At 31.0% G+C, this 141,733-nt stretch overlaps 17 protein-coding genes and 2 non-coding genes across 26 annotated transcripts; 9 read left to right on the top strand and 10 right to left on the bottom strand.

Annotated features, from left to right (window-relative positions):
• The first annotated feature begins 12,902 nt into the window (after window positions 1-12,902).
• LOC133679439 (uncharacterized) lies at window positions 12,903-13,472 on the top strand. The gene has a single exon (XM_062102044.1). It carries the CDS (start codon window positions 13,186-13,188, stop codon window positions 13,396-13,398), a length of 213 nt encoding a protein of 70 aa, XP_061958028.1. The 5' UTR covers window positions 12,903-13,185; the 3' UTR covers window positions 13,399-13,472.
• A 791-nt stretch (window positions 13,473-14,263) lies between these two features.
• On the bottom strand, window positions 14,264-18,535 carry LOC133679458 (uncharacterized). Its single transcript, XM_062102063.1, is given in 3 exon segments — window positions 14,264-14,693; window positions 15,013-15,026; window positions 18,138-18,535. Coding segments are annotated over 3 exon segments (429 nt in total). The 5' UTR covers window positions 18,335-18,535; the 3' UTR covers window positions 14,264-14,475.
• Window positions 16,572-17,018, top strand: LOC133679447 (uncharacterized). Its single transcript, XM_062102053.1, has one exon. It carries the CDS (start codon window positions 16,697-16,699, stop codon window positions 16,901-16,903), a length of 207 nt encoding a protein of 68 aa, XP_061958037.1. The 5' UTR covers window positions 16,572-16,696; the 3' UTR covers window positions 16,904-17,018.
• Window positions 18,536-22,059: 3,524 nt separating the features above from the next.
• TRNAS-UGA (transfer RNA serine (anticodon UGA)) lies at window positions 22,060-22,141 on the bottom strand. The gene has a single exon. It is a non-coding gene; the product is annotated as a tRNA-Ser (tRNA).
• Window positions 22,142-37,765: 15,624 nt separating this feature from the next.
• LOC133680932 (protein NUCLEAR FUSION DEFECTIVE 4-like) lies at window positions 37,766-41,649 on the top strand. Its single transcript, XM_062103981.1, has 3 exons — window positions 37,766-38,381; window positions 39,835-40,766; window positions 40,865-41,649. Exons 1-3 carry the CDS (start codon window positions 38,046-38,048, stop codon window positions 41,370-41,372), a joined length of 1,776 nt encoding a protein of 591 aa, XP_061959965.1. The 5' UTR covers window positions 37,766-38,045; the 3' UTR covers window positions 41,373-41,649.
• Window positions 41,650-48,476: 6,827 nt separating this feature from the next.
• LOC133703472 (uncharacterized) lies at window positions 48,477-50,889 on the top strand. 2 transcript variants are annotated; one of them, XM_062128026.1, is made up of 4 exons: window positions 48,477-48,645; window positions 48,785-48,849; window positions 48,949-49,147; window positions 50,304-50,889. In XM_062128026.1, the coding sequence occupies exons 1-4, from the start codon at window positions 48,511-48,513 to the stop codon at window positions 50,673-50,675; spliced, it is 771 nt and encodes a 256-aa protein (XP_061984010.1). In that variant the 5' UTR covers window positions 48,477-48,510; the 3' UTR covers window positions 50,676-50,889. The 2 variants fall into 2 exon arrangements, with proteins under 2 accessions (XP_061984010.1, XP_061984001.1); XM_062128017.1 differs by having other exon boundaries at window positions 48,946-49,147.
• Window positions 50,890-51,346: 457 nt separating this feature from the next.
• Window positions 51,347-52,705, top strand: LOC133703489 (protein transport protein Sec61 subunit gamma-like). Of its 3 annotated transcripts, none has more exons than XM_062128051.1 (3): window positions 51,347-51,514; window positions 51,619-51,734; window positions 52,526-52,705. In XM_062128051.1, the coding sequence occupies exons 1-2, from the start codon at window positions 51,421-51,423 to the stop codon at window positions 51,732-51,734; spliced, it is 210 nt and encodes a 69-aa protein (XP_061984035.1). In that variant the 5' UTR covers window positions 51,347-51,420; the 3' UTR covers window positions 52,526-52,705. The 3 variants fall into 3 exon arrangements, with proteins under 3 accessions (XP_061984035.1, XP_061984043.1, XP_061984051.1); XM_062128059.1 differs by having other exon boundaries at window positions 52,496-52,705; XM_062128067.1 differs by having other exon boundaries at window positions 51,619-51,735; window positions 52,529-52,705.
• A 642-nt stretch (window positions 52,706-53,347) lies between these two features.
• LOC133703481 (large ribosomal subunit protein bL27c) lies at window positions 53,348-55,102 on the bottom strand. Its single transcript, XM_062128039.1, has 3 exons — window positions 54,609-55,102; window positions 53,751-53,852; window positions 53,348-53,664 (listed from the first exon to the last, which is right to left on the bottom strand). Exons 1-3 carry the CDS (start codon window positions 54,909-54,911, stop codon window positions 53,485-53,487), a joined length of 585 nt encoding a protein of 194 aa, XP_061984023.1. The 5' UTR covers window positions 54,912-55,102; the 3' UTR covers window positions 53,348-53,484.
• A 2,566-nt stretch (window positions 55,103-57,668) lies between these two features.
• Window positions 57,669-57,749, bottom strand: TRNAL-AAG (transfer RNA leucine (anticodon AAG)). The gene has a single exon. It is a non-coding gene; the product is annotated as a tRNA-Leu (tRNA).
• A 1,745-nt stretch (window positions 57,750-59,494) lies between these two features.
• On the bottom strand, window positions 59,495-63,045 carry LOC133697006 (uncharacterized). Of its 2 annotated transcripts, XM_062119334.1 has the most exons (7): window positions 62,810-63,045; window positions 62,684-62,724; window positions 62,531-62,588; window positions 61,482-61,575; window positions 60,279-60,363; window positions 60,135-60,200; window positions 59,495-59,893 (listed from the first exon to the last, which is right to left on the bottom strand). In XM_062119334.1, the coding sequence occupies exons 1-7, from the start codon at window positions 62,901-62,903 to the stop codon at window positions 59,780-59,782; spliced, it is 552 nt and encodes a 183-aa protein (XP_061975318.1). In that variant the 5' UTR covers window positions 62,904-63,045; the 3' UTR covers window positions 59,495-59,779. The 2 variants fall into 2 exon arrangements, with proteins under 2 accessions (XP_061975318.1, XP_061975312.1); XM_062119328.1 differs by lacking the exons at window positions 62,531-62,588; window positions 62,684-62,724 and having other exon boundaries at window positions 62,810-63,044.
• A 5,677-nt stretch (window positions 63,046-68,722) lies between these two features.
• On the bottom strand, window positions 68,723-70,057 carry LOC133681155 (ribonucleoside-diphosphate reductase small chain-like). The gene has a single exon (XM_062104304.1). It carries the CDS (start codon window positions 69,876-69,878, stop codon window positions 68,889-68,891), a length of 990 nt encoding a protein of 329 aa, XP_061960288.1. The 5' UTR covers window positions 69,879-70,057; the 3' UTR covers window positions 68,723-68,888.
• A 4,599-nt stretch (window positions 70,058-74,656) lies between these two features.
• On the top strand, window positions 74,657-75,733 carry LOC133705149 (agamous-like MADS-box protein AGL103). The gene has a single exon (XM_062130268.1). It carries the CDS (start codon window positions 74,657-74,659, stop codon window positions 75,731-75,733), a length of 1,077 nt encoding a protein of 358 aa, XP_061986252.1.
• A 4,565-nt stretch (window positions 75,734-80,298) lies between these two features.
• Window positions 80,299-83,478, top strand: LOC133689069 (1,4-dihydroxy-2-naphthoyl-CoA synthase, peroxisomal). Of its 2 annotated transcripts, XM_062108792.1 has the most exons (9): window positions 80,303-80,764; window positions 80,851-80,973; window positions 81,336-81,437; window positions 81,777-81,815; window positions 82,048-82,146; window positions 82,400-82,447; window positions 82,675-82,770; window positions 82,941-83,063; window positions 83,165-83,478. In XM_062108792.1, the coding sequence occupies exons 1-9, from the start codon at window positions 80,480-80,482 to the stop codon at window positions 83,279-83,281; spliced, it is 1,032 nt and encodes a 343-aa protein (XP_061964776.1). In that variant the 5' UTR covers window positions 80,303-80,479; the 3' UTR covers window positions 83,282-83,478. The 2 variants fall into 2 exon arrangements, with proteins under 2 accessions (XP_061964784.1, XP_061964776.1); XM_062108800.1 differs by lacking the exon at window positions 81,336-81,437 and having other exon boundaries at window positions 80,299-80,764.
• Window positions 83,479-83,603: 125 nt separating this feature from the next.
• Window positions 83,604-85,970, bottom strand: LOC133689061 (uncharacterized). The gene is made up of 4 exons (XM_062108779.1): window positions 85,623-85,970; window positions 85,487-85,542; window positions 85,123-85,325; window positions 83,604-85,040 (listed from the first exon to the last, which is right to left on the bottom strand). The coding sequence occupies exons 1-4, from the start codon at window positions 85,752-85,754 to the stop codon at window positions 83,767-83,769; spliced, it is 1,665 nt and encodes a 554-aa protein (XP_061964763.1). The 5' UTR covers window positions 85,755-85,970; the 3' UTR covers window positions 83,604-83,766.
• Window positions 85,971-90,305: 4,335 nt separating this feature from the next.
• On the bottom strand, window positions 90,306-94,140 carry LOC133673136 (uncharacterized). The gene is made up of 9 exons (XM_062093800.1): window positions 93,833-94,140; window positions 93,588-93,703; window positions 93,097-93,150; window positions 92,970-92,994; window positions 92,614-92,736; window positions 91,990-92,156; window positions 91,769-91,838; window positions 91,036-91,134; window positions 90,306-90,628 (listed from the first exon to the last, which is right to left on the bottom strand). Exons 1-9 carry the CDS (start codon window positions 94,034-94,036, stop codon window positions 90,545-90,547), a joined length of 942 nt encoding a protein of 313 aa, XP_061949784.1. The 5' UTR covers window positions 94,037-94,140; the 3' UTR covers window positions 90,306-90,544.
• Window positions 94,141-94,755: 615 nt separating this feature from the next.
• LOC133673143 (mitochondrial import receptor subunit TOM20-like) lies at window positions 94,756-97,854 on the bottom strand. The gene is made up of 6 exons (XM_062093813.1): window positions 97,582-97,854; window positions 97,310-97,388; window positions 96,939-97,108; window positions 96,791-96,838; window positions 95,893-95,994; window positions 94,756-95,096 (listed from the first exon to the last, which is right to left on the bottom strand). The coding sequence occupies exons 1-6, from the start codon at window positions 97,675-97,677 to the stop codon at window positions 94,971-94,973; spliced, it is 621 nt and encodes a 206-aa protein (XP_061949797.1). The 5' UTR covers window positions 97,678-97,854; the 3' UTR covers window positions 94,756-94,970.
• Window positions 97,855-113,688: 15,834 nt separating this feature from the next.
• On the top strand, window positions 113,689-117,505 carry LOC133668980 (B2 protein). 3 transcript variants are annotated; one of them, XM_062089007.1, is made up of 6 exons: window positions 113,689-113,786; window positions 115,335-115,900; window positions 116,285-116,385; window positions 116,627-116,710; window positions 116,826-116,936; window positions 117,058-117,505. In XM_062089007.1, the coding sequence occupies exons 2-6, from the start codon at window positions 115,345-115,347 to the stop codon at window positions 117,103-117,105; spliced, it is 900 nt and encodes a 299-aa protein (XP_061944991.1). In that variant the 5' UTR covers window positions 113,689-113,786; window positions 115,335-115,344; the 3' UTR covers window positions 117,106-117,505. The 3 variants fall into 3 exon arrangements, with proteins under 3 accessions (XP_061944991.1, XP_061944984.1, XP_061944999.1); XM_062089000.1 differs by having other exon boundaries at window positions 113,727-113,857; XM_062089015.1 differs by lacking the exon at window positions 113,689-113,786 and having other exon boundaries at window positions 115,315-115,900.
• Window positions 117,506-117,901: 396 nt separating this feature from the next.
• On the bottom strand, window positions 117,902-120,538 carry LOC133696958 (transcription and mRNA export factor ENY2). Its single transcript, XM_062119261.1, has 5 exons — window positions 120,387-120,538; window positions 120,190-120,280; window positions 119,992-120,086; window positions 118,677-118,753; window positions 117,902-118,325 (listed from the first exon to the last, which is right to left on the bottom strand). Coding segments are annotated over exons 1-5 (339 nt in total). The 5' UTR covers window positions 120,389-120,538; the 3' UTR covers window positions 117,902-118,251.
• An 11,266-nt stretch (window positions 120,539-131,804) lies between these two features.
• LOC133699979 (cytochrome P450 89A2-like) lies at window positions 131,805-133,662 on the top strand. Its single transcript, XM_062123533.1, has one exon. It carries the CDS (start codon window positions 131,805-131,807, stop codon window positions 133,416-133,418), a length of 1,614 nt encoding a protein of 537 aa, XP_061979517.1. The 3' UTR covers window positions 133,419-133,662.
• The last annotated feature ends 8,071 nt before the right edge of the window (window positions 133,663-141,733 follow it).

Raw genomic sequence — 141,733 nt, 5'->3', positions numbered from 1 at the left:
GGCCCCTAACCCTGAGATCAGAACGATGAAACAACCTTAGCTGACATCTATATATCTCCTTTTTTGGATATTGAAACTGGGAAACTGCCATATGCACAATGGAGAAATATCATGAAAAATGCTAAACTCGTGAGAGGTTGGAGAACCTCTAGGATGACGTGGCTCTTTGCATGGTTAGATTGACGTGGCAAGTATTGGAGGATGCATGGTGGCTAGATTCGCTGATGCACTCACACAACAAGCTCCCGGCCCTGAGGGGCTCGAGATCCTTGGATATCCAAGTTAGAAAAAAGAAAAAAAAAAGTACAAGCCTAAAAAGATGGTACTGTAGGTATTGAAAGAGATGACATACCAGAGAAGAGGATGAACAGGGATTGAGAGATGAGAGATTTGGGAACCCCTCCCTGCCTCATATAGTTTGTATCCCTGCTAACTTGCTTGGAAAGGAGGGTATAGATGTAAATCCCCTTGCCACTTGTGATCTCAAAGCATGATCAGGAGATGAATTTCTAGAATATTCGATGAGATATTGTTAAGCCTAGCTAGATGATGATATCGCAGAAGCACATGTGTCTGCATTCGATGCATGAAAGCTCTTGTATGCCTACTCTCTCTCAGAAGGTATTGTATAGGATCAATAGGAGAGTACTAGCCCGTGCCTGAACGAATAGGCAACGTGTTGTCTTTTTCTCAGACAAGTGTAAGTGGCTCCTAATTCCTGGTATTTTAATACTTGGTTAAGGTGTGCTTTTGTGTCTCGGCAGAGGGAGAAATGTTGACTCCTAGTATTCGGAGGGACTGCAACCTTTTTTTCATGGGTATAAAGATATTTTTTCCTATTTTCAAAGGGCATTTGCCTTGATGGTGATATCTATATAAGCTGATAGATAATATACCCTGGAAAGGTGACCTAGCTAGAGGATCATATATATACCTAGGCAAGTATTTTTTTTTTATTTTTTAATTAACTTAAATGTTTATATTAGTTTATGTATACCTCAATTCTAATTCTAAAAGTAAGGTTGTTTTCCTTGTACACCAAATAGTGATGTGCTGTGCACTTACTCCTTGATGGAGATGGGTCATTGGTTGCCAAAACAACCATCACGATCATATCAATTTTGCTCTTAACTCTCCTTTACTGCCATTTGCTTTTTGCAATTGCTGTGACCTAATAACTCGAGGGGCCAAAATCAGAAGAATAAAAAGGACAGTGGTTCCGTTGGATTTATTCTTATAAAATAATTTTGATAATCCGAACGAGTTGTCTTAATGGGTAAGGGGATTGATTCTCTTTATTGACTTAGTGGGTTCGACTCTCGGGACCCCCACCCGAGATAAAGGTGTGATTAGACAAAAAGTGTAAATTTGACAGGTTATTTTTTAATAATAAGAATACTCTATTCTCAATGCAATTACATGTATAAACCTCTTCTTCATACTTGTAAAATAAGAGTTTCTTTGTTAAAATCTCTCTTTTTTAGTTGTCTAACCTATAGTAAAAAGCAGTGGGACACCAATCAATACTCAGAATTAGCATATTGTTCGCGTAATGTAACAGATCAATAATAACTTTAAATTTAAATTTAAAAAAAATACAGAATATTTTTAAGTATTTTTTATCTAGATCAAACCACACCCAAAAACCTTAAATCTACCAACAATGCTAGACCTAATAGCATTGGGTATGGCAGCCCAACCAGACCTAATAGCTCTAGTTCTGCCCAATAGTCTTGGATCTGGGTCTGGCAGCCGAAACCAGACCCAAGAGCCTTGGATCTGGCGGCTTAGCCAAACCCAATAGCTTTGGATCTACCCAATAGCCTTGGGTCTGTTTGCCGAAGCCAGGCCCAATAGCATTAGGTATGACAGCCTGGCCAGGCCCAATAGCATTAGCTTTGGGTCTACCCAATAGCCGACAGTCAGACCCACTATCCTAAAAAAATAAAATTGAAAATATCTTAAAATATTTTTTTCAAAAAATATATTGAAATAATATATTTTTTTATTTTTTAAAATCTATTATTAATTTGAAGTAAAGAACAAAATAAAATAAAATTCAAATTTTTTTAAAAGCATTTTCAAAAAACAAAAACAAGCATGCTTTAATAAGAAAATTCAACTCAACCTCAAATTAAAAAAAAATATCATCACCAAATTTTTGTACAATATAACAAAAGTTCCATCAATTTATTTCTTCTTTATAGTACAGAAAAAAAAATTAAATAAGAGGGAAAAAAATTAAAGTGGAAATATCTTAAAAGGAAAAAAAATAGTTTTCGGTGTATTGGATGCTCATCTGCTATGCGATATTCATGGTGCTACTGTAGAAAAAATTTTATTTCAAGATAGTGATGGTGCAAATAAATTATGTGCCTTTAATCCAACTCAAGCTTTTTTACATTTGAAAAAAAAAATATTATTGATCCGCAACGGACAATATGCTAGTTATTATATTATTACGTAATAATTATTTTTTAAATATTTTTTTAAAAAAAATATATTGAGATAATATTTTTTTAATTTTTTAAAATTTACATTTTATATCATCACTTCAAAATAATACAAAAACATCAAAAAATATTAATTTGTAGTAAAGAAAAAAAATTCAAAGTTTTTGAAATGCAATTTTGAAATGCAAAATCAAATATGCTTTAATAAGAAAATTCAACCCAACCTCAAATGAAAAAAAAAATTATCATCACCCAACTCTTGTACAATATAAAAAAAGTATCATCAATTTATTTTCTCTTTATATTATGATAAAATAAATAAATAAGAGGAAAAAATTAAAATTGAAAATATCTCAAAAGGAAACAAAATTAAAGGGAATTAAATTAGTTGCTAGTGTATTTGGCCGTTGCTCTACTACGCGTTATTCATGATGCTACTGTAGAAAATGCTTTATTCAAAGATCGTGAAAGTGCAAATACATTCTATGCTTTTAACCCAACTCAAGTATTTTTACATTTGAAAAACAATTGTTATTGACCCGCTGCGGAGCGCGGGCCAATATGCTAGCTATTGTATTATTACGTATCATCACCCAAATTTTATACAATATAAAAAATATCACATTTTTACATTTTAAAAAAAAATGTTATTGACCCGCTACGGAGCGCAGGCCAATATGCTAGGTATTATATTATTACGTAATAATTATTTTTTAAAATATTTTTTAAAAAAAATATATTGAGATAATATTTTTTTTATTTTTTTAACATTGATTTTTTATATCATCAATTAAAATAATACAAAAACATCAAAAAATATTAATTTAAATTAAAGAAAAAAAATCTAGTTGTCGTTGTATTGGGCACTACTCTGTTATGCGTTATTCATGGTGCTACTATAAAAAACACTTTATTTCAAGATGGTGATGGTGCAAATACATTATGTGCTTTTAACTCAACTCAAGTATTTTTACATATGAAAAAAAAATTGTTATTGACCCACTGCAGAGTGCGGGCTAATATGCTAGCTATTATATATTATGTAATAGTTATTTTAAATATATATATATATATATATATATATATATATATATATTGAGATACTATTTTTTTTTTGTAAAATTAATTTTTATATCATCACATCAAAATAATATAAAAACATCAAAAAATATTAATTTTAATTAAATAAATAAATAAATAAATTTTTTTCAAAGCATTTTTTAAAGGAAAAAATAAATATGTTTTAATAAGAAAATTCAATCCAACCTCAAATGAAAAAACAATTATCATCACCCAATTTTTTTACAATATAAAAAAAGTCTCATCAATTTATTTTCTCTTTACCTTATGAAAAAATAAATAAATAAGAAAAAAAAAATCTAAAGAGGCAAAAAAATAAAATTAAAAATATATGGCGGCTTAGCCAGACCTAGCAGCTTTTGGTATAGAAAAAAGAAAAGATAACAGCACTTTTTGACTAAAAAACAAAAAAGAAAACGCCCTCATGGCACTAGAGTGTCGTCCACAATGCAAACACTCTATGTCTACAATGTGGTACACGGTGTAATGAGTCTGTATCCACAATACATGCATAGTGTTTGTCCTATGCCTTTTAAAGTAATGTATAATGTGTGTACTTTAGTCCAATTACTATTAAATTTAACAGTTCAACGAGAATTTATGTCGATATTTACACTAGTAGTCCACCAGTACGTATATTACTGACGGACTCACGAATGGAAATAGTCCATCAAAAAAAATCTCATCGGTAATTTATGGACTGTCAGTGAGTCCGAAGGGTAATAAATATACCGATGTATTTACAGACAGACAAAGTGCGCTAAAAAAAATTACTCTCTTTATTTCATCAGTATATCAATTGGTAAATATAACATATCATCAAAAGAATATCATCTGTAATTTCATCGGTGTGTTAATAGTAGCAGTGATATTTGCAACAATTATTTTCCAACTCTCTGGAATATATTGACGGTATAGTTCTGTCGGTAACCCCATCAGTAATAGTGGCATTACAATAATTTTTTTCAACTCTCTGAAATATACCAACAGGGTTGTGTCATTGGTAACACCGTCAACAATATTTTTAAAAAATATATTGAATAGAAGTAGAAAAAAAATTTAAGTTAAATAAATTAGTATAAAAATCAAATATTTATTACAAATTTAAATATTTGTACATTTAAATATATGTCGGTATTTCTATCGGTGTAAAACAGTGTTTGATGCCAAATTGTATTTGTATTGTCTATCTATCAATCCTGCAAATACTTAAATTCACATCTGCACATACAACATAGTAACATCATTTCACATCATAATGATAAAATAAATATTTCTTTGTCATTCAATAATAAATTAATATCATTGTCATTACATTGAAGTAAATTTCATTCATAAATATTACATTATAGTTTATGGCATTACACATTTGTGTCGTGCAAATTAATCAGAATTCTCTTCTTTTTCATTAATTGATTTGTCCTCATCTTCATCACAATCTTGTATGTTGATTTTATTGTTATCATCTTCATTGATTTATGTATGTCCGCTGGAGTTCAAAATATCATTCAACTCCTTAGCGTCAACATCAATAAAATATTCTCGGCGATGTGAAAAAATGAATTTTCTTCTAAATCATGAGACGTAGCAACTCGATATGGATCAACTAACTCACCAAGTTGAAAGACATCATCTCCCACAATTAATTCATTGTTGTCATCTTGAATAATCTCAACATGACCCCTGAGTTTGGTTTTCACCATGGATAACCAATCAGCTTTTGAACTATTCTTTCTAAATGAAGGATTATATGTGTAATAAACTTATTGGCATTGCTTAATGAAGACAAAGATATCATCGATGTTGCGGAATCTAACCTATGAATTAATTTTGACCAAAATATTATGGGAATCTACTTTGATTCCTCAATCAGTGGTGTTATACCAATAGCATTTGAATAAACATATTCTATTCTGCTCGTTATGATATTGCAATTAAATGATCTCTTATACCAATAGCATTTGAATAAACATATTCTATTCTGCTCGTTATGATATTGCAATTAAATGATCTCTTCAAACTTCTCATAATAGTCAACTTCAAACTTATTAAAAAGTCGATCCCTTAATATGTCTTTCTGCCTTTCTCATATTCTTCAGTATGAAACACATGTCTATTGATGAAATATTCATTGTAACACTCCACCTTTCTTTCAGGACTTAAGCTTGGTAAAGACAAAGTAACACTACCATTCCCTCCTGATTGATAAACCTGGTATGTAAAGTATAGCCATAAATAGTTAACAAGAAATGTGTAATAAAATTAAGTATTTCAAGAAATAAGAATAATTTAACAATACTTAAATATGTTTTGAACCACGTGGAAAATTGTTCATCTTGTAATCGAAAGATTTGGAATTTAGTTAGCTGTGAGTTTTGTGACAGTAAATATTAACAATACTGTCCGTGAGGAATTCAACAATGTATCAGTTCATGATATTATAAGAGATAAATTATTTGAAAAAATCGACATGTTAAGCAGTATACTTACTAAATAAAAGGTCTCAATTCATCGCAATTAAATAGCATATAATTATGTGCTTGTCTGAATTTTATTTCTGATAAATATCTTCTCCTCATAGCATTTTTTGGTATGGGTCATCTAGTATGAGAGAATATTGACAATTTCTCACTCGAAGGCACTTTCCCCCACCATTATGCCTTGGAACTTGGTTGATTCTTGTTCTCAATTGAGACTTAAAATAACACGGGATAAATGTTAAGATATCTTTAATAATATAGGCCCCGTATATCAAAGTCTTAGCATGTGCCTTATTTTTTTACTTTTCTCTTAAGGTTACACAAGTACCTGATAGAATTAAATGAATGTTTTGAAATATGCAAAGAAAGACAATAAAGTTTTAATTATGATGCATATGTAAACATTAACCTCTCGAATGGATACATCCATATATATTGGACTGAGCCTTTGACTTTTATCTCAAACAATAAATGTACGGGTAGATGCTTCATCGAGTCCAAAAACGATAAAAGGAATATCATCTCAAGTTTACATATTGTCTGGATGATATTTATTTTAAGCCTCTTTATATATTGTGTCTGTAACTTGTTGGAGCATATATCTCTAAAGAAGTGACTAATCTCCATGAATGTATCTCATATCCCCTCTAGTAATAAATTCTGGTAAGTTAATGGAATAAGTGTTTGCATAAACACATGACAGTCATGGCTCTTCATTTCTTACAATCTGCAATCCTCTAAATTCACCAACTTTGATATGTTCGAAGCATGTCCATCAGAAAAACATAGACTTTTAAGCTATTATAGACAAGTAATTGTGCATTCTTGTCTAAGACAAAGTTGGTTTTGGGCTTTACGACTCGTAACCCAACATAAACCAACTCCATATTTTTATGGTGACAAAACAAAGTTATATCCATTCTAGCCCTGATGTTGTCATTTGTCTTCCCCTTCACGTCCATACAGTGTTTAAAATATTCTCAAAAACATTCTTTTCTATGTGCAGACATCAAGGTTATGGTGAAGAAGATTGGTCTTCCAATAAGAAAGCTTTCAAAAAATATTTTGCTTCACCCAAATTTGGGTCAAACTAAAACCATAAAACTTCTGCTCATGGGATTGAAAATCAAATATAATGTCACCATACTCCGACACCATGTTATATGATTCTTCACCTGAAAAAAACAGCAGTGCAACATCCCTTTCAACTCTACCAATAAAAAAGTCATTTTTGCTCTTTCTGAACTTGTGATTCGTTGGCAAGAACCAATGGTGGTAGTAAAAAAAGACGTTTTACCACCATTTATTAGCATGAATGCCTTGTTATTTTCCATATAATATGGACATGCTAGTTTTCCATACGTGCTCCAACTAGAAAACATTTCATAAGCTAGAAAATTATCGATATTCCACATCAAAGCTGCCTTTGTTAGAAAATTTTGTTTCCTCTATACATCATAAGTTAAAGTCTCGATTGACCATAACTGCTTCAACTCATCAATCAATGGTCAAAGATAAACATCTATATTTCATAATGGTTCATCAGAATCTTTTAAAAGATCAAAAAACCTAGTCACGTCTACATTAGGTTCTTCATCTATGATTGGACATTGACCGACATGACCTTGATTCATTCTTATCGCATCCATAATCATATTCCTATAAGGATTACTATTTCCATCTACAACTACATGTACGTTGTTAGACCTAGAAGTTGACCCTATCATCTTTTCTACCATGATATCGTGAAGAACATATGGTTCTCCGTGTTCATACCAACACAAGTATTTCTTCATCAACTGTTTTTATAGAAGATGTATCGTTATAACATCTGGATCGAGAAACTTTTTTATTTTTACACCTCTTGTATGGACATTTAATATCTCCTCTACTAATATTTCTCAGATTAGATACTGCGTAATTAATAAAACCCTGAACCTCAATACAATAATTCATCCTCCACAACCCTTGAAGTGAATCTCTATACATCTATGAATGATCATTCATTTCTTATATCAAACCTATATAAAATAATAATGACAACATGTATTAATTAACTACATTAACTAAATAATTTGCAAAAATATTGATTTAGCTCAAACTTATTTAATCTATTTTAATAGTACTCTTAATTCATTATCAATTATCTACATAAATTCAAATTTCTACACTTCTACCAAAAATTTCAACTCAACAATAAAATTGACAAAATATAAAATGAACCCATTAAATAAGCTATAATTTATTTCATCACAAAACACCTAAGTCAAAAGTTCAACATAAGTTTCATCAATTTACAAACAAATACAATTTTATAAAATCTAAAAAAAAACATAACATGTACAAATCATAAATTCATACAACAAATTTGTATGAGAAAAAACTATAAAACAAGTAAATACCCAAATAAAATACATATACTACAAAAAATATGCAACAAAATCAACATTTTAGAATTTTCAAATTAAAAAAAGGTAGATTTGCTTATTTAAAGTGAAGAATCCTCAATAAATTTTGAATAAGAACATGAATGCTGACAAACTAAGTGTTATGGTAGCCAAATTTATTGTGGGGGGTTGAATTGTGTTAAGAATGGGGGAGGGGTGGTTGTTTGTTGAGAAAAAATGCATAAAAAAGAAGAAGAAATGAGGGAGAGGGAGAAGAGAGTCGATCGTTAGGTTATAAATTAAATATCACCGGCGGCATTACCGACAGAATTATTTCATCAATAACTTCTTTAATTATTTTATTAGTGAAAATATCACACCACCATATAATTTATCTTTTTAAATTCCATTGTAATATTCTTTATCATTCCCTTAGTATATATCAACTGAATTTTTCTGTTAATGTTTAACGATTGATACATGGATAAACAATTATATCGGTAAAGGGCATTGTAATACACTGACAAAAATTTTCATTGGTGCTAGCTTAGAAATATCCTTAAGAATATATATATATGTTAAAAAAGTAATAGGTTGTGACTTATTGTTAGTGTTGTGATGTGGTGGAGTAAACATAGTGTTGGTAATTGGTTACTATATGTTGTGCTAATGAATGTTTAAAACAATTAAATAATGTTTTGTTGAGTTTTATTATCATGCTTTTGAGATATAAAATTATCAATAAAGATTCTAATATACTAAAAAATTGTAACAAATACATTTTGTGTATATTAAAGGATTTATAATTCATTAAACTTACATGAGATATCCATGTTTCTTTACGAGAATAGTTCTTATGCTCAGAAAACTTTAAAAAAAAAAAACTTTAATATGATGATTATACATACACTCATTCAATAAAATCATTGATATAAAAAGAAATTTGAAATGGAGTTACATAAATACTAATATGCAATTAAAAAAATATAGAGAAAGTTGCATTTTAATTATAAAAAAAAAATACACAATAAACAATTATGTTTTTCATTAAAGATGGGGATACACCTTCGTTTCAAATGCAAATAATTGGTATAGTTTCAAAGCAAAATGAATATTAACTAAATACTAATTTTAAACAAAATAAACTGCTAAAAGTAGCTTTAATTTAAAAGTACAGTAAAACATCTACGAATTTTAAGATCCACCCATGCAGGATCCACCGTAATTTGATGCCCATTTTCTACGAATTGCAGGCGTAATTACCTTTCCGGCGACTTCTCCCACCAAAAAAAACCACCCTTATCTTTCATTCTCTAGCTTCAAGAAAGAAAGGAAAAGGTAACATGGGAGCGCAAGATGATCATGATCAATCAAGAGCACTCTCCCAGCTCTGTTCTATGATAGTTGAAATCCTGAAATCCCCTTCTTGGCCACCTTGGCTCTGGCTTAGGTCTCTCCAACAGCTTTTGCGCCATTGTTCATTGGAATTTCCCTGGCTTTTTGGGTCTGTCACGTTTGTCATTGGCTTTGTATTGAGCCTTGGGTTTTTTGTTTAGTTTTGTTGTTTCATTTTGCTGCTATTGTTTCTCATCTGTCTGAATTTGGAAAGTCCATCTTTTGCCCTGTTCCGCGGCATCATGTCCCTGGTAAGAAAGCTGAACCCTCTTTTGCCATTCTATTATTTGTCGAGCTTCGAAAAGTCATGGTTAGGGCTGTTTATAGCAATGAAGTTTGGTTCTCTCTTTGTGCAGAATGGAGTTTTTCATGAGCTGGGCGTACTTACAGATTGTTGAAGTCTAAAAATCTAGGATGTGGAGAATGAAAATTTTGAGGTAAATTTAGAGTGCTTAAATGACTTTTGTATTGATAACGTGCTTTCTTTTGTAAGAAAACTGAAAGAAAAGAAGAAAACTGTTCGTTGTTTCATTTACTTGGTATTTTTTCAAAACAGAAAACCTCGTATGAGAAGAAAACTGAAAGAAAAGAAGAAGATTGTTCATTGTTTCATTTACTTAGTATCTTTTTCAAAACAGAAAACCTTGTATGAGTGTTTTCGTTTATGTACCTTCCAAAAGTTATGCGTGGTTTTGTGTGGATGCTTGCGTGAGTACCTCTGAACTCTCTGCATCACGATGACAACCATTTAAGGGATATCTTGTGTGCTAGTGGGACTTGGAGTTCAGCTTTAAGAACTCACAACCAACTTTAAGAACTCACAGCCAATCCAATCCCATTACTTAATCATTCTTCAACAAACATAGGATCCTTTTAATAAATCACTGACCAGAAAAATATGTAAACAATTGACTAAACACATTATGAGTAGGGAAAAGAGTAGAAGCTTATGAAAGGAGAGTTTTTTTTTCTTCTGTGGACTATAGCTAAGAGAGATGCTGTTGTTTTTCTGAATGGAATTTGACTTGGTGTGTGTAGCTTTTGCTGTTTCTGTTTGGATTCACTCTAATGGGCTAAATGAATAATTAAAATAGTTATTCATTCTTTAAAGATTAAAGAGGTATTTTTACATTTATATGTAGAAATGATAAAAGAAAATAAACGGTGACCAACAGTTATTTTTATAGCTATTGACTAATAATTTATATTTTTTCTTTAAAAATATAAAAAAAGAAACTTGTAAATTTTAAGATCTTATATGATATCTCATCCTTTTTTCAAATTTAAAAAAACAAAAATTAATTATTCTTCTGTTAATTAATAATATAGTTATGTTAATTAGCTGAAATTAAAAGATATAATTTTAAAAATGAATTTAAAAAAGTTTTAAATTATAGTTTTTCATAACCAAGGTTTTAAAAAAAAATTAATGGACCTATTCAAAACAGTAATGTGTACTAATTAATCAGCAAAAACAGTTTCAACCATACTAAATGAACCCTAAAGGCTGTTGGCATCGGAGGCGGAGGAGGTTTTTGACGTGGTTGTGGTGAATGGCAAAGATATTATCCTGTGTAAATGTGAACGCCAAGTGCGATGAGAAAAATGGTTGAGGCAAAAGAAGATGACGTTTTGAACAAACATAGAGAGTCCACTGGTTCGTCTATGCAGAAATCCACAACTCGGCTATCCGACGTCAACAGTATGAACAGAATCAAAGCTATGATCACTGCTCCCCAATGTGCCATTTGCCAGAGTCTTCTTAGCTTCCTTCCTTTGTCTGAGCCTTCTATTACTTACCTACTGGGAGCAATGAGGATTGAGGAGAAGTGCTGAAGATATGTGAGGAGTTACGGAATCCAGAGAAGATGGATGGGACTATAAAGACAGGGGGCGAAAGAGTTACCTGGAGAAAGACACGAGGGAAATAACTTAGGAGGAATGGAAATCTGAAGGACAAAGAAAAGGTCAATATCCGGAAGGGGGCATTGGATTTGACTCTGCTTTGTTAGCTGCATCCCCATGGACGGCACAGGATGTGGCAGTTCTCTTTCCTCTGGATGTCTCTGAGAAACGTTTAGATCTTTTTGTGAGGCTTAACTATTTCATTCTGTAGGTGTTTGATTTCCTAGTAAGAGCAAACATCATGGCTTTTTCTTCAGCAGTAGGTGATTGGTTGATTCTTGCTGTTTGGCAACTTGGGGTCCAACCAGAAGATAGATCTGGTATTCATTTACATATTCAATTCGGAAGAGCAAGATCGAGGAAGATACAAAATGTAATGTTACAGAGAGTTTAAGGAAGCATTTTCTCATCTTCCGATTTTCAGTGCATAGTTTCTTCCAGTTGAGTAGATATTAAGGTTAATTAGTGAATCTTGAATATAACAGGAATTAATAATAGGAACATAAATGGGAATACAACCTCAGGTTGAATTCAAATTCTATCAACTATCCACAAAGGCACACAGTGGGATTCTTGTAGAAAGACACCTTTTTGAAACGTGCAAGGTGCAATTTTATCTGGAGAAGGCTTGAATTCGAGTTTGAACAACGCCTCTAAGGGCACTACACCATGGTTCTAGAGCTGTAATCAACAAACTGATTTCAGGCCTAAGCATGCTCATCAGCTTCCAACACATTTATCATAGGAACTTGCCCTGTTTTCGTATGCTAACTCTCGTAGCCATCGAAGCTGAGTTGCTGTCAACCATCCTGCTAATTATTTACCACTGACTAGACTTATGATCGATCACTAATTTCTAGAATCAATTTATAGAAGCCCGCCCCTGTTAAAGTGTCGCGGCCAGACTTCTAGTTACTAGAATATGTACTTGAGGATCTACTAGCACATACTCCTTCTGTCTGTGCCTACGCGAAGGGTCAAAATAGCCATAACCCGAACGGCAAGTGTAACGGCTTCAACATATAGATCAAGGAGACTGTTGCTCGCCTTGCCTAAGAAAGACAAAAGAGACAGGCTAACATTTAAAATGGCGCCAGAGTTAACTGGCCCTTTACACATGCACCTGCCTAGCCATTTGTTTCTTTTATGATTTCTTTTATAAAGGCTCCACCTCCATTAATCTCTAAAGCAGGCAAAAAGAAGCCTATAAGTGAACAATTATTAGATGTTAGTGAAAGAAAAGTTGTTTCCTTTCAGCTTTCATAAAGAAAACCCACCACCAAAGCATACCTTCCCTCCTTTTATAACTCAACTCTCTTCTTTCTCACTAAGTTTCGCATCCCCGCCTCCTTAGTCACCAAGAAAATTAGTCCTATTCGCCCTCCTCCATATTTAAACCCTCTTGGTTGTCTTTTCTTATCAAACCTTGAAGCAATACTCAGAAAGCTTAAACCTCCATCAGAGTAGAGAGAGAACAAAAACGAGATGAGTGCCGATTGGGGGCCGGTTGTTGTTGCAGTGGTTTTGTTCATCCTCTTATCACCAGGGCTATTGTTCCAGCTACCAGCAAGAACAAGAGTGGTAGAATTTGGGAACATGTACACTAGTGGGATTGCCATTCTTGTTCATGCTGTTATATACTTTTGCATAATCACCATCTTGATCATTGCAGTAGGTGTTCACATACATGTCCACTGATTGTAGAATTCCTTTCTTTCGCGGGGATGAGTAATCAATCAGAAACACTCTAGGCGAAGGCCACTTCTTTATCATTATCATTGCTTGCTTTCATTTTATTCTTATGCATGAGTTTCTTCTCTCTTTTACTCCGTGTTACCAAATCTTCTTTGCTTGGTCTGGACTGTTTTGCATCAACATGCTAGGATAGAGGAAATAGATTTGCCACTTCCTAAAACTCTCTTTTGATTCAAAACTCGTTAAAAATGATGCTTGATACTGGCAATGTCCCTCTTTGTCCTATTGATTATCTCTGTCTCAATAAATATAATAAAGTGATTGATCCTGCTAATGAACAATTTATCTCTATAATTTGGTATGAGACTGCTGACTGATTGCAACTACCACCAAAACTGAGGTCTGGAGTCTATAGTTTTTTATTTATTTATTTATTTTCATTTTGACTACTTTACTCCATAGATAAGATAACATTTTGACTACTTAAATGATCAGACTGAATGAAAATCTTACATCATTTAGCCAGTTGGTCCTAAAACACAGGTTGGGACAATGATGGTGACCGAACAAGAGATCTTCAGTATCTCTTTATTCTAATCGGCCTACAGATGCAATGGAACTCTGTCTCTATGGCATTTCCTTGTGTTTTTGTTTTATTTCTTTCTTTTAAACAAGAACCCTTTAGCATTTATTTTTCAATGGGCCTTCTAACTAGATTTCCACAACAACAAAATTAAAAGGATTCAAATACACTGACTAGGATTAACAAGTCTTTAAACATTCAATGGATCCCAATAATATCGATGATGGTATGTATGCATCGTGTATCAATGGAAAAACACACCACACATTCAATTTCAAGCACTCATTTAATCAACCCAGCACTAGAAGATCAGTGCTTCATGCTTCTTATTCAAATTACTGAGATTAGCAGCCAAGATTCTAATAGATCATGATCATCAACTATAAGAGACTATCTCTTCTTTAGCGAAAAAAAGGAAGAAAAAACATAGAAAGACACATAGATCTTGCCCATCCATCAACAACGTCGTCAAACAAACATACCAAGTACTCGAGTAATCAGCCAGTATAGATGTGAACATGAACAGCCAAGATGAGAATGGCATAGGCAGTGAAAAAGATGAGAGTATGAACAGCTATAGCCTTTCCATTCGTCTTCAAACTCCCAAAATCCACATGCTTGTTGTTTCCTGGTAACTGAAACAAAAGACCAGGTTGTAGCAACACAAACAGCACCACCCCAATTACCACTGGCCCCCAGTCTGCCATTTATGTAGCTCAAAAGACAGGTGGGGTTGTTTAGTTCTTTACTTGTTTTTAAGAGAAGTGGTAATTTCGTTAAGCTAGCTTGAAGACGAGGCTAAGCTGGAAGTGAAGAGGTTTTCTTTTTCCTTTTTTTTAATCTTTGTCAAGCTTCGAGGGTGGCTTTTGGGATATGGGAACCTGAAACACTAGTTAAAAGCACAAGAAAAGCAGTGTGCGTCATTTTCCTTGGTCGGTGACCGTCAAACAGGAATGAGCGACGTCGTTTCTGGTACCCTCCTCCTCCTATTTTCTTCAGCAAAAAAAAATTATAGATTCTTGTTGTTTCAAAACTATATAAATTTAATCTTTTCGTTCATTTTGTTTTGAGAAATAGAAAATAAAAAATAAATTCCTATTTTAAACTTAATCTTTTCATTCATTTCATGATTTTTTCTGATTTATTTTTTCATTTTATTTAAGAAATAGAAAGGAAAAAAAAGATAATAATGAAAGATTAATAAGAAAAGAATTCATTTTTTGATACAAAACTATTAAACAAAGTATACAATCAACCCAGTCAAAAGACTATTTAATTAATTGTTGATACTATAAGGATTAATTGACTTGTTTTAATAAACTATAAGGACTGAATCCGTAAATCACTCGTTCTTCTTAGGAAGTAAAGGATCTTCAAAAGAAAAGCCCAGGCCCATGACTTGATATAAATAATAAGGACATTGGAGATTGTTAATCTCGAGAATGGGCCCCAGTGATGGAAAAACTCATTAAAAGCCATGCTTAACGGCTATTCACCAGCTTTCAAGGGAGTGAGGTAGCGTGATAATGAAGTAAATTATAAATTTCCATAAATATCTTTTTTTTCTATTTTTTTAAATAAAATATATTGGAAAAGAGCATGAAATTATAGAAAAAAAACCAATTAATTCATTTCTTCAAACAAGAGGGATAAATTTATAATTTACTCAAATACAGTGGACAAAATTAAGAAAGGCTAAATAATGGCAATCCAATTCCACCATGGCTTAAGACAATAATGCAAGCAGATGGACCTACAAACTTTCAATCCGTTGGCTTGATTCTTCCTTTAAGCAATCCTCTTTTATATATATATATATATATATATATATATAGCTTTTGTTGCGGTTTAAAAAAATATTTTTAATTATGATTTTTAAAAAATATGTGTTTTATTAAGATTATTGTGAAATAAAATTTTACATGCAAAATAAATAAATAAAAACAGTTATTTTAGCTATTATAAAATAATGAAGGTTTAAAACACAATTTAATATAAAAAGAAGAATTATTTGATTAATCAAATAATTTATTTTATAATTACAGGAAAATAAAAACTATCGCAATCAAATATTCTCTTATTAATATAATTAAAGGCGATGGTGCGTCCATACTGCCATCTGGTCTGCAGCTGATTAGTCTGCAGCTGATTAGAATCCAATCAATTTTCTCCACTATGGCCCTGACATTCATAGAAAATGACGCTCTCCCTTATCCAGCAAACCATACAACTAGCTCAAAAAAAGCTTATAAAGTATATGATTGACAAGATAATTCATGTACTGTGTTCATGGAATTCTATTCTCGAATATATTCGGAATCTTTATCAGTATTAAGAATTAAATTCTAAATAAAATTTAATCCACAAAAATAAATCAGAGATTAACTACTCTAATTTATAATTTTTAAAAAAAATTAAAATTTCTAAAATATTCATTTTAAAAAAAATACCTTTAAAGAAATAAAATAAAGATAACAAGAATAATATAAAATAATTAATAAATTAAATTTTATGTCTTCTGCGAATTCAATTTATTTAATTATTCTAAATAAACTATTAAAGAACTACCCTCTCTCTGGGAGTTGAAAGGAGGATATAAAAATATAGTGACCAAAGCCTTTTTGGTATACTTTGCTTCCTCCTCCTCCTCCTCCTCCTCCTCCTCCTCCCAAGTCTTTCAAAAGTTGAGCTGAAAAGAAGGAATTTAGAGATTTTAGAATGAAGGATTGGGCTGCTCCTCTTATAGCTGCTGCTTTGTTTGCATTTTTGTCACCAGGGCTGGTCTTTCAAATGCCAGGGAAGGAACGGCCTCTTGATTTCATGAATATGAAGACAAGTTTAGCTGCCATGTTTGTTCATTTGGTTATCTACGGTCTGCTTCTTATTTTGTTTCTTGTTGTTCTTCACGCCCACCTTTATGTCTAGTCTACATGCAGTGTTTAGTGCTCTTGTGCTCTGCTGGGATTTTTATAATTACGTTGCTCTTCTCTTTTCAATTAGCATATTGTTGTGCGCTATATAAAATCTAAATTTTGCTGAAGGGGTACAAAATCTCTGTAGGTTTTGGTTGTTCTTATGCTTGCAGCCATCTCTAGCAACTCTTTGAACAAAGAGTTTAGCTTTCCCAGGTATGACACAAACATGTGCTTGTGTACAGGATGGTGTTCCTGTGACCCAGCATCACGAGTAACATGCAGGAAAGCAATAGCTGGTTAGTCCAAAAAGCTCTGTAGTCAAGATCACTTTGAAAATGGTAATTGTGGATCACGACAAAATGGAAATGGGACAAGAGGGTATCTGACACACTTTTTCCTAAAAAAAAAGAAAAAAAAAGCATTGTGATCAAAATGCAGTGCCTGATTCTCTCACGATGTACCAGTTTGATCTCCACGTTTTAACCGAGAATTGTCAGCTAGATCTTGGACCCGAATGTTTGGTGATGGTTATTGTATACAAACAATGAATATTACCAAATAGATAAAACCATAAACAGCAAGGATCCAACACTATACAAACAACCCATCTGGCTGCCATTTGAGCTATGCAAGTTGCGGTTTCTAAAGCAAATCTTGGAAAAATCAGGTCTTTCAATCAAGCATAGATGGTGTACACAAACAGCACCTAGCATGAAGAAAATTGATATGTTCCTTTAACTTTTCTTGCCTTGCGATCCCTCAGTCTCTATCTTCACTGGCCGTGCTTATGCAAAGATTCCAGATCCTCCAACCCTTTTTAATCCACTTTCATTCAAGTTACCCCTAGTCATCTTCAACCTAAATTTTTGCTTCTCTCTCACTAGCAACAGTTCTTCAGTGACAGGAAAAGCCAACCTATGGTGCGTAGTGCTTCCTAAATATACAATCCATTGTGCTTGAAATATGTGTCATGTTTATGAAGTTGGTCTGCAAGTAAATCCAGTCTCGGCTGTTAATTGATTTAGCCAAGAATTCCAACCTCAAACCACAAAGCAAAGACAGAACTGCATTAGATTTAACTAAAGAAATCAAGTACAAAGATTTGCTACACGAATCAGTTTCAAAACATCTATCATAAATGGGAAAAGAAAAGCAGAGTTGTCACAATTCAAGAAAATCAGAACGAAGTCTCACATCCCTGTGTGACAGGCAGATCAGCATTCGAAGGCTATGAACCTACATACACGTGGACACCAACAGCTAACAAGAATATGCAAATGAGAGCAAAGTAGAGGATGGAGTGAACCAGTATGGAAACTCCACTGGTCTGAAAGTTGCCAAACTCAACTAATCGCTGACGACCCGGTATCTGAATCAGCAAACCTGGTGTTAAGAGTATAAACAGCACCACCGCCACAAATACTGGCCCCCAATCCGACATCTTCTCTCTTGCTTTCCTTACTGTGGGTCTCAATTATCTCTTGTAATTAAATTGAAATCGTGGATTTGAGAAAATGGGATTATAAAGGCAAGGTATTGCTTTAAGAAGAACGGACAAGGATTGATGACTAGGAAAAGTGAAGGTTAGAGAATCAAGCTTCGGGTTCACATTTTCTTAGCTCCATCACATGCACTACAACTAAAAAGGAAACTTCCACCTAAATACCTAAATCTACCTCGTTTGGATTGCTCAAAAGCACCTTATTACTTTTTGGAATAGTATAAACTAGTTCCATGAAATTGTTTTTGTATAAAAAATATTAAAAAAATTAATATCTAAAAATATTAGGTTTGTTTTACAAAATTATACTTAAAAATTTTTGGTGTGGCTGCAATATCTGACCTAACAGTAATATTTATAATATTAATAATAACATTAAACTTGCATGACCCAAATTTAAGTGGGTCTGACAGAAATATCAGACTTAATAGTCTTGGATATGGGTCTGACTGCAAGGTTGTGTCATAAAAGTATGATAATTAAATATATTAATTAAAAAAACAAAGAAAAAAACCAAAAGAAAGAAAAAAACTAATGAAGAAAAGGTAAAAAAAATCTGAATTAACTGAGTTAACCCTTCAAATCAGGTTAACCCATCAAACCTTGAATTCATGTCGTGAAAGTTTGATAACTAAATAGAAAAAAAAAATTACAGGTTAACACATAATTAATTGGGCTAACCCGTCAAACCCGGGATCCGTGTCATGAAAGTTTGATAACTAGATAGAAAAAAATAGAATATTAACAAACTAAATTAAACGACAAAATTAATTAAAAAAACAAACAAAAAGTCATCAGCATTTTCACTATGGATTGCACTGTGTAGTCCACAGTCAAAGTCAAAAAAACAACAAAAAATAAAAAATAAAACAACTAAAGGCATCAGTCGATAACTAAAAAGAAAAAAATTTAATATTGATAAACTAAATTACATAAAAAAAATTATTAAATAAAAAGAAAAAAGAAAAGAAAAAAACTTATAAGAAGAAAAAAAACTAATGAAGAAAAAGAAAAAAATCTAAATTAATTGGGTTAACCCGTCAAACCTGAGATCCATATCATGAAAGTCTGATAACTAAATAGAAAAAAATTTAATATCAACAAACTAAATAAAAAAATTAATAAAAAAAAGGCATCAGCCATTTCACTGTGAAATGCATACAATATTAAAATATGAAATCGGAAGAACAAAACTAATGAGGAAAAAGAAAAAAAATCTGAATCAACCGGGTTAACCCGCCAAATCATGTTAACCCATCAAACCTGGGATTCGTGTCATGAAAGTGTGATAACTAAATAGAAAAAATATTTAATATTAATGAAATAAATTTAAAAAATAATTAAAAAGAAAAAAGAAAAAAACCTACAAGGAAAAAAAAACTAATGAAGAAAAAAAAAACTGAATCAACTGGGTTAATCCGTCAAACCTGGGATCCGTTTCAGGTCTGATAATTAAATAGAAAAAATTTAATATTAAGAAACTAAATTTAAAAAAATTAATTAAAAAAGAAGAAAGACAAAAAAAGAAACTAAAGGCATCAGCTTTTTCACTGTGGACTACATTGTGCAATCCTCAGTAAACGGCTTCAAAAGAAAAGGAAAAAAAAAACAAAGGCACATGTCACGGGTTAAATTTTTTTCTTATATAAAAAAATATCAAAAAATGCTAAGATTAAAGAGTGTTAAGTCTGCGTGCAAAGATATGTCCAAGAGCCTTTGCTCTAACTGCAACACTTGACCCAAGAGTAATATTTTTAATATTAATAATAATATTAAACTTACATGACTCAAGTTTAACTAAGTTTGGCTGCAACAACGGACCCAAGAGTCTTGGATATAGGTTTGGTTGCAAGGTCGTGTCATAAAAGTGTGATAATTAAATAGATTAATTAAAAAGAAAAAAACCAACAGGAAGAAAAAAAACTAATGAAGAAAAAGAAAAAAAATATGAATTAACTGGATTAACTCTTCAAATCAGGTTAACCCATCAAACCTGGGATTCGCATCATGAAAGTTTGATAACAAAATAAAAGAAAAAATTGACGGGTTAACCCGTCAAAGCCGTGATACGTGTCATGAAGTCTGATAATTAAATAGAAAAAAATTTAACATTAACAAATTAAACTAAATGAAAAAAATTAATTAAAAAGAAAAAAGCAAAAAAAAATCAGGTTAACTCGTCAAACCAGGTTAACCCGTCAAATCTGGGATCCGTGTCATGAAAGTCTGATAACTAAATAAAAAATTAACATTAACAAACTAAATTAAACAAAAAAAAATCATTAAAAGAAAAAAACACAAAAAAATCCATAAAGGCATAAAAAGCAAAAAAAAATTAAAACAAAAAAAAACTAAAAAGAAATTAAAAAAAATAAACAGCTCAACGTTTCATTATAGATTGCATAAAGAAACACTGAACAGTTTTAATATATGATATAATATAAATTTTTTTACTATGGATATTCTAATGAAAAAAAGCAATTTGAAAATTTAATTTTATTAAAGTAAAATAAATAAATGTTTTATTTTTTATAAGAATTTTGATTTTTTTTTATATGGCTATATTTAATTGGCTTATTCTTTTGTTGACTCTACTTTGTTAGTTTTGGTTCTTTTAAGAGATACGTAGAAATAATATTTATGAAAAAAAATATTTTAGTATTTTATTTGACTTTTCTTTTATAGTATGAAAAACAAATAAAAAAATTTAAAATATTATTTTTTTATTTTTAGCTATTTATTTAACACCTCGGAGATGCTCTAATGAGATAGAAACACAGCGCCAACTTTTTGTGGATCTGCTCCTAAGATGTGGATAGACTAATAACACGGCCAGTTGTGCTGTCCCACACGACTAAAAGCCCACTTGATGAATATTTTCCACTTCAGAATAATGATTCGTGGACATGAGCTTGAAATCCTGGTTAAACCACCATTAAAGGAGATGGTTATTATTGAGCCCCACAGTGTGGATCATTCCATCTTTAATCCACAGAGCCCCATCATGGCCCATTAGAACCTGGACTCCAACCCTTGAAAGAGGTCCCCAATCATCTAGACCCTCCCACTTCCTCCTAAGAACAAATCAACCCATTAGCATTTAGCGATTGGAAATCCCTGCATGCAAGATTAAACTCAGGGTATAGATTAGAGCCATGTGAAGATCGAACTCAATTCAAGCTCCCATTTAAACCCCATCATTACCCGTTAATAAAGAAAATTAAAAGAGGGTGGATTTCTACTGAGTGGTAAATTAGAGGGGAATGATGTAGCGTTTTTCTATATAATTGGTAAGTGTCCAATTTGCTATGATGATGGGAGTTTTTAATCTACTTTTTTATGACTTTTTCTGATAAAATCATCCGGAAGAGTCACATAATGTTTATAAAAATCAAGATTTTTACGTTATCGTGACTGTGGTCATCGAATCCCTTTGAAGACGATATGGACAAAGGAGAGCCGTGGCATGAGGTTCTTCAACGATCCAAATTATAAGACTCTGGGTATTTTCAGTTTCTCGATTCAGATTGGCGTGTTTATGCTCAGCGTGCAATGCCCAAGGTGTTTACGCTAGAGAAAGACGGTGAGGTGAAGGGTTTCAAGAGCAGACTGGTCTGTTGAACTAGTAATGTTGTTCGATAAAATGGAGTAAAAAATAATCTTTCCGTCGACAGCAGGGTTCGAACCTGCGCGGGCGAAGCCCAACAGATTTCAAGTCTGTCTCCTTAACCACTCGGACATATCGACGTTATTTGATTCTTGATCCTGGATTATTTTAATTATTTTTATTATCTACAACTCAGCAAGCAACTACTCCAGAATGACACTGCATCAAAGAACAAATTGACACTATATTTTACATGACGCTCGCAAATTAATTTAAATTATTTTTCGGTTTTTTATTCAAAATAATTATAAATATGAATGGTATCTTTATCTGAATAAAAAAATTGTTACTAAATTGAGTAATAATTTTAATTTAATTAAAATTTCAAGCTTTTAACTTTTAATTGAAAAATAAGTTTTCAATTATAAATGAAATTCAAAAATCAAAATTAAAAACATTATGTCAAAGGTGACATGGTAGCTTGATTTTTTTTTTTACTTTTTGGTAGTTGAGAAACTCTTCATGATGACTCCTTTAATGCAAAGGCTTTTGGTATGTGATTAAGTAGGAAGAATTAGAAAGAATTTGTTTATTTTTGCATTTTAAAAATATTTTAAAAAAATAGTTTTTTATTTTTTTATATTTTTCATTGTTTTAATATATTGATATTAAAAATAAATTTTAAAAAATGCAGTTACTATCTCAATATTAAATATCATGAAGATTTACGTTGCTAATTGCTAGGCAGTGGCATTGTTTGACCCCACTAGGCTAACTATACATGTGAAGATAAGTTTCGATCCTCGCTATGATTGAGCAAAATGAGGCTAAAACTGATAGTGGACCGTATCAGTTATTTTAATAGAAATCCAAGAAAATCGATGATGACGACGACGACGACTATTTACCAAACCCAATTTGTTTTCTATTGTTTCTTTTTCACTAACATATTTAAACCATAGTTCATTATTCAAATGAATGGTCCGCCGCCCACCTGATCCGACGGTACGAGAGCTGGTGGAGAAGAATCGTTTTGCAGATCGCTACACTTGTCTAATTGATCATATAAAATCGACATGTCCATTCATGCATGGAACTATTTTTTTTCTCTACTTAATTAATCAAATAAAATTGACATGTTCATTCATTTAAAAAGTTAAAAGATTATACACGTTAAAAATTATTAGTTGGAAATTAGATTCGATTAGAATGATTTAATTAAAATATATTTTAAAAATAAAAATATTAAAATATAATTAATACAGAGATTATATTTCTAAACCTAAAAAAATCAAGTAAAGACTGGATTGAATTCATTTATAAAATTATCCTGAATTAATATATGTATATTATTTAAAGGGAGAATTGATATTTTATCAATTTATAAGATTTTTCTATAAATAATAAGTTATGTTTTTTTTTTATTTTGTAGTAGTTGTCTATTAGACAGAAAAATCATGTAAGTCATAGAAAGATAGATTTACAAGATTTCTCACTAGAGATTCGTATAAATTACCGTTGGAAACCGAACAATTGGATGTGTTATATTTATAATAACTTAATATTTAAAGAATTATTTAAAGAAAAAAACAGATTTTTAGATAATAAATTTTTAAATTTCTTTAAATCTGTTTAATAAGATCTTAAAGACTTTCAAATAATAATTTTATTTTATTACTTTCATTGCATATATATATATATATATATATATATATAAAACCTAATATATATTAAAAGAGACTATAAAACAACCATTGAAAAAAGAAATTAGATTAATTTAAAAAATTTCGAGCTCATAGGGCCACAAAAAACAACTGAAATTGAAATTTTAAAATTGATTATTTTTGGTTGTCGAGCCTTTACTGATTAGATTTTCGAAAGTTGTCCCTTGTCAAGAAGAAAAGGGAAAAGAAGGCTGGCTTTAATATAATATGCTCTGCTTCTTCTTCTTTTTCCCTTATACTATAAGCAATGCCCACGTAAGTGGGGATTGTAATTTGAACTAAAAACAAACAAACAAATGAAATGGACAATAGAAAGAAATCAAATGTGATCCACGCTGGGACGGTACAGGCCACAGACATCATATTCAAGCTTGGCCTTGATAATAACTAGATAAAGGTGCATAACACCCTCTTCAACCCATGTGATTCATCCTTTCAAAAGAGTCACAAAGTAGGTGACAATTACATCAACATAATTGTATGCAAGGTTGTTCATGGCCGTGTGGTTGGTTCGGGTTTAAATTTATAATTGTATTCAATTTAGTTTTTATATTTTATAAATTTTATCCATCTAGTTTTTTAAAATAATAACGGGTTATATATTTTATACTGAGCTAATTTTTTTTATGAATATCCCAAAATTAGATATAATTTTTATACTTTATATCATTTTTAAATTCTAGTTATCTCCACCCTCTCATCCGACAAGGAAACAATATATTTTTTTATTTTATTAAAGAAATCTAATAGGAATCTCACTTATAAAAACCTTGTAACCAAAATATTTCTAAATAATATAAAAACAAAAAGAATATAGAATTTCCAAGTTAGACTAAGTTGATCGGGTTTAAAAAATCCAAACCTGCCTTTTATTAGATTTTTTAATTTTTTATTATATATAATTTTTATATTATTTAATTTTAATGGATTGATCCAGATCATATAATACAAATATTATAAATAAACTTATTTTTTTTAACAGTGAACATGATACACAAAGCCCTCCAAATCTTAATTAGCAACTAGTACATATCCCCGTATGCCCACTTGCTGAACAATTAACTTGAAATCTTGTTCCGATGACGACGAACCGACCACGCTGCAAATCATGTTGGATAAGAAGAGGGATGGCTGCTCTCTCTCGTGGATGCTATCTGACCTTTTGCTGTCTGAAGGGGCATTTTATAACTTGACAAAGTTTCTGTTCCCAGACGGTGGATATAGTGGCGGCGAAGGCACACTACACGACTTGCAAACGTAGCCAAGGGCGTCAAAATCCACATCAAGAGGAGGGGTCAATGCATGCATGACTCCCTCCAGCTCACTGTGCCGATGACATTGACCTGTCATGCAAAATGTCAACGTCAATCAAGGAAAATCACGCATCACGAGGGAGGATTTTGCTTGGTTAGTTTTATATTTTATTTCATATTTGATAGGACCGTTTATGTATCAATTCATTTATAATATCTCTGGTATGGTTTCCACGTGTTTTTAAAAATTTTAAATTTTTTTATTAAAATTTAATATAATTTTTATGTTTTGAATCGTTTTAATGTATTAATATTAAAAATAATTTTTAAAAAAATAAAAAAATATTATTAACATGTATTTTAATATAAAAAATTATTTAAAAAATAATCGTTATTATACTATCAAACAACTTTTTACTTGAATAAAAAAAAAAAGAAAAAAAAGATAATAGGAGGAAGGTGCTCTTCAATACAACAGAGAACATTGACTGGTCGATAACCTGGTGGTCCTTATCTGCCACCACATGCTTTGTGAATTAAATTATAAATTAGTCTTTTTAGTCCTTTTAGTCTTGCAAAACAAATTAAATATTTTTCTTAATTTTATAAATTAATTAATTACTTCCTATGTTTTAAAATCTATTTTCAGCTTAATTCTTTTCTTCCATTCCGTATTCTTTTTCATTTTTTTATGATATGAGAAGTAGAAAAGGAAAACAACCAAGTATATACTATAAAAAAAATTATAAGAAAAGAAGACATTTTTTAAAACAAAATAAATTAAACTAAACATGATCAACACTATTTAAAAAATAATTAATTAGTTTTTTAAATAAAAAAACTATTTGACTCGTTTTAAAAAAACTAAAAACTAGAAGGACCAATTTATAATTTACTCTTATTTTATGCAACACTATCAACATGTTTTGCGTGATATTTTATTATATTTATGAAGAACCCGACAAATCATTAGACATGACCACGAGAAGGATCTAACTTTATAGTCCCACGATTAATTTGCTCTGAGGGAGAAATGCCATATAGTGATTGCTGTGAGTGGTAAGCTATGGAACCTTAACCATTATTCTACAACACTAAAAACAATTTTTTTTAATGCTTATTTTACCATTTATATAAATAGTAAAATAAGTTAATATATTTAATTAATTATTTTTTATTATTAACATGGGTGTTCGGGCCAGCTTTCGCGCATCTCGACTAATCTCACGAGCCCTGAAGTTAACGACCATGTAAGTCTCCAGTAGTCATCATATTAGCAATTACAGAGTTCAAACCTGAAACCACAGGAGGAGCAAACCATTTAGTCCCAAGCTCTTATCATTAGACCACCTACTACATGGTTTTATTTAATTATTTTAATAACAAGTGCATGTTGTAACAGTTGAATAGCATGTGTGAGTAGGGTGTCTGTCCCGGCCTGGATACGCGTGCTTGGATTGCTACTAGTAAGATAAGCATGGGAGTTAATTTTTTTTCCCTTGATTTTTATTGCATTCCAAAAACATTTATTAGATTTATTTCTTATTTAGATTTAACATAGTTTTTCAATATTATTATAAATTTTTACTTTTATTTTAAAATTTTCTATAATTATTATGTATTTGATATAAAAATAATAATACTAACAATAAATTGTTAATGAAAACTTGATTTAGATTTGTTTTTATTCTTGAAATTTCTAAATAGATTTTGAACATGATTTTATTATATTTATGATTTTTTTTAGTTTCAATCAAATACAAAATATGAACATATCATTTTGATTTTTTTTGTTAATTTGCTTTAACAATCATAAATAGTATTCACTAGAAAAATATAATGATGATTTTGTCTCTCCACCAAAAAAACTGATACTGCTATTAAAAGCACTAAAATCTTTTCACATAACTCATTTGTTATTATCAAATTGATCAAAAATAAATAAGTTTTTTTTTTATCTTCATTGCACAGTAAAACATTCAAACTAGCATTGGAAGCAAAAAAAAAAATGTCATCGAGGTGCATTTTCATATTTGCAAAATATTTTTTTTATTATTATAATATTATCTAATGGGAAATTTGATATTTGCACAGACATAAAAATAAAAAAAAAATTAAAATACATAATGAAATGACTAAAATAATCTAAAAAGAAAAAAAATCAAGTCAAGAGATTTTTTTATCTTTTTATAATGATTTTGACATTATTATTATTATGAGTTGTGAATTGAAATTCATCGTTTTTTTTTTTGAAATAAAATATTTTTTCTTAAGTTATAATAATTATTTTTTTTAAAAAATTGATCTATTTATTTTTGTTTCCTATTGGTTTTTTGTTTAATTGAATTAAAGGCATACTATCCAATTTAGTTAGGTTTATAACTTGAATCTTTTTTTTTTCCCTTCAAAATACACTTGCAACAAATAAATATTATTTTTTATGCAAACAAAAAAATATTCCAATCCCCTGGTGAAGCAAACGCACCGAGTCAGTCTAGTTTATTGACTATAGAGTATAATTTGATCACCACGGTCCCAGCACCAAAAACAAGATGTAGCCCGTCTCTCTTCTTTCTTTTTTAAATCCTAAAAGGACAGCAGTATTTAGGGCACATATGTTTCTTTTTCTTTTTTCGTTTCTTTTACAAGAAGCGTATATAAAGTCTCTACGAGTTACTAACTAACCTAATTTTTGCAATTTATTAAAACTAATTTATCAGTCATCGTGTCATTATAAATAATTAAATAGTTCATTGGATGATCTTAAACATCTTCAATTTAGCAGTTTTTGCTCCAAAAGTATCTTTTTACATTATAAAATTTCTCTATTTTACCTAATTCTCTTTTCTTAATTTTTTTTAAAAAAACAATGAAAGAAAATAAATTTAAATAAAAAACATGAAATTAAAAAAAATTAAATTATAAGTAAAAATTAAAATATATGAATTAAATATATAATTTCTAAGACTATGATGATTAATTAATTAGTTTTGTTAAAGTATAGAGGTTAAGTTTTATATATATATATCATTTTTAAGGTAACGTTTGTTTACTATCTCGTAATAAAAGAGATGAAGACCGCACACTTCTTAAACATGAGATACAAAAACAGATATATATCTAAAGACAATAATTTTTTATTCCTAAAATATTATTGTAAAAAAACTTTTAATTTCAAAATTTTACAACTAAGGCATGTAAGGATAAAAATAGTTATTATCATAATTTTAAAAACCAATTCAGAATAGACCCATGGCAAAGCTAAGGTCACGGGTTGGGAGAGTTAACTTTAATTTTTTTAAAATAATCAAAACAACATCATTTTGACTAAAAATAATTTCAAGAAAAAAAATCAATGGGTTTTTTAATCAAGTTTTGATCGGGTTTTACCGGTCACGAGTCAAATTGAGTTTTTTATTTAGTGGGTTGGGTCAATCCTTCCTCTATTTTTGAAACCTGGACCAATCTAGACTTCGAATCCTGTGTCGACCCGTCAGGTCGGTCTAAGTTTTATAACTAGGGTTATTTTACTATTATTAATTTGAACATTCAATATAAGCTAAAGTAGAAAAATAATAATATCTAATTATTTTTTAAAATATATAAGTTTGATAATAATATATATAAAGGGTAGTATATTTTTATATATTTTTTATTTTATTTTTTCCACCATCAAACAAACATAATATAAGACAAACACTTTATCTTGTACATTATTACTAAATATAATTTTGTCTCTATGTTTATCTTATACTCTATCATATCTCTTTATTATTTTTAAACAGTAACCAAGCGATATTTCATTATACCATTAAAATTTATAAAGTTTGAATACTTAAAAACCCATGCATATCTTTATATCATATCCCGATATTTGATTTAATATTTCCATACATGTAATTGGTAATTAGAAATATTTTAAAATACCTTTTATATATATATATATATATATATATATATATATATGTAATATTTAGAAATGCTTTAAAAATACAAAAGTATGAAATTCAACACTCGTGAAAACTTCATTAACATAAATGCAACTCTTTTACCCATTGAAAATGTTTTCACAAACACTCATGTAATTAAAATGTGTGACTTAAACATTCTTATCATTATTATAATTTAATGATTTTACAAGAAATTATTACACGAGCTCAATCCATCATCTAAAATCATGAACTAAATTAATAGGACTATTATAAATCATTAAACTTATTCAAATCATCTATTAAATAAATCATATTTGGAACGCAAAGTTTTTCTCATTTAATGGCAGAGCCATAATTATAAAGTAAAATAATTAATAATGAATGTTGACGAATTTAGTAAAATATAAAAATTATATAATTTTGATCCATGATTTTAGATGATGAACCGGGTCTGTGTAATACTTTTTATTATTATTATTTAACTATTTTTTTAATTTTAGTAGGTTATTTTTATTTTTAATACTTAATTCTCCCTCTCTCTCTCTATATATATATATATATAGAGAGAGTGGAATATTAAAATAGTCCCCAAGGAGTGTAGGGTGGTGGCAAAGGGCTTGAGATCTGCACAGCAGGTCTCGAGTTCAAGTCAGGGCGTGCACCCCTTGTAAGAGCTTGGGACAGCCGGGGTTTTACTCACTCACCTGGGCCCACAAAGTGCGCTTTCCGAGGGGTGGGGTTTCCTCCAATAAAAAAAAAAGGAATATTAAAATAATGTTTTAATAGCATGGTATATTCATAGATTAGATTGGAGAATTAGCCTAGTTGGTGGGTTAATGTTTTTCTTGTGTTATCATTTTGAATTTAAATTTTTAAAATAGCTGGAAAAAAAACTTACGAATACATCAATTTAAATATTCATGGTTTACCTAAAAATTGACCAAATAGAGATTTAACTTCTGTGCGCAAAACGGACCTAAACTACCTACACCATTAAAAACAACGGAAAAATTAATCTCTAATTGTAAAATAAGAGTTCGAGAGAGTAAATGAGAGATATATTTTTTTTTCATGTGAACTAGCATTTGTATTTTAATCTTTTATCTTTTTAATTGTATATTGAAATCGTTTAAAAGATAAAAAAGAAATTGATGAAATCATTTGTTAATTTTTATTTAAAAAATTACACTTATTATTTTTAATTTTTTAATGGTCAAGCAGGTTTACTTCCTTCCTTGATTTTTTTAATTCAAATATCAAAGTCAATAATCAAAATAATTTATATATTTATCTGAATTAATGCTCTAAAACAAAAAAAAATGTATTTAAAATTATTTTAAAAAATGATTTAGTCTCAATTAATATGTAAAGTAATTTGAGATTATCCTAATTATCAAATAAAAACAAACTTTAGGAGGACCAATAAATTATAATATATATTAGAATTTATATTATACAATACTCTAAATGGTGTGGGGGAATCACTGTTTCCCCACACACATTTCACTGTGGATTACAACAGTAATCCACAGTGATTCTTCTTCCGATTGTGTTTTTTTTTTTGTGCTAACTTTCCCCTTTTTTTGTTTTTTTTTCAATTTTTTTTTCTACTTTCCTATTTTTTCTTTTTTTTTCATTTATTTTTTTTAAAATTATTTTTATTGATTTTACCTTTTAAATATTGACCTGGTTAAAATTTTTGCTTTATAATTTTTTTTCTTTAAAATACTGTGAATTGTTGCGATGTTTTTCCACATAGTTTTTCTATTTTATCTCTTTATTTTTCAAAATTATATTTGTCGATTTTTTTTTCATATTGAGCTGATTGAGAATTTGGTTTTGTAATTTTTTTCTTTAAAACATTGTTGATTGCTACAGTGTTTCTCCGCATGGTTTTTTTTCTCCAAAATTATCTTTTTTATTTTATTTTTTAATATTAAGCTGGTTAAAATTTACAGTTACAATATATTAGGAAAGCACTGTAACTTTTTTTGAAAATTACTGTTGATTGCTACAGTGTTTTTTCCCACATGGTTTTTTTCTGTTTTTATAATGTTTTTTTCCTAAAATTATCTTTGTCAATTTTATTTTTTAAATATTAAGCTGATTAAGAATTGCAATTACAAGTAAATACAAGTTTTTCTCACAAACACTATGGATTGATACAATTTTTCCTCACATGGTTTTCTTCCCGTTTCTTTTGTGTTTTTCTTTTTTTTGTGATATTTTTTTTCAAAAATTATCTTCGTCGATTTTTTTTTAATATTGAGTTGGTTAGAATTTAACTTTGTAATAAAGCTTAATCATATGGGAAAAACATTGTAGCTTTACTCATAAAACATTGTGGATTGCTACAGTGTCTCTCCGCATGGTTTTTTTTATAATTTTTTTCAAATTATCTTTTTTCATTTTATTTTTTTAATATTGAGTTGTTTGTAAATTATAATTACAAGTCATTACAAATAAGACTAAATCATGTAGGGAAGCACTGTAGCTTTCATTACAAAACACTGTGAATTGCTACAGTGTTTCCAACATGATTTTTTTTTCCCTTTTTTTGGTGTTTGTTTTTTTTTTCTAAAATTATCTATGTCGATTTTTTTTAATATTGAACTGATTAAGAATTTAGCTTTGTAATTTTTTTCTTTAAAACACTGTGAGTTGTTGCAGTGTTTTCCCATGTGATTTTTTTATAATTTTTTCCAAAATTATCTTTGTTAATTTTTTTTTGAATATTGAGTTGGTTAAGAATTATAATTACAATAAAACTAAATCATATGAGGAAAGCATTGTAGTTTTTCTTACAAAACACTGTGGATTGCTACAATATTTCTTTAAGTGGTTTTTTATTTTATTTTATTGGGAAAAGCGCTATAGTTTTCCTTACAAAACATTGTCAATTGCTACAACATTTTTTCTCATGGGTTTTTTTCCTTCCAAAATTATCTTTGTTTTTTTTTAATATTAAGTTGGTAGAGAATTTAGTTTTGTAATTTTTTTCTTTTTATTAACTGAAAAGTTAAATCATGTGGCGAAAGCACTGTATTTTTCCTCACAAAACACGGTAAATTGCTACAAATCATTTTGTCCAGTCTCAGTTTTTGATCACCAACACAAATTTTTTTTCGTCATGAAATATTTGCTCCATCATATTTTTAATTTCTATTACTTATCTAGCGCTGGTTTACAATTATAACGCTATCAAGTATATTTGTTTTATAAGCCCGCAGCAGCACGCGGACATATCATCTCGTACTTTCTGTAATGCGTGTGTGTACGTGCATCAAACACATGAATCCACGTACGTGTTGTTATGACTGTATGGGTGACTTTCTTAGATTTTTTATTTAAAAATACTATTTCGAAGATTATTTGTATAGTGGCTTGTTTATTATTTTGTTAATTTTTTTCATTATAAAATAAAGAAATATTTACATATAAGAGATAAAAGTTTTGGAAAATCAAATTGAAATGAATGACATTTATACTATAGATTGCCACTACAAGTAAAAATATTTTTTGCATTTCAAAAGTGTTTTAAAAAAAATTATTTTATTTTTTTCTTTGTTTAAGATTAATAATTTTTTGTTGATTTTAGATTATTTTTATGCCTTGATTTCAAAAATAATTTTTTAAAAATAAAAAATACTATTTTGATATATTTCTAAATAAAAAATACTTTAAAAAACAACTATAATCACACTCTCAAGCAAACCAAGAAAAGTCCCTCGTAATATATCATATAAAGGACCTTATTCTTTTAAATATAATAAATCAATGCAGTTAATCAATTTTTAAAACCGTTCAAAGTAAAATCTTATTTTGATTAACACTCAAACTAAAAAATCTTTAGTCCTTCGACCAAAACACATTTTGCATGCATGTCATGTAATGTCTGTGGGTATGAAAAATAGACTTTAAGGTACGAAGATTATTTTTTTAAGGTATTAATTGCACTTATTATATCTTTATTATATCTGCTACATGATTAAAACAATGAAACTTCAAGATATAACAAAGTCTTAAATTTATAGATAACAATTTCAATAAATTTATTAAAAAAATCTAGTTTATTTGTAATAAACATAAATAAAGAATTTGAAGAGAAAAATTATGGAGAGAAGAAGGTTGCAATTTGGCAGGAGGTATCATGCATAATAATTAGATTAATTAATTTTAAAAATTTAATTAATTAATTCAAATAATAATAATAATAATAATTTATGTTACATAATGCAAAATGCCAAGTGCCATGTATATATTTATACCTTTCTTTTTTTTTCCTTTCATTTTTCTTTTCTATCCCGTGAAATATATTTTTGTCCTCATTGTTACTGGCTTTTAATTTTATCATTTAAATCAAGTTTATAATTTTTTTTCAATAATAATAACAATAATTTCAATTTTGTCCTTCTTCTTTTGATATGTATATTTTTTAATTTTGCCCTTTTATCAAAATTTTAATGGTTTTCAATTTTATCTTTCAAATCAAGTTTATGGTTTTTGTTTTTTCAATAATAGTAACAGTAGTAGTAATGATGCTAATAAAAAAATAATATTAATATTATTTATGAAAATAATAATGATAATATTAGTAGTAGTAGTAGTAGTAGCACAACAACAATAATGATGATGATACTAATAATATAATAATGATGATAATAATGGTGGTAGTGACAGTAGTAATAATAATAATAATAGTTTGTTACAATAATAATAGTAATAATTGCAATGATAGTAAAAAGAATAGTTATGATATTAGTATTAGCAGTAGTAATGATAATGATAATAATAATAATAATAATAATAATAATAATAAGAAGAAGAAGAAGAAATATTAATGATAATAATAGTGATAATAATAACAATAACAATAGTTATAGTAGTAGTAGTAGTAATAGTGATGGTAATAGTGAAAATAGTAAAAATGCTAATAGAATTTCTAATAACAATAATAATGGTAACGGTAGTGATAGTAATAATAAAAATAATAATAGCATCAACAACAACAATAGTGGCAGTAGTAGTGGTAGTAGTAGTAGTAATAATAATAATAATAATAATAATAATAATAATAATAATTATTATTATTATTATTAATAGTAGTAATAGTAAAAATAATGATGATGACGACAACAACAACAGTAGTAGTGGTGATAAATATGATAATTCATCATTCAATGTTAGGTTTGGTAGGGATTGAGTTTCATCATTTTTCTATATTTGATACTTTCAATCCAATAACCTGGATCACAAGTTTAAAAAGTTGATGTGACTTTACATCATTTGTTTTTTTTGCCTTGTTCTTTTTTTCGTGATCTCATTGTTTAAGATTAGTTATTTTTTAAAAAAATAAATTAATAAAAGGCTTTGTTGTTTTTTAAAGTTTTTTTTATCTGGTTAACCTGATTTCATAACTTGACCACAAGTTTTATGGGTTAATACAAGTTAACTAACATCTTATTACCTATCTTAAATGTCATAGATTTCATAACTTGACCACAGGTTTTATGGGTTAATACAAGTTAACTAACATCTTATTATCTATCTTAAATATCTATGACGCTACCTCGAATTGACTCGATCCTCTTTTTTTTTTTATCCAATTGCATATTTTTTTTTCAAGTTATCATGTTTTTTTTGTGTGTTTACTATTATTGTCAGTTTTTTTTCATTTAATTAAAATAAAATCAATTTGTTAAACCCAGTTAAAATATAATTCAAGACATTTGTTTTTTCTATTTATTTGAAGTTCGTTTACAATGTCTTAAACATTGTTTTTTTTCCGCAGAAAAAAATACGGACCCGCTATGTAATTGGTGCCCAAGTGACACTTTATTTCTTGAAAGACACATTACATTTTGCAAAACGTCGTACTTCAATTGATTGCCACAAAAAGAAGTGTCTCCACTTTCTTCGCGGTCTCTGCACGATCATTATATATGGCCACCATGCTTAGCAGCATAAAGTCCAAAAATAATTCTCCACGGATATATTCTATGATTTGACTTTCAATTGCAAAAGCTTCTATTATTGTATGATTCACTTGATCCGAATGTTTAATCTAAGTAATGCAATAATTGAAAACATTCATTTTTCATTATAAAAAGTCATATTAAAAAAAATATCTTACATAATTTTTTTATGATATTTGATAATTAATAATTTAGAAAATAAAATAATAGTATAATAATCATAAAGATGTGTTGAGCTTTTGATAAAGTAATAGAGGTGATAGTGATAATTATAATAGTAAACAATAATGTTGATCATGATGATAAGTTTTATAAGTAATATTTAAAATAATTTGATAATCTTTATAAGTGAATTATTGTCTATAAAAATATTTTATATTAACTAGTATTTTTGGTAAAATATTTATAAGAAACAATTAAAAAAATTTAGATAAATATTTCTCCGTAAAATGTTCTTCACACAAATAAAATATCTGACCTGTTATTTATTATTTATTATTTTTATTTTTTAATATTTAGTTTATTAGACATTGGACTTTCTTAATTTATTGTGGTTTGCTTTCTATATGATTATCCCAGTCTCATGACTCATGTTTCAGGTTTTGCTAACTCAGGTTTTTTTTTAAGTAATATTTTTTTCAATTTCATCATTTAATATTAAGTTGAATAGGAATCAAGCTTCATAATTTGTTTTAGTTTACTTTCTATTATATTATTTCAATTTTATGATCCAGATCATGAATTTTGTGGATTAACCTGAGTTAACTCAGGTCATTTTATTGTGTCCTTTTCTTAGATTGATTTTTTTTCTCCATTTTTATTATTCAATAATAAGTTGATTGTGAATTATGCTTCATAATTTTGTTTCAATTTGCTTTATATAATAGTTATCATAGTCTCATGACTCGAGTTATAAGTTTAGCTATGTAACCCTTTTTTACCATAATCCGTTTTTCAGTTTGTTTTTTATAAGATTATCTCAATTTTATGGCTTGAATCATGAGTTTAGAGGGTTAACCCGGGTTGATTCAGATTGCTTTTATATCTTTTTTTAATTGATCTCTATTTCAATTTTATTTTTCAATATTAGGTTAATTGAGAATTGGACTTCATAACTTGTTTCAGTTTGTTTTTTATGAGGTTATCCTGATCTCACGACTCAGGTTGTGGATTTAGAAGGTTAACTCGTGTTGATTCATGTCAATTTTTTTATTTTTAATTGATATTTTATTCAATTTTATTTTTCAAAATTTGAATTAATTGAAAATTAAATTTTATAATTTATTTTTATTATTTTATACGGGAGTTGGCCCGAATTGATCTATATATTGCCATCTCAATATTGTTTTTTAAAAACATTATCTTAAATTTTTTAAAATTAAATTATATTTTTATCAGTTATTTAAATTAAAATTATTTTTAAACTTATTGATTTAATAAGGTAGCATTGATTCAGCTTCCAAATAATTTTTTTTTATTATAAAAATATTAACAATACTTAAACATTTGTTTTTTATGAAGTATAGCACGAATGTAGTTAGCACTAAAATTCCAACCATTTATTTTTTGTTAATTTCAAAAAGGTTCAGACATTACCGGGAGCTCCATAGGACAGCGGGCCCTCGTGTTTATGGGGTAACTTTTCTTTAACTTAGGAAAATCACACGGTCAATTTTAGCCAATGGATTCGGCAGGTTGCCACATGGCATAAATCCAAGACACAAGAACTAGCAATTATTACATGGAAGCCAAAAGTAATGAAAAGAAGAAGAAGAAGAAAGAAAAGAGATAAAGCCATGATTGATTGGTCTTCCAATGTTTTATTACCCATTTGATAGATAAGAGGTTTATTATATGTTAAAATCTTTAAAAATTAAATGAATTTATAATTATAAAAAATATTAAAACAATTAATTATATCTATTAGGATCTCATTTATTAAAAAAAAATTATAATATAAAAAAATTAAGAAACTCTAATAGAAAAAAATTACACTACTCTAACAAAAGACTAAAAAAAAAACCTAATAATATTAAATATACAAATAAAAATAGAAAAAATAAAATTTATAAACTAAAAAAATAAAATAAAAATAATTAAGAAAATCTCTTATTTTTATAAACCTCTGGTGTTACCTTGTGTCTATCCAAATAAGCGTTTTGCTAACTAAAATTTACTAGATATCGCATTATCACATCTATCATTTAAAACTTCTCATATTTAGCTTCAGATTTTGACATACTTGTATTTTCAATATATCTCTAAAAAAATACAATGATAAATCAAGAAAAAAATAATTATTGAATAATTAAAAAACAATTAATGAATTTAAAATGCGAGACAATTGAGAAATTAATGCTTGGTTTCACCTTCTATAATAAAAAAAAATCATTATTTCTATGGTTTTTAAATCACATAGTAATTTAAATTTTCATGACTATTTTGTCAATTAATCTATTTATTTTAACCCATTTTATTACCATTCTTAAAATAAATTTCTCCAAGCCATTCTATGTCATTTTTTTTTATGGAAATTACTTCAATTATTTTTTTTTGTCAAATATACTTTTAATTAAATTTATTTTTAACAAATTTTTATGAAAATAAATTTTGAGTCAAATCTAAAGTTCAAGTCACTCTTTAGTATTTTTGCAGCTCATAGAAACATGTTGATATTGAAATATTTTGTAAACTCTAGATCAATATGGGGATATTATTTTTTGATTTGGGATTTTTTTTTGTTTTTGAAATCTAGTAAGCAACTAGATCCATGTGGGTACATTTTAAATTGTAGAGGTCAAATTAGAAATTTTAATAAATTAGAAGGAGTAAAATATTAGTTTAAGTTTATACATAGAAAAAAACCAGACAGGACAGGGCAGCTCTTCAGGATCGGTAACCTCCAAAAGGCCAAAACAGCGCATGTATCATCATTATCAGCAGCATCATCCTCGTTTCCAATTATTTGTTTTTCTCTATCCCTTTTGTAATATAAAAAACTCAAAAGTCCCTTTCTTGATTAAACGAAGAAGCGAATCCAGTCTTCTTTGCAAAACCCTTTTCTCCATTTGCTCAATTTCACTTCATCATTTCATTTATCAAGAAACCACAAAGAATCAACAAATACCAAGAAACTTTTTTTTTTGTTGCTTTGGTGGTGATGGGCAAGTTACATGAAAGATTTGCTGGGTTTATCAATAATAGATGGCTAGTTTTTGTGGCTGCAATGTGGATACAATCTTGTGCAGGGATCGGTTATTTATTTGGTAGCATATCACCAGTTATAAAGAGTTCTTTGAACTACAATCAAAGGCAGCTTGCAAGTTTAGGTGTGGCTAAAGATCTTGGTGATAGTGTTGGTTTCTTGGCTGGTAGCTTATCAGAAATCTTGCCTTTATGGGGTGCTTTGTTAGTTGGTGCTGTGCAGAATCTTGTTGGATATGGTTGGGTTTGGCTTGTGGTAACAGGCAGAGCTCCTGTTTTGCCTCTATGGGCTGTGAGTATCTATTGACCTTTTGACTTTTATCATGGTTTAAAGTTGATGATTTGTTTGGTCCGTTTATGTAAAATTTGGAACTTTTTGATACTTTACGTTGCTGGTAAAGGATCTTCTGCATTCAATTTTTTTTACTCCTATGGTGGATTGTTGTGGTTGCAAATCTAGCTTTGATTTTGACTTTATCTCTGTTTTTGTTGAAGATCTCTGTTATTGCAAGTTAATGCTTTCAAGTTTTTAGTTTTTATGTTTCATCTGTTCAAGTCGGTCTCCCAGATATTTATGATATTTGATAAAATTCTACAGCAATGGATCGTTCCTCTTCCTTTTTTTTTGTTGTGTTTTTCTTTATCCTAATGTTGCATGCATCAGAGTGGTCTATAAATTTTTTCAAGGGTTTAGTATTGAAGTTGAAAGTATCTTTCATTTCGTCTTTTTTGCCTTGAATGTTCGATAAATGTCCGGTGCAGTATTTTTTCTTGATATTTTCTTCTTCTTTCTTCACATGGTAATTTTGTTCTTCTTGTTTAATCCTCCTGTGCCTACCATGGTATGATTCTTTCAATAGATCTATCAATCACTGAATAGACAAAGCGAGTTATGTTCTGAGGGAGGATGTTATGGTTTTAGAATTTATTGTGTGATTTTAATGGATTTGGGGGCATATCCTTTCATGCTCGCAACAATCATGTGGGGTTTTGATTTGCGGGACCAAATTATGCAAAATGCATATGACCTATAGACCAGGACACATGTGTGCTTTGCCACAAGTTAAATTTCTTGAATTTGATTGGTCGGAAGTATCATGGCATTTGCTGGCAATTAGCTGTTGCCAAACCAAAAGGCAAGCGGTGGTTTAGTTTAAATACGCATGTTGGTTTCTTGGAAGACGTATATAAACGTGATCTCAATACATTTTGGAAAAATATCTTATAGAAATCTCAGATTTACTGTAGAATTTAAAGTTGAATCGGGTTCTACATGTTCTGGACCAGCTTAATTAATCATACCATGATAAAATTAAACTTGCTTCACAGGATGTGTGTTTTCCCACTGTCAGATTTCATCTCTTAGGAGAGGGATGGTATGGTGACAAGAATCAATATAGAAAGATGATTTTACTGAAGATCTAGGAGGAGTTATTTGACATAGAATTCTGAAACAAAATGAGATGTCATAAATGTTTTAATTAACACTTAACTTAGTGATACTGTTTTGAGTGGATTCCCTGCTTCTAATAGGCCTGTATGTGGTTGCAATATGAATATATTCATTGGAATCAGGCTGATGCATTCTTGGTTGCCATAATCTCTTCTGCTATTCCTGTCTATTAGAGTAACTTTTCCCTTATGAAACTTTCATCCTATCATGTGCATGCATTTTTGGTCCAAAGATTTAATGAAACCTTACAGTGCTTGCCTGGGATAAGTTGCTAACTTGTATAATTGTGCAGATGTGCATTCTTATATTTATAGGGAACAATGGTGAAACCTACTTCAACACAGCTGCTCTAGTTTCTTGCGTGCAAAACTTTCCAAAAAGCCGTGGCCCTGTTGTGGGAATTCTAAAAGGCTTTGCTGGATTAAGTGGTGCAATTTTGACCCAAATATATGCAACGATCCATTCCCCTGATCACGCATCTCTCATTTTTATGGTTGCGGTTGGGCCAGCAATGGTAGTCATTGCTTTGATGTTCATTGTCAGACCTGTTGGAGGTCACAGACAAGTCAGAGCATCTGATGGCACAAGTTTCACACTTGTATATAGTGTCTGTCTTCTACTGGCTGCATATTTAATGGGGGTTATGCTTCTTGAAGATCTAGTTGATTTAAGTCACACCGTGGTTATAATTTTTACAGTAGTTTTATTCATCCTCCTCTTGATTCCTATTGTGATTCCTGTGTCATTGAGTTTTTTCCTTGATCCAAGAGATCCAGTAGAACAGCCTCTTCTACCTGAGACATCGAAACAAGAACCTGGAAAATCTGGGCAGGAGACTCCTGAGGTAATATTCAGTGAGGTTGAAGATGAAAAACCCAAGGAAGTAGACTTGCTACCAGCATCAGAGAGGCAAAAACGGATTGCACAGTTGCAAGCAAAACTGTTCCAAGCAGCTGCAGAAGGAGCAGTGAGGGTCAAGAGGAGGAGAGGTCCACACAGGGGCGAGGATTTCACCTTGATGCAAGCATTGATCAAGGCAGACTTCTGGCTTATTTTTTTCTCACTTTTATTGGGATCTGGATCTGGACTGACAGTGATTGATAATCTTGGTCAGATGAGCCAGTCTCTAGGGTATGATAATACACATATATTTGTGTCCATGATTAGCATTTGGAACTTCCTTGGCCGTGTTGGCGGGGGTTACTTCTCTGAGATTATTGTCAGGTAAAAACTGATTTCTTGTCTCCTCTATGCTGGATGGATTTTAGTGCAAGTCTTGATATCGACTCATTCCTCTCCCTTGTCTAACTAATATCATTCAGGGACTATGCTTATCCAAGGCCAGTGGCAATGGCCATTGCCCAACTTGTCATGGCAGTTGGGCATGTCTTCTTCGCATTTGGATGGCCCGGGGCATTGCACATTGGTACTCTGCTGATTGGACTTGGCTACGGGGCTCATTGGGCAATTGTGCCAGCTGCTGCCTCAGAGTTGTTTGGTTTGAAAAAATTTGGGGCTTTGTACAATTTCCTCACTCTGGCAAATCCAGCAGGTTCACTTGTCTTTTCCGGTCTAATTGCTAGCAGCATATATGATCGTGAAGCTGAAAAGCAAGCTCATGGAAACAATTACCTCGTTCAGAACTCAGGGTCAATTTTTTCAGGCATGTTGGGTCTGAATGAACCGCTAAAGTGTGAAGGTTCCATATGCTACTTCCTTACTTCTCTGATCATGTCAGCATTTTGCGTTGTCGCGTTTGTCTTAAGCACGATTCTTGTTTATCGGACAAAGATTGTCTATGCAAACCTCTATGGAAAATCACGGAGTTGACTTGCACAAGAGAACTAAAGCAGGCATTTATAGCTAGACGACATCCAGTTATGACAGTTTTTTGTGTTTTCAGAGAAAGGTTTTGATGGGATTTCTTCATATTTGTGTATTCACGTTGCCAGAGAGCTGGCTGAGTCAAGCTCCCTACAGTAAACTCTCAAGTAAATACTGCCTGGACGTTATTCTTGGAATGTAGCAATTACTGTATATTTTTTTCTATCTGTTTGAACATTCACAATGGTGATTTTTTGGCAATGAAGTCGGTTTTGTTCATCAAGTTTTTCTTCTTTACGGATACACAATATTTGCTGTTTCAAATAGAGTTGGCCATACATATTATTCCCATCTGGTTTGGAAAAGGAGAATGCTTTTGATTCTAAACCAGTTTTATCACAAGGTTAGTACTAGGTGGCCTGACTTTAACTTGTGCTGCTACATGGATGGTGAAATTTCATTACATCCATTGTTGTCTTGAGAATTATGTCTCAAGGTCTTGTTTTGTAAAGGTGTATCCCAGATTTTACAGCCTTCTATTCGCAATCTTGACGTGGATGCAATGCGGAAAGGACTGTGCAAAGAATCTCACACACTTATAAATCTTATTTTTATAAGTAATGTTTAAAATATCAATACTATATGTGATTTAAAAATATAGAATTGTCATTAAACATTACTAGTGATATGTCAAAAACTGACAGCTCAATGACTAATTTTAACGAAAAGGGGAAGAATTAGGGAAAGTTATTGGTGCTTGGGAGAGGCCACTGCACTTGGGTGGCGTATGCGACTATGCGGGCCTCTAACATCTACTTCCTTCTTCTTCTTTCTTCTTTCTTTTTTTCATCTTATCCTGTATGTTTGATAAAAAATAAATTATTTTCTGATATTTGATAGTATAATAAAAAATAAATTGGAAAATATTTTCCAGTATTTGGTTATGTCATGGAAAATAAGCTGGAAAATAACTTATTAATGTTTTATTTTTCTCAAATTTATTTTTTAAATTTTTCTTTGACTGGAAAGTGTTTTTCGTTGATCAACTTTTCTAATGGCAAACAAACATAGAAAAATTTGAAAAATTATTTTCAAAAAATTATTTTCCAAGAAACAAATATAGCTTTAATCAACTCAATGTGGTTTACCACCGCTTACGGTATATGTTTATGTGGATACCCATTTTCACTCTGGTAAGCTATTTTTCTTCTTGATTTCAGCATCTAGCAATCTCAAAAAATTAAATTGGATTGTCAAACTTTATTTTGTATCAAATTTGATGTTTATTTTTTTATTTTTTTTATTAATTTTATCCTTTAATATTTGGTTTGTTGGGAATTAAGTTTTTTTTTTTTTTGTATTCTATGAGATAATCAATAATATATGAAATTTAAAAATATAAAATTGTCATTAAACATGATTAATGATATATACTAATCAGTAAATTATTAATGATTAAATCATTCAAGATCTCTTTTATGTTTTTTTAAAAATAGGTATAATGTTAAATTACGCACTTATTATTTATTAAGTTTTTTGTATCATGTACTTCAAAAAATTACATCAACTACATAAATTATATCAAGAGAAACTAAAAGGGCTGGTGAGATTTCCCTAGCAATTTCATTGTTGCATACCAATATGGATTACAATAGTGAATCCATATTTTTTTTTACCATTGCTTAATTTTTTTCTTTAATTTTGTCAAAATGCTTGTCTGGTCAAAGCTTCGCGCTGTATATTTTTTTTTTAATAAAATACCCCTAATTTAATTAGAGTTGTTAGTATTAAGATTTACTTTAAATTCATCAATTTGAGAAATGAAAAGGCAAACAAAATATTCTTTCATCCTTCCATTTCCTATCCTTCACTAACACGCACCCAATTAACAGCAAAAATAAGAGATCAAAGATTAAAACAAGATTGTTGTCCATATAAATGGTTCATCTTCATCTTCATCGGGGTGAAGATAACATTTTTCTGCTGTTTTGGTCATGAAAAAACACTTTTCATCTTCATGAATATTTAATGTCCATATAAATAAACACGGGATTAGAGGGATAGTACCTTTGTCAATCATTGAGATGCGAAATCTCAGCCTTGATTTCTTCTTGTCTTCTTTAAAAATGGTTTAACAGCATTTTAATGGGGTCTGATGCTGCCCTCCTTAATCCGTCTATGAAGTGCTGACATTGGCACATTCAAGGCTTTGGCCATTGATCTTATGTTCATGCAGCGGCATAGGGGGATTTGTGTTTTCAGCTGTTATACATTAATATTAATGTATTCTCGTGTACCTAAACTCATTCCTACATTGAAAATGATTCATTTTCTTTTCTTCAATCTTTCAGAGTTCACGAAGGTGATTAATTTATACTATGAGAGTTTGTGTTTTAAAATAATACATGCACAATATAAAAGAATTTTAAGATATTTAAGTTTCGACATATAAAAAAATTGAACATTTAATTAATAAGAAATAAATAATTATTATTATGGTTGTTTATAAACTATAAATTAAACTTAGAAACCTAGATTGATGTTTATAGGATTTGAAGTATAATATTGTAATAATAATTATATATATTAAAAAATAAAAGAAAATATTTTTTATTATTTATAAAGTAAACTTTAGTTAAAAGGTAAAGATTGTATAATTAGATTTGTTTTTTTAGGAATTATAATAGTTATATATATAAAAAAATAGTTAAAATAATGGGTTGGGGTGATGGGGAAATGAAGGCACACGACCTAAGTGAAACCAGGCCAAGTTTTTACCCAACCTACTTTGACCAAGTGAAATGAATTATCTTTTTCGCGTGTTCTTATGGTGTCAGTGAAATATCACGACATTGACTTACATTTAATTTGCAAAATTAATTCTTATTTTTTGTTTGGTAAATGATTAGAAATATAAAAATTGAAACTGATCTTGGTTTAAAACATTTTTTTTCTGTAAATAGAAGGAAACGAACCCAAAAATTAAGAAAGAAAAGAGAAACAAAAGAGAAAAAAAGAAAGAAAAGAAAAATTGATTGCTAAGATGCACAAACTTTTCCATGTTACATGTATTATCTTAGGAGAAAGGTCAACATTTGCATAAAGGAAGGTGACATTCAGTAACTTGGAGGAGCCTGCATGTGCCACACAAATGCAGCGACTGCTCACACTTGCTGGCACCTGTAATACATGCACCAACCATTCTTCTCTTCCTTTATGCAATTTCAACTCTAAATCTATAATCTTTTTCCAATTGGGTCCGAATTTTTATTCTATCCAAGATCAAGCTTTCTTCTTCTAATTTAGCCCTTAATTCTCTACTAACTCTTTGATTTAGTCCCACACTTCTCCAACCCGAGGCCATTGAAGAACTGACATGGGAGAGAAGGAAAAGAAAAAAAGAACGAGATAGTTGGGCAATCAAGTTAGCGCGTTGTGCCTGAATTGCGCATTTGACAGTTAACTCAAGTTGATCGGGAACACAAGAAATTCAAAGATTTTTCACCATGATCTCATTCCTAATGTGACCAACATGTTTTGTGAAAAACACAGATTTTTCATTATAGTTTTATTCTTTTAGGTGCTTACCTGCTTGTAAGAAACATGAAAGTTCTTCAACATGATTTTATTTTTCAAGTGACCTGCGTGTTTGTGAAAATATGATAGTTTTTCAATATGATCTTGTTTTTCTAGATAACTTACCATTTAAAAAATATAAAGATTTTTCAAGATAATTTCATTGTAATGCGACCTAATGACCTCATGGTAAAAAATACAAAGATCTTTTGTGTTGATTGCTATAAAATCAATACTGATAGTGCAAGCTGTTCTGAGTGTTGTTATAAGGGAACATCATGGCTGCTGCTGCTACTAAACGAATTCATTTTCAAGGTAGAGTGGAAGTTGCCGAAGCACACGCCCTATTCCATGTCCTATCCACTGCAAGGGATATTGGACTTGAAGTGCAGGACTGCAGGTAACAGTCGACATCCTTAGGGTTATTCAGAAATTCCAGACAAGACAGATATTTCATACCTGGAAAGAACTATTAGTGATATCATCCTTGCTTTAGCTCTTTCTTTTGTTTCCTTCTCTTGTTCATGAGTAAGGAGAGAAGGTAATAGAATCGCTCATGAGCTAGCAAGACTTTCCTCTTGCTATCAGGAATAAAGGATTTAGTTGGAAGAAGTCCCTTCTAGTTTGGAGATTGGAGAAGCCAATTGTATTGCTTTCTGTTCCTTGATTAATGAAAGAATCTTAATTTTTTTAAAAATAAAAATCACAGTTATTATTACCTTAAAACTTTGAAGTTAAACAGAGTGATTAAAAATAACTTGACCAGTTGCTACACATGTTTTTGTAACGATAACAACGCTTCAAAACATGTAACTTGCAACCTCAAACAATAATTGTTTGAGTTTTCATGAATTAATGACTGTACAGTCTGTCCTGATACTTCCTTGGCTACCTGTCTTAACTCGTACCCTTCCAAGCTTTCTCATGGCAGTGGCAAAAGCTCCATTAAAATCGCTCGAGCTATTAGCAAAATCTTTGACAGTTGGCTGGGAAGCTGGATCCGTAAATAGCACCTCATCTGAAGTGAACAATCCCTTACCATTAACCAAATTCTGGAAATACACATTGTCAAAGGTTTGTGGGGTTACAGGGTCCATGTTAATGGCTATGCTGGGGTCTACATTTCTAGGACATGCATACATCAACTGTTTGGCATAATCTTGATTTAGAGAAGGGTCAACACGAGGAGAATGTGTAGACCCGATTCGCAAAGCGGTTGCAATTGTTAGGATACTGGCATGCAAACTCGACAAGATAAAAGGCAAAGAATAGGATAAAATGAGAAATTATACACACAAGAATTTACATGGTTCACCCAATTTGGCTACGTCCACGGGCAAGTATAGAAGGATTTTACTAAGTAATGTGGGAATTACAACCTCTCTCTACTAATAGGAGAACAACTGAAATCTCTCTATTAATAGGAGAAAACACCTCACTTACTCTCTCACAAATACCTCATAATTTTATGGGATTATTTTCCCTCTCTCACTCTTCTCTTCCTCTTTTATTTCTCTCTTGTTGTGTGTTTACAATGCTTGGATGCATTGTCTATTTATAGGCAAGCATCCATGTAAATACAAGGGGCAATGCAAGTGGTACAAGTTTGGTGCCTACAATTTATAACTAAGAAAGGATGGCTTCACCACCATTGTTGGATTACTTTCAAATAACAATGGTGGTGAAGCCATTGTTGTGTAAATGCCTATTATTCTCCCATCCAATAATAGGTATTTACACATATAAAAAAGCATAGCTAGCTTAAAGTGAATAAGGAATTGCTTAAGGATCAAAATTATAAATTAGGTTTTTAAAAATAGAGTGTTGGCCAAATATGAAGAATGAAGATTAGTTTCATTGTCAACTAACCATTGTTTAAAAATATGACTGTTCATAAATATTTTTTCACTATATAATATTAGGACTTTGTCAACGAATTTAATAGAAGTGATTAGCAATGTGATTACCAAGAGATGTGATGATTCTAATAAGAAAGAAACCAAGAGGGGGGGGAGAGAGAGAGAGAGAGAGAGAGAGAGATGATGATGGAGACGTGTCGGCAATAACGCCACGGGGCATGCTGTAATCGTGCATGTTAGGCTGTACTTATCAGAAACAATAAACAAAGACGCATCGACCATTTAATTGGGAAATTAAAGATTAACGTCATGCATGAGAGTTGCATTTCTCATATTTAATCCCTCAGAAACACATACAAATTAAAATAAAATAAAAATCTTTAAGGTTATCTTGTAAGTTCCAGGGGAAAGAATTCCTATCACCTAACAGCATCAGTGGTTTCTTAATTATGTTCAAAAGTTTCAAGGAATTAAATTTAGATATTGCTTTTAATATCCAAAAATAATATACAAACATATATTCTCTAACCATATTAATTATATTTGAACTAATTAATTAGGTGATTGTGTTTGGTTAATATCTAGCTAGTAATAAAAATGATAGGTGTAAAAGTAATAGTAACGTGTTCGTTGGAGAAACATAAACGAAAACATAAATTAATTTATTTAAAAAAATAATTTCAGAGCAATTTTTTATAAAACAGGAATGATAAAAAAAAAAAATTCCACTTAGCCCCCAGTATCTTTGTCTATTGTGTTTTGAAACAGTAATAATAACGTTGTCTTAGTTATAATTAATAAATAATTAGGTGTAGCTTTTAGCCTCACCTCAGTACCATTAAACAAGTGTAATATTAGAAAATATTATATACGTGGAATCACAATTTATTTAATATCACTAAATTACCAGTCCATGGGCTATTGATAACCTATGCTTGTATGCCCCTAGCTATCAATGATAAATGTTTCCTTAGTTCTCACAAAAAAGTTTAGCTTGTAGTCTCTGCCCACCAATAAACCATTTTAATAACAAAAAAATAAAATAAAATAGATGCGCGGAATACAATTGATTAAAAATCACCAAATTACCACTCCATGAACTTCTGATAATTGAATGCATGTAACTTTATATATATATATATATATATAAAATTTTTGAGCTCATTTATTTTTATATTTTAAAAATGTTTTTTAAAAAATGATTTTTTTGTTTCAAATTATTTATTTTTATGTTTTTAGTTTTTTTTAATGTATTAATTCTAAAAATAATTTTTTTTAAAATAAATTATTTCGATATATATTGTTAAATAAAAATAACTAATAGGACATTATTTATAATGCGAAAACAAAACTAGTCTTTAAACAGTGAAGTTCGTGCATATAAAGAAAAACAGAGTATTATTGAACACAAACGTTGTTTGAATTTTACAATTTGACCATTCTAAATCCCCATAATGAAAGAAAATAAAAATAAAAAAGGAAAAATGTTTGACCGCTGTTGATAGTGGCTACCAAAATGTTTTTATGGGCAGGCTCAAAGCCCAAACGGCCCAAACCAAAATACCCACTGCTTCACAGATCACGAGTCGTCTCCAGAACTAGCTCTAAACTTTCCGTTAGAGAAAAACTGATTCAAAATCCAAACTCAACACTCCCCCCCCCCCCCCCCCCCCCCCCCCATCTCTCTCCCTCTCTCAGTGATCTTCCCGATGGCGATGCTTGTAGATATAGACACCAAAACCGAGTTAGGGTTTCCGTACTGGAAACCGATTCGTCGTCGTTTTGGCCCCGAATCTCCTTTCTTCTCTTCTGGCAACATCGAGAGAGAACTCCTCGCCAAACAGGTCATCACTCTGTCATTTTTGCCTTTTCATCTTCCACTCTTAAATTCACAAAATCTTTACAGAAATTCGGTATTTTTTTTTCTACTTTTGATTTTCATTACTTGTGATATTACTTTTTTTTTTTAAAAAAAAAATCTAGGTTGCGTTAGATTTAAGTGAAGATGAAAAGCATAGGCTGCAGGATTTGATAGACGAGGATGGAAGGTATGAATTTTTTTATGAATTAGGGTTTCATCATTTATAAGAAATTTAAGGTTTGTATTGTATTGGGTTTGTGCATTGAAACTTATGATTCTATAGTAGGGAGGTGGTTTGTCCGATTGTTGGTTGTGGTGCACACTTGATATCCTTGGAACACTTTGAAGATCATTATAATGGACGGCACACTGCGTCGTGTTCGGTTTGCTCCAGAGTTTACCCAACGTCGCTCCTGCTCAGCATTCATGTGTCTGAAGCACATGACTCTTTCTTTCAGGCAAAAGTTGCACGCGGTTATGCCATGGTATCTTTTATCGGCTTCCCTCTTTTGTGAAATGAAGTGCATTATGAATTTCTAATATAACAACATTCTGTTTGGTTCTAATAGAGCTTTTGTACCGTTGAATCCTGTTTTGATGTCTAGTTCTTTTTTATTATCAATGCTTTTGTAGGTTATTTGTGCTATTTTTTGTTGTGATAGTGTTTGCTTAAGGTGTTATTACCTGTGCGCTACCATAAGAAATATAAATGCCTTTGCTGCCTTTTTTATTTTCCCTTCCTGTGTAATATAATGTCTCCATAAACAATCTAAACTGCCCCGTAATTCCACTCCTGAATGAACATACAAGAATCACTAAAATGAGAGAAAATGGCAAAAAGAAGGCTGGATTAGAACTCATTTGGATTCATGTTTACTGGTTGTAGAGATGATTGTGTTGGTCTTGTCTGTCTTCTTAGAATCCCATTGCTGTTTGTAAATTCACAAGATGATAAAACTTCTTCAATTTGTTTGAATGCTTGTGCTTGTGTGTATTTTCACTATTGTCTTTGTTTAATGTTAATTCTTGTCTTTTCCTGCAGCAGGATGAATGCTTGGTGGAGGGTTGTGGTTTGAATCCCTTTTCATTATGCATTTTCAATTGATTTTCACTATGACTCTCTAACAGTCATTTGATTCTAGTTGATCATTATGCTGTCAACTCTTTCTTGGTTTCTATTGTGTTTGTCATCAGAGGATTTGGTGCATGATTTGTGTTTTTGTTAGCTGTAATAGTGTCTGTATGATGCCCTACATATGATATTAAGAATTGTTTATGCTTTGATCCAACTTCTCTTCCTTTTTGGTGATTAGTAGGCTATTTGTCTTGGTTACAATTACTTGATAAGCAATCCAAACTATCCTAATTCCATTTTTCAATGAGAATCACTAAAGGTGAGTTGATAAATAAGGGCTGAAATAAAAACTGAAGAGGACAATGCTTAGGAGTTAAGGCTTAAGGGACTGATCATTTCTGAAATCACAAGGTTATGCTAGTCTGTCCAATCTACTTTGTGGTTCTTAGAATCTATAATATAAATGAAATCATGACAAAAATCCTTCAACGTTTTGAATGTGCCTTTTAAGCTTCTCACCTCTATAATGTTGTTCAATGCTAATAGCTGTTTTTTTCCTGCAACAGTATGAATGTCTGGTGGAAGGTTGTGGTTTAAAATTCAAGAATTACAAGGGTAGGCAACAGCATCTGGTAGATAAACACAAGTTCCCTAGTTCATTTGAATTCTTCAAGAAAGCCCACCTATCCAAGAAAGCAAGACAGAAGCAACATCGCAAACAAGCTATTCATAGAAGCGAGGAAACTTCCAGCAAAATGGACATAGAAGGCGAAACCATTGATGGCCTTGTTTCAGCAGTATCTAAGTTAAGCACTTCAGATTCCTCTCCTTCTTCAATCAGCTTTGGCCGCCGCAACACTCGTGGCCTCACATTTGTCCCTCGAGCGGTTCAGCGAGAGAAAAAGGCAGATTCTGTGCCAACAGGAGGGAAGCAATAGCCAGAACACTTGTAAATACCTTGTCTGCATGTAATTGTGGGACTGATTACTTGAGAGTTGGAAATAGCCATCCACGAATGCAAGTCTGAAAGTTGAATTTGTGGAAAAGCCGATGCCTAGTTTTCGTTTAAATCCCACATTTTGTCATGCATTATTAGGTTCTGATAATTGCATTCATACTACACCAAATTTATTTGTTATGTCTTTTCATGAATTCAATTCCACAGGTGAATGTATTCCTTTTGAGTTGAGATGAAAGCCTAATTTAGAGTGCCAAGGCCTGCATGTATCTTCTTTCATGTAAAATCCATTACTTTCCTTCTGTTAATGAAAAGGAGATAAACACCAGTGCCCATGCCATTTGGTAAATGGTTCCAGTTCTAGCTGACTGAAGGGCTCGCCGTCTCGTTCTTGGTTCCTGTAAATAAACTCCGCGCGTAAAGTCATCTAAAAAGCAAAGCTATTAGAAAACGAAATAGCATTCCTGTATCTTTGACAGCTGGCCCGTCATCACCTTGGAAATCGAATTCACTTGACGCTGTTAAACTGTGTCGTTTCAAATAAGGGCTAAGTAGTCAAACCAGATGACGAATCAGGGGCATCCATGTCCAAGAAAAATACCTTAAGTCATCACGTCCTTCTTCACGCTCTTAAATCCCAGTAGCTCACAGATCCACCATCTTCACAACCACCAAAAATAGAGAGAGAAAGAGAGAAAGAGAGAAAAAAAAAAAATCGAAAAGAAATGGACGCCATCGATTCAGTATTCGATCCATTGAGAGAGTTCTCTAAGGACAGCGTTCGCCTCGTCAAGCGCTGCCACAAGCCCGATCGCAAAGGTTAGCAGCACCACCCACCCTTTCTTTCCTTTTTCTTTTCTCTCTTTTAGATTCGATCTTGTTGTGAATTCTGTCTAAAAAGGCACGTTTTTTTATTGTTTCAGAGTTCACGAAGGTGGCTTTCCGTACAGCGATAGGATTCGTAGTGATGGGATTCGTAGGTTTCTTTGTGAAACTCATATTTATTCCCATCAACAACATCATTGTTGGATCCGTTTAGGTAAGCTCTATTCTTTGATTGATCTAAATATAATTCTTTTTTATTATTTATTGAAAGTTTTTAATTGCTAAATTGAGATCTGTTACTGAATTTTGTTTGAATTATATTTGATCTCTTCCTTTTATGATCAATAATTGAAGTTGCTTGTTTTTGTTTTTGTTTTTCTTAAAAAAAAAATTGTGATACAGCCTAGAAACCAACTAGAAAATCCATGTTGTTTTGGTATGGGCTATAGAGTTACTTATAGGAAAAATAAGCAAGGCGAAGCCCTCAATCTTTGATGCTGTCATTGATGGTGGTGGTGGTGGTATGTTACAAGATATCTATGGTGTATGATTGGGTCCATCTGTAAAGTACATGGTTGGGTTGTAATGGGTTACAAAATGCATGTCATTAGGCCTTTCCCCTTTGTTAAAAATGAAGCAAGGCGGGTTATCCAAAGGCTATATATAGGTATTGGTTCTAGTACTAGGTATGAAGAGATGGGTATATTGATTCTTTTTAGCTCACACTTGATGGTTTTGTGCGTTTTTTGCCTATGGTTTCAGATCAGATTTCACCTCGCTCTTGCTTGAATGAATGATCATTTCAAAATAAACAGAATGAATACTTGTGACATTATTATGCATAAATGTGCTTACACAACACACACTTCATTTTATTTGATATCAAAATGTTAAACTTGATGCTGTTCAGGACCTTAAAATAATGTGATGAAACATTCCGGGGATGAATTTGAGTGTTTTTGGGTTGACTTGTAGGTGGAGTGAAACATTTTGTTGACATTGCAGGATAGCATGGATGGATCCAGGCTTGATCGCAAAATCCAGAGATAGATGGCAATGTGGTGAAATGGAATGTTAGCACTGTTGATGTTGCTTTTTGCTGTATCTTGGTCTTAAAACTGTAGGATTGAGGATATTGTATGAAACTTTTGTTCCTTTTATCAAGTAGCTTTTTTGGATTTACAATTTTTCCTTTCTCGCTTGGTTATTGTGTTCCAACAAGTGTTCATGTTCTTTAATTATATAGCCCAAAATGAAATTCAGGGAGTATTGCAACTCTTTATTTGGCCTCGGTCAGTCCTACACGGTAGGAATCAGCCTTGTCCCTGAGCTTCTGAGCTCCCGAATTACTGTCTATTGGGGTCAGTTGGAGGCCTTTTCGCACCTCAAATATTAAGCAGGATCTAATTTCAGGTTGCTTGTAAATAGTACACCGACTTTTGGGTCGTGACCTGCACTGCGAGTGATCCTCCTCCCACAAACCCCTCAATACCTATTATAGGCTTTAACATATGCCAAATGATTACTAGAGCACAATCGTGAATTCTCTAGCCAGTCTGGAATGCCTTCAGATCACAAAATGGCTTCAAATTTTTCCTCCAATTCACGGAGCATAGAAAACCCATTGGCTGGGTATATTACCGGAAGCACGTCAGTAAAGCCATGGCAAACAAAAGTTTCCTCCATGCGATGAAACTGGCTAATTTGACACCATTCACAAGGACGTCCAAACAACCAGTGTCTCAGTATTTGTAGTTTTCAATCTTGATATAATGATAGAAATGTAGTAAATTCAACCTGAAGGGCGTAAAAAAGCAAAAAGACACCTGATAAACCAGATATTAACAGATTAAAAACAAGCATTTTGGATCACAATGCACACGGAAAAAATTGTTGTAGTGGCGCGCATCTATTTGCTACAACATAGAGCAAAAGCAATTAAAAAAGATCAGTAACTTTCAAATTCAGCAAACTGGGTTGCTATCTGCAGCATCAACATTGGAGGCAAATACTAGCTGTGGCTGAGCAACGATACCTTCCTTTCTTGCCTTCTTGCGTTCACGCTGCATCCTGAAGTTCTCTCTCTTCCTTGCTCGATAGCTGTTGGGATTCTCGGGCTGGATTTCTCTTGGGTACACACTAATCTGCCAAACATACAAGACCATAATGCATCTCAATTTGGAATATTTAGCACTCTCATAAACTGTAAGGTTTACAATGTAGAATCTACCTTTTTTCTGTCAGGCCCAAACTTCTCAAATTTCACCAATCCATCAATCAAAGAAAAGATGGTGTGATCCTTGCCAATCCCCACATTCTTCCCTGGATGAAACTGAAAATGTAGACAAATACTCAAATGTGGTAGCATGAAAAGCTAGCCACAACATTATTTAATGCACATTGAATGACAGTGGGGAACAGCAGAGCAGATATGTTCCATAAACAGCAATATTAGAAATAAGAATTTCGCATTTTTCAATATGCTTAGAGCAGTCATCTCAAAGTGATCAAATTTAAATTCCCTTATTCCAAAAGGAAATCATTTCCACGATCCCTAAATTCAGAGTTAATAGCTTTCACCCTCCAGAGCAAAACTCCAATCCACTCTTCCTAGACGAACCAAACATATAGAGTCAGCAAATCAGAAAAGAGAACACAAGATTTGCTAATTTGATATGGTTTTGCCTTGCAAATCTTTTTCACTGGTGACCTACTATGACATGGTCCGCCATTACAATGAGGGTTCCTACAGTCATGGATTTGATAGTTTGAATACAGGGTGACTAGTGGATTCCATGTTGGTGAAAGCTGGAGACTAGCAGAATACTTGGTTCTTTGACCTTGACAGTCCAAAATACAGACCTCTTGCTCTCCCATTTCCCCTTTTCTACATTACATATCACATCACTAAGGAAATTCCCTAACACGAAACCCCTTATTACAAAATCAAGCATTGCCAAAAAAATCAATTTAATTCCCATCGAATCGAACTTATAACTAATAACAACTACAAACTTAACCCAAAAACAAAACTCTTATAAGAAAAACAAAGGTGAACTGCTAAATTTTGAGGAAATTAAGGCCAGACCTTGGTACCACGCTGCCTTACAATAATTGCGCCAGGTTTAGCAGCTTGGTCACCATAAATCTTGACACCAAGCCGTTTGCCTTTAGAATCACGGCCGTTCTTGGTACTCCCAGCTCCCTTCTTGTGAGCCATTTGAATCGTCAAGGGTAATGGAGCCTTCACCGGAGCCTTAAACGGCAACAAAGCAGAGCTTTTCAAACCAAATTTAAGAGACCCAGCATCTCCTTTGAAGAAGGAAGATGAAGAGCTTGAAGATAAAGAAAGGCCTTTGAATGAACCAATTAGATTGAAGCTGACTGCCATTACTGCTTTTTAAGCTGAAAATGTGAAGACCCAGAAATGCGAATTAGAGGTTTATGTTTGTGGTGAATTAAATTTAAAACTAAAAACTGATTTACAATTTTTTTTTTGAGTGCTTTATAGGGTTTGTTTTATGGTTACAAGTGAAGAAGAGATGAGAGGAGGAGGGGAGGGGAAGGGAGGGGAGGGGATTGAGAGCTTTATCTTTTGAAAGTTATTCACGTGAGAGTGTGATGGATTAGATGGAGAATGGGGGGGGTAAAGGTACATTTCGTGCCTATACTCTTTTGATTTTCATACTGGTCCCTCCTTCGCCATATTTCTTGTTCTTGTTCTTTTGCCGATCTCCATTACTAGCATTGAATATGTCATATGAAGCTATGCAAGATTAGCTTGTATGATTCAAGATTCGAATTCTAGAAAAATAATTGTAAATAATTTGTTGGGAATGTACTACTAGTTCACGAATAGCCTTTGATAAAACATGCATGCTCAAATATTTCAAGTTTGGGTTCAAACATGTTGGAGGAGGAGGGTTGCTTGATAGTTGATAGAATTGAGAGATTTCATCACAAATGGAAATTAAAAAAAAAAAATGTAATTGAGTATTGTTAATGTTGTGCTTTTGAGAGCTGTAATTGGTACAAATCCATAAATATTATAATAATTGATCTGATATCTTACCTAGATCTAGATTATTAGGTTTTCATATTAATTTATTATTTATTATTATATCATGACGTAATTATTATACTGATGTCATTTTAATATATATATATATATATGGGTGTCCAGATCAGCTTGTGTGTATCTCAACTAATCTCAACTAATCTCACAAGCCTTAAAATTAACAATTATATAAACTTTTAATAATTCTAAGATTTATAAAATTTAAATTAATAACTTCTAAAACACAAACTGAAAATCAGACTAGTTAAATTATCTTTTTCAAAATTAACTATCATATATTTTGTAGCATTTTGTTATGATGCATCGATTTCATCACCTACAAAAGTAAGCAACCTAGCGGATCTTAGAGGAAGAAGCATAATGGAAACCACAGTTGGTGCCCATTAAGATCGTGTTCGTGTCCTCATGATTAAAGAGGGAGAGCACTGAAGACATCGATAATATAGTGAGCTCCTTTAGATTAGATTCATTTTCAAACTATTTGGAATCCTAGAAATTTAATTTAATTTAATTTCAAGAGTAAAATCAATTCGTGTATTTGGAATTATTTTGATGGTATTGATTTGAATTACAAATAAATTCAAATCATAAACAATAAAAATAAATAAATAAATAAAAGGAAACCCTCTGGTTTGGAAATCAATTCATACTATTTTAAGAATACCCTTTTTCTTCTCTTCAAAAAAAAAAAAAAAAAAAAACTTCTTGTACTGTAAATTGTGCATCTTCAGAAGATTCGGTTTTGTGGAGCAAAGTGTGCTGATGCAATAATACATCTTCGAGCAAGGAGTATACGTGGAATAAGTGATACTATTTAAGCAATAGCGTTTTGCTTCCGAAACTAAAGAAACTTCGGTTCTTGGACTGTCTGGAGGTTGATGAAGAAGTAGCAATAGGGAATGTGTTCTTTTCCTCTGAGTTGCTGCTGGGACATCAACTATGAAGTGGGGTGTCGTCTCCCATCTTTGGCATAAGCTGCCTAAACTGATCTGGTTGGATGTTTCAAGAACTTTTATTGGTCCAACTGTGGTTCCTAGACTATTATCATTTTCACCTTGCCTGAAGGTTTTTTTCTTTGGTTTTTACTTGGTAATCTTATATTCAAACTCTTTTTAAAAAGTAATATTAGTTTTATTCGTGATTTGTAATTATCTCTTTTAACAAGCACGTTTTTTAAAGATCAAATTTATATTATCACCCTTGCAGAAATATAACGATGTCTTAACCGCTAGATCAATATTTCATTAATACCTTACTTGAAGGTTTTGCATGCAATGAATCGCCTACTTCTTTAAAGAAAAAAAATACCTTCAATCTCCATAAATACAAATAAAAATTCTTACTTTCAAAATATGTTCTTATGGGGTGAAGAGAAGACAACTAAACACATCTTTTACAATACATGATATAAACAAATATCCTTTTAATTATGTTGGATATAAATTAAGGGGAAAATAGTTAAAATTATTAATTCGATTCAATTTTATAGGCATTCCAAACAATATAATTAAATTCATTATGTGATTTTAAATTTTATTATAAATATAAAAATTGTAATAAGTTATCCATTTAATTCAAATCATATTTGAAATTAAATTGAATTTAACTAAGCTTGTGATTTGCTTTGAGACAGGTTGTTTATGTTTTGTGCATCCCTCATGTTTTTTAATATAATTATAGAACATGGACCGTCTATTAATGTTCTTATAACCATGTTTGTTCATGTGGAGAAGTGCATGTCATGATTTAGCCGTCTGTGGGAGGCAATTTGAGACAAAACAAGGAGTATGTTTTTCCTTTTAAGGTGTACGATGCTTTTCAAGATAAGTTTTCAATTAAATTGTCTAGAATTAATCCTGATCATTCTTTAATTTACAAGAAAAGCAATGAATTACAAGCAATTGATGGTCATTGGATTTGGAATTGCCTGCTAAGAAATTAGACACCGAAGAAATACTCCGATCAACTTAGTTTTTCTTAATTCTAAAATTCATTTAGAATTTTGGGATTAGAACTCAGGAGTGAATCTGAATCATTAGAAAACATGTAAAAAAAAAGGGAAACAAGAAATGTTGAGAGTGGGATTTGAACCCACGCCCTTTCGGACCAGAACCTTAATCTGGCGCCTTAGACCAACTCGGCCATCTCAACGTCATGCTAAGTGGGGGAACTATGTTTTATATGTATCAATACATATACCATTTGACAGAAGAAAACGCCGTCTCTGCATAACTTAGGCACCGTTTGGGAACGCGGCTGCGGCCGCGTTCTCAAAAAATTTGAAAATTTTTTGTTTTTTTTTTTTGCTAAAATTTAATATGATTTGTACGTTTTGGATCGTTTTGATGTGCTGATGTCAAAAATAATTTTTAAAAAATGAAAAAACATCGTTGGCATGCATTTTGGCACGAAAAGTTATTTGAAAAGCACCCGCAACCACACTGCCAAACACGCTAACGGGGACCCGGCATATCAGTCTTAACGTGAGGATCATCTTGGGGATGTGGGATGGGAGAACTCAGCCCAATCTGATATGGTATCAACCGAACGTGGCGGCTGGATGACAGGCGCTCCCATCATTAACGAGCGTATGCCTAGAAATGATGGTGGTAATTGACGATCGTTTTCCATTGATTGAACTCAGCACGACCTCTGCCAATGTTTTTACTTTACGTAGGTTCTTGAAAATCCAAGTAAGAAAAAGATTCTGATCCATTTAGCAAGTGAGCATACATGATCACTTGTTTTGAATTTCTTGTTTGTTTGCTAGAAAATAATTTTTTTTAAAAAAATAAATTATATATAAAAAAAATTTCAAGAAAATATTTTTCGATATTTAGTAGTTAAATAAAAAATAAATTCAAAAATAATTTCTAGTATTTGATTATGTTATAGAAAATAAGCTGTAAAATATAACTTATTAATGTTTTATTTTTTTCAAGTTTATTAAAATAATGAGAAACAAATCTTACAAATTAAAAAGTTGAATGTGAATCAAAATTGAAAAAAAATATAATTTCATAAATTATCTCAGATAAAATAAATAATAATCAAAATAATAGAGATCAAATAAAAAATAAAAAAAATTAAAAGATTGAAGAAATTAAAATAATAATAATTAACATTTCATAAATTATTTCAAATAAAACACGTACCAATCAAAAGAATGGGGACCAAATTTGATAGATAAAAAATTTCAATAAAAAAATGATAAGGAAAAAGCAAATAAAAATTATAAAAATAAGGACCAAAATTAATATAAAAATTAAATTTTAAGAGATAAAATTAAAAAATAAATATTCAAAACAAAATATATATAACAATCAAAAGTTTGAGGATCAAATTTGATATAAACAGCAAATAATGACATTTCTAAATTTTTCACAACTTTCGGAAAGTGTTTTCCGCCCAAATTTTCCAGAAAAACACTTTCCTGAAAAACCAAGCCAAATTTTCCCTGAAAAGTGTTTTCAGTTGACCAACATGGCAAACAAACACATGAAAGTTTGGAAAGTAGTTTCCCGGAAACCACTTTCCGAAAAACAAACACAACCAAAAGGAAAAAAACTTTCCTGAAAACCAAGTCAAATTTTCCTTTAACTAGAAAGTGTTTTCCAATTATCTGAAAGTGTTTGTCTTTGACCAGAAAGTGTTTTCCGTTGACCATCTTTTCTAATGGCAAACAAATACAGGAAAGTTTGAAAAGTAATTTCCCGTAAACTACTTTCCAGAAAACAAAGATCAGCTAATTGCATAATTTTCAGTGCTTTGGGAAATGAAAGCTCTTGAAATGTATTAGCATCAGGCTACCTAGCATGACCCATGTTGCATGAATTAACCTGAAGTGAGCACTGTTTTGATACGCCTACATCCTTCAGTAGTAAAGGTTAGAGGAGTGGACCAGAACAGAAACACTTCAATAGTCAACTGAATTTTGGAATCGTTTGCTAATTAGGCCATGTTGGGGATTGAGGCCAATGCAGGTTATCATCAACCGCCACTTTAGATGCCTCACGATCCCGTGCAAAAAGAACATGAAATAACGTGGATCGGAAAAGGAGTGAACAGCAATAGTTAGCTATGTACGAAAACTAGCTGCTACAACAATGAGCTTACATTAGAAACATGCGGAACGTCGTAGCCCAGAATGAAACTCGAATACAGACAAATTGAGTGTCAATCTACCTAGGCTGAAACAGCGGTGAAACCCTTCTTCGAACAGTCTCCTGAACTTGTTCAGGTGACAAAACTGATGCCTCAACTTCAAAATTGGCATTTTCCATCTGCTGATGCAACTGTATAACACAGGAAAGAGTTGACAGATGTTATGAGGTCCCTTCCAAGTGAAATTGATCAATTGTTTCATAACTAAATTGTTGTTAGAATATCCAAAATATGAGCAGCAAATGAACATGAAATAACATGTCTCCAGAATGATGTCCAATGAAATAAATTTTACAGCCCTACGGTTTGCATTTTTATCTTTGAGCAAAAACTGCTAAAGTGAATGAGAAAATGAATCACACAGGCATTTACCTTCTCAAGAATTGCAGATTGATCATCCAGGTGAAATTTGCGCATGTGCTTTAGCATCTCTAGTTGCTGCAAAAAAAATTCCCAACCATTTAGTTGTATCCATCTTCAACCAACCTCTAATACCAAAATTCAACTAGATTTTACCTGCTCCTGTAGTTTTTGTTGATAGTGCATTTTTCCAGCAAACTCATCTGGTCCAAGCTCAGCTTCATCGCAGGCCATTTCTTCGCTGTCATTTCATTGCATATCAACACCAAAAATACAGAATCAGATAAATCCAATCCCTTGCAAAAACCAGTGCATGTAAATGGAACATCTGTTTCAACTCATGAAAACAGGGACATCATAAATGACATCAACTTTTTTGGAATAAAAAGTAAAGGCACTGTGAGGAAAGAACTCAGAAACAATGCAGACAGTAAACGTAATTCTCCATTAAGGAGAGCATTGATAAAGACAAGTCATGTTCCTTAAGTAAATCCATCTCAGTGACAATAATATAAAAGGAATGGTCAAGTATGTCATCAGGGTTTTTCCCATTGTGACTAGAAAATACGAAAATAAACACCCTTACTTACTAAGTCCTAAACTTGTGCTTACAGGAGATGAGTAAAACAGAGTCCCTGACCCTCAACCAATTCAGCTTGTTATCCAAGGCATTTGAATTTTCTATCAGTTTTATTTCATAATCGCCATTAGTATTGTCCCTATCATGCATAAAACTTCATGTATGTAACCCCATCCATATAGTTGCTCATTTTTCATTCCCAGACAATGAAAACTGCATTTCTATCTTCCAACCCCATTGGAAAGGAATCTTCTACATCAATTACATTTCATGCCAAAGAGAAAATCGATCTTCCATAGGCCCAGTAGAGTTCAAGATTTATCAATGGTATCTTTACTTGGAAAGGGAAATTTCAGCCAGAAAAACATTGGAAAGTTGAAAAAAACTGCATGCTGTTGGAGAGAAAAAAAGCTAAAGACTACATTCAACTCCTTGGGAAAATGTAAAAGCTCACATGACAGCAACTGTTACCTAAGAAAAAAAGAGGCACTGCTTTTTACATCTTTAAAACATAGCCTAAACCTTAAAATGACAATAACTTCTACAGTGGAGGCTGGAGAGATGATGCTGTACATCACAGGTAAAAAAAAAATGAGGGTTGTCCCTGTACAAGATCATAGAAAATTAATGGCGGGTTCTTGTACTATCTCATATGTTTGTGTCCTCTTTAAAAGTAATAATAGTTCACATAAAAAAATGCAGAATACTCATATGTTGTCCAATGGCTTAACAAAATTACTCAATCAGAAATCTGTACCAGAGACAGAGAGACAACATACTTTGCAACAAATTTGTAAAAGCGAATCATCAAATCCTGATCATTTTCATAGACCACGTTCACTTTTCCCAAGCATGAAATACCAAAACTTGGATCTGCAATAGTAAAACAGTATTTTTCATGATATCAGATTGCTTTAACTTCTTAGCACAAAACTTGCACCAGTATTGAAGAATAACAAATGTGAGTCAGAATAACTGAATGGATCTTTCAATGTCTGTCATCATGGCATGAAAGCTAAAATAGTCAGAACTTTCCAACTAAGAGTAGTCAATTTCCAAAAAGAGAATGACCACTTTACCTATACAAGTCGAGATGCTAGTGATATCTTGAATACCAAAAACAGGACTTTAAAGTATAAAATATATTCACGTAAAAAAGTCCAAAGCGAGATGGCCCCTACATCAGTTTAACAACTATGAAAGCAGAGCAGCTATCCCCTCCACAAATCTATAATGCACTATCCGTCACATTGAGCTTCATTTGCCCTATTTTAAGATGAATTGCAATTAAGAATTTACTTAGAGGTAATGTTTCACTTTGCAGATGCATTCGCTATCTACAAAAAAGAAAAGAGATGCGTGGTTCAGCAATAAAATTTCCAAAGCACTAAGAACAAGACTAAATACTGATAGATCTCCATGAGATTGCTGTAACAAAGGCAAAGAAAATAACAAATAAAAAGTTACATCAGCAACTTGTAGCCCATGAGAACATACGAGGAAAGAACACAACATTCTATCAACAAGCCTCAACGACTGTATGTTCAGCCCAAGCACAATGAAGCAACTGCAACAGATTTAGTTACCCACGAAATGCACATACAAGTCAAGCGACAGTGCACTTTCCAATCCAACCACGCTAAACCAACCATATCACTTTTTTAGATTAAAAATGGATTTTCAAAGATAAGACTCGAACCCCTGTCCTAACAAAATTCCTAACCGCATTTGCTTTGCAAGAGTACCAATACCCAGCATTTTGAAAATGAGCAACCCCCATTTGGAAAAACATTTTGAGAAATTCAAAGATACTTCGGGACAGACTCACCAACCCCCATTTCCAAAAATATAGATTCCTGGATTGTAGTGGTAGCAGCAACAGCTTCCTGCATTAAAAATCCCATCTCAAAATTTGACAAACAGAAGCGATACTTGTTAATCAAAGGGCAAACCCATCATTTTTTATTATAAAAACACTCGCCTGTTTGTCATTCACGGCATCAGCAATCCTTTTCTTTACATCTAACAAAGAGCATTTATATGAAAATGGTAAATTTATAGTTACAATGAAGGAAAAAGAAAAGGAAAGGGGGGGATTTTGAATTACCAGGCTGGGAAGTGAGTTGAGAGAAGGAATTAAAGAGATAAAGCAACTGTTCTCTTGATAGCATTCCTGAGCTTTGTAACGGTGAAGTTGCCATTGATGATGATGAAATTTCTCCGCAAAATGGAATCAGACAGACAATATTGCTGTCACTTCACCTCTCTTTAAAGAGAAGGCAAAATGGAGCCTTTCATATACTAGACACGACGGCCATCATTAACCCATATTAACTTACCCTCGGAACCACAGAAATAACATGTGATGAGAGGCCCCAAGTTTTCATTTTTCATTTAGAAAAAAAAAAAAAAAAAAACTGTGTAGATTTTGATTTTTTTTTTTTTTGTGAGGGTTTAAGATTAAACATGTTCATTTTAGTTGATACAGTTTCAGAGATTTAAAAAAAAAACTGTAGTTTTAGAAAAAATAAAAACTAAACTAAATTTTAACTCCATTACTAATTAATCAAATCAATTTCAAACTGATTCTTTAAATTGATTTGATTATAATTGTAACAAAATACAAAGTTAGTAGTTCAATACTTTAATTTAGGATATTTAAGACTGATTATTTTTTATTTAGAAATATATTAAAATAATATTTTTTTTATTTTTTAAAATTTATTTTTGATATTAACATATTAAAACAATATAAAATCATTAAAAAAATTAATTTAACTTGAAAATTTTAAAAATAACTGATCACATAACCTTTTGATTTTTTGATTTTAATTCTTTATAATATCAGTTCAAATCAACACAGCAAGTTGAAATAAATTGGGACAAGTTCTATGCAAAGCAAATTGGTTGGTAGGTTTTTTTTTTTTTTTTCAAGAGAGGTTAAAACTTTTGACTTCTTGCAACAAGGAAATACTCTAATGCCAATTAAATTATAACTAATTGAGTAATCAATAGTTGTTTTAAACTATATTACAAATACAATCCAACATATTAACAGTAAACTAATAACATGATTTTTTTTCTGAATAAGGTTCAACATAATAATACCTAAACAACTAAAACATATGGAGTTTGATATAAAACTTTATTGTTTATAATAACAGTGAAGCTCTTGATTCTTGATTCTTGATTTTTATTTTTTGTTTTTATTTTGTTTTATTTAAGTTTTTTTTAGCTTAATTTGATGAAATTAACATTAAAATTATGATAGACTTATAAAATTAAAAGACAAAAGGCTCAAATGTAATACAATCACGATAATATATGTCAAATTCTAAATTTGCATAATTTTATTTTGATCCTAAAATTTATTTTTGTATTTTTTTCATTACCAATATGAGAGAGAGGGTGACATGCTAGAAAATAGTATTAGAGAGATGAAGTATTTAGTTGTAGCAATTCCGGTAAACAAAATGGTCAAGTTTAATGTTAAAATGTTTTATTTAACAAGAAGTATTTAATAGTGGTAGTTTGGGTCCTCATCTTGCCGGAAAAGATGGATTGGAGGTTGAAAAGATTTGTGATCTCAATTTGATTTCTTGGGTTTTAACTAGTTTTTCGCTACTTTAAGAACACAAATGGGTTTATCGAAGTTTGTTGAGTGTTTTCAACCACTTTAGCTACCGGAAACTAGGTAAGCGGACAATGCATCATCTAACATGACAGACAATGTGTCATTCGCTTTAATATTTTTTTTAAAAAAATCCACATGTAAGCGGACAATGCATCATCTATCATGACAGACAATGTGTCATTTGCTTTAATGTTTTTTTCTAAAAATCCACCCTAATAAAAAAAAAAGTTAAAGTAAGGTCAAGCATATGGGTCTGATACTAGAGCTAAACGCTAAGTCTAACTCTTTTATGTCTTTTTTTAATCTTTTTTTTTGGAAATAAGAAAAAAGTTTATTACATTGATTCACTTACTTTTTATTTTTTACATGGTTTTTAAATAATATTATAAATTTTTATTTGAATTTTAATAATATTTTTCAAAGATTATGTATTTGATGTGAAAATAATAACACTAGTAATAAATTGTTCTTGGAAATTTGATTCAAATTGTTTCTTGTTCTTAAAGTTTTTAATTAGATTTTGAATATGATTTTATAATATTTATAATTTTTTTAGTTTTCAATCGCACATAAAATATAAACATACTATTTTGATAATTTTTTAACTTCTTTTAATAATTATAAAATATTTTTTTATAGAAATAAGAATTCCAGTTAAAAATCTTGTATTTATTAGGCTAAACAAAAAATATGTTAATAAAGAAAATTATCTCTATGAAAAACAAAATTCAAAACAATTGTATTTTCAGATTTAATAATAATAATGTAAAAGAATTCCTTGACACTGGATTTTCTTTTACATTAAAAAAGATTTTGGTCTCCCCACTACGTAACGTGGGCATAAAAATTAGTTTGGTTCTAAATAAGGTCAACATTCGCATCTCGTGCGATCAAAAACTTGTTAGAATGGTGGTAAAAGTTTAGGACCAAGAGGTTTACTTCTTCTGTAATTTCAGGTTCGAGCCATGTGGTTGCTCATATAACGGTCACTGGAGGCTTACATGGTCGTTAACTTCAGGCCCCGTGGGATTAGTTGAGGTGCGCGGAAGCTGGTCCGGACACTCACGTTAAACTAAAAAAAAAAAAAAACTTGTTAGAATGCACTGAGGGTCTTGGCCTGGTGGTGGGAGGGATTTGTCTCCTTCTGCTGTTCTTGGGTTCGATCTCTTATGTGCACGCCTGTTACCTTCGCGATGCCTTACATGCTCACTGGGTTTGCAGGGTGTTCAGTGGGCCGTGGGATTAGTCGTAGTGCGCGAAAGCTGACCCGGACACCCATGTAAATAAAAAAAAAATTGTTAGAATGAGATATTTATATGTGTGTGTGAAATATATATATATATATATATATATATATATATATTATCCTTTTTATTTTATTTTGTGTGTGTGAATAATAAACAATATTCAAATAATGAATACCTTAAAGAATATAAATACCCAAATTTCTGACTTAATAAATAATAGATAATATGAATACTTAAAAATTAACTCGCGAGTAAAGTCATCCAGATAGCCTATTAGCAAGTGTTTTAGCCTTTTCAAATATCCATATTCGACCAAGACTTAACTATAGATAATATGGGTACGATGATTGTTTTTATTTGTTTTTCTTGTTGTTGTTGGGTGTTAAAAAAAAAGTCTTATTGTCGGTTAGTGCTCAATTTCATGAAAATTTTTTATTGTTTAAAAAAATTTTAAAAAGAGGAGACTAAAATTAAAACAAAGAAAAAATGAAAACCCTTTGTTTTTAAAAAAACATTTGTTTCAACTTTGGTCCTTTTTTATGCTTTTGATCATTGATTTTTTTTATTTCATCTTTTAATATTGTGTTAATTGGAATTGTGGTTAATAATTTGTTTCAATCTACTTTTTATATGGTTATATCAATCTCAAATAAAAAAAAACATACTAACATTGGATTGGTGTTCTATTTCATGAAAAAAAATATGATTTTATTCTTTGAAAAATATTGAAAATGAGGGACCGAAATTAAAACAAAGAAATATGAGAACCCTTTTTATAAATAAAAAAAATGGTGTCATGGCCTTTTGCTTAAATTTGCCATAGAATTTTTCTAAGAATCCCTTTTCATCTCGCCGATTTGGAAATTAAACTGTTAAGTAAACTAGGTGATTATAAACTAGATTAATAGACGATGCATCATCTACTCCTAAAATTAAAACACTTTATTTTTTATTGCAAGCTATGTGTCATTCACAACATCAGCCCATTAAAAAAATTCAAGTCCATACTCATAGGCTTGTACTTTTAGGTCCACTCACTTAGCCTGAATTTTAGTGGACCAAGAGTGTTAGGCCTACTAAACATGCGCACCATACCTTTATTTCTCTATTGTTTATTTATTTAATTAGAAATTAAATAACTAGATATAAATTAGATATATCACTTTATTAATTTCTTTAATAAACTTAGTTGTTGTTCTTTTAGATTCTATTAAAGTTTTAGTTTGTTTCCAATAAGATTATAGTTTTTTTTTATTATTTTTAATTAAAAAAATTTGTGCAATCAATTGTCTTATTTTTTATAAAAAAAATCCAAATTTTCTGTGAGCAATTTATTATTATATAATTGAATAAAATATAGTTTTAAAAAAATAAAGTAATTGAACCAAGTTGAGTCTATCACCTAGGATGTATATTTGATGAGTAAACCCGTATTGATGTAATATGCTACCATCTCAATATTTAAAAACAAACACATGTGCATTTTGAAAAAAAAAACTCACTGCTTGAAAATGCGCTAATAACACTTGCTTATTATTTTCAATGCATGTTTGGTGAATGTTGTGAAAAAACTTCTCTAATATGTTGAAAGGTAGCACGCCATATAACGTGATAAATCTTACCAGTGTCTGCTAAGTGATTGTTTGTCTTTGTGGTTGTGTCGTGCTTTTAAAAAAATAATTTTTTTCTTCAAATATTTTTTTTATATGTTTTTGGATCATTTTGATGTGCTGGTATCAAAAATAAATTTTAAAAAATAAAAATATATATTATTTTGATGTATTATTTTAATAAAAAACATTTTAAAAAACAACACTATTATACCAGTACACACTACTTAAATGAAGCCGTGGTTTCAACTTTCAAGTGTAAAGAAAAGGAAAAGGAAAAGATAGAGATTGTTTTATCAATGAAAATAGAAGAATACGAGAAGCTTTGGACCGTTTGGCATTGTGTTTGTAACTGCGTTTCATTAAAATTTGAAAATTTTTTTTTGCTAAAATTGAGTGCGGTTTGTACGTTTTGGATCGTTTTGATGTGCTGATGTCAAAAATAATTTTTAAAAAATAAAAAAATATCATTGACATGCATTTCAGCACGAAAAGCTATTTGAAAAGCACTCGCAACCACACTACCAAACACGCTCGAAATAACATATTTTTTACTAAAGTTTTTCTTTAATCTTATATTATATATAAAAAATTAACTAAAAGAATTATATAAAGCATAAACTTCAATTTTTGAAAAACTTATTTGAATATTTTAAATCAATAAAACCATTTAAGAAACGTGGTCAAAATTAATTTCTATTAACAGTTTGAAATTCATCAAACCCAATAGATATGAGATGAGAGATTCATGATTATTAAACACAGCTCAACTCACAAAATTGACCAATAATCTGCTAATTCAGAACTTGAACTAAACCTAGTTTCATTTTAATTTACTAACTTTTTTTTTTTTTGAATTCGAGAAAACCTCATCTCTCAAAAAGCGCATTTTGTAGGCCCAGGTGAGTGAGTAAAACCCTGGTTGTTCCAGACTCTTACAAGAGGTGCACTTTAATTTACTAACCTGAGATTAATCAAATCAAAAAACCAAGCTGACTCATTCAAGTCAACTCTAAATTTATATATATATATATATATATATATATATAACATCGGTGTTATATTTATAGAAAAAAACTTGAAAAAATCAAGTGATATCATTTGAAGGTTAACCTTGCAAGCACGTAACCCGAGCCTTTAACCAATTTAGGACAGCATTGCATATACATAATAGAATTGGTCGGAGAGGAAACTTTACAAATAGGAGAGTAGATTTGAACTTTGGAGGCAGAGCTTTCGGGTCCAATTTTTTTGAAAGAATTTGTATGATTTGGCGGTGGTTTTTATGGCGGGCGATTTTGAAATTTGAGTCTGGAAATGGAAGTTCGAAAAATAGCACAACGCAATTAATTATAGTTGAGTTTGTTTTTTTATTTAAAATTGTGTTTAAATACATTTTGAAAAATACAAAAAACCAAATTAATGTTTTTCAATTATTTTAATATATTCATGTCAAAAATTAAAAATTTGAATACATTTTCTTGAAAAAAAAACAAATACATTATATAAAAACTCAAGGCACCATAATATTAAAAACACATTTAAGGTCTAAATTAACACAAAAAGATTGAGCATTTACAAAGACATCAAAAGGCAACTTGCCATTTACTATTCCTCGAGCAAAACAAAAAATTAAACGAAGCAGAAGCAGAAGCAGAGCATATAATTAGATAAAAACATGAGCCCACAAGGACTCTAAAAATCCTCATCCATCTTGAACACATGATTGCCACCATTCCCATTAATACTAGACATAACTGAAGCCTTTTGATACTCTCCGACTCTTTTCTCGAAGAAATTTGTCTTCCCTTGCAAGGATATCAACTCCATCCAATCAAATGGATTAGCCACATTGTACACCTTCCCGCACCCAAGCGCACCCAGCAGCCTATCAGCTACAAACTCAATATACTGACTCATCAACTCCCCATTCATCCCCACCAACGCGCATGGTAGCGAGTCCACCACAAACTCCCTCTCTATATCCACAGCTTCCTTCACTATCCCCTTCACGCGCTCCTCGCTCAACTTCTTCCTCAACAGGCTGTAAAGGAGACACGCGAAATCACAATGAAGCCCTTCATCTCGCGAGATCAACTCGTTCGAGAAGGTCAGGCCCGGCATTAGCCCACGTTTTTTTAACCAAAATATCGCACAAAAACTCCCCGAGAAAAATATCCCTTCCACGCAAGCAAAAGCAATTAACCTCTCCGCAAAACTCTCGCCTCCGTCGATCCACCGTAAAGCCCACTCCGCCTTCTTAGCCACACACGGCACCGTCTCAATGGCATGAAACAGACGGTTCTTCTCAGTAGAATCCTTGATGTAGGTCTCCAACAAAAGACTGTACATCTCTGAGTGGATATTCTCAATCGCGATCTGGAACCCGTAGAAAGCACGCGCCTCCGAGACTTGGACTTCTTTCATGAAACGCCCGGCGATATTCTCGAGGACGATTCCATCAGAGGCGGCGAAGAAGGCAAGGACGTGAGAGATGAAGTGTTTCTCATCAGGAGTCAGGTTTTCCCAGTGACCGACATCTGAAGAGAGATCGACCTCTTCAGCCGTCCAAAATGAGGCTTCAGCTTTCTTGTACATCTCCCAGATTGATGGATATTGAATTGGGAACATACAGAAGCGGTCTGGGTTTTCAGCGAGGAGGGGCTCTTCTGGGATTGCAGGCATTTTGGAGGCTTGTTTTGTTTTTGTTCTAAAGAGATAAATTAGGGTTTTTTGTGGTGAGTAGAGGTGAGTGAGCGGGTGTGGTTTTTTATAGGGGAAAAAGGACAACGGAGAAAGCGAGGGAGGGTTTTGAAATTTTGAGAGCAGCGGGGATTTTGAATTTTTTATTTCTTTTAATAAGAAGCTTGCGGGAGAATGAACTTGGAGGCCGGGGCTAAAAAGGGCAAGTTTTGGGATTAGAATGAATAGGTGACGTGGTAGGTTTTAATTGGTAGCCTAGTTTGAATATTGTGACAAGTCCAGGATTTTAATGGATGATTTTAGATTTCCAGGGTAGGGTTGGACCGGTTGGTGGGGGATTTCGTTTTTTATCGGTGAATTGCTTGCGAGTTGTGGTGCCACGTATTACGAAATTTGGCTCGGCTCAACGGATCAATTTAGATCCGGTTTGTTATCAGATTTAACTCGTGCGAATTTTAAAAATTAATTAAAAGTTAATTTGGTTAAATTTTTAGAATTAGATAAGTTAATTCAAGATTGGATAAATTTGTCAAAACTTGATTTGATTTAAAAAAGTAAAAAATATATCATTTTTAAAAAAATGATGTTATGTAAAATTTAATAACTTTGCTAATAAATCCAGATATGATGAAGGGTATAATGGGTATTTGGGCATATTATTGTGAGATTCAAATAAACTAGAATGAAATTGTTATTTTTGGGGTTCATGAAAATGGAGATTAAATAGCAAAAGATGGTTTAAAATTGAATGTCAGAGATTTGAAAGGGAAAGGGTGGATTTGCAAAACTATATAACGGTATTATCTTTCATTATATAATAATTAAATAAATTAAAATTATTAAAACTTGAATTTTTTTAGCAGATAAAAAGTTATCTCGATTATTCCTCCTTGTGATTTACTTATGTTTCCTTTCTGAAAAAATTCTTAATTTAAACAAGTTTTATTTTGCTTTCTGCCTGGAAAAAGGAATGTTTTCAAGTTTCGGACCAAAGTCCCTACACACGACCTAGAACTGTAATTATAGGTTGGGTTTGGTTCGGAAATAAGATGTTGGGGATGCGATGGTCGGAAACTCGGAATGATACGGTAGGAGACAAGATTAATTTGTATTTGAAATGATGGATGAAATAGAAACTCTTGTTCTCTTCGTGTTTGACAATAAAATTCGAGGTAGAAAAGTGTAGTAAATTTTTTGCCTCAGGTTAAATGGCTTTTTTTAAAAAAAATTAAAATGATATATTTTTTTAAATATCAAGATGATAAGATATTGAATTAAAACATGTATTTTGGGTTAATTTCTTAAACTCGTTGCATGGATCATGGACTTTATTCGGTTTCATCATATTTTTTTATTTAATTATCTAATAAAAAAATAAAAATTAATTCAAAATCAACTAAATATTTAAGGATGAATTCGAAGAAAAAAACAATAAAAAATTCAATAAAAAACCAATATAAACAACCCTAAAATGACTCAAAAAACAAAAATCAAATGAATAAAAAAAATCAAATTCGAACTCAATCTATTTGTCCAACCATGTTTAAAGGGGAAAATCATTGTTCTCAAATTTTTTTCATCGAATGAAACTTTTTGACATCACTATTTTGATTGCCGAAATTGTGAAAACCACTAATTTTCTTCCTCAATTATTGTTTTCTAGCGAGTTTCTCTATCTTTCTAACCCAAAAACTAAAAAATAAATAAAATAATTTTTTGTATCAAAATACAAATTATTACAAAACTAGGGTTAGCCATATAATTTTCTTCATGTTTTACTTTGCAATCTTCAAACTTTTACTTTGGTAGTTCTACTATAATTATAAACCTAATTATATCTAATTAGGTTATTGAATGTTGGAATTAAAAGGAGGAAAGCTATTGAAAGATGGAATTGAAATATTTTTTTAAAAAATACAGAAATAAAAAAGCTTTACAGTTTATATGAACAATGAAGATTCATGAACTTCTTTCCCTTAGTGTTTAGTGTATATTATGTAAAACTTTTTCTTAACTATATTTTATTAATAATTTTTAGATTGATGTGTTAAAAAATTAAATAAAAAAATAACTTTTCCAATGAATACATGGTATCCATCATTTACACTAAACCAGGAGCATAACTGGTTCATTTTAAAAAAATATTGTTTAGCTTAAGTCATTAATCGCTTAGATTTTATGGCAAGTCCATTATTTACATTTTTTTTTTATTTAATGATAAAGATATTTTTAGGTCAACTTATATGTTAACCGAGAATAAATACCCATATTAATCTAGTAGTATATATATTGAGAAGAATTTAATAAATTTATCTGCGTAGTAGCCTCAGCATAGATTACCATCAAGCCAACCAATCGAGACTGGTGAAGGCATTCTTAGGTAAACTCACATGTCAACCGAGATTAATTCCTTTCCTGAATGATCTTAAAGACACACCCCCGTACCAGTTTGGTGAATTCAAAAGAATTTAGTAAGTGTTTATGAGTGCAATTCTCCAGATTTAAACCCAAAAAATTAAGAAATAAACATATATTTTTAACCATCAGGGTAACCTATTGAGATTGGTCCATCATTTACATTTAACTAGATGATTTAATACATTAATTAAGCATAAATTAATAAACAATACCATACATCATTTTCCAATCATGCATTCACTTGATACAAGACATTATTCCCTAATAAACTAAAATGTTGAGTTTGGTTAGCGTATTACGATTTAAAAAAAAACATATATAAAAAAGATACAAACATATATGATTGGAGAAGTCGCGAAAAACTTTAATTTGATCCTTCAATTGTTTTTTGCAATTTTGGTTCCTATTCCTTATTTTGTATTACAATCCTAAACTTTATTTTATTGTTGTTTCATTCTCTAATTGTTGAGAAAGGAGACAGAAAGTTATTGAAAACAAAAAATAAAAGAGAGAGGGTCCGTTTAATTATAAAAAAAAAACCGTTCTTGATATTAATGAATTTATTTTAAATAATTGAGTTCAATTAAGTAGGTAGTTGTTCTTCAAACATGCATGAAAAAATAGATAGGGAACTCTATAATTATTTTTTATTGGGTTGGATTTTTTATATCCATATTGATTAGAGAGTGATTTGAGATTGAAAATGAGTTTATTAAAATTTATGTAATGTCATTTTAGGTATTTTAAAATAAAAAAATTAAAAAATTAAAAATTTAAAAAACTCTGAATCTACTTTTTTAGCCATCTAAAATGATTAGAAAAAATGACACCAAATAATAAGCGTGATCTAATTGAGAGAAATCTTTATAAATTGCTATCTTTATCTATTTTTAAGTAGTAATAAATCTTTGGATTATTTTTATAATTTTATAATACCTTAAAGAGATTATTATAATTTATTTTTTAAATTTAAAACAAATCTGTTTTATTTGCATTATGCATTATAAAAGCTAATTAGTCCTTTAAATAAAAGCATGAAAAAAAATTAAAAAATCGTTAAATTAAAAAATGAAAAAGGCTTTTTAAACAAAACTTACAGAAAAAGAAAAGGAAATAAAAAATAAAAGATGTCCTTAAAAAACATTAAATTAAATGGAAAACAAATCCTTTTGAATAACTTCTATAAAAAAAAAGGTGGGGGGGGGGGTTTGATTAGGAAATTTAATGAATTCTCAACAATTGTCCGGACCCTCTGAGGAATATTATTTTAATGGAAATTTGTGTCTTTAACAGGAAAGGAAACAAAATATATATTTATAATCATGGAGATCCCATAAATTTCCTATTCAATAAAGTTTATTTATGAATAGCTATCCAAATATGCATTGAGTGCGGTAGTGCAGTGGGTTTTTGGAGCTTTCTTGTGAGTTGCCATTGAAACTAATTAAGGTACTTTCTTCGGTTTCTATTATGTATATTTTATGGAAGAAAAAGGCTTTTTTTTTCTTTTTTTAATTTCTGCTGTCTTTGATTTTTCTACATGTTCAAAGTAACATGCAATCCTTTGGTACGTATCAGTTGTTTCGACTTTCTATTGCATAAAAATCTTTTACTTTTTAAAGTATGAACTTAATTCATATATTACTAAAAAAGAGAGCCTGCACTAACATGAGCACAGGTCCTTACTGTTGTTTGTTAACATGGATATATGGGTTTCTTAGGTTTTCAATTTTCGTCATATTACAATAGTTTATATATATATATATATATATATATATATATATATATATATATATGAATAAAACTTGTAGGGTTTTTTTTCTTTTTTATTTCAAGTTGTTGCAAGAAGAAAAATATATTGACTAGAAGCATGTTCGTGTGGATTGTGATTCTTTTTCCTGAGTTGGTGATTTTGGATGAATTTGATACGATGGAATTCATGTTGGGAATAAAATAATGAATTGAGATGTGTTGTTGTGGTTAGACCAGAGACATGCATGCTGCTATACACTCCCTCTGGATCTGCTGAAGTTTTTGCTTGTCGTTTCCTGTATTGACTCTGCTACAATCTCAATTCTGGACAAGTTCATTAGCCTTTTCTGATGTTAATAAAGCTTCAGGAAATCTGCACATACCTATCAGTCTTGATGTCTATTGTATTCTCCTTGATGGTAGCTAACTCAGGTTTTTGATTTGGTACTGTATCTTGCTTGCCAGCAATGCTACTATCCCTTCTGTATAATAAGAACCGTTCTGAATTACTGAAATAAAAAGAGAGATGTATATTTTCTAATGGTATGCCCATTTTGCTAGATCAAATAATGGTTAATGAAAGAATCAAAATGGAATCGATAAGGAATGAAAAATCTCGCATGCTTACCTTCAGGAAAAGGAAGACGACTTTGCTAAAAAAGGTTTCAGATTTCTCTATTCTTTGTGGTGTTGATGCATGCGTAATTATCTTTGGGCCAAATCAGAATGATCAACCAGCTGCCACTGCTGAGACCTGGCCTTCAAATTCCGATGAAGTCAGATGTATTATCAACAGGTACAAGGCATGTGATCAGCCAAGAAAATGTTACCAGGGCTCGGACTATTTTACTGCCAAGAAGAAGAAGATAGATGCAGAGTTCACTAAATTGCACAGGCAAGTTCTTAAAGCTAAATATCCTGCGTGGGATGACCGTCTGAGCAGTTTATCTAGCGATCAACTAAGGGTACTTCTTGGTCAATTGGATACAAAATTAATTGAAACTGCTGATAAAACACTCAGTATATTCAAAGAATATCAGTATGTGATGGATAATGATGCATCATGGATGCAGGCTAGTTCTCACGACGTACAAAAGTGCAGGAAGAGAAACGGTAACAACAATGATAATATGGATTCTACTGATTTCTTGCAGCTTGTTTCGAATTGGAAGTCATTCGAAGCCCAGCCGCCTATCCCTTTCCAGCCTGAGATGAGTTCTCCCATGGCTAAACTTGATCCAAATTCATTGAATCAGAGGACCTATAGCAATGGCTATTCAACTCTTTACTCCGAACCAAAGGCATTGAATGTTTTGCCGCCAGTTCATTATGAATCTAAGCAGAGTGCTCATAGGACTCCATCACAAACAAATATAACTGAGGATGCGATGATGAAGATAATGAGCTATCAGAGCCATAACAACTCATTTGGTTGCCAGGCTAGTAGCAGTAACAATCAACACCTTTCATGCAATGGACCTCTTTATGTCAACCCTGCACCTTGGGCGTGGTTTAATAATGCCGATTCTTCAGTGAGATCCGTTGCCTCAACCATGCAGCCGATGCAGCCATACAAGCAATTTCCAATGACAAGTTTTCCTCAACAGTCGCTCTTTTCTGAAATCAATGAATTCAATGGTAATGCTGAATTTGAGAGAAGGGATTAAAGCTAAAACTAGAAGTGGGATTATGAAGATTTAGATTGTTTTCTGATCAGAAAAGGCAGATTCGGTTGGTTTTATAAATTAGTTTTAAATAAGAGTCGGCAGATTTCTTGAACAGTCTGGAGATTAATTTTGCAGGTTTGGACTTCATGTTTTCACTTTTGACACAATGTAAGTTTTTTTTTTTCCTTCATATGATCTGATATTCAACATTTAATCTAACCATAATTGCTTAAGTGCAAGATTTTTATATAATTAGAGTTACTTATGTTGGATTTTAGAGGAAAACGGTTTTAGTTAAACAAAACATGAATTAATCTTTGTTTCACGGGATATAATTTAACTTTGTATTTATTTAGTGTTTCAAGATAACTAAGAGATATAAAAAAGATGAGAAATATGGTTGATTAAAAAAATAAAAATAAATATATTCCAATAAGTGTTTGATTTGGGGATTTTAGAATTTATTAATTAGGGTTTCGATCAACAATTGATTAATCTGAGGATCTTTGTGTTTCTATGAAGGGGTCCTTTTTTAAAGAGTTGTAAAAGTCCCCTTTAAAATATTTACCTTTTCATTTTCGTCCTTCAAGAAATACAATTCAATCTTGGACTGTGAGTGACACATGACATGATTAGGATCATCAGATTTAGTCAACTGATGGATTTTGGTCAAACTAACAGCACTGCTGGAGGAAGTGATTTTTTATCACAAAATCGAAAGTATAGGGGTTGGTTTGGCCAAATAAATTGTAGAAGGGTTAATTTGACTAAATTGACATAATAAAAGGGTATGCGGTGATGTTTAGCCCTAAAAAATTTGAAGGGGTACTGTCAGTATCTCAAGAAGAAAGGTCTTTTGGTCCATGAGGTTTAAGGACTCAATCACATTAAGCCTTATGACATCATAAAGGGATATTAGATCCTTGATATTTGGGATTTTCCATCAACTATAATTTTAAACATGGATGAGCAAAAAAATTAAAAAACTAATTAAACCGAGAAAACAGAAAAAAAACTGAAAAACCAAACCATGAAAAAAAACGGATTAAAATTTTAAAAAAACCGACCGGTTCGGTTTTATAAGTCTGAAACCTAAAAAACCGAACTGAACCTAAGCCGGAAAAAAACCGAGCCAAAATCAAGCCAAACTGGTTTAAACCGGGTTTGTCCTAAAAAACAGAACCAAAACCGGTCAGTTTGAACCGGTTTTGGTTTTTTTTAAAAAAAATTCAGTTTGGTTTTTTTTTTTTGATAAAAACCAAACCGAACTGAAAATAATCGCCCATAATTTTAGACTAGTTTGATTCCCCAGGCACAGGATGAAGGTTTTTTCTTTTCTCAACCTAAAAAATAGGTGCAAGCGTTGTTAATGATTTTTTACAATCAATAAAAATTTTAACAGCAAATTGAAAAGTTTATATGTGTGTTTAATAAAATAAATAGAAAATTATATAAACTAATAAATGATAGCAAATATGTTGATTTTAACCAAAAATTGAGTTGTGAAGTTGAGATAAATATGCTATTTTTTTTAATGGTAAATATTTTTTTCAGTTTAAAATTGAGTCTTTAAAATTTTAATTGGTTTGAATTAATAAAATTGATTTTTTTTGTTATCAATTTGAGCATTAACTCAACATTGAAATTTATATAGAGCCAGTCAAAACAAAACATCAAACCCAATCATAGATTAACTTAATGTGAAAGGATTAGATTAAGAATAAAAAAAAAATCAAGTAACCAAAACAATTAAAGAAAAGGAAAACATTGAAAGTAACTAATGCAATTCATAATGGATTGAATCTTTTCTTCTATGTTGCATTTACATTGTTTTTTTTTTAATATTTCTTCGGTCTTGTATTGTTTTGCATGTTCAAAATTTCAAATACTATTTTATAATTCACAAAGTGTTAATTTTACAAAATCAAACAATAAAAAGCCAAACGACCTAATTACCTTATACTCTAAACCGCCCGGAATATTCACTATGCATTTTTTTACCGTTTATTCTCTCACATTTTATTGTGGATGGATTATGCAAAATTTTGTATTTTTTTAATTTGATCCTCAAATTTTTTTGGGTGATTTAGTCCTATTTAAAGAACAATTGATTTCAAATTCTTATAAAAGGGTGTGATTGAAAGAGGGGAGACCAAAATGAAAACCGCAACAAACATGGGTGGCGTACCATAAGTTTAAAAAAAGATGGACTTTAGTCTTCTAACTTAAATAATCACAAAAATTATATAATTTCGGTCCCTCAAAATTGTTCGAATTCCATTTTGGTGCAAAAGTTTATTTTTGTTATTTTTGTCCCTGGTTACGAGAGGACAGAAAGAGAGATCGTTGGATTCCAGCGGTAGAGAGAAACATGTCGTTGACACCGATTTAAACCACCAAAATAAAAGATATTTGTGTGAAATTGTTTCATTTGATGAGGGGAGTTCATATTAGGTGTTTTTGTAGCTTAAAAATTCGTGAAAAAATAGATATGAGCTTAAGTTGATTTTTGGTTTTGGGTTGAGTTCGGTTTTTTGAGGCCATAGATAAGTTTATCATGATTTCTAAGGTGTTTATAGGTGTTTTGGGTCAAAAACGAGTGGAAAAACAAGTTTTTGGGTCAAAAGAATATAATCCCTAATTTTTCGGTCACCGCAATGATAGATTAGAAAAATAGGCGACGTGTCGTCTATTTTTTTTTCAAAACAAAAAGCAGGCGATATATTGTCCACCCTAGGTGCAAAATAAAAAAAAGGGCCTAGTCGCATGGGCTTGCCACTTGCCTTGGCAGGTCCGCTCGTGGGCCCTGGTGAAATGGGCTAGGTGGGCTAGCCTGGCTTGTCAGGCCCAACATCGCTTGACTCTTTTTTTTCTTTTCTATTTTTTATTTCAATTAATGCTTATTTTATTATTATTTTTTTAAAAAAACTTAATTATATTTATATTAACACCCCTTCCCTCTTTTATTTTATTTAGAGAGCATCTTTAAAATAATGGTGATTTTTTGGTTACGCGTTTAATTTTCGAAGAGATTTTTCTGATTCATCTATGATTCTTTTTCTTTTTTATAAATGAATTATGTTTTTGAAAATAAAAAAATAATTATTTTCAGATGATATTTCTAATATGTGTAGCCTTACATATTATTCTTTTTTTATATTAAATTTATTCAATCAATTTAATATGTTTGTCTATTCCTATTATCGTTTGATTATATAAAAAAATATTTTAATAAAAAAGCAGATATGATCAGGTAAATGCCCTATCTTACGAGATTAAATATCTTAATTTATATCTATTTCTTGATTTTTCAAGTTTTGTTTTTAGTTGTCATTAATAATTTTTTATTAGCGCACATAGTTCTCAATTTATTTGATTATATGTGTGCATAAATTCTTTGATTTTTAAAATTTTTTAACTATAAAAATTTGTTGAAAAAATTTGTATATATAATTTTTTTATGAAAAATAAAATATTTGAGCCGCGACGGAGTGCGAACCACGTAACTAGTAAAACCTAAAGAAAGATGCATATGAACAAAAAAAAATTTAAGCTGGATTTCCACCTCATATTTTTATAATTGTTCAATTTTTTCCCATAGAAAATTCATATTCTTTATACATCAATGAAATGATTAGTTATTAATAGGGGTGATCATTTTCAGTTCGCGTCGTTTTTATTTATAAAAACAATCAAACCAAAATTTTATAAAATACAAAAAATAAAACTAAAACTGAATCGAAACCAATTCCAACTAACCGGTTTCAGTTTGGTTCAATTTCGGTTTGGTTCGACTATTTTATATTAAAAACAAAAAGTATATTGTTTTTTGAGCTTTTTTTTGGAATTTGTGATGGGATTGGTTTCGATTCGGTTTATTTTTAACTAAACCGATTCGGTTGAGGTTTTTCGATTTCATGCTTATGAAACTGAAACCGAACCGAACCAAATATTTTTTTAAATATTCTAATCGGTTTAATTGAGTTTTTTTTATGGTTTGGTTTTTTCAGATATTTTTTTTCAATTTTCTCGGTTTGTCAGTTTTGTTACTCACATCTAGTTATTAAAGCTACAAGGGATATTAATATTTTTTGAAAGTATGGTGACGATTACTTTTTAAAATGTGTTTTTGTTTAAAAATACATTAAAATTATATATTTTTTTATTTTTTAAAATTTATTTTTGATATCAATACATCAAAATAATTTCAAAAATAAAAAAAAATTATTTTTAAAAAATTAATTTTAACTAACCTCGGTTTGGATCATGATTCTAAATAAACATTAAAAAAAAGGAGAGAAAACAGCTTAATTAATGCGTGTTACACTAGCAGATATGACAATCACATAAAAAATTAACATAAAAAAAACCATAACTTTTTTTTTATGGTTATTTACAGAGAAACTTAATCTCCATTAACATGTAAATTGATTCAAAATACATTTATTGTCGAATAAAAAAAATTAAAAACAAAAACTTGACCAGTAGGAAAAAATTGTATGGTATTGTATAATACCCATGCACCTTTAAAATAATAAAATAAGGCGACCAACAAGATGATGTAGAACAGATGAAGGCCGATGTTTGACCGCTACTTTTATTAATCTTATCCTATCCTACCCGCAAATTTCATTCAATAGTCAACACTAGATATGATTCCCTATCTTCTTCCTTTCACATTCTCTCCCTGCCCAGTTCTTAAAGAAAGAGGATAACAGTAGCTCAAAGCGTTGAGTTCTGCAGATAATGGCCCAAACATTGTCAGAGAAGGAGCTTTACTCTGTAAGGAGAAGAATGGCCTCTGTTGCCAACCATCTTATGGTACCTTCTCCTCCTACAGCTTCTAGTTCAAAATGTGACTCGGTTGAACTAGTACCCAATGCTGCTTCCATGAATGATAACTACCATAGAGTCCATGGTAATGTTTCTAATAAAGAAGTTGTTTGGAGAAATGTTGCTGCTTCTGATGGCAGTACTAAGGAATTCACTGACATTATTTATCAAAAGGCTGTTGGTGAAGGCATTGCAAAGGTCAGAAGTGCAGTGATATCTTTGATCATGGCTCTTGTGTCTTTCTCTTTTTGTTTGTTTTAATGTCGGTTTTACTGTGTTTGTAGATTGTTATTAACAGGCCAGAGAGAAGAAATGCGTTCCGGCCACAGACGGTTAAGGAACTAATTGCTGCGTTTAATGATGCTAGGGATGATAGCTCTGTGGGGGTTATCATTCTTACTGGCAAGGTTTTCCTCTTCTTCGTGCCTTTTTCAAGCCTTACGAATTAGTATAGTAGTAATTAATTTGGTTTTGTAGGCAATGTTAAGGATGTAGAACAGCTTAAAGCTTTTGGTAGGTTGGTTCTAAGTTAAGAAGCAAAACTGGTTTTCTTGCAACTTTTCTATCGCATTTTATTCTGCTTGCAAGAAAGTCATGCCATTTTCCTTGGATACGATTAACATGCTTGTTGTTTGCTATTGCAATTTTCAATTTGTAATAAACCTTGAATCTAGCATACTGAGATTCAAGAGTGAAATTTATAAGATTTCGAGATGTTTGTTTCTATAAGGAGGCTTGATTTGATTGTGAAAAAACAATGTTGCTGTAGGGAACCAAGGCCTTTTGTAGCGGTGGCGATCAGGCATTAAGAACCAAGGATGGCTATGCCGATCCTAATGACATGGGCCGCTTGAATGTATTAGACTTGCAGGTGCTAGCAACATTGTAATCTAGTATGAAGATTTTGTAAACTGTACATGCATTGGACCTTTCCAATTGAAATTTGTTGGAAGCTTGCCTAACATACATGCATTCTCATGGTCTGCAACTACAATTCAAAAGATAATTTCCATTTCAATTTCAGTTCAATTTCTTCCATTCAAATTTTAACCTTTCTGATATCTAGTAGCTTTCTTGGGTTCCACTTTCATCTCCATCAGAAATGGCCGAAGTCATATGTAGCAATATATTATCCTAGTCATTATTTTGTGCTTCATACCTTCTACCACATTACAGCTGTTTTCAATTCTTCATTTCAATCATCATGCAGGTACAAATTCGGCGCCTTCCCAAACCAATAATAGCAATGGTATGGTATTCTTCACTACAATTGTTCTCTCATGGATATACTTGGTAACTAGATGAGAAGACATGAGTTTGTGGAAGATATGATTAGAACAAAAACATGAAATACTACGTCTCCGTGTCATGCTCTATATTTAATTACTTTGTGAGATTCAGGATTCTTATATCAAAGATCCAAATCCATGAGAGTGTAAGTGTTTTATTCATTGCATTTTCCGTGCACATTACATTATCAGGTTGCAGGTTATGCTGTTGGAGGAGGACATGTATTGCATATGGTCTGTGATCTCACAATTGCAGCCGATAATGCTATATTTGGCCAGACTGGTCCTAAGGTAGTCTTGTCGTCTTCTGTCTCTCTTGTTATTTGCAGACTTAGAGTTTTGATTTGTAAGCTGGATTGACTCTAGTATGGGATTCAGTTATGATTCAGTTGAGTTGAGCCAAGATTGGCAATGATCCTATAAGGCAAGGTTAATCGTATAATAGTATAGGACGCTTACAAATCACCTCTCACAAGTTCCATTTCTTTTTTGGTCCAAACTGTCTAGATCTGATTAGTGTCTGCTGTATTGTTTCTCTTTGCAGGTTGGAAGCTTTGATGCAGGTTATGGAAGTTCCATCATGTCCCGTTTGGTAAGCAATTGAACATATCTTTGGTTGACTCAATACTTGGCGTCAAATCACTTCTTACCTTCTAGTAGGAAATTTTAATATATCATTTGATTCTTCTGAAGACTCCCTCTTTTAGTTTTAAGGCTGCCTCATCAACCACCAATGCTAGAATAAGGAGATGATTTTCTTGATCATTGTCCATTTGATATCTTTTATACCGTGTTGTTTTGCATCTGAAAATTTAACAGGTCGGGCCTAAAAAAGCACGTGAGATGTGGTTTCTGACAAGGTTCTATACAGCTTCTGAAGCAGAGAAAATGGGCCTAGTTAACACTGTTGTACCAGTGAGTTCACCATTCTCTCTATTTTTTTCCAATATATAGCGTAGGATCTGTTGGTATTTTGACTCATTAAAATATTAAACTGTCTCCTTCCAAACTGTATGATTCTCCCATTACCATCATTCTATTTTTGCTGCTGCTAAATATTGCTAACGTTTAAAAACATCTTCTAGTTAGATAGTTTAGAACAAGAAACAGTCAAATGGTGTCGAGAGATTCTAAGGAATAGCCCAACTGCGATTCGAGTCCTCAAGTCAGCTCTTAATGCTGTTGATGATGGTCATGCTGGACTCCAGGTACCCGTACACCATCTACTTGTATTTGTATTCTTCAAGCTACTTTAACTAAATGACCTTATCTTGTTTCTTACTCTTTCATGTGTACTTGTATCATGCAGGAACTTGCTGGGAATACCACACTCATATACTATGGTACTGAGGAAGGCAGCGAGGGGAAGTCGGCATTTATGGAACGTAGACCCCCAGATTTCTCAAAATTTCCACGACGGCCTTAATGTCAACTTTCACCTGTAAAGACCCAATTTGTTATCAATCTACCAGATAATTTTTTTCAATAAATCCTTTGTGGCTTCTTTGTTATGTATTCTTGAGATTAACAATTTTATATTGAGCTCTCTTGGAAGCCACATTATCAGTTGTCAAAAGCATCACCCTCGCTTCAGCAAATGAGTTCAGAAGAAATTACTCTCAATTGCCCACTACTCTTTTGGTACCTTCTTTATGTAGATTGCCTAGAAATAGAAAATGTCTTCTTTGGACTTGGAGCTAGGTACTGAATTTAATTGATCAGCAATAAAATCTACATCCTCCCACAAAATGAGGTATTGGTATTGAATTCCATTTTTAGATAAAAATCTTCACTACATAGGAAAACAAACAAAAAGAACAGACAAAGTTAATACTGTTACATCAGTAAAAAGCAATGACGGATTTCGTATTATATCTAGTAGCTTTTCTATGTAAATTACTACTGTCTGGTCTAAGAAGTGGAGGCTTGAGAACTATCTGGGGTTTTAGGAGAGAAGAATTGGGCCCTAAAGCGGCTTGTGCTTTCCTGACCTTTTGAATTCCCAGAGAAACTAGCCCTTGCCAACTGCCTTAGTTTCTTTAGTTCACTCTTTTTCTCTAAATTTAGTCCCTGTGAACCTTTTCCTTCCCCAACGCTCTGAGCACTATGAAGGGATGTCTCTGCAGTTGTATAACTTGTTTCTTGAATAACATCTAGACTTGGCGAACCAGGACTGAGCACAGGAACCACTGTTGCAGATATAGTACTAAGTGGATCACCATGGTGTGTTCTTCTATCTACTGATTCTGGACTTAGAGGAGGGACAGCAGATAGGCCTGTTTTTGGTTGGGAGAAATTTGGAATAACTTTTGACCAGAGCTTCCTTGGTAGGAAAGGCAACACAAGACCTTTAGCGGCAAGCTTCAATCCGAATTTGAAAGAATTCCTCCGAGGCTGAGAAAGTCTTAGAAGGCATTTTACCAATGCATACCATTCATTTACAATATGAACAATGAAGGTTAGGAAGAGGAGAGCCAACATTGTGTATCCGAGTATGCTTTCTTCCATATGATTTGATCTTTCTGTAGCAATAGAAAAACCGAAGATGCCTGCCTCGCATAAGAGAGAGATACTTTCCACCAAATGGACTCTCCTTCTGATGTATGGTTTGAGTGTAAGCAGATAAATGAATTGTATCAATGTGATTGCCAACGCTAAAAGGCTTTGACTTGATTCTGGTGATCTGTATGCTCCGGATAGTATTCCCAAACCGATTCTTCTCACAAGATCCAGAATAACATAGGAAGATCTAGCACACCCCACGAGTCGCCTGGACCAAGGCATTTTAGTTTCTTCATTGCTGTCATCTGAGCTCACAGCTCTCATTCTTCCAATTCCACTTTGACCACTTTCAATCCACGTAGGCAAGGTGTTTGGGTCACAATGATCAACTATGACAAATAATGGAGGACCCCTTAGATTTTCAAAGAGAATTCCAAAGCGTGGAAGGAGAGATGTGGGCAACCCCTCCTTATAAAACCATTTACCAATTACTTGCTTACCAACAAAGACAGACCACAACTTTTTATACCATGGATCCCCTACAGCAATATCCCTGATTTCCTTGTACTGAGCAAAACTCCCAGAGAAGATAGCAATTATGAGAAAAAGGATGGTGAATAAAATAAGTGCTCCTGGGACTACTAGCAACAAAGCCCCGATGATGATTCCTCTAGGCGAGCCCCCTGAAAATGAAGCAGTCTTCATTTCAAGAAAATCTTTGACAGGCCTTAAACTAAATCAGAAAGAATATCGGTCAGTGCTCACCTTTCATAACAAATGCTGAGGACTGAGAGATACAAGGTGACATGAGAATTAGAAGTAGCAGCTCAAACCTGGGAACCGAAAATATCCCATGAGCTGGTGCTCCTGTCCTCCATCTTAGGAAAAGTAATGTTAGCACATGGATTATAAGTAAACTGCCTCCTCCCACACCAAGCCAGAACAAGTTCTTCTCCAAGTCTTGCCACCTATTGAAGAAACAATGTCATCCATGTTTTAACCATGAATATGTGTTAAAAGCAGCTGCAGTTTTATAACTTGCAGGTACTAAGACTTAATCTTCTGTGTTAGTGGAAGTGATTTTGTTTGAATAAGCAGATCCTAATTTAGAAGTTAAGTGTTGGGCTACCCTTTGCAGTTCTCAGTTTCCTTGATGAGATTGGTAGCAGATGATGGTTCCCCTCTCTGCAAGACAGATGAATACAACTGATGTAAAATTCTCATGAAATCACAATATACAACTATGCAGGATGGTAAATACCAACCAAGAAATAAGTGAAATATTCTCTGGAATTGAGGGGTAGACCATATGGAGTGCTTTTCATGCTTGTACTATATCCATGACGCCAACCAAAGTTGAGGTTGATTTCAGTCTGAAATGGGAGTTGATCTTCCATATTAGAAGAACTATTTAAATTTGTATTAAACCAATTGTGATATTCAAGTGATAAGATTCTGAGATTTTCTTTAGCCAAATAAACATGGTTGGGCCATATAGAATTGCCACCATCTTTCCATGGAAGCTTTTGACGAGGTATGAGCCACCTCAGACCTTTTGTTGTCTCTGAGTACTCAATTGGATGACTGGCAGAGAGCCAATCAGAGAGAACAAATACTTGAAGGTGTCCAAAAAATCCCTACAATAGAGGAAGTACATAATTATCAAATAAAATCACAAAACACAACGGTTCTTCAGTAATGACATATGATGTCTAGTACAAAGTTATTGGAAGAACTTGTATGCAGCTTTGGCCCTTCCAGTGTTTGAACACTCACATGCAGATTCATAGATGGTTTAGAAGCAAAATTGTCAGTATCTCCGGCTGCAAGAGAGCGTATAGCTCCAAGATTTGCAGTGGACAGTGAAAGTGCAGCAGCTGTCAGCGATGTTGCTATTACTCCAGAAGTCACAAAAGAGTATAATGCCATTGATATTGCCGGGGTTGAATCTATTGTAAGGTTTAGATTTTTAAATTCAGATGCAAAATCAGTAGTTGAGCTCTGGAATAGTGAAACAGTACATTGTTCTTACAGTGTTTCACTTCAAGGAGGTTAGAAGCTAAATTTTGATTTCCTGAAATATCATGTACTTTCCCGGCAGGAATTGTGATGGAGACCACATTCTGAGTAACAGCAAGGACAGTCAGCGAGTATAGAGCTCTTGAAAGTTCCTTAAACCTAGATAAAGAAACATAAGAGTCAGGTAGTATTTAAACTGCTATTTCAAACTGTTTGCAGTTCTTGAAAGTCTGTCAAAAAAAAAAAATTCTGTCAAAAAAACTACACGGAATACATAATATAAACTCGAATCATAAGATTGGAAGTAAAATATTTTAACTAATTATATATTAACAATTTTAATCAAATAATAATTAACAATATAACACAATTAAAATAAAAATAAAATAAACAATAAAAAAGTCCAAACATTTTTATTTTATTCACATTGATTCCTCTACTTCTTGTACAAATCAACCCACCTATTTAATCATTTATAATAAACGAGTCCTTTTAAATTTTGATAGACCATTTAACATTAATTACTCCAAGGGTCAAGCATGCCAATTTACAACTTTTATTCTATATATTTGCCAGCTAAAACATAGTAATATATCAATTGATATGTTAATAGTTTACATAAAAAATTATGAAGAATGAATATGTATTTTAATTTTACGAAAATAAAATCCACAAATAACTTGTATCATTAAAAAAATTATAATAATTATAGTCAAAATCAAGCCCTTGATTATCAAATTGCACAAGTTTTGTAAGATATAAATTTAAAATAATAAAAATATTAAGGTACAGATTACTAGAATGCACAATTTTATATTTTTTTCAAACTCGTAAAATTGGTCCGATTTTACCGAGTTTAAACAAGCTTGACTAATTTTACTAATTTTTTAGTTTTAATTCGATTTGACACGTTAAATACATATTCACTCGTAAAATCATAAGTTTTTTTAACAACATTACGATGAACTATAACAGTAATAGCTTTCAGAGCAAACTATGCACCTGCCTTGTAACTTTTCCTCCTTCCACTTGTACCATGGAGGCCTCAAAGCCAAACACCGGCTTCGTAAACCCTACTATCACCTTCATGTCAGATGCCTCTGTAACATTTGGTGAGCTGGTGCTCAGTCTCACCTCAGGCTTTGTTGAATCTTAAAAGAAACTGCATGAATTAGTAAATCTATGAAACAGAAATGAAAGAAACTAGTTTGGAAAGCACAAACAATGACAACTCCAGTACCAAAGAGAATTGTCAGCGAGGCCGCTTGTGAAACAGGAGTGCCTGTTCTGCCAACTAATCCAGAATCTAGTTCAACCGTAATGGTTTCAGCTTTCGATGCATTCCTGAGCTACAAATATGAAAATTAGAGTTTTGAAAATACAAATTAGATTTTCGAGTATTATTGAAATTTTCACAGGAAGTGATTATGAACTTAATATTATTATTTATAGTATTGATTTCTTTTGAAAAAAAGATGCTCGTGTCTTTTAAGTCTGCTTACTTCAAAAAAGAACTTGCGATTCCAATGATTTCCAATAAGAACAGGTAAAACATTATCTGAGTTTACGTGCAAGGAATTTAGGACTTCTGCTGTTGAATTTCCAATGGGAATGCTGAAGTCCAAACAAATTTTCATGTCCCCAATTTTGTTAGTTGCCAGAACAGTTCTTGGGACCCCATTGATCTCCATTACATAGGATGGAACTGGCATCCACAAATCTACCAGCACCGGTCTTCTATCTAAGACAGAAATTGAAGTATAAATAACAGAAGGATCCATACGCAAATCTATTCATTTATCTCCGGCAAGTTACAAATGATGAACGATAACTCACCAAAGTGAATGATTAAAGAGGAACTGTTTGTCCTTGTGAAAGAGTTTCCAGCCTTATCTGTACAAAAATTATCTGCCATTCTGACTAAGATGCGGCCACGTAAACTTTTCAAGGAGAGACTCAAGTCAAGTCTGTATTTTATATTAGGTTTGATGATGTGTAGAGAAGAAGCATGAAGATATGCTGGACCATTCAAAATGACCTGCAGAAGTGAAATGTTACCTGAGTTCACATTAGGAGACCCTTTGATAACAATCTAAGTTCCCTCTAACAATTAATATCACACACACAAATGCATGTTTTCTGCAGGGGAACTAAAGAGTAGTTTGGACCTGGAAATGCACTTACATCGCAATTTGATGAGTTCGCACACTTGAATCCACCCAACCCGGTGCAAGCTTCACTGAATGTTACATCAATGGTTATATTTCCAGCATTTGTGTAATTCTGTTCACTAAATATTGTTGCGGTTGGTGGAATTGTGTCTGGACAATGCAATCATGAAACAGACTAGTAAAGTCCCAGCAGATAAAAGTCTTGGAAGAAAAACACTTGAGTGAGTATTCTTCCAAGACCAGACATTGTCTAAGCACTAGCCATCTGAAAGCACAGAGAAGGGACAGAGTTACTTACCTATGAACCAAGAATAAGATGATGAGTTTCGCTCTCCATTACGAGTTGTGACACTGAGAAGAAAACTGTGTTTGTGGTTTACAGTTAAGTTCTTGAATACTATTATATCAGCAGGACATGATCTCAAAGTTCGGCCATCGAGCTGTGTTCAAGTCAAATTTTGTAATGATTCAAACAAATTCAAGCTGCCTCGGAAAAAATAAGTGCTACTAATCATATTTTACAAGCAATATACTTTCCAAAGGGGAAATTTATTTACTTGGGGACCTTCTGCAGATCAATATATGAATGTATCAAGAAAGAAAAAAGTCCTGAAAACATTAAATAATCTCAAGAAGAGCAAAAGCTAACTTGCAGCATTACTATTTACAGGAGTTTTACCGGTTCAAATTAAGGAGAAAGAAAGAAAGATGTTTCAACAGGAATGTTACCTCACAGGACATGTGGCAACTGTTATTCTTGCAAGCGTTGCTACCATCTGGAAACTCTGTTGAATACTGGAAAACAGCAGTAGAGATCCTTGATTGTTCAGGAGGAGCTTGATGAAAGTTAACGATAACTATTGACTTAGTTGAGTCTAATGCACACAAAATCATAACTGCAATACACATAACTAGTTTGAGAAGTTGGAGTAAACCAATTGCAGAAGTTGCCATGTACTTCACTTCACATTTAAGCATGAATCAAGAAAGGAATGAGGAGAAGGGAGACAAGCTTTGTTTGCTGCAGATAGATAATAGCAGTTGAGAGTTTGGATAAAGGGACAGCTTGCATCCAACGTCCATTATAAATTTATGCTGAGAAGCTAGAAAGAGTTGAGGACAACTACCACCAACAATTGTTGTCAGTTTCATTACTTCTTACTTAAAGATGCTCACATTTCCTCATTAATTGACATCAACCTGGACCAATCCTGACAATCTTTTTCTTCATCTCTTCTTGTACTATTTTCTGTTTTTTATTGTCCTTCCGTTTTCCTATACGGGGAAAGTTTTTGTCATGAATTGTCAAAGCTGGTCAAAACTTTACAGTGCATGGAAAAATATTGGCTAACTGATTGAGTAATTTCAATTTCTACTTTCAAACGTATTTCAATTTCTACGTTCTCCATGGTACATATCTTTGACCTGCTTGATACTTAAAATTACCTGCTTGATACTTAAAATTTGCAATTTCTGCAAGACACAATGAAGAGAAAAATGGATTTACCCTTAATGCAAAAGGACGCAAAACCCTAGGCTGGTGCAATGATGCCGTGGAAGACAAGCAGAGTATACAGAAACTGGCAGTCCCGCGTTATCAAAACAAAATTTATGATAGATGAATCATGTGGTCCTCCACCTATTAATGTTCCGCGCCTCCTTTAATGTTGAGTGATAAATGTCCATTTAATACTGACTTTCAGAGTGACAAAATTGAATTGTTTATCAAATGTGGCTATGTTTCTAACAAACATACAATTCAGAAGTTCAAAAACTTTATTGGTGACATGCACAAAAGCATGGCTATGATACAAGGTTCTCTTCTGTACATATGCCGTATCGTTGCACTTGCTATATATTTACATAGCACAGATGTTTTGTGCTAATTTGTCAGTGGAAGGTGCTAAATATCCAACAATAAACTGAAACTTCAGAGAAGGCAAAAGCAACAATCCAACTTTGAAGAGTTTTGGGATATGATTTTTTACAGGGCTGCCTTAAGTAGCAGAAGGTATGAGATCTTCAACATGAAAGGCAGATTCATCGTCATCTTCAGCTACCATCCAGTGTAATTTAGGCCCCTGAACATGATAACCCATGAAATCAAATATTGCAACAAAAGCAGCAAGTATAGCATTCCTTGTATATTTTGAGCATAATTACTTCAGAAAATGGAGCATCAAAAACTCTCCAGTGGCACGCATAAAAAAAAGTGGCCAGAAAGTTTGGGAAAATATTTTTTTTAGAACAAAAAAAGAAGAGAAGAGGCAGTCCCAAAAAAGAATCCATGCTTTCTTTGATTAGCATCTGGAAGTTTTTCAGTTACCAGTCATAGAAAAGGAAATAACACTAAAAATGGCATTTTCCCACCAAGTAGTGTATTTTTTTAATAAACAAAAGCTTTCCAATATCATAAGATATACCATGAAGACTGACTCGAAAATATGGAGAGAGGGAAAAAAAAACCACCCTTTACATGTGTGATTACCTTTCCTTGCCGTATAATTTTTGGAGAACTTCCTGTCATGTCAACTACAGTAGATGGATCAGCCACTCTGATACCTCCATTAACAACAAAATCAAGACCCTACAGAAATTGAATCACAGAGTTAGAACAGTTTGAAAATTTCCCTATAGCATAAGGACCCCTGCCCCATTGTAAAAAATGAAAATTCAAATGTAAACATTGCTCAATCTTCTTGTGATACAGAAGCAAAAGTACGAAATGTAAAAGAAACTTCGCATTTGCTCAAAGAAAAACAGCATGCACAAGTAAAATTCTGATGGACAAAACCTTGAATGATTTTTTGTTAAGAAAAAAAGGAAGTTGGATTCTACTGTATGATGGTTAGGTGGATGTGTTCTGTGTTATTTACATCAACATGTTATTAAAGTAAAAACTGGGGCCATATGAAGAAAAGGGAATGCATTAGTTAAAACTGAGCACCAATTTCAGTCATTTAATTAAATTTTTATCTCTGGTTCCAATATTTACATCAAGCAAAATATGATTTGATGGGTAAAATAATAAGCTGGTGCCACACCATCATTATTTGCAGTATTGTTTTACCCAATACTTCAATTCCTATTAACAGCATCACTCACTGGAATATTTAAGCAATAGAAATTAACACTGTATCCAGCTTACACCAGACCTATATAGTTCTTTAGTCTTGGAGAACAAAATCGAGCAAGCCTTGTTGATGCAAAACAAAACATACCTCTGGTCCATATATATCAGCTATTACAACTGGATCAATCATCCACTCGTTTTCCTTTGGCGACCTGACACTGGCACAATGAACAGATATTCAGTCCAAAGTCACTGCAGTCAAACCCATTTCTTTATTGGCACCCACATTAAACAGAAAACGTCTACAAAAATGCACACAAAAACACACCCCTGTTTTTTACAGCTAGCACAAAACAAAACAAAAACAACCTTGTGGATATAAGTGGTGCATCCATCTTCTCTAGGATTGCTTGACAAATAGCATCATCAGGCATTCGGATACCCACATTTTTCCTTGAAGCATATTTGGCAGTTGTAGTCCCATACCGCACGCACTGTTTTGGTAGTTCTTTGCTTGCAGTTAGGATGAAAGTATACTGTCACATAGAAGCACCATCTTCAATGAAGTATCCACTTAAGAAGAGTGAGGAAACTATATTACCCAAAAAATCCAACACATGAAAAGTTCACTAGCATTGCATACAATGCCAAGCCGAGACTTCTAGAAAGAATGCTAAGCCATAAAAAAAAGGCAGCACTTTGGAACAGAGATATCACACAAGTTGGAGAACTAAAATCATGAGATTAGAATTAATTTCCTCTGAAAATATATTGTTGTGTCTCCATTCACCAAGGAAAGAAATACAAGATAGTCACATAGAAAGTTGTCCAATGATTCTAATATGAGAGAAAAGCAACTGAATGACTGGTCGTGATTCTGGTTATGCTTTCTGCATGTAATGATTCGAGGCTAATAATTAACTCAAGGATGACTCTTATGAGTACCTAGGTTACTTCCTACTAGCAGTAAAATACATCACATAACATCCTTACTGGCCCTGGTAAGCAATGCTTAACGGCTCGAAATATATCTGCATGACCTTGACCATCACCACGTGGGAATCCAGTTGTATATGTATCTATGTCTCTCAGAGAGTGGCACAAGATGCTAAGGGGCTGCGTGAATGAAAAGACAAGTCAGAAAGCAAGAACAATAGGATGCACTTTAAAACATAATACAGAAAATAAAATCAGTGCGGTTGGGTGATATGAATTTGATCAGCACAGGAGAATACAGAAGGAAGAAAATAAACATGTATCAGTTAATGTTCAATCCAGTGTCATTCCAAATCCAGAGCTTCTATCAAAGCCGACTATAGTGGTGAGTGAAGAGAAGCCATGTTTCTTGCCTTGGAAGGTTCTATGTTTTTAATTCTGCAATGCAAAACATACAAAACCAATATCACCTTAAGAGTTCAGATTGAGAAACAAAAGATTCAAGCATAAAGCTTTTAAGTTAAGTACAACATGATCTACCTACGAAGACGTTCAATTGCTGAGTTGCTTTTCAAATCACAAACAATCGCATACCTAACAACAACAACAATAAAGAAAGTTAATCGAGAAGGATCCAAATTACGAAATGATCACATGCAAAACATTCACACAGACAAAATTCACAATCAGTGACAATTAAATCACTCAACTTTGAATCTACAATTATTGTAATGAAAAATGCAGGGACCGCAAAGGAACCAATATTGTACATCTCAAACTTCCCAATTCAATGGAAATAACTTTTAAAATTCAAATTTATACCAATCAAACTATGTAATCATATCCAAATAAATTCAGTTCAACAAGTCTGGGGAAAAAAAGCGCACAAGTAACTCCATACAGTTTACTACACCCACGTAGCCAAAAAAAAAAAGAGAGAAGAGATTATTCAAGATAAAAAGCCCACCAAGAAACCACAAAACTTCCATTGATGCTTGTATATTTAACAGTCAAGCAAACAGCATACATACACAGTATCAGTAGGAATAACACCAACTGCTCCTTGTTTCAAAAGCTCAATCACAGGTTCCAACTTCCACGTGTCAGATCCTAACTCGTCAGCTTCCACATAAAGCAGTCCGTCCTCCTAACATCGCCATCCTCACAACATAACATTTTTGTAAAAACAATTTAGCATTACCTCAAAAACCCATTATTTAAAATTAAAAAACAAGAAATCCCAGAAAGCGTAAGGAAGGGATAAGTTGATATTGACCTTGGTAAAACGAGGAGCAGAGTACTTGAGTCGTTTTGGGCTTCTTTTAATAGCCATGGATAAGACACGGAGGCGAGGGGGTTTTGGGGTGTTAAAGGAAACAAGGCTTGGAAATGGAGCGACATGTCGTCGTAGAGTTGTTAAAGAGGGTAGAGATGAGAGTGATGGAGTCAGTTTGTAACCGTATAGTCTTGTTTCCGCCATTTTTTTGAGGTTAGTGAAGCGGTGGTCTCTGGAAGTTTGTTTCTGGGAAAGGAAAGAAACAAACAAAGGGCCTTTTATTTATTGAAAAAAAACATATTGATCAAAAGACAGGTCGTTTAGTCATTGTGAATTAAACTATCTTGATTTTCTTCTAGATGGCACTGATAATAAATATCATAAATCCAATGGTAGAAATCTTTTAATAAGTAAATTCGACAAGGATAAGAACCTTTCAGCAAGATTATCTCATTATAATCATAAAATATAGAGTGAGATTTAAATTTATATCTCTCATAATAAAACATAACAAATCATGTTCTCAATCTCTCAATTAATTTTGAATTTAATGAGGACTAGATAAGAAAAAAAGAACAAGAGGAGTTTAGTTATTGTTATTCTTATCATGCTCTGAATTATATTCATATTCTTCAATTTAAATTTTATAATTAGATTTAATGAACACAACAAAAAAAAAAACTTTTTCTACAAATTTGAAATAATTATTTGAATTTTTTTTTCAAGAATTTTGATCATGTAAAAACCTAACCTAACCAGGTTGAATAGATAGATTTAACCACATTAATATTTTTTCTAGTTCAACTAAAAATCTAAGTCATGAGTTCCCCGTATCAATTCACCCGACCAAACCCGGGTTTTACAACTATGGGTGCTAGAGAATGGAATTGAAGTTTAGCGTGCATGTAGCAGGCAAATACATATCAATATCAACGACAAGCTTCAGCATATGGCAAATGAAAAAATCAATGTTTTCTCGTTAAAGATGACAACTCTTGCAGCTTATTATCAGTTTATAATGGGAAAACCTCGCTAAGGCTAAAATTAACTAATGTGTGAATGAAAGATGGCATGTTTCCTCAAGAGTCTACATAGAACAACTCAGAGCTCCGCTAGATGTTTCTGGGAAATGAAGTGCTTATTGTGTAGGAGGCGGCGGCATCTGGGATTTTGCAAATCCAATCCAAGCAACAATGCCAACAGCAAGAATAACCCATCCGCATACATCATACGTGAGATCGCTGCTTTTCTTCTTCTTAGAACTCTGAACAAAGGGAGACGGGGCAATGCATCGGTATATATATTTTAAACTTAAATAGATGCAATGGCAAACTAGAAAAAATAGTGTGACAAATCTCAAGGATCACATACTGACTGTCAAACACAATAAATTCTTCCCATGCATGTCTGTGTATGTCGTAGATATGCCATATTTACATGCAAAAATCAACACGCTATTCATGGTAATTTTGCAAACTTAAACTATATGAACAGGCTAAATGCAATTTGCAACACGGCATAATTTAAACAGTGTTTATTGCCAATAGAATCTAATCCAAAACTCATTAACACATATATATCAACCCTTGTTAGGGTAGAAAAATCAATAAGGGTAACTTGTACCTCAACTTTACAAGGTCCTCTATTTGTTTTTGTGTTTCTATTTGTTTTTGTATTTCAAAAGGACTTCCAAAAAAATTAAAAAATTTTATTTTTTTTCTTTGCTTCAAATTAGTATTTTTTTGGTGTTTTCAGATCATTTTGATGTGCTGATGTCAGAAATTATTTTTTAAAAATAAAAAATATATTATTTTGATGCATTTTCGAGCAAATAACACTTTGAAAAGCAACTGCTATCTCACTCCCAAACACTTTCTTAATCTACAATGGTTATGATAAAAATTTCCATAAATGTTAACAAATTAGATTAGATGCTTGTAGCCATATCAACAAGACATTGCAGCAGCATAAATAGTTCATTATCCAACAAAAACTAGAAAGAGAGGGAAAGAGAGATAAAACAGGCATAGCACAGCAAAAAGGAACAAGAAAAAGGTCACCTTTGCACTTGATGAAGTAGAAGCTGCAGAAGCAGGGGCAGCTCCCATTTCCAGTTGATCTAAGCCACCATGCTTGTGAATCTGTGAGTGCAACTCTGGAGCCTATGAATGCAAAAGATTCAAATGTTAGACCAATCAAAGTATACAAAATATATTACAAAAAACAATAGAACCCAGTCAAAGAAAAACTACAGAAGATATCACTCCTCAATGGACCAATAACTCATTAGTCAAATTTCACATTTCTCATGAAAACAAGGCTCATCATTTACTGGATGAGCATGGTTGAATGCTCATGGTGCATATAGCACTCATCTCAGCATGGTTGAATGCTTACTCGGCAATTGCTTAGGGGCTTCTAGTTTTTTTTCACAGCATAATAATGATGGGTCATAATGGTTTACTTAGTTTCAGAATACAAAAGAAAACAGAACTGTATGCTTTGTTCAAACTTTAAATGACAAAATGGAATTATCAAGTTTTAAAACAACCCAAAAACTCATCACAAACTACTTCCTCTTAACATTTTATACCATTTTAACAATGTGAGTAAAATGATGTTTGGTATAAATATGCCACAGCCTGGGAAAATGAACTCCACAACCCACTTTCAAAACAGCACGAGAGAGAAGATTTAAAAGTTCAGTTCAAGTGCTATGCAGAAACCTATCCCTTTTATCAAGACACCACACTGCTAATCAGGTAGTGATGGTATCCAGCTCAAAGGTATTGTTTCCCAGCAAAAAGCTTAGTAAATAGATCCCAGAATATATGATATTATACAGAAATTACATCTAACATCAGGGTAAAATCCAATGACCAGATATTGATACTAACTAATTCTCTTTTCCCATTTTCTATTATCACATTAGATTGAGTGATAAAGAAAGATGTGTACCTTAGAAGACACTTCCAAAGACTTGCGATAAAGTTCATTATCTGGATCCTGCCAAAAACCAACATCACATATTTATAATCATTCAAATAACAAACATACAATACAGCAATGCCCTTGCAGTATGATTTCACAGGAGAAAGAAAAATACCTCATCAACAGCTTGTTGAAAGTAGACAGCTGCCTTTTCAAAACTCTCATTAGCCACATCTTGATCTGGTGTCAAAAATGCATATGAAGTATGTGCATTTCCCAGGTACCAGATAGCCTCGTGTTTCTTGGGGTTAATCAGCAACGACTCCTCCAGCTTCGTGATTCCATCTGCATATTCAACTCTATCACCCCATCCATATTGACACATTTAACTATAACATTCAAAAAACAAAATCGAATAATCAACTCATTCCATAACCAATTCCTTGTCATGAATGGGATTTATATTCCATCATTTATTAGCAGAAATTATAAGCACGGTCTCTTTTAAAGGTAATTCATGCTAAAAAAGATAAATTAGAACCTAACCTAGCATCATCTTCTTTGAATCTGGAACACTCTGAAACTGAGCCAACTCCAATAAAGCTCCTCCCCACTTCAACAAATTCTGTCCAGAAACCATAAAACTCATAAATTTACAAAAATCCCAAGACCCCAACAATTCTACAAAATCAAAACCACTTGGGTCCTTCCAAAGTTCCAAACTTTATCACTTCTCGATCAATAATAGAAAACTAATAACAAAAGAAAAGAAAAAATAGATAGATCCAATAAATGAAGCAAGAGATTGAAAAAAATACATCGGCATCAAGAGGGTCTTGAGCATAAGCATCTTCAGCTGTTTTACGTGCGTGCTCGAAGAACAGTAACCTATCAAAGTCGTTTGGCATTTCCATGTCTCCTTCTATCTATCTATCTATCTCTGCAGATAGAAAAATAAAAATAAAAGCAGAGAAAAGATGAACTTTTGAGGTTTAGCTGTGTCTGACGGCCCGTGCTCCGTTTTTCTTCAGGCTTGCCTTTGGAGATTAGCTAACCACAAAGTAGAATGGTCCGACTCTCACGCGCGCTTGATTGGCGTGGATTATAAAAAAACATGTCGATTTTGAATTTTGTAATCAGACGATTTGCCGTTAGGGGCTACGGCATGTGGTCTAATCTATCTATGATATTTGGAGTCTTTTTTGCTAGTATTTATTTTTAATTTTTTTTAAAGTGTGTTTTAATTAAAAATATATTAAAATAATATTTTTTATTTTTTAAAATTTATTTTTAATATTATCACAATAAAACAATACAAAAACATCAAAACAAAATTTAAAACAAAAAATAAATTTAAATTTTTGTAAAACTCTTTCCAACAACAAAAACAAACAAAACCTTAGTATTTACTAGCTATTTGATAAGTACTCTATTGCGGGCAGGATATATTTTTTTCCAACAAAAAAAATTAAACACATTATCTTTTATGACTTTTTATATAAAAAAATATCAAGTGTAAATTCAAAAGCTTATACACAAATCTAATTAAATAATCTAAGAATTGTCTGTATCAATAAATAAATAAATAAAAAGTCATTAACAATAACAATATATGTATTAGGAACAGTTGAAAAGTGGATTTAGATTAAGATATTTGATCTTGCAACATGATTTATTTACCTGATTGTATTCATTGTCTCTGTTTATTTCATTTTTAAATGTTTTTTTGTTTTCTAAAGTGTATTTTATTTAAAAATATATTGAAATAATATTTTTTTTATTTTTTAAAAACATTATTTTTAATATCAACACATCAAAACAATTAAAAAACATCAAAAAGCATATTTTGAAGCAAAAAGTAAATTCAAATTTTTGCAAAAGCGCTTTCCAGCTGCAAAAAGTAAGGCCTTAGTATTTACTAGTTATCTGACCTACACTCTATCGCGAGCTAGATATTTTCTTTTCAACAAAAAAAAATTAAACGTTTTATCTTTTATGACATTTTTATATATATAAAATATCAAGTGTAAATTCAAAAGCTTATGCATGAATCTAATTAAATAGACTAAGAACCATATGTGTCAACAAAAAAAAAATCATTAACAATAACTAAATATGTAACAGGAAAAGTCGAGAGACGGATGTAAATTAAGATATTTGATCTTGTAATATGATTCATTTACCCAATTGTATTCACTATCTCTGCTTATTAAAATTATTTTTCTATTTAATCAAAAATAGCAGAAATAGACATGCATAAAATTGATTGAATAAAATCAAAGGAAAAAAATATCTCACAAGGTTGCATATTAGCAATACTATCCAAAAATAAATATTTATTTTATTTATAAAAATAAATTTCAATTATATAAAAAATATAGATGAATTAGAAAAATCTCTTTCAAAGTTAAATACATGCAAAATACTTTTAAAAAAACAACCATTATTTAAAAAAGGCTAAATAAAAAATCAGAGAGAACGGATATTAATTTAAATATAAAGTAAAAAAAATAATTAAAAAAAACACATATAAAAAAAGTATGATTGTTTTTTATAAAAAGCCAAATTTACCTAAAAAACTAGTGTCCGGCCCATTTAGGAGGGCTTATGCGCAAGCCAATTTTTCTAAATATATTTGGGGTGGATGACATGTCATGCACCCTAATGTTTTTTGAAAAAAGAAGTCAGAAGAAGCATCATTTGACTTTACCCAGATTCCAGATATTGTGGTGGTTGGAAAATCGAAGCTAGATGTTTTTTTGGTCAAAAAACAATTTTCAACCCATTTTTGACCCACAACATTTAAAAAACGTCATAGACACCTTAATAAATCCATCTATGACATTAAAAAAACCAAAAAATTATCTCAAAATCTGCAATCAACCTAAAGCCAAAAATCTTCGAGCTCAAATTTGTTGTTTTAAGCACTTTCAAGGTGAAAACAAATACTTAAGTTAAACTCCTCTCATCAAATAAAATCATTTAACACAAAGATCAATAATTTTGGTGGCTAGAATCGGTGCCACTGATATTTTTCTCTTTCTACCTCCAGAATTTGACGATCTCTCTCTCTCTCTCTCTCTCTCTCTCTCTCTCTCTCTCTCTCTCTCCCCCCTTTCTTAAATCATGGATTAAAAAATAAGAAAAATAAACTTATGTATCAAAATTGAATTGAAAGAATATAGAGGTACAAAATAGGCATCACATGTGAATTTTGAAGACTAAGTGAACTTTTTTGTGAGAACTTTGAAACCATTACCCATCTATAATGCCTTTTCCACTTAGATATTGCTTCTTTCAATTTTATCCGTAGTCAACAAATTTGACTCAATTATCCTTTAATCTAGTAAAAAAATGCAATTGCATAAAAAATTAAGGACCAAAATAAAAAAAATAAAAATTTTAAATAATGAGTTCACAGTAAAATGTGAGAGAGCGAACAATACATATACAATAAGAACACCACACCATTTGGTGTTTTCTATAACTAGATAGGGGCTCACGCTACACCGTGGGTGGATTTAATTTTTTTTCAATGTAAAAAAGGCTAGAAAAACCCGACTTCATCCCATTTAGGTTAACATGTCAAATCGGTGACTTGGTTGTAATACCAGGATAATCTCGTTGAAATCAAACTAAATAAAACTATGAAGCTAAATTATCAAACAACTCAATGTTGAAAGGCGAAACTGAAAAAAAAAATAAAAAAAAACAATGAAAAAAAAATAAGAGTCAACTTGGGTTAGCTTGCTAACCCAATAACTATAGACATAGGATTGGGGAAACCCCATATAAAAGGAGATTGAAAAGCATAAAGCACAGAGACCAATTCTCAATAATTCAAATGTTGAAAGATAAAATTAAAAACATAATTTAAAAAAAGAACCTAAAAAATAATAAAGTAAACTCGTGTTAATCTTCAAAAATTATTACCTTATTAATGAGCCCGGAACTAATCTCATAGAAGACAAACCCTAAAAATTAATGAAGCAAAATTCCAAATTATCAAAATGTTAAGAGATAAAATTGAGAAAAAATACAATAAAAATAATTAAAAGAATGTGAAATAAATTTGATATAAAATAATTTGAAATCAAATGTTGCTTTGAAAAAATATCAAGTTGGAAAATGATTAAAAATAAACAAGCATTAATCAAAAGAACAAGGACTAAGTTTGATATAAAGATTAAATGAAACTAAATAATGAGGGGTGAAATTGAATAAAAAATGAATCAAAAAAATACATAAGAAAATAAAACAAATAGAAATTAAAAGAATGAGGACCAAAATAAAAACAAAAAACAAATTAAATGACACTTTTATATTTTGGCAAGGGGAAGAGAGAGAGAGAGAAAAGAGAGAGGAGAAGAAAAAAATCCAATGGAACCCAAACACTTTGCCGTTATGCACACATGCAGCACTAATAGGAAGAAAACACCAAGATGCTTTCAACGTTGCCCCAAAAAACGATATTTGGAGGTGGGGTGCATGCCTCGCACATAGTAACAATTTTTTTATTAAAAATTATACTAATTTAAAGACCAAACCGCCCCTTTCTCAACTTGTTTATTACAAAAAATATCAATTAAAAAATGAAAAAACTCATGGATGTAAGTTTTACAATTTTTGCTTGTAAAGGTAACATAGTCTTTATAACGTGCTTGTAAAACGTAAAAAGATATAATTGTCCTCGTGAAATGTTTTAAAGTATTTTTCTTTTTAGGTCAATATATTAATTATATCATGCATTTGAAAGATAAAAAGATCGAATTGCCTCCGATCAATCTCATAATGACTAGTACACCTTTAACAAAATCATTCTAAGCCTAACAACAAGGCCATTGATTTTATTTTTTTTTTAAAGGAAAAAATGGTAATTACATGGTTATGGTGAATAGTAATATATGTTTAAGTGGGCAATGAATTCTCTGTACGTTTTAAGTTTTTTTTGGTATCTAGCCATTTGACTCATACTTTGCCACGAGCTGAATTTTTTTCTGGAAAAAGAATGAATATACAAGCTCTTTCAATGAGTTTTTTTTATATTAATTGCAAAAAAAAAAGAGAGTAAAAGGATGAAGCTAGAAATAAAAATATTCAATTCAAAAAATGACAAAAAAAGACGCGAGCTAACATGAGTTAACTTAACAAACTCCTGATTCAAGTCTTGCATCCCATTTAATTATACTCCAACTAGGTGCATGTGACTTTTTTTATATAAAAAAATAAATTAATCTTTTTCAAAAAATGAAAATAAAGGTTACATATGGGATTGAAACAAAAAATAGCTCTTATTTTTTAAAAGATTAATAACAAAAGGATGTTTTAAAAAAAACATCTTTAAAAAAATATGTATTTTTTTTATTTTAAGGGGTTAAAAATATATTAAATTTTAAAATTTTAAAAACAAATAAATAGGTCAGGTGCGTAGGTCTACCCACACCCATGACCCATGAAAGAGGCTTGGCTTGCAAGCTAGACCTATGAAAAAGGCCTAACCCACAAGTTAGGCCTTGATTTTTTTTCTAACGGAAAGGGCAAACTACTTTGATTTAAAAAGAATAGCAAATAACATGCCGTTTGCTTGTCCAATTTCTAGAGATCAAGGGTCAATGGAAAATCAGACCCTGTGTGTTTTTTTTATCTAAAACAATTCAATTTTCAATCTATTTTAACATAAAATACCTAGAAAACACTACAGACACCTTAATAAACTCATCGATTGCCTTTTAAAAAACCAAAAAAATAACACACAATAACCAAAAATCAACCCAAGACCAAAAATCTTTTTAAGTTTAGATCTAGTTTTTTAGGTAATTTGAAAGTGAAAAAACACCTATATGAAACTCCCTTCACTGAATAAAATCCATTGACACCAAGACTGACCATTTTTGTAGCTAGAATTGGTGTCAACACCGATTGGCTTTCTCAACTACTAGAATTTAATGACTCTCTCTTTTTTCTACCAAACTAAGAACTTAAAAATAAAAAAAATAAGGTTTTGAAGTAAAATTAACTTAAAAAATAAAAATTGGAGGAAACCAATATTTATAATTTTGAAAGTATGATGTTCATAATGAACATTTCACCCAAAGTTTAAAAAAAACCATGAATTTCCTTTGTTTTTTTTTCTCTCTCACTTTGGTCTTATGTCTTTTATTCTCTTCCTTTCTAACTAACTTAAATTGGCATACAATTTGATTATGTAAGGATAAAAAAAAATTGGGACAAGAAAAAAAAAACTATGAAAAATGAGCCCACAATGTTTTGTGAGAGGATCCATAGTATAATTTTACATAATAAATCCACTATGCCTTTTAGTGTTTGTTAATAACATCGTAGTCTTTTTAAAATGACCCTGAAAATTAAGGATTTGTTGCCTAATTTGGACCAGGTTTATAGTTGATCAAATGAGACATTGACCAAATGAAACTTAGTTGACATGATAGAGTTTTTAATGATCTGGTGGACCTAGCCAAATCTGATTCAAGTCTAGTCGGATCAATACCAAGAAAGAAGGAATGATATGATGTTTTAATAATAATAATTAACTTTAAGACCTGCAAGTTAACTTGATAATTAAGTGATTTATGCCTCTCTTTTTTTGTAAGTCCTAACAAATATGATCTATAATTGATGGACAAGTACCCAGCTTAGGTTAATTGGGATTTTATTATTTAAATACCATTTATTTAATTAACTAGCTTTTCTTTGCTAGTCAGAAAACATTTAGCGTAAAAAAATGAATATGAAGGCATTGTCAACGTGCTTTTTGATAGAAAAAAATTTAATTGTGAATCAAAAAGCTAATACATATATTTAATAAAATAAATTAAGAATCATGTGCGTTAATAAATGTCAAAAATAGTTATAAACTATAACGTGAGTAGGACCTCAAGTAAGTTTTTTAACATAATAGAAGAATGTGCCAATGTTGTAGATGCATTTCATTGTATTATGATTTTTTTTTAATTGAGAAACATAAAGATGTTATTGACACTTAATGAAATAAATATAAAATATATGAATCAATAAACTAAAAAAAGAGTTTCTAATGTTAATTAAATGCTAAAGTATTATACATTAAACTATATAAACTATATAAATTCTGTCTGACTCTTCAAGAGAGAGAATGAATTATTAATTAAATATTATATAAACCAGTACATGAAAGAAAAAAACATGACTGCCCCAATTTATTTCAGACGCAAAATCCATTCACAATTCCTTGAATTCAGCAAAATCTAAAAGAAATAATTAATATAAACAACCCAGCGACCTGACAAAACACTTATACTTGCCCATAATGAAGAGAAACAACAAAGATATATCAACCAAAATCTCATCCAACTACACCAGACCAACACTTTCTCAAGAACAATTATTCAACCAGGTATATCGTAGGTAAGACATCTATCTAACTACTAGCCCCTCCACACTGAACAAATTAGGAGAATGACAGCTCACCAAACACCCACTAACAACAAACAACCCATCAACTTATAGCACGCCACACACACCATAAAAAAAATTGCAAAAAGCAAATCACTCATAACTTATCGCGAGAACCAACTAATTCCTCCCTGATAAACATTACTCCAATCCATAGTGAAAACATTCATAATTTACAGTACATGATTGAGCTCTTTTAGTTTTATTTGTAATGTGTATATGTAATTCTCCGTTTGGATTTCCTTTATTTTTTTCTATTTTGAAGAATGTTGTTGAGATTTTTTCTTTTTCTATATAATGAAAGAAAAGGTTATGAAAAATAAATCGAAGACCATTTGGATTTTTTTTATAATGATAAGTAGAGCTTAATTACTCTTTTTTTTTTAATAAAAACATTCTCTAATTAACTTTTATGCATCTAAACTAAATCCATGATGCTTTGATATCAAATCTTCTCCATAAGTCTCATGTGCTTTCTTAGCACAACAAACTATATTTGTAGCTAATAATCTATAAAAACAAAGCACATAATTATGCACCAATAAATATTATGTAAATTTTAATTTTCCCTACTTAGTTTTGAAGAGTTTCTAAGCTTTTATCAAACTTTCAGTTTTTTCCTTCCCTCCATCTCCATCCATTAAACAAACGGAATTGATAACATTGAGCATGCATTCCTTAATCGTATCAACTTCCTTGTTCTTTCATTTGGAATTATATTGTTTTTTTATCTCATATTTCTCAAGTTTATAAACTCGAAGCATACAAAAAAATATATAGATTAAAATACATCAACTCTAACTACAAAATCTTGCAAATGAAATCATAACTAGCTAATACCAAGTTATCATCTTTCCATACTCGCGTTCTAAACAAAAATATAAAATATATACATATAAAAAAGCATGTTTTAGTTTTGTAAAAATAAGGTTTAATGTAATAAAATTATTCATAATACTACACTATATTCTTGTCGAAATCATAATTGTTTTTGTACTTAAACTTTCATTGTAAAGAGAACAAATATAATTGATTTTTTGTTTAGCGATTGTGGTAATTTTTAGATTTAATTTTTCTCAGTTGATTTAATATGAAAAACTGAAAGCTACAAAAAAGAGATAATATCTTTTGTTTGAAATTTAAAATGACTATAAACACGCTATCGACTTCACCATATCATATATAGATTTTTGGAAGTTTGTTTAAAGGACGGCTAGCTGCTACCAAATTGTTGTGCCTTTGCTAATAGCTTTTTCTCCTTTCATTTTCGATTTCATGAAGGCCACCTTAAGTCCCTGCAGTTCTCTATAAAGTTCTATGTAATAAAGTTGTTGCCTTCTTTCCTCTGATTATCAGTTTCATTTATTCTAATATATGTTGGCAATGTAGTTCATGTTATGGTTTATGCAAGAATGATGTGTAGAAAGCAAATAGATGCCAAAGCTGACTCATCCAATCATGAACAGGAAAGAAAAGTATAGATTAGTGGCTCAAACAGATTAGAATTGCTTGATGTTACCTTCTTTTTTAAAAAAAATGAAAATAAATGGAACATTTGCATGAGTCGTTGGTGATAAATTTCATGGCAAATGGCTATGCAAGAGTACATTATTTTCTTGTCTTCCCATAATTTGACATCTACCCTCAAAGATATATTACAGAAAGTCACCGGCAGGTTGATGAATGCCCTCTTTCACTCTCATGCAGTTGAAAGCATTTATTTTATGGTTACTTAATAGTAATTATTCCTGTGCGATTTCCTCTCCAGCACTGATTCCATAGGTTACTATAAAGTTAAGTTTTGTATCGCCAAGCTTACAGAGGGGGAGGTGAGAAAACTAGCAAGCACGTATGAAGTTTCCATTGTTACCACTAAGCTTCTAGACTACAATGATTTGATAAACAAGTAAGCTCAGAAGAATCCAGTGTTTGTCCAAAATGTGACCAGATTGTAGTGCTAAATCACGAGAATCAGCTCGTGCTTACTTTGCCCTTGATTTTGGCTTTTCAAAACAATTTTGTACAGCTAAAGTCTACATGCATCCTCCCTTCTATTATTCTTTCGGGGGGGGTGGTTTTCTTCTTAGAAAAGAGAGTTTCAAACTCGAGATCTCTTGGAAAATGCAAAATATAAATTCTACATCTTATTGGCTAGCTAGATCCATTTCAATGGAGTCATGTTAATTGAAAAAATAGTAATGTTTCACGAAAGAAGCATTGCAAATGAATTGAAAATTTATTTTAGGGATGTTGATTCGATATCATTTTGGTTACATTGCAACCGATTAAGCTGTGTCACCAACTAAATTGAAAATTATTATCACATACCATATCATGTGAAGACGATCACAAGTTGATGTTATTAAAAGGCAGCTCATGAGACATGCTAGGCGGCTTCAGCATTTTTATTTATTTTCTGAAAGCCCTATAAGGAGTTTCTAAATTATTGTGGGGTTATTCTTTATGAAACAATGGATACAGACCCAGTAGCTCCCAAGAAGATGATCTGCCAGCTAATTTTAGGAGGGATTTCAATATGAGTGTTTTACATTATTGCCCACAATTTATTTTGAAATAGCTTCTCTGTTAATGATATGAGGAAAAAAATCAAGAAAAGTTATTCCAAATATTATGTATAATTAATAAAAATATTTTACCATTAGACAAGCTCACGGGTTCCATTGTGAAGTAAAAATGAATTGAGTCTTGACCCAGGAGTTCATCTCTCGAGGAATAGGTGCCTGCACTACCTAGAGGGTCGGCCCAAATTTTTCCCATCATATAAAATGGATGTTAATGCGATGCAAGTGTCTATAAAGAAGAAGAAAAAAACTGAGACTCGAGTTATTGTTTAATTTTTTACTTAAAATTAATTTTTTTATATTTTTAAATTTTTTTGATGTGCTGATGTTAAAAATAATTTTAAAAAATAAAATAAAAATATTTTTTTAATATATTTTTAAATGAAAAGCAACAACTAGCACACTTTCAAACAAGCTCTTAATAAGCTCATATAATTTTGATAATATAAATAAAAAAATGCAATGACAACAAAGAAACTGGCAAAAAACAATGGCAAAGAAAAAAAGATAAAATAAATTAGCTCGAACTCATTAAGTTACCATGCCAAATATATGACATGGTCATGAATTAAGTTAACCTTGTCAATTTTTTTTCAAAAAAATCAATGAAACGCGATTATCAAATAATCCAATGTTGAAGGGAGAAAATAAAAGAAAAATTATTTAAAAAACAATGAAAAAAAGATCCGATTCAACCCAGTTTAACCAGTTGACCCCACAATCACAGGTATAGGATTGAGATAACCCTATAAAAAAAGTAAAAATAAAGCGCAAAAACCAATTCCTTTTAAATTAAATGTTGAAGGATGAGATTTAAAAAAATATTATAAAGAACCTAAAAAAGACTGAAGTTAACCAATATTAATAATCAAAACCCATGACCCTAGCCATAAACCCGAGACTAACCCTATAGAAAAACCCTAAAAATAATAAAGTAAAATTCTCAATAATAAAATAACGAGGGATGGATTTAGGGAAAAAAGGCAATAAAAAAAGGATTTAAAACAAAAAAAATAGTAATAAAAATAAAGGGGACAAAACTTGATATATAAATAAATTAAAATTAAATATTGAGGGATGAAATTGAAAACAAAATTCATTCAGAAAAAATGATAAAAAAATAACAATTAAAAGAATGAGGATGAAATTTAAAATAAAAATTAAGTGAAATAAAATGATAAAGAGTAATAAAAAAATAAAGATCAAATTATATATAAAAAATAAATAAATGAAAACTTTTGTATTTTACAAAGAAGAAGAGAAAAAGAAAAGGACAAGAGAAGAAAAAAGTTAATCATAGTCATACTGTCAGTTATCCACCAACACGCACCCCACTACCAACAAGCCCTTGACAAGCTACTTCTAAAGCCACCGTAAAAGGCAGTGCTTGGTGGGCAGAGGAGCCTACAAGTGCTGCTTTTATTCTTAAATATATTTTATATATGTTAAAAGATTCAATTGTCATTGAGAATTTATATATATATATATATATATATATATATATATATATATATATAAAATGATGAAAACACCCTTAAACACGTCAAAGGAAATAAAATACAAGGGTAGTTAGGTAATTATACTATGAAAAAAGATGAAAAATACAAAAACCCCTTGCCTCCAATTAATTTCTTTATTTAAAAGTTAAATTAGTCATCCTATTATTCAACAAAAATACGAAGAAACCGACTTACCTCCATTTAATTTAGTTATGTCATTTTGAATCAAGTAAAATGACCATTTTGTCCTTTAATTTTCAATTTTTAAGCTTGCACCGTGAAGGGTAAAAATATCATTACACTATAACAATTCACAATACAATGATTCTTGCTCCACAATGAATCACTAACACCTTTAGTTTTTTTGATAATTTCTTATAGCTAAAACCAATTATTAACTATTGTTTTTGAATTAAAGTGTAATTAATTATTATTTTTTTAACAGCTTGTATATTAATTGATGTTATTTTTTTTTCTTAAAAACATATTCATCACATTGATCTAATATATTTAGAATATTAATTTCAAAACTTAAAAAAGATAAAATTAATTTTTTTAACCATCCAATTTATTTTTTAGGATTGCAATTATACATATAATATACATGGGAATTTATGATCCAAAATTAAAGAAATAAAAAAATTAGGGGATATTGTGGAGGAGAATGAGATCTTGTGCAACTTATAACTAGCTATTAAAGGTAGAGGTGAGCATTTTCGATTCGGTTCGGTTTTCATTTAAAAAAATAACCAAACCAAATTTTTTTAAAAAAATAAAACCGAACCAAAACCAATTCAAACCGATCAATTTCGGTTCAGTTCGCTTCGGTTAATTGAAGGGAAAAACTGGAAAAAACCAGTTTAATTTTTTTTGGTTTTTTTGTGCTTTTTTTGTGACTTTTGATAGGGTCATTTAAAAGGCTTGTAACTGATTATAAAAAACCTATATTCATTGTTTAACTTTCCTTTACCAGAATTCATCTCAGATGACAGGAGAAAAAGGCATCCAGAAAGAGACTCCTTCCTGTAATCTTTTAATTTGCATCCAGTGGTTTTCTCAAACCAATAAACTCTAATCAAAATACAAAATAAAATTATACAGTAAATAACATGAAAAATGATTAAGACCTTGAAAACAATTGGCTTAGACCAATAAAACAATGTCTCTAATAAAACTAAAGAAATACAATCTACAGGAGTCCCTTGAAATTGAAATAAAACGCATCAACTGTCTTTGTCCCAACACCAACAAAAACAAAACAAAACAAAAGATGTTGCTATTTTAGTATTATTTCAAACTAAACCATATGCCTTTAACATTTTATTGCTTGTATTTTCTCATAAACAAAGTGAGAAGAAACCATACAGGAAAAAAAGCAACTATTAAGGTGCGTAAGCATGAACATTAAAACTGCATTTGATTCTCTTAAATAGTTCACCTGAAAAGTTTTACAAAATAGGTTAATATAAACTGATAAAACTAAATGAAGAAGAAAAAACAATTTAGAAAAGAGAATAGGTAACATCAAATTTCTCATCCAACTTGGAGAGACAAAGAACTTGAAGGAGCGACTACTAGTTTTGATTTAGAAACAGAAAGATTGAGAGATGAAGATTTGATCGAGGGATGGAACAAGAGAGAGTGAGGGCGGCGGCAGCTGGGTTTGCTAGGGTTAGAAGAAGAAACTAAAAGGTAGATCTATAGATGAGAGAGATGAAGATTTGATCGAGAGATTGAACAAGAGGGAAGGGGCAGCGGCTGGGTTTGTTAGGGTTAGAAGAAGAAACTAAAAAGTAGATTTGTAGATGAGAAAGATGAAGATTTGATCGAGAGATTGAACAAGAGATAGGGGGCGGCGGCTGAGTTTGTTATTGCTAGGGTTAGAAGAAGAAACTAAAAAATATATCTGTAAATGAGAGAGAATATAGATGAAGATTTGATTGAGAGATTGAACAAGAGGGAGTAAGGGGGGAAGAGGGGGCGGTTGGGTTTGCTAGGTTAGAAGAAGAGACTAAAAAGTAGATTTGTAGATGGGTTGGAAAGCTATTTATAGTACCGGTTTTTTTATTTGAATCGGTTCGGTTTTGTTTATTTGGTTTTAGCCTTTTAAAACCGAATCGAACCAAATTATTTTTTAATTTTTCTAATCGGTTTTTTTTCACGGTTTAATTTTTTTTGTTTTTTTTGTTATCTCGGTTTAATCGGTTTTTTTATTCATCCCTAATTAGAGGTAGTATAGTCTTTTCATAGGGATTCATTAGGCATTACCATATTCATGAGGGATAAATAGGTTTTTTTGTATTTTTTATGAATAGTAAAATGACTACAATACATTTATTCTCAATAATTAAAAAAAAAACTAATTTCATGGGTGTTTTTGTATTTTCAATTTTTTTAAGTACAATAAAATGACACAAATATCCTTAGAAGTTGAGTTTTTTTTTTTTGCTTAGATTTAGGGGTATTTTATTATTTTCATTGGTTTTATTTTTAGGATGGCTTAGGAGAAATTTTATAATCTAATTAACATAAACAATATTTAAAAAAAGTGGTTGACATGTTGGTGGCCTTAACATCATTCAAGTGGTGCGTGCGTGGCCATCCGTTTACTAAACGCTATTTTTCATAACGATATTTGAATTGTCTTAGCGTCTTTTCTGTTATGAGGCGACACATGTGGCTAACAACCATCTGGTTTGGCATTAATGTTGTTTTTCTCTTTATTGTTTGTTTTATTTGGAATAATTTATAAATTTTAATTCTTTTTAAATTTCATTATTTTTTATTAATATTTTTTTGAATTGATATAAATTTTTAAATTAATTTTTTGTTACAATTTCATCATCCTTAAGTTTTTTTCCTATCATACTTGATTCCTATTCTTTTTATTTTTAATTGTTTTTACTTTGGCTATATTTGTTTTTAAAATGATTTGTTTTGGTTCATCTTTCAGCATTAAATTGTTTGGAATTGAGTTTTATAGGATTTCACGAGTTGTAAATTTTAGAGATGAACTTAAGTTTAAGAAGTTAACCTGAGTTTGCTTAATTTTTTTTTTTTAAGCTCATGTTTTTTCTTCCAGTTTTACCATTTAGCATTTATCTAATTGGAGATTGAGCTATGTTAATTTCTTTATATAGTTTTTTTGTTGATTTTAAAAATAACTTAGAGTATCTCGAATCTTTTTATTTACTGTTATTTTTTTAATTTAGCTTTTTTTAGAGATATCTTATTTTTTAATTAAATTAAGTTAATTAATTAAGTGTTTGTTTGATATTGTGGTAGCGGTTGTTTTTTAAAGTGTTTTTCGCTTGAAAATGCATAAAACAATGCTTTTTTTTAAAAAAAATATTTTTGACATCAACACATCAAAACAATCTTGAAAAACTAAAAAAATAATTAATTTGAAGCAAAAAAATAAAAAAAATATTATTTTTTTAAAAATACTTTTGAAATGCAAAAACAAACGGACTTTATGTAAACTTGAAATGCTCATCTCATGATATTTTAAAAATAAAATTAACAAATACTTTTATTGGGTAGACATTGGCATAGACAATTTGATTAAATAAAATATTTATTCAAGAAAACAAAGTAATTTAACACAATTTAATTCTTGTCTAATATTGGAAGTTCAAATATCTTGCTTTATATATATTTTTTGATTTTTTTAATTTAATCTTTATTTATTATTAATATTTTTATATATTTATTGGTATGAATAATTATTAATTTGTTGAATTAGATGTATGTATAAATTTTTTAATATCTAATTAAAAGCGTTATTATGACAAAAGAAATACATTAAAAAAGTCTATATATTTATTTTTTTTTACTGAAAAACAAAATTATTCGAACCCGCGACCGGTAAAATAGCTAGTTTGAACGTACTTTTGCTTTGATTGTAGCTTGATGCTGGAGGACATAGAAACATCATCCATGACATCACTGTTGCCAGCTGTACAAAATTGGTCTCACCGACAGCACTTAATTTTGTCACTCGTGAATTCAACATTGACAGATGTGTATAATTAAGGTGATGTTTTCTGGTAGCAGTTATTTTTAAAATGTATTTATTTAAAAATATATTTTTTTATATTAATATATCAAAATAACATAAAAATAAATTAATTTTAAACAGTTTTTTTTTTTTTTTTTTAAGTTTTTGCAGTTTAGCAGCACTCAGGATTTAATGGTGAACATGACCCCTTCTGCACAATTGCATTTATTCCATGGAGGGTGAAAAGTTTTCTTCAGATTTTAGATTTATTTCCATAATTTATAGGATTAATTTAGAAAGATTAAAAAAAAAATCCTAATTAGTCACGCATCTTTACTTAAAAAAGAAAAAAGAAAAAAGAAAAAAGAAAAAAGGGGCAGCTTCGTACATGTTGCTGGTATTTTTGCATTGCATTTTTTTTTTATGCGTAAAGCCAAAATGATTTAATTACTCGTGTAAATTTTATTACATTCTGTCAAACTTAACTCATTTAAAGAATTTATAAATAAGAATAGAGCTTAATTTCAACTATTAATTGTAGATATAATAAAAGAAGCGCACAAATGTATATAACTTGTTTATTTCTTTTCATTATAAATTCACTATTATTATTAATCAACAAAGTTAAAGATTGAAATTAAAAAATGTTTTAAAAATAAAAACAACGATTCTTGAAAATTCACTATTATTATTAATCAACAAAATAAAAAAAAATCAATGTAATATAATTACATTCTAGACTCATTTTGTTTTAAATTTTCATGAACAAAGCAATTAGAAATTGATGCTCTTAGGTTTTTTTTTTAGTGGTAACTTTTGTTTTTTTGTTGATTTTTAAAAGGGTGTTTATTAAAAAAAAAGGATGTTTTTTTTTATTTTGTTATAATAATGTTAAAAATAAAAAAATTATTTTAATATATTTTAAAATAAAAATACTTTTAAAATGCATGTTGCACCAATATAATAAAACACACAGTAAAATTCTAATTAAGACTCATTTAAATTTTATTTAAAATTTTAATTAGTTTAGTTAGTGCGTGAAAGCATTAAGTATCTTCAAGGTAAGAACACGACTATGTGTTTGTTTAAAAGTACGGTAAAAATATATTTTAAAATATTTTTTATTTAAAAATATATTAAAATAATATATTTTTTAAAATATATTTTGATTTTAATTTATTAAAAATATAAAAAAAAACTAAAAAAAATTTTAAACAAAAAAAAAAATCAAATCTTACACGTAATAATTTAACGGCACTGCAAACACCGCTGGCAACAATTTTCAAACCCGTTCTCACTCTCTTCAAAAATTCAAAATTCCACAGTGGTGCCACCGCAATTACACAAACATGAGAATGGCATTTTTGGAATACCAAGCTATAAATACAAAAATAAAAATCCACTCGACGTCCATCTCTCTCTCTCCAACACACATTCACTGTATCGTGTCTGGCGGGTTTCACAGTTAAAAGCAGACAAAAGAAAATAAGGTACTGTTCCCTCTGTCTAACACTTTGGATCCTCAAATCTAGGGTTCCTTTTGATCTGCTAACATCTTCATGTAACTATTTTCCTTAATCAAGCTTCCACTCCTTCATTTCAGCTTCTAAACCAAGCTTGCTTCTCTGGTCTCTGTTTTTGGTTTTTTAAGGGTAAAAATTGAAGCTTTTGACTTAATCTGTGTTTTTAGTTTTTTTTTGGGTTCCTTGGTTGGTTTTAAAAGTGGGTTTTAGGTTTGTTAAGTAAAGTTGTTTGCTTTTCGTGTTTTTTTGTTTGGTAATTTAATTGATAATGGTCTCTTGTTTTAGGGTAAAAATTCAAGCTTTTAGTTAGCTTGTGTTTTTTTTTTCACTTCTTTTGACTGGATTCTTGGATTGAATGTGGTTTTGGGTTTTGATTTTGGTTGGTTAAAGTTGTTTTATTTTTAATTTTTTTTAAAGGCAATTTAGTTAATGTTATGGCTAGATTTGGGGCGTGGTATTGGTTATTTATGATCTAGTTACTGGTTTTAAAGACTTGAATTAAGGGTTTGGCCTGGACTTCTTGTATTTATTTCCTTTTTTGGGCTCAAGTGCTGTTTGGTTTTGAGAAATGTTGCGGAAAAAGGAAACTGTGTTGTATTTGCTTGTTGGTTGTTATGACTTGTTTTTTTTTTTTGGTTCTTTTTCTGGGTCAATGTGGTTTTGGTTTTTTTGATGTGCTGTGGTGTTAGAGTTTTTGCCTTGTGAGTTGTGCTGACAGTTGAAAATAATTCATTGAGATTGTCTCAAAATCTAAGCGATTTTTAGTTTGTTCTGTTATAAATTTGGTTGTCTGCTTTTCCATAGCATAGAAGTGATGGGAATTAAATGATTGTGCTTGGTTCTGTTAACAGATACTAGGAATTGAATACCCAGTTGGTATTGTTTAGAATGGTTGTCTGGAATTGCTTTTCTAGAGAAGTGGTTTCTAATCATTTTTCTCAAAAATGAACATTTTACCGGGAGTGAAGAAAAGAGGCATGTTCTTTTTTAAGAATTCGTTCACAAAACAATGATTGAAATGAGTTAATTGCAAGCTTTTCACTTAAGTACTGTGGGTTTTGCTTGATAAATACTGCTGGCAACCATTTTTTCTTCATTATTTGGATTAAAAAAGACGAGTTTTTCATTTGGGAGGGGTGGGGGTTTAAAAGATGTGCTTCTTTAGAAGTAATACTGGTGGCAGTTATTACTTCTTTCAATAAATGTTATACATGGTTACCTCACAGACTTCTCTTTAGTGTTGGAATTTATCGTAGTCAACTTTGAAATAGAACATGTGTAGAATCAATGGGGTTGGTTTATCCTGTCACATTGGGCTTTGCGAGTTGATAGGATTGCTTGCTGATGCTCTTCACTTAAATTTAATACTGGTTTGTTTCGTGCAGCAATGGCTTTATTTTATACACTTGGACTTTGATCTAATTCTGTTACCTTTTCCTCTGATCCAGCCTTCTCCTCCTTATATTTCAATATATATTTTCTAACAAGTATCTAGCTTGTGTGACATCTCATCAGGATTTGCAAGATGGAAAGCCTGCACAGCTTCTGGCAACTGGGTGATGAGCTTCGAGGACAATCAAAAGTCTCAGAGGATCATAAGTGGTTGGTGGCTGCGTCTAAATTGGCTGAGCAAACCCAGGCAAAGGGTGAGCGTATGAATAACCTGGACCTTTCAAAGGGCCTTCCAGAAATGCGGCCAAGGGATAAGCTTGGGTTCCAAGAAAATAAATTTGAAAGTTTCAATTTCAACATGATGAACTTGGACTCCAAGATGACAGAAAATGTGAACAAAAGTTCCTTAAGGAACAGTGCTTACAACATGAATGCAGTGTACCGGAAAAACAACATGAACAGCATTGGAGATCTGACTGGTAGCAAGTACAGTGGCAACAGCCTTATTAGCAAAGAGGCCAGTAACCACAGCAATATTAATATTAACAACGACAACAACAATGCAGTTGACAAAAGGTTTAAGACCTTGCCTGCCACAGAGATGCTTCCAAGGAATGAGGTGCTTGGAGGATACATCTTTGTCTGTAACAATGACACCATGCAGGAAGATTTGAAGCGTCAGCTTTTTGGTAATCCCCCCCCCCCCCCCCTCGTTTTCTTGTTAGTTTTTCTTTCAGTAACTTAAAATTGTTTGATGGCCACAATTCATGCAATATCTTTTCTTATATTGGGAAGTATGAAGCCACAATTCATGCAATATCTTTTCTTATATTGGGAAGTATGAATGCAAATTTTCCGCTAGGTCTATATGTCACAAGTCTTCACTAGGAGATTTTGTTTTTGTTCAAGTTTGACAATGGGATTCCAATCGATGATCATTAAAAAAATGACTGTTTTCAAGTTCTAAAGCTTTCTATTCAACCCTATGAATACTAGTGTCCATATCATCTTGAGGTATGTCATTTTTAACAATATTAACAAAGTCTTACCTAATGGTTGTTGCACATTGATAGGTTTACCACCAAGATATAGGGATTCTGTCCGGGCAATAACACCTGGCTTACCTCTCTTCCTCTATAATTACACCACTCACCAGCTGCATGGCATTTTTGAGGTATGTTCTCATACTTTTATCCATTTAATTTGCTATGGTTTTCTCTATGATGCTTTACACTATAAAGAGTGTTCCAGGTCTGATCTGGGTGTTCATTTTTGCCTTGCCTGTTTGTTTGATAGCCTGTTTGAATCCAGTATTAGTCATCTCTGCATTTATTGCGGTGAAATGGCCAAAGTGTGCTGCATTGATTATTTTACTAATACCGAGAACTTATGTTTCCCAAATTGGTCGTATACAGGCAGCAAGTTTTGGGGGATCCAACATTGACCCAACTGCGTGGGAAGACAAAAAGTGTAAAGGAGAGTCAAGGTTTCCTGCCCAGGTAAAAATTGGATTCCTAATATGGATTTTGAATAACTTAGTTGATTTATCTGGAATCCTCTTTGTTTCATTTCCTTTTCTTTTATTTAATTTCCGTTTGGGTGATTAATAAATAGGTGAGGACCCGAATTAGAAAACTCTACAAGGCATTGGATGAAGATGCTTTTAGGCCAGTTTTGCATCATTATGACGGTCCCAAATTTCGCCTTGAGCTCTCTGTTCCTGAGGTACGATCAACAGTTAAAACTTTGCTGTCTTTGTCCTCTAACCTCTGCTTGAATGTTTCTTTTGACACAAATTGATTTTCAGTTCTCCAATGCTCATGAATTCTATTATGATGTTTTGCAGACTCTGGATCTATTAGACCTTTGTGAACAAGCAGGCTCTCCGGCTTAAGCAAACTTCCATAATATGGAAATGATGTTAGGCTTTGTGGTGAATGTCAGCTTCTGCTTTTCACAGATTTCCCATAGAGCGCAAGCTTGGGGGTTGAAGTCTGGTTGGGTGAAATCTTCTCGGGAAAGGCATGGATGACATGTGAACCTGCTGAATAAATACATTTGTCTTGTGAAGATGGTTGTTTAGCATGGGCGCTGTGTTTATTATGATACTATAACACTATAGACAGACTTGAAGTTGTAAAAGAGAACGATAGCTTTTATTGTAATGGCAAACAGAAGGAGACAACCTTGATGGGTCTTCATTTTCTGTATGTAAACCGAGTGTATGGCAGTTGCCTTGTGTGTTGTCCAGCATCTATGTGGAGTTCTTATAAACTTTTTAGATGTTCGAATCCTCCTCTAGGTCTTTGTTACTCGGCAAATGCAGAATATAACTGAACCACCTTGCATATAAATTTTTCACGCCCTGCTATGTGGTGTTATGTTGATGGTGGGTGTCATGGTGTGAGATAAAAGTGCAGTCCTAGTCTCAAAAGTAAAAACGTAACTTGTCTGGCCATCGGCTCTCAGTTGCAGCAAGAGGAGGGTGCCTGCTGCAGTTGACCTTCGGAATTTTAAGCTTTCTTTGTAGATTATCATGGGTATCCGACCTCGCACGAGTCATGAAATAAAAATTTAAACTTTCTTATACGTACGAGTTCTCTCTCTCAGAGATACTGAATGGGTCTGGGTTGGTGACATGATAATAGAAAAACTCAGAATTGAATTAGGCACATATCCAACTCAAGATATTGAATTCCAAATCTTCCTAGCCAAATAGTTTCATTTTGAAAATGGCAGCACAGTATGGCACACAAAAATAACAGAATAGTCGACGTGCAAATATTTATATTGTCAAACATTACAACTACAGAGTAATCTTCGGATCCTATGGTTAAAAGCTAGAAGATGATGAGCCTTCATTCAAGCCTGAAGCACAAACTGATATCCCATTCCCTTCGTTTTGCAAAATGCATAGTAAATCTTAGCTGCCTCCACTTTTCAAGAGACCTCGACAAAACGATGATAAACAAAGCTTCCATCCCATTCATCAACTTCAGCTTTCCTACTACTACATAATTTAGGAAATTGGACTGGCGTATCAAACAACAGCCTGAACGAGAAAAGAACGGATTCTTTGCAACAGCTCAGCCTTTACAGAATCAGGAATTGAGACTGCAGGTATAGGGGAACAAAATTTTCAGACTTGATAAAGAAGATATAAACCAAGAGGTAAAAACGAAATCGATAAAGATGGATATAAACCAAGAGGTAAAAAAGAAAAATGAAGTAAAACTGTGAAATTCCTAACTGAACTGGGAAAAACAATTCATCAGCACAAAATGCAAGGTGCATTGAACCATAATGAACATGTAGACATGAAAATCAAGTCAAGGCAATCGAATTCCTTTTCAAATTCTAAGCATTTGCCAAAATTTACATCTGAATTCCAGTAACTATCAGGTGAACAAATAAATTATCCAGAGCAGACAACAGAAGATAAACTTCAGAAACAGAAGATCCCACCTCTGCCCTTGGGTGTAATTACATGTACAAGGTCATCCACAGTAACATTGTTCCTTCCTTTCTTCTTTATAAATGCCCTACAACACAATGACATCGAGAGAGATTTAGAATGGAGAAAATGATGCCAAACAATATTGCAAGGAAAATAGGCCAAACTGTCCATAAATAAGGCAAGAAAATGGGCCAGGACAAAAAATTGCGGCTGCCAAAAAGTCTAAACAGGCCTAAAAAGTAAGGATTCTAAAATTCATGGAGGGAGGCGTGTGAGCACAAATTTCCTGAAAGAGAGCTCCATTCAATCAACCAAAAACTAGCTGCATCACTATCCAAAGCATTTCCTTGAGGAAGTTTCCATAGATCAGGAACATAAATCCTAGCGCTCTAGAAACATCAGAAGTGGCTGGCTCAGCCTTTTACTCCAATTCCAACTTTCATATTAGCAAGCCTCAGACAATTACAACAAACCATAGAACCTTAGAAGGAGATGGGAGAACCTCTAGTACACACTCTGGATCGGCTCCATCATAACTTGGTGAACATGATCTTCCATTGCATCTTATGATTCTTCCATATAGAAGCCCTCATAAAACACCAGGACTTGGACCACATTATTCATAGAAATATTACTAACTGGATTGGATGTCATGAATGCAGTATATTCATCTACCCAAGAACACCAGAGTCTGGAGAATAGGATCCTCCTCTACCAAGCTGGCAATCAAACTGATGGGTAATGGTGATACCATCTCAGTTTTTTCCATTAAAAAAAAATAAAAGAAAACAAAAACTCCTTGTTTCACCATAAGTCATTCTTCAAAATTGCTATATTCTGTAGCTGACAAGTGATTTGCCAAAAGTCACTCTTCCCCATATGTGGAATCGATCCCCGTGCTTGTCATGTCAAATATGAAATCAATCGCAAGCTTTCTTTACAAGTCCTAACAAGAAGGATTGAGTTCTAGATTTGGACACAAGAAGAAGAATAAACGGCTCATCTGTCCCTCAAAGGATTTATTAGAATGAAAAGCAGTGTCATTGCATTCATTTTCATTGTATTTCTCCTAGTTTTTCAAAAACTGATATTGCTGTTTTCCCACAAAAGAAATCCCTACTCCATTCTTCACATGAAATATTATATATATATATTTTTTTTAAAAAAACGAAAAGGCAGCAATAAAAAAAAAACCCTTATAAAGGCTGCCAAATGTTCTTCACATGAAATACTATAAACCAACAAAAAGAAGAGGAAGAAGACACAGATAATTACAACACAAAAAAAAGCAGTGAAATTAAAAGAAGAGAGAGCGGTGAAAACCTGCAAAGAGCTTTCATTTCATCTTTCCATCCACACTCAATAAGCCTTTCTCTTAAAAGCTCCGTTAATCTTTCCTTCTCTCCACTCTCAATTAACTAACACAACCAATCAAATTAATCAACAAATTAAACCCACGCCATCATCATAAGAAATAAATAAAAAAATAAAACCCCATTCAGAAAAAAATAAAAAAAGAACCTTAATATTAATTGTTTCATGAAGGGTCGGTTGTTTCTCCTCCTCCTCCGCTGTATCATCTGGTGTTGGTGGCCGATTCACCGAATTCCTCCTTTAACAACAAAAACTTAAATATTTAGTGAAATTCTTTGTTTTTGTTAAGTACTAATTTAGAGCAGTTTTAGCTTAGATTAAAGACTAAAAGGGAAATAACTAACATTGATTGAGAGCTGATGACAAAATCGAATAATCTTAAAGCAAACTGAGAAACAAGTTCGAGAGTTTTGTCTTGGAGATGAGAAGAAAAAAGGTTTTCAGGTTTTTGTAGTCCTAACCCGACGTCGTTCTTATATATCGTTCTTGTAATTGTTTTTTTTTTCTGATAATTACAAAAACACTCCTAGTCACTCACTCTCTCTCTCTCTCTCTTCTTTTTCCTTTTCTTTTTAATTTATAGCTTATATTTTATTGTTTATAAATTATATATAAAACTAGATTGCACGCCTCTGCGCGCTACCACAAGTATAATTGTGAAAATATTTTATGGTTGTTTTTTAATATTGATAATAATTTTTAAAAAATTTATTAATAATTTTATTAATAATATTAATTATAATAAAAATAATAATATTTTTAAGAATGATATTATTAATTAAAATAATATTTGTTACACAAATAATATTATTTTTAATATTAATACTTTTAATTATAATAAAAATAACAATATTTATAATACAAATAATAATATTCGAAAACCTAAGATTATAGAATCTTGGTTTTGACGCGGAACCCAAGATATTGGATCCTAACAGAGAACCAAATTCTTATGGGTCCGGACAGTGAACCAATTAACCTTGGGTTCTTTGTAGGACCCAAGAGAATGAGATCCTGACACAGGACTCATGAGATTTGAGTCCTCCGCAAGACCAAATAGCCTTGGATCCTGATGTCGAATCCAATAGAATTGGATCCTGACGCAGGACACATGAGAATTGAGTCCGTATGTTAGATTCATTACCCTTGGATCCTTCACTGAACCCAAGAGAATTAGGTTTAGGTTTTGACATAGAACTCATGAGAATTAGGTTCCTTGTAGGACCCATGACAACTCTAGTGCCAGTGTCTACTGCCTGAGGCCTACAACTTTACCATGGTGAGCATTGATTGTTTTTTCTTAAACCATCTCTTTAATGTCAAATGCATTCCAATAAAAAAACAATCTTACCCTCCCCAGTAGTCTTTGCAATTCTATGTAACAAAAACAGCTTTACCACTACACTGTTCTAATATAAGGTGTTAGAAGATTTAAATTGTTTACAAAACTCTAATTATATTTCAATTAATAATTAAAACAATATTATATTAAATATTATAATTTCATCATCAAAACAAAAAAGACCAGCAATTTTTTGGAACTAAGATTCGGCACAAGGATAATGGCTACTGTTATTTTTCATTTTCTTCGGGTTTGAAGATCTGCATCTTTTTTATTTTTTATTTTTATCAGTCTTGAAGATTTGCTTGATCGAAGGTCTTTTCTACACCACGCAATACATTAGAGAATTTCTTCAGACCACTTCAGGTCTATTGAAGAGATCGAAAGGACAATGGCTGCAAAAAGAATTGCAGAAGCTAGCATGATTCCTTTTTCCTTGCTCCTCTCCTGCCAAGATACCAAGAAACCGCCATAAAATTGGCCACAGAAAGCAGATTGGTTATGCTATCTTTCAATTTCAAATTTATATAGTTGAGATAGTGGTAATAATTATTTTTAAAATGTTTTTTATTTGGAAATATATTAAAATAATATATTTTTATTTTTAAAATTTATTTTTAATATCAACACATCAAAACAATTTAAAAACACTAAAATATTAATATAAAATAAAAAAATTTCTTTTTTGAAAAACTCCAGTTAAAATGCTCCTAACACCCACTTATAGAAGAATTAGTTTATCTTCTTCTTAAACTCAACATGAAACTTTGGTTTCATTTAAGTCTTTTATGAAACATATAGAAAATTTTCAACTATAGGGAAAAAAAATAACATTTAACTTATACTATTTATGACAGCTCCTTTTGTTTTAATGCATTCAAAACGGTGGAGTGAAATTTAAATAATTTCTTGATATTAAATTGACATTTGATCTTATAAAATTAAGTTTAGGTTTCTTTTTAAAAATTAAATTGAGGGATTGAGGACAAAAAAATAACATAAAGGATGAACAAAGTACCTTTTCCACTATTGACGCTCTAAAGTTCAATTTATTTTTAATTGTTTTCTTGTTTTCTAAGGTTAATATATTTTAGTTCTGAATTTTATTTTTATTACATTTTAATCTTTAATAATTTAGAAAATAGAAAGAAAGTAAAGTGAAAAAAAGAGAAAGGAAGCCCTATTATTGTAAAAAACAATTTGCTCTTAAGCATAGTTTTAAACTCGTCCTGGTGGCCGACCCGGTCCAAGGCCTGGGTTCTGAATTTTAACCGGGTCATTGGATCAGCCAGGTCAATTCTTATTTTTTAAAAAAATTCAAAACAGCATCATTTTAGTAAAAAAATAAAAGTCAACAGGTTGCAACTGGGTCAACCGCCGGGTCAGCCCGCCGGGTTAGCCGAATCACACCAGGTCATGAATTTTTTTATTTTTTTTTAAACCCGGTCCGGTTCTAATTTCAGATCAACCAGACGGGCTGGGCAGGATTTCAAATCAATACTATTAAGGCTTGGTTTGCTAGGATTAGGTGCATGGTTTCTATGTTTAGAAGAGTAGGCGCACCTTCCAAGTTTCATGACACATGCCTATCACTTTTTGATATTTATTTATTTTTATTTTATAATAAAATATTTTTTTAATTAAGATTACTATAATGGGATTTATTAATAAACCAATTATGCCTTGCTTTTCAAAGAAGATTTGAGGTTTTTATGGTAACATTATCAATTACTTTATAATTGTTTTTATATAAATATATTATGCATATTTTTTAAAACAATTGTTCATGAATATTTAATGAAAATAATTTTTTATATATTTTTTCACTTGATTTTTTATATAATTTTTTAAATTAGTTATTAATTTATTTTTTACATTACTAGTTAAATATTATGAAATGGTTTTTTTATATTGATATTTGCTTTTCATATAATACCAAGTTTTTATTTAAAAAATTATTATTTCAATAAAAAAAATATTTTCACTGGGAAAAAACTTGAATAAGGAAGAAGGGTTTTGGCTAAAGAAATATATTTTTTTTCTTATTTATGTAAATAATGTTTATTATGATTGTGTTATATTTTCATTAAAAATCATTCTACTTATATAAAACAAATGCATCTTTTAGTCAAAACAAAAAATACTTTGATAAAAAAATAAATTTTGACTGAAAAAAAATAAATTTTGTCTCTATGATTTAAATTATTTCAATTCTTAAAAATATTTACAATTAAATAAAAATAAGTTTTGAAAATTACCTCGTGGCAGCACGCGTGTACATGACTAGTTTTCTGACACGCATTTAAAACACTGAAAACATCATCAAATATACTAAACTTATTCGGGAAAAGAAACCCTGCATTGTGCACTGTTCCTCCTGACCCAGATGCCCTTTCATTGTTATATAAACCCTCCGCCCAAAAATAAGTAAATCGATAGTAAATAAGGTAATCTTCAAAAACTTAAACGGTAGATTAAAAGGGAATATTATCATAATGTGGTGTAAAAATCCATAATAATCAAATAAAATTTTAAATGAAATAAAATAATAAAATCAGTACATTAAATGGTAATCAGTGATAAATCATGTAAATTTCTTGATCGAGTAAAATAATAATTTTTAAAAAAGGATTTTTTATAAATTAAGTTGAAAATGGTTAGAAAATAATAATAATAATAATAATAGAATAATATTTTGAATAAAGTAATGTATGGTTTTAGATGCAAATAACATTCACTTATCGATATGCCTCGTGTATATTTGTGTTATATCAACTGAAAATTGTGAAAACTTTAAGGAAATTCTTTTTTATTATAACTATGGATGAGAGTCTCCAATGAATTATTTTGAAAATCATGATGAATCAAATAATAAAATAATAAGCAAGTTTGGATATTTCGCAAAAATTTTTTATCTACCGTCAAGTTTTACGATATCGAGTATAATTTTCAATCTAACCATTGGATCGAGTTAAAACTTTATGAGGAGTTTTTTGATATATTTTTCTAATGTTGGTTAAAATTTCAAATTAATTAAAGTTTGAAAAGGCCATACAAAATTATCACTAACCAAAAACAAAATACAAATATAACTACAAAATAGCATGTGGTCAATAAATAAAGGTAAAACTATAATTAGCTTGAAAATTCCAGCTCCTTCTCCTCTTAAAAACGCCAGGAGCCATGAACAAAGAGCAAAACTCTCTTTTTTCTTGTTTTCTCCAAATTTTTCATTAATCTTCTCTAGAGTCAGGATTCTTAAAGTGTGTTAAGGGTTGATTAAGAGGAATAAATACATAAACGTAATATTTAGAGGGACTTTTAGTGAGGGAAATGGTGTTTTTGGTTGTGGTAAAAACTTCTAACCAATTTATTTCCTGTGTTAAGATTTTTTATGCTTGAGTTGAAATTTATTCAATTTTTAAAGTTAGGGTTTATGATGTGTTTATAATATAATGTTCATTTGAGTTGGTTTTATTGATATTAGATTATAAAAATAACTCATGTCCGATTTGATTAATTAACATATAGGATTGAAAAGCTCCAAATCTTAAGCTTTAGGATTTATGAGATTTTTTTGGAATGTTTATTTTGTTGAATTTATTATGAAATTATGTGATAATAGTTAGTTTAAATGATAAATTTAAGAGGAAAAAAATGAATGGAAAATAGAGAATTTTAGGGACATTTGGCCGACCAATTAGAGCCTAAGCAAATGTCATGCTCGTAGAATTGTAAGTTTTGTATAAAGATACTTGTTATAATGGATATGTTGAAAAACTCAAAGAATGAAGTTTTGTATTAAATGGTTGGCTTAATGCATGCGAATGTGTTGAGTTCTAAAAGTTCAAATGAGCTCTATTGTTTTTGTTGGAAAGTTGAGACAATTGCCCACAACTTTCATAAGTATATTGGGCTCTAATTCTGATGTTAGCAATGATGTTTTGGCCAGCCAATAATATCAATAACCAGCAGCCAACAATGTCAAAAATCAGCTACCAAATCAAAGATTTGCCACCAACTATTTTCTTAGTCAATTAATCAATAGTTCTGAATCTTAGCCTATAAAAGGAGGCATTTGCCATGTATTTAGTCATCTTATTTTTCAGATCAAAATCATCTTCTTGCTTTCTCTCTTTATATCTTTGTAATGTTCAAGTTTTCTTTCATGCTACATTAATATCTTATTTATGCCTTTTCATTTCCTTTCATATACTTAGTTAACTTATATCATAATCATGTTCTTATATTGCTTATTTATGTTCTTCTTCTTCATTATGTTTAGCTAAGTTAGTTATGTTAAGGTGAAAAGATTTCTCTAATGGTGTTAAAATATGTATAATATAAACTCAACATGGACTTCAATGTTTATATCCAAGAAAGATTGCTATTAACATGTTATCTTTTTATCTTACTAATTCTTAATACTTTACTTGTTAAATGGTTAATCTAGATTTATGTTGTATAACACTTGGTACAACAAATGCTTGATCCTTCATAGTTTTCGGCCGACATCCTTGTCATGATAGGAACTTGATTTGTTGTTAACATAAGTTAGCATCATGAATACCTGAAAATATTTACAAGTATGGTGTTACTTAGATAAGATGATTAATATGATCATGTTAATAATTTGTAATGAACTAATAACGATAAATCATCCGATTAAAACCTCCTTTATGTGTGGATTCCAGTTAAGTAATAAAAAGAGTTTATAGTATATTTATTTGAAATACCATTAGTGGATCCTCTAACCTTGACATCTGTTTTATCATTATTTAATCCTTACATTAATATACATCTCAAAGTTCTCTTCAACATCAATATCATTTTATTATTTATTATTTATAATTTATATAATTCACCTCTTTGTAGTTCGACCCCGGTCTTGCCAGGTTATTTATTACTTTGACACTCCTGCACTTGGGATAAGACATCAACTCTTTAATCGTGTCACTAAGCCACGAGACTATGATAAACTGATAGAGAAGAAATTAAAGATAACCATACAACCAATTTTTTTTAGAAAAAAGTAATGTTGAATGTTAAAATCATAAAAAAAAAATGAAGAAAAAGAATCTTAATCGCATGAACTTGTAAAACTCGTTACTCATGAAAAGTTTTGAATTCATTCCCCATCAAATCAAAGGTTGAAAGGATGAAACATGAGAAAAAAACCACACAAAAATTATGATTAAAAAAATGAGGGAGAAAATTGAAAGAAAAAATAAATTAGAGGGTATACAAAAATTTAAATTGGAGAGTTAATTTAAAATGAAACTTTAACAAAAGTGAAAATAAATAAAAAGAATGGGGACAGCATTGAAAACAATAAAAAATATAAACTTTGATTGAATGATGAAATTGAAAACCAACAGAATTTTAACAAAAAAGCCAAGGTGAAAAAAATTAGAAATAAAAAATAAGGACTAAATTAAAAATAATAATATATGACAAATTTTAATTTAAAGACTAAATTAAAAATAACTAAAACTTTTATAAGAGGACCAAGAACGAAAATAAACAATAAAAAACAAAATGACTGAAATTGACAAATCTATAGAAAAGAGGATAAAGGTGCACTTTCTCTAGGAGAAAGAGAAGAAGAAAGGAAAAAAAGAAATGGCCGCCGGCAAGAAACTAACCATAATACGCTGACACGCGTTGCCTCATAAGAAAGAGGACACATTGGCACATCTAATGACACGACGGAAGAGCAAGTTTGGTCACCAAATTGGCCCGCACGACCTCTCAAACACTGCGGATGACACCTACTCACTAGCGCGTGAACGTGATGCGCCAACACCTTTTTCAAATAATTGTTTCTCAATATAGAAATACCAGAATGTCCTTTATGAACCCGAGAATCACAAAAAAAAACCATAGTGAAAGTACACAAATATGAAACACCCCTAGATGCATGCCTTGATTTTTGTTTTTTTTTTGTAAAGGTATAATAACATTTTTACTATATTTCAAAGTGCAAAAAACCAAAAACATCCTCGGTCAAAAACTTAATTTTTTTATTTCAGGGGTAAATAAGTACTTTAACCATTTTTAATATTTTTGAAAAGAATAAAAAAAACCCTTGGGCAACATCTCAAGAAATTTTTAAATCTAGGGACAAAACTGTATTTTTAATGTGCAAAAAAAAAAAACTAACATACTCCTAAATAAACTTTTAATGACTATTGGACTAGTTGTAAAGACCAAAAAACCCTCAATACCATTACATTTTTTTTCTCATCTCAGAGGCAAAAGGGTAATTTCACTATAGCAATCCATAGTAAACTGTGTCTGCTGCTACAGTGAAAAACTTACATGGTTTAGAATTTTTGTTAATCTTTTAGTGACAAGATTTGAGCTCGTTTAGTATTGTGGTAGCGATTGCTTTTCAAAGTATTTCTTGCTTGGAATGTATCAAAATAATATATATTTTTATTTTTTAAAATTTATTTTTGACATCAGCATATCAAAATGATATGAAAATACCAAAAAATATTAATTTAAAGTAAAGAAAAAAAAGTGTTTCAATTGTTTTTAAAAAATACTTTTGAAACGCAAAAATAAACAAACATAATGTGTGTTTAACATCATGGTAGCTTTTGTGGTTTGAAAAAATTAGATTTAAGAAAATCAGTTTTAGTTTTGGTTGGTTGGGTTAAAACTGTAATTTAAATTGTTGTTGAATAAAAAAAATTCAAATATATTTGGCTAAAATTATAGTTAAAAGTGATGTTGCTAGTAAAATGATTAAAAAAAACATGTATTAATTTCTTAGTTTGCAATTACAGTAATAGGCGTTGAATTATTAATACATCATAAACACAATAATATAATATTAAAATCCTAATTTTATTGTCTTATTAAATTAGATGTAATTCCATCACAAACATAATTCATTCCAAAATACTTTTAGTATTCATGACTTTACTAAAATAGAATGACATCAATTAAAAAATTATTGGGATGAGTATCAAATTCAAGGTGTCACAAAGAGGGAAAAAAAGGAATTCAAGGCAATTTCATTTGAGCTCGATTAAGAGCTCGATTAAGCAACAACTTATCATTTAAATATCATAAATTTTTCTTGGCCACCAAGATTGATTTTGCAACTCGTATCATCAACCAGACAGAGGACAGAGAACGAGAAAGATGTACATAAATTAATAAATTATCTTCTTATCATAATCAACAACATTAAATCCCAACAACAAATCTTTCTTTTTTTATGTAAATTGATTATTCATATTTTTTTTTGTGAATTATCTAAAAAACCTGAAAGCATTAATCCCAACAACAAATCTTATATTTTTTTAATTCCCTTTGTTAGACTAAAAATAAAAGATAACTTGGATTCAAATGGTTCAAGACTTTCTATGGTCTGCAATTGCATATTAAAAGGCCAATATTTTGCAGAATCATCACGTTATATCTCTAATTTTTTAAAAAAAACTTTTTTCCCTCAATCACCATTGACCTCTCTTTCCAATTTCATATTTAGATGTTACGAAAACCGTGGTGCATCTGACAAAGTTATCACGAAAATAAACATATTATAAGATTTTAAAATTTATTGTATAAAAACTAGAAAAATATTTTATTTTTTAATGTGAAATTTGAAGTTCTTTAATATATATATTTTATTTTTATAAAAAAATTATATTTTTTTAATATTGAATAAATTTTTTTAAATTTAAATATTTCAACTTAAAATAATAAAATAATATATTTCTAATATGGAATAATTTTTTTTTAAATAATCTTTTAAATTTTATTATTTATAATAGATATAGCATGTATTCTTTTAATTTTTTAATATAAAATATTAAAATTTTAATTTTTTTTTTAATTTTTTCAAGTTAATTCCGACCAAAACTCAATCTATTAACTAAAGTCAGCCCTTGTCCGGATCTCACAATTTGGCTCACCCTTCTAGATTAATGTATCTTTTTTCCATAATTTCTTGAAGCTTTGTTTGACTTAAGTTAATGGGAGGCAGCTGCCAATTTGTCGGCATGTCGATGTTCTAGAATCTAGACAAATCTCTACCATCTCGGTTCTTGTGATTTTCGTCAGGTACATTAAAAATAGTTAAAGAACTAGATAAGGATACACGCATTGCTGGGAATTTATATATATATTTTAAAAATAATGTTTAAATAATGTGAACAGAAATAAAAGTAATTAGTGATTAAAGTTATTATCTGACGGAGATTAATAAGTTGATTGAGATTAATAAATTGATTTGATTTTAATTAAATAATAAAAATACAATGATATTAACCTAATATTTCTATTTTAAAAAGATGTCAATATCTTAAAAAGGAAACAACGAGAGCATGAAATTGAATAAAAAATTTAGGACGAGTCAACAAACACTAATGAACATAACGGGAAAAAATAATTATATAAAAAATTAAAAATTAAAAAAAAATAATAAAAATAATAAGAATAAAAATTAAAATAAAAAATAAATTAGAAGACAACTAATTTTTTTTTTATTGGAGAGTAATTGAAAACAAATAATTAAAAAAATAAAAGAATGAGAAAAAAAATTGAAAAACCATAACAGAACATAAATTTAGTTTGAAAGGTGAGATTAAAAATTAAAATAAAAAATAAACTAGAGGGCAACAAATTTTTTTTGATTGAAGGGTAATTGAAAAAATATAACTAAAAAAAAGGAGAAAAAAAAAAGATTGAAAAACTATAACATAACATAAATTTGGTTTGAATTGTGGGATTAAAAACTAATAAAATTTTTATAAAAGAGTTAAGAAAAAAAATTCAAAGAATAAAAACCAAATAAAAAAATATATGAAAAATTGAAATTGAAGTACTAAATCGAATAGAAATAACATCTATACAAAAGGGCAAATGATGAAAAAAAAAATTAAAAAAAAGGACACAAATTTTTGTTTGGATGCTTAAATTGAAGAGAAAAATAACTCCAACAAAAAAGGAAAAAAAATTAAGGATCAAATTGAAAAAATAACACAAAATAAACTTTGATTAAAGGGTAAAATTGAAAAAAAAAACTTATATGAAATGATCAAGTAAAAAAAATTAAAAGAATAAAGATCAAATTAAAAAACATGATATATTACAAACTGGAATGAAAGACTAAATTGAAAGGAAACAAAACTCTTATTAAAGATTTAAGGATAAAAATAAGAAATTAAAAGAAGAAGGACCAAATAAAAAATATTAAAAACAAAGAAGACCAATCAACAATTCTTGGAGAAGGAGAGAGAAAAGAAAAGGAAAAAAAAAGATCCGTTGACGATTAACTACCCACTCGTTGATAACACATGCCACGCCAGCTGAAAGAAAACACAACGATACATCTAACTACATGGTGGATGGTCAGGTTTAACCATGGAGAGGAGTTGCACACACCGTCCAAAGTACACCGACGCCTCTCACTAATAATGTTTCAACTTAAAACAATATTATGTTATTCTAGTAAAATACAATATGTTATTCTGGTATTTTAGTAAAATATAATAATGTCCTTGATAAAACAAAAAAATAACAACACAACCAATGTGAAAAGACATAAATATCGCTTGATCGATAGCTTTGATTGTTTCGACTTAAAATGACCTTTTAATAATCTAATTGTAACCTAAAATAAAAAAAAACCAATAATACCCATTGACTAAAGGCATGTAATTTTTTTTTTGTCTCAAAGGATAATTTAGTTTTTTCACTATCCATATAAAATAAAAAGATCCCAATACCCTTCTAAATAAGACCATTTGTTATTTGAATGAAAAGGAAATTAATAATTTTACTATTGTAGTTTAGGGTGAAAGCCACAGTAAAAACAATGATAAAACCTCCACTTCTATTTTAGTATATTTGTTTTAGGCAAACAAAATACACTTATATTAACATGACCGTGTTTTCTTATAAACTAAGAAAATAAAAACAAAACCTAAACAAAAAAAAAAGCTCTATTAAAAAAAAAGATATAATTTCAATTTAAAAAATCTAAAATCTATTAAATTAAACCGGACCAAACTGGTCGACAAATATTTAACAGTATTATAATAGGCTAACAAGTATAAAAGGAACACCCTATAATTAAACATAAAAAACCATCAGCCGCCCCCCCTCCCTTCCAGAACTCGTTCACGACTCTCTTGTTCTCTTAGATGGTGTTTTTATAAGAGAAAAGCATGAGAGTCAGGGGAGGTGTAAAATTTTCATCTACATCTAATAATACTCCTCTTATACCCATTCCCTCACGTCTCCTTTCCTTTGAGCAAGTACCGCAATAATTTTTGCGACATCATCCGTGACTTAGAAATATTTTAAAAAATATAGTAGTGATTTCAGCTCAAAATATTTTAATATATTAAAAAAGAATATCTTCTAATTAAATTAAACTATATAATTACCCTTACATGAAATGAAAGTACTAGCAATCATCGAGAAGAAATCATTTTTTTTTAATTTCAATATGAATCACTGGTTCCTCATTCTCTTGTCCATCTCCATCTCCATCTCCATCTCTGGTATACTCAAATTCATCGTCAACCGATACTTTATCAACACAAAGCCTACTCTCTACAAACTCCCTCCGAGCCCCATATCCATTCCAGTAATCAGCAACCTCCTATGGCTCCGCCGCATCTCTCCCTCTAATATCCACTCCATCCTGAACTCACTCCATGCCAAGTTAGGCCCGATTATAACTATCTACCTTGGCTCCCGTCCTCTCATATTTATAGCCGACCGCTTGCTAGCTCACAAGGCCTTGATCCAAAATGGTGCAGCTTTTGCGAACCGCCCACCAGCTTCTGCTACTCAAAAAATTGTCACCAGCAATCAGCGAAATGTTAGTCTTGCTTTCTATGGCCCGATTTGGCGTCTCCTGCGGCGAAACCTTACTGAAAACTTCCTCCACCCTTCCCGCGCGAAATCTTTCTCTCATTCGCGCCGGTGGGCGCTGCAAGTCCTTGAGAATCGCCTGGCATCCCATGAAAAGTCTGGCCAGCCTATCTGTGTCAGGGAGCACTTTCAATATACCATGTTTTGTCTGTTAGTCGTAATTTGTTTTGGTGATAATGTCGATGAAAACCAGATTAAACAAATCGAGGAAGCTCAGCGACGAGCCTTTTTGAGTTTCAATAAATTTAATATACTCAATTTATGGCCAAGAGTGACCAAGATCGTGTTGCGTAGGCGTTGGGAGGAATTCTATCAGCTTCGTAAATGCCAGCTAGACGTATCAATTCCATTAATAAGAACAAGAAAGAACTTGCACGAGGAAGACAGGAAAAACATGGAACCTCATCATGATCGTGCTTTATGTTATGTCGATACATTATTATCCCTGGAATTTCCCGATGAAGAAAGAAAGATTAATGAGGAGGAAATTGCTAATTTATGCAGCGAGTTTCTAAACGCGGGCACTGATACTACTACAACTTCCCTGGAATGGATCATGGCAAATTTAGTCAAATACCCAAAAATCCAAGACAGGTTATTCATGGAGATTAAAGAGGTTGTTGGAAATGGAGATCATGAGGAGGTAAGCGAATCTGATCTGAAAAGGATGCCGTATTTGAAAGCAGTGGTCTTGGAAGGCCTGAGGCGGCATCCTCCTGCACGCCTCTTGATTCCACATGCAGTGATGGATGATGTTGTTTTGAATAATGAATATTTGATACCAAAGAACGCGGCCATAAATTTCCTAGTTGCTGAGATGGGGTGGGATCCAGAGGCGTGGGAAGATCCACTAACATTCAAGCCGGAAAGGTTTCTGAATCATGATAATGGAATTAGGCAAGAATTTGATATCACAGGGAGCAGAGAGATCAAAATGATGCCATTTGGTGCCGGGAGGAGAATCTGTCCAGGCTACCAATTAGGAATGCTTCATTTGGAGTATTATGTGGCTAATTTAGTATGTAAATTTGAGTGGAGGGCTGTGGATGGAGATGATGTTGATTTGTCTGAGAAGGCAGAGCGTACAATGGTGATGAAGAATCCATTGCGGGTCCGCATATCGCCGAGGTAATCGAGTGTGCCGTGTGGACATTGGAAATGCCATATCCACTTATTGCGGGTCAACTGATCGCCGAGGTCGATGAAGATGACAAGTAGAAATGGCATTTCCACTTGTTGCAGGTCCACTAATAAAGAAATTGCTTTATATTTATTTGATTCATGTTTATATAAACACAAAAGCAAAGCTCTTAATCATCACAATAACAAGAGTAAAACATGAGCTTATGAATATGAATAATAATTTATTTTTTAAATTATAAGTCTAGGAGTAAATCTATAAAAAGACCATAAAGAATATTGTTTCACATATTCTCAATCAAGAGAAACATTCCATATTAGTCATAAAAATAGGTAGATAGTAGAGTAACTATCTTAATGACAAATCAGGATTAAAGCAACCAATACATGTCATAACTTTAATTTTTTTTTTCCTAACAACCAAACAAATAGTACATAATTACAATAACCATAAAAAAATTAATACTTTTAGTCAGGAAAACAAACCCTAAACTAAAAATTTATCAATTTCTCAGCTTCAATATTGTTAAGATATTCATCAATAGAGTAAAAAGATTGAAACTTTATGTTTTCTATCTAAAATTCAAGAAACCAGAGAGAAATCTTAGTGATATATCAACTTTTAAAAGGATTGATTTTGACTTGAGAAAATTAAATTTATGGGCTTAACCTAAAAATAAAAAACCTTAAATTATTCATCCATTGATAAGTAAGTAAAGCAAGTATTGGAATTACCTAATTGAATTTAATTGATTTCTAATAATTTCTAGTGTTTGTTGATAGGATTACAATAAAGAGAGTTAAGTGTTATCTGAGTGTGTGTGTGCATAAGGAGGGGGAGAGTTGTAGGTGATAGATAAGAGAGTTTATTTCTTAAATATACAACCGGAATGGAACAAGGGTGAGAAACCAAAACATCTCAATCAGAATTTGGGTGAGAAATCCAGAATGACCTGGAATCTTAAGTGAGATAAAATTTGTTTTACTTTGTTCTATTTTTTAAAATTGTACGAGATATACTGGCTATTTTGATCAGAACATAATGAAATTGATAACTTTACTCATGACGATAAGGCATGATAGATAATAACAAGATCTAAAATTGATGAGTTATATTTGCAATAAAAAAAGTCTTTATATATTTATTTATTTTTACAAAAAAGCAAAGTTTCAACTTTACAAGGAAAGAATCCTTTTAAGAATATTACCATTTCCAGGTTGATTCTTTAGTAAAAAATAAAACCTTATATTTTATAAAAATTAAAAAACCTTTTACTTTTTGTGAGTATGATCTTTTTAAGAATTATACCATCATATTTTCTGAAAGCCACCAAACTTTCAACTTCTCATGAATAAAATTATTTTAAAAATTATATCATCAACGAGTTAATTTTTTATTTATTTTTTTTTTAAATAAAGACTCAACTTTTCTAGGACATGACCCTTTTAAGAATTATACCATCCTTAAATTAATTTTTCGATCAACAAACATCACAAAAGAAGAAACCAAAGACCCATGCAATCACAATATTAGGACACAAAACCTCACATTAATTAAGGGACACATACACACATTAAGATTAGTAATATATTATAAATTAATCTAAATAGATAAATCGATGCATTAGGGTTGGAAATTGATCTTTGGGGAGCTGCTAAAGTTAACTAGAAAGCACTGGAAATTGGTCTGGCAGTGAAAACATATGGGTTGCACATGCAGACAAACAAGCTAGATTATGAAACCTCGTTGCATGTTGCATGTGTCGGCAAAGTGAGAAGGGTTATGGGTTAATAAATTATGAGCTCCTTTTCTTCTTCCTTCCTACACCCACCACCACCACCACTCGTGGTCGAAGATTGGGTCAAGGACTATTTTGGTCTTTGTTCTATCTCTCGGTTTTATCTTCCTCTTTGATGATGTTTTTATCATTACTGTTGTGTGATGCTGTGATTCAATTTTTATGGTGGCTCGTGGTAGCATGAGGGCTGTGGATGGAGAATCTGTCCAGGTTACCAATTACGAATGCTTCATTTGGAGTATTATGTGGCTAATTTAATTTGCAAGTTTGAGTGGAGGGCTGTGGATGGAGATGATGTTGATTTGTCTGAGAGAACAGAGCGTACAATGGTGATGAAGAATCCATTGCGTGCCCGCGTATCGCCGAGGTGTCGAGTGTGCCGTGTGGAAATTGGAAATGCCATTTCCGCTTATAATCTTCGAGGTCGATGAATATGTCATGTAGAAATGGCACTTCCACTGTTGCAGGTCCACTTGTTGTTTTTATATTTTACTTATTATTAAATGAATACAAAATTTAGATATTTGCTAGTATATTGCTCAAGCTCCTCCGATATGGATGTAACCAATTTTTTTAAAAATATAAAAAAATATCAAAAGCATGTTGAATTTTTTAATAGTATTATTAAATTAAATTTAATCAAATGAGTTAATTTTCAAACCTCTTGACTTAACTCTCTTTTTTTTAACTTAAGTTTTTAATTAAATCACGTGAGAGTTAACTCGATTTAAATCAATCGGTTTTGTAAGTTAAAATACAATCTTTATTATCAATAAAAACATGATTTAACTTTTAAAAAAACTTCAAGATGACAATTTTTTAGAAAATATTAAGACAGTGACAGATTGAATCGATCTCGGCCCTCGCGATCTAGGCCATGGACTCTATTAGGTTTAATAAATTTTTCTATTTAATTATATGATAAAAATAGATGCTCATAAAATTGAACATCAACATCAAAATAGACATTTATCCTTAGAAAGCAAACAAAAATCAATAATGCAGTCATTCTCCAACTAATCTAATATTAAATGGTGAAATAAAAAAGAATAAATTAAAAACAATTAAAAGACAAAAAAAATCATATCAGTGGGTAAACTTGTCAAACCTGTAAATCGGGTAAGCGGGGCTAGTATGTCAAGCCTGTGAACTGAGTTATGGACTCCACTAAGATTATAATTTATTTTTTTTTTAAATTTTTTTTTATTTAATTATATGATAATAAAAATAGATGATTGTGCAATCAAACACCAACCCAATACCAAGATTTTTTTTAGATCGCGATAACCTCATAAAAAGCAAAACAGAACCAATTATGAAACTGAATTCCTAATTAACCCAGTATCTAAGGATGAGAAAAAAAAAAACTAATTTAACCTCTGAACATGTCCATGAACTTTATAAAGTTTAATAACATATATATTTTTTTCTAAAACTATTTTTTTTAACTATATAAAAAAAAATAAACAATAAAAAAATCAAGTTCAATTAAAAAAAAAAACACCCTACCAAACTTGTAAATCAGGGCAACTCTGATTACCCTAACAAACTTGCAAACCATACTAACCTTATGAAAAGGTAAAATAAAAAGAAACAAGTTATGGAGCAAAATTCTCAACTATCGTAATATTAAAAGATGAAATTAACAAAAAAAAAAATTTGAAAAAAAAAATCATAACAAAAATCCAAAAAAAAAAAAGAAAGCAAATCATTGTACATTACTATTGTAATCTACAATGCAATGAGTATTGGGTGAATATTAGTTTCCTTTATATCTTTTAATTTTTGTTACTTCATAAAGTTTAATAACATGGTTTTTCTCTAAAACTATTTTTTTAACAATATAATAAAAAATAGAATATAAAAAAGTCAAGTTTAATTAAAAAAATTCCACAAAATCCATAAACTAGGACAATATATTTAAAAGTAACAATATAGTTGTGATTTGACTTGATAAGTTAATCTCCAAAATTCATTACTTGATCTAATCTAATTTAGACATGTACAATATAAAACTCATGTAGAAAAGAGATCAAACAATATTTTTTTATTAGATTGTCCTTTTATACATGGAAAAATTCAACAAAAGTTTTTTTTTTAAAAAACTTGTCTTGTCAATACTAAAAATTGTTTTTTTTTGTTTAAAATGAAATGTCAATGTTTTAATAAAAATAATTGTCTTAGGTTAAATTTAGGTTAAACCGGCAATCCACATCTTAACTTGATGACCTAATAACAAGGCACTTTTCCAAGTCATGTTTGACAAGTATCAGTGCCAGTTGGCTATTCTTTTAGCAGTGATTGGTGACATTCAACCAAACATATTAAACCTAGCCCATTATATGACTTTTTTCCTGGTCATGGATTAAAGGTAACTTAAAATAATTTTAACTTGAAAATCTTTTTAATTCAAAGAAAGTTTTAACCGAGTTAATACTTGTTGAGTTGACTAGAAAAATTAAGTCAACTTTAAGTTCAATGTTTTTCAAAACCTGGCTTGAGCCAGAACCAGGTGAGCCAGGTTGATGATCGAGCTACCAGGCAGGTTAATAAAATACATGCATTGAACACCATGCATTGCTAGTACTGTAATATATATATATATATATATATATATATATATATATATATATATATATATATATATATATTTATTTATTTATTTATTTATTTGTGTACTTTTTAATTTTAGGAGGAAGGGAGGGAAAGAGAGGTATTACTAGAACCGTTTATCAACTTGATCTTGATGTTGGCTTGTTCCCGTCATCTTTTTTCTTCTTTGTTTTCCCTCGCTATAACGCAATCATTTATTTATAAAGTCATACGCTGTTCGTATGAAAAATGTTTTGGACAGAAAAAATATATTTAGATTATAAAAAATTATTTAATATTATTATTAAATATAGTTTAGTAAGTCAAGTGGATATCAAGAGGCACAAAATGCTGCACGGGCATCTCATATATCTACGAGTGTCATACAAGAACCTAATTTTTTTTTTCTTATATATATTTAGTCAAATGTCAGATTAACTATTAAGCTGAAATTTTTTTTTTATGAAAAACAAAAAGTATCTTGAACTAATTCTATATTTTGACTTTTAAGAATATTTTCATCATTTTACTATATTTTTAATTATTTTATAATTAGCTAAGCACATCATCACCCTTCTTTTAACATGTTAGTTGTGGGAAAAAAATCATTTTAAAAACACCAAATTGCTCCTCAATGTAAATGTTGAATTTTTTTTAAAGGCAATTCCGTCTTTTCATTGTACTTTTAAAAAGTTAAAAAACTTGTACTTAATTAATTTGATAATGATTAATATGTCATGTGAAAATCATTATTATATTATTTCAATAAACAATATTTTTGAGTTTGTATTTATACTGTTTTTCAAAGTTTTATAACTCTTTTTTGTTTTTGTTTTAATATTAGATCCCATTAAATAATTATAAAAAAAACTTGTTCTTAATCAATTTGATAATAATTAATATGTCATGTGAAAATCATTATTATATTATTCCAATAAACAATATTTTTGAGTCTGTATTTATATTGATTTTCAAGGTTTTATAACTCTTTTTTGTTTTTGTTTTAATATTAGAACCCATTAAATAATTAAAAAAAACTATGATGAAATAGAAAAGTAATTTAAATTTAAAATACCTTATCTTGAAAATATAGCATATTATTTATTATATTTACTTTTTAGATTTTTTTTCTCGAGTTTTTATTTTGGCCCTCGTGTTGTTTTTCTTAACTATTTCACTATCTATACGTAATCGGACTCAACTAAATTATGTTAATAATAAACCTTGTTCAATTAATATGAACTATGACTTGCCATTTTATTTCAACGCAGGAAACAACAATTAGCGTTGTTTGTTGGAGACACAATAACTTAATTGATACCATTCAAATTATATTTTGGTTTAATTGAGTATATAATAAAAATCTTTTTTTTAAAAAAATTCTGTCCATGTGGGAGCCATTATTTAGTCTCGTTCATAAAAAAAAACTAGATAATTCTGATGGATTAAAGTTTTTAATAACGTGTCAGAATTTCAAAATTGAAGTTAAATATGCTCATAATTATATTATATTATATTGTTTTGCTGTTCTTTTCATTCCCTAAAAAAAAGAATCATTCTGGATTGCACTTTAACAATTATTTTAAAGTGTTTTAGAATTGAAAATGAATTTATTAAGGTTCATATGATATTATTAAGTTAAATTAATTTTTTTAGAATTGAAAAAAGAATCATTCAGGAATTACTATGCATGTAACAAGAGGACTATGGTCCGATGATTCGTATCAACAAGCTACACATGGAGCTCGCTAATAAAAAGATGAATTTGTCTCGGAGTTGAAGAGGATTTGATGCTCATAAGAAGATTCGAACAAACAAACAAGAGGACTTGACTGATGCTCTTAATAAGATTCACATTTACAATCTATAAAAAACAAACAAGAAGAATTATTATATTTTATGCGTTTGCTGGCAAATAAATTATGATTGTTACATGTCTCACTCACTCAGCACTTGCCTAGCTAGTGTTGATGCATGCACGCACGCACGACAAGACTCTCATGCCCATCGATCCCTTAACACGTACGGGTGTGTTTCATTGCTGATAAAAAAAAAGAAAGAAAAAAAATAAATTATGAAATAAGAACTAAAATAAATAACAACTTGGGTCTCTCTCCAAAACAATCATGAAATAGAGAGATAGCTAGGGAGACAAGGAGATAGAAAAATAAGAAGACATAAGATTAAAAATCAGAATGAGTGAAAGGATATGCAAGGAAAAGCCTATAAATATACTACATAGTCAAAGCAAAAATATAAAGTGACTAGACCAAACAACAAAATATATGAAAAAACTAGCCTCATCTCTTTCCTTTTTTTCCTTCACCAAAACATCATAGCAGCTACCGCTAATCTCTCTCTTCCTCCATAACCAAACTCACAATCCCATTTCTTTCATCTTTTTACTTGATCCACCACCACGACCACAACTCAGTCCCAATACTACCACAAGCCACCATAAAATTGAATCACAACATCACATCGAGAGAGAAACAACAAATACCAAAATTCTCCTTGAAATCTTCGATCATGAGTGATGGTGGATTACACTATGGGTATAGGAAGAAAGAAAAAGAAGAAGAGCCTATACTCTATCAACCCATAAGCCTTCCCACTTTGCCGACACATACAACGATGCTCCATAATCTAGCTTGTTTGTCTGCATGTGCAACCCATGCGCCTCCACTGCTAGACCAATTTTTAGTGCTTTCTAGTCAACTCTAGTGGCTCCCAAAGGTCAATTTCAAACCCTAATACATCGATTTATCTATTTTGATTAATTTATAATATATTATTAATCTTAATGTGTGTATGTGTTCCTTAATTAATGTGAGGTTTTGTGCCCTAATGTTATGATTATATAGGTCTTTGGTTTCTCTTTGTGTGTTGCTTGTTGATCGAAGAATTGACCTAAGGATGGCATAATCCTTAAAAGGGTTCTTTCCTAGAGAAGTTGAGTTTTTTTTTGAAAGGTAAATAAAGAATTAACTTGTGGATGATACAATTCTTAAAAGGGTTTTATTCAAGAGAAGTTGAAAGTTTGGTGGTTTTCAGAAAATATAAATAATTATTTTTAAAGAATCAAATCGTGGATGGTATAATCCTTAAAAAGGTCATGCTCATAAAAAGTGGAAGTTTATTATAAAATATAAGGTTTTATTTTTTATTGAAGAATCAACTCGGGAATGGTAATATTCTTAAAAAGGTTCTTTCCTTGTAAAGTTGAAACTTTGCTCTTTTGCATAAATAAATAAATATATAAATATATAATTTTTTTTTTGTTGCAAATATCACTAGTCATTTTTAGATCTTGTTATATATCCCACCTTATCGTTATGAGCAAGGTTGTCAATTTCATTATGTTCTGACCAAAATGGCTAATATATATCATACAATTTTAAAAAATAGAACAAAGTAGAACAAATTTTATCTCGCTCAAGATCTTGGGTCATTCTAGATTTCTCGCCCAGATTCTGACAGAGATGTTTTGGTTTCTCAACCTTGTTCCATTCCAGTTGTATAATTAAGAAATAAACTCTCTTATATATCACCTACAAGCTCTCCCCCCTCTCTCTACACAAACACACTCAGACGACATTTAACTCTCTCTTTCTAATATAATTCTATCAACAAACGCTAGAAATTATTAGAAATCAATAAAATTCAATTAAGTAAGTGTCCTTTATTTCAATACTTGCTTTACATACTTATCAGTGGATAAATAATTTAAGTTTTCTTATTTTTAGGCTAACTTTATAGATTTTCTCAAATCAAAATCAATCATTTTAAAACTAGACATATCACTAATATCTCTCTCTTGTTTCTTGAATTTTAGGTAAAAAACATGAAGTTTCAATCTTTTTTACTCTATTGATGAATATCTTAACAACATTAAAGCTGGGAAATTAATAAATTT

The sequence above is a fragment of the Populus nigra genome, chromosome 1 (genome assembly GCF_951802175.1).
Source record: "Populus nigra chromosome 1, ddPopNigr1.1, whole genome shotgun sequence".
In the NCBI taxonomy this organism is placed as follows: domain Eukaryota; kingdom Viridiplantae; phylum Streptophyta; class Magnoliopsida; order Malpighiales; family Salicaceae; genus Populus; species Populus nigra.
This window is presented reverse-complemented; position numbering and strand designations above follow the sequence as displayed.

Coding starts and splice junctions, on each gene's coding strand:
- LOC133679439 (XM_062102044.1), top strand. CDS start 13,186: ATGAGTGCCGATTGGGGGCCGGTTGTTGTTGCAGTGGTTTTGTTCATC.
- LOC133679447 (XM_062102053.1), top strand. CDS start 16,697: ATGAAGGATTGGGCTGCTCCTCTTATAGCTGCTGCTTTGTTTGCATTT.
- LOC133680932 (XM_062103981.1), top strand. CDS start 38,046: ATGGGCAAGTTACATGAAAGATTTGCTGGGTTTATCAATAATAGATGG. Junction 38,382..39,834: donor CTGTTTTGCCTCTATGGGCT/GTGAGTATCTAT, acceptor ATAATTGTGCAG/ATGTGCATTCTTATATTTAT. Junction 40,767..40,864: donor TTCTCTGAGATTATTGTCAG/GTAAAAACTGAT, acceptor AATATCATTCAG/GGACTATGCTTATCCAAGGC.
- LOC133703472 (XM_062128017.1), top strand. CDS start 48,511: ATGGCGATGCTTGTAGATATAGACACCAAAACCGAGTTAGGGTTTCCG. Junction 48,646..48,784: donor GAGAACTCCTCGCCAAACAG/GTCATCACTCTG, acceptor AAAAAAATCTAG/GTTGCGTTAGATTTAAGTGA. Junction 49,148..50,303: donor TTGCACGCGGTTATGCCATG/GTATCTTTTATC, acceptor TTCCTGCAACAG/TATGAATGTCTGGTGGAAGG.
- LOC133703489 (XM_062128051.1), top strand. CDS start 51,421: ATGGACGCCATCGATTCAGTATTCGATCCATTGAGAGAGTTCTCTAAG. Junction 51,515..51,618: donor CCACAAGCCCGATCGCAAAG/GTTAGCAGCACC, acceptor TTATTGTTTCAG/AGTTCACGAAGGTGGCTTTC.
- LOC133703481 (XM_062128039.1), bottom strand. CDS start 54,911: ATGGCAGTCAGCTTCAATCTAATTGGTTCATTCAAAGGCCTTTCTTTA. Junction 53,853..54,608: donor TAAGGCAGCGTGGTACCAAG/GTCTGGCCTTAA, acceptor CTACATTTTCAG/TTTCATCCAGGGAAGAATGT. Junction 53,665..53,750: donor TTGGGCCTGACAGAAAAAAG/GTAGATTCTACA, acceptor TATGTTTGGCAG/ATTAGTGTGTACCCAAGAGA.
- LOC133697006 (XM_062119334.1), bottom strand. CDS start 62,903: ATGGCAACTTCACCGTTACAAAGCTCAGGAATGCTATCAAGAGAACAG. Junction 62,725..62,809: donor TCAACTCACTTCCCAGCCTG/GTAATTCAAAAT, acceptor GCTCTTTGTTAG/ATGTAAAGAAAAGGATTGCT. Junction 60,201..60,278: donor AACAAAAACTACAGGAGCAG/GTAAAATCTAGT, acceptor TTTTTTTTGCAG/CAACTAGAGATGCTAAAGCA.
- LOC133681155 (XM_062104304.1), bottom strand. CDS start 69,878: ATGCCTGCAATCCCAGAAGAGCCCCTCCTCGCTGAAAACCCAGACCGC.
- LOC133705149 (XM_062130268.1), top strand. CDS start 74,657: ATGGAATCGATAAGGAATGAAAAATCTCGCATGCTTACCTTCAGGAAA.
- LOC133689069 (XM_062108792.1), top strand. CDS start 80,480: ATGGCCCAAACATTGTCAGAGAAGGAGCTTTACTCTGTAAGGAGAAGA. Junction 80,765..80,850: donor TTGGTGAAGGCATTGCAAAG/GTCAGAAGTGCA, acceptor CTGTGTTTGTAG/ATTGTTATTAACAGGCCAGA. Junction 80,974..81,335: donor TTATCATTCTTACTGGCAAG/GTTTTCCTCTTC, acceptor ATGTTGCTGTAG/GGAACCAAGGCCTTTTGTAG.
- LOC133689061 (XM_062108779.1), bottom strand. CDS start 85,754: ATGGAAGATCAACTCCCATTTCAGACTGAAATCAACCTCAACTTTGGT. Junction 85,543..85,622: donor AATATTTCACTTATTTCTTG/GTTGGTATTTAC, acceptor TCTGTCTTGCAG/AGAGGGGAACCATCATCTGC. Junction 85,041..85,122: donor CTCAGCATTTGTTATGAAAG/GTGAGCACTGAC, acceptor CTTCATTTTCAG/GGGGCTCGCCTAGAGGAATC.
- LOC133673136 (XM_062093800.1), bottom strand. CDS start 94,036: ATGGCGGAAACAAGACTATACGGTTACAAACTGACTCCATCACTCTCA. Junction 92,995..93,096: donor GCAATTGAACGTCTTCGTAG/GTAGATCATGTT, acceptor TTTGCATTGCAG/AATTAAAAACATAGAACCTT. Junction 91,839..91,989: donor GCACCACTTATATCCACAAG/GTTGTTTTTGTT, acceptor TCATTGTGCCAG/TGTCAGGTCGCCAAAGGAAA.
- LOC133673143 (XM_062093813.1), bottom strand. CDS start 97,677: ATGGAAATGCCAAACGACTTTGATAGGTTACTGTTCTTCGAGCACGCA. Junction 95,995..96,790: donor CTTTGGAAGTGTCTTCTAAG/GTACACATCTTT, acceptor TTGCATTCATAG/GCTCCAGAGTTGCACTCACA. Junction 95,097..95,892: donor CTACTTCATCAAGTGCAAAG/GTGACCTTTTTC, acceptor CCCTTTGTTCAG/AGTTCTAAGAAGAAGAAAAG.
- LOC133668980 (XM_062089000.1), top strand. Junction 115,901..116,284: donor TTTGAAGCGTCAGCTTTTTG/GTAATCCCCCCC, acceptor GCACATTGATAG/GTTTACCACCAAGATATAGG. Junction 116,937..117,057: donor TTGAGCTCTCTGTTCCTGAG/GTACGATCAACA, acceptor GATGTTTTGCAG/ACTCTGGATCTATTAGACCT.
- LOC133696958 (XM_062119261.1), bottom strand. Junction 120,087..120,189: donor ATGAAACAATTAATATTAAG/GTTCTTTTTTTA, acceptor TGGTTGTGTTAG/TTAATTGAGAGTGGAGAGAA. Junction 118,754..119,991: donor GAAATGAAAGCTCTTTGCAG/GTTTTCACCGCT, acceptor ATTGTGTTGTAG/GGCATTTATAAAGAAGAAAG.
- LOC133699979 (XM_062123533.1), top strand. CDS start 131,805: ATGAAAGTACTAGCAATCATCGAGAAGAAATCATTTTTTTTTAATTTC.